Source organism: Ammodytes marinus (genome assembly GCF_949987685.1).
Source record: "Ammodytes marinus genome assembly, chromosome: 15".
In the NCBI taxonomy this organism is placed as follows: domain Eukaryota; kingdom Metazoa; phylum Chordata; class Actinopteri; order Uranoscopiformes; family Ammodytidae; genus Ammodytes; species Ammodytes marinus.
In genome coordinates this window covers 5392628-5515895 of record NC_137219.1, presented here as the reverse complement: position 1 = coordinate 5515895, position 123268 = coordinate 5392628, and the positions used below count along the sequence as shown (strand labels likewise).

General features: G+C 40.0%; 10 protein-coding genes across 10 annotated transcripts; 6 read left to right on the top strand and 4 right to left on the bottom strand.

Annotated features, from left to right (window-relative positions):
• Window positions 1–3154: 3154 nt before the first annotated feature.
• On the bottom strand, window positions 3155–7322 carry LOC307261629 (solute carrier family 22 member 3-like; the record flags this gene model as incomplete). Its single annotated transcript, XM_080042212.1, has 11 exons — window positions 3155–3212; window positions 3551–3650; window positions 3747–3859; window positions 4131–4239; window positions 4359–4573; window positions 4703–4806; window positions 4936–5053; window positions 5537–5705; window positions 5927–6081; window positions 6176–6279; window positions 6924–7322. The coding sequence occupies 11 exons, from the start codon at window positions 7320–7322 to the stop codon at window positions 3155–3157; spliced, it is 1644 nt and encodes a 547-aa protein (XP_079898338.1).
• A 5383-nt stretch (window positions 7323–12705) lies between these two features.
• Window positions 12706–34186, top strand: trip11 (thyroid hormone receptor interactor 11). Its single transcript, XM_080042856.1, has 24 exons — window positions 12706–13273; window positions 16144–16220; window positions 17020–17130; window positions 17507–17809; window positions 18037–18105; window positions 18201–18366; window positions 18864–19190; window positions 19558–19598; window positions 19718–19816; window positions 19969–20172; window positions 20679–22319; window positions 22773–23279; window positions 23826–24355; window positions 24502–24838; window positions 25289–25429; window positions 25786–25979; window positions 26319–26482; window positions 26791–26894; window positions 27324–27423; window positions 28907–28988; window positions 29124–29238; window positions 31450–31572; window positions 32074–32218; window positions 32665–34186. The coding sequence occupies exons 1-24, from the start codon at window positions 13135–13137 to the stop codon at window positions 32877–32879; spliced, it is 5934 nt and encodes a 1977-aa protein (XP_079898982.1). The 5' UTR covers window positions 12706–13134; the 3' UTR covers window positions 32880–34186.
• A 576-nt stretch (window positions 34187–34762) lies between these two features.
• Window positions 34763–48243, top strand: fbln5 (fibulin 5). Its single transcript, XM_080042268.1, has 11 exons — window positions 34763–34868; window positions 35030–35084; window positions 35630–35678; window positions 35953–36219; window positions 42581–42703; window positions 43448–43564; window positions 43986–44102; window positions 44599–44721; window positions 45240–45366; window positions 45778–45973; window positions 47030–48243. Exons 1-11 carry the CDS (start codon window positions 34825–34827, stop codon window positions 47189–47191), a joined length of 1380 nt encoding a protein of 459 aa, XP_079898394.1. The 5' UTR covers window positions 34763–34824; the 3' UTR covers window positions 47192–48243.
• Window positions 48244–48964: 721 nt separating this feature from the next.
• tc2n (tandem C2 domains, nuclear) lies at window positions 48965–63869 on the top strand. The gene is made up of 12 exons (XM_080041981.1): window positions 48965–49041; window positions 50121–50195; window positions 50595–50795; window positions 52410–52580; window positions 53478–53557; window positions 55340–55409; window positions 56331–56431; window positions 59052–59168; window positions 59737–59928; window positions 61845–61959; window positions 62469–62668; window positions 63007–63869. Exons 2-12 carry the CDS (start codon window positions 50129–50131, stop codon window positions 63115–63117), a joined length of 1425 nt encoding a protein of 474 aa, XP_079898107.1. The 5' UTR covers window positions 48965–49041; window positions 50121–50128; the 3' UTR covers window positions 63118–63869.
• Window positions 63870–66825: 2956 nt separating this feature from the next.
• plek2 (pleckstrin 2) lies at window positions 66826–70687 on the top strand. The gene is made up of 9 exons (XM_080042849.1): window positions 66826–66918; window positions 67192–67356; window positions 67901–68085; window positions 68214–68305; window positions 68788–68975; window positions 69110–69211; window positions 69340–69423; window positions 69694–69772; window positions 70028–70687. Exons 1-9 carry the CDS (start codon window positions 66865–66867, stop codon window positions 70153–70155), a joined length of 1077 nt encoding a protein of 358 aa, XP_079898975.1. The 5' UTR covers window positions 66826–66864; the 3' UTR covers window positions 70156–70687.
• A 1768-nt stretch (window positions 70688–72455) lies between these two features.
• On the bottom strand, window positions 72456–74655 carry LOC307261520 (galectin-related protein B; the record flags this gene model as incomplete). Its single annotated transcript, XM_080042081.1, has 4 exons — window positions 72456–72599; window positions 72885–73068; window positions 74188–74273; window positions 74629–74655. The coding sequence occupies 4 exons, from the start codon at window positions 74653–74655 to the stop codon at window positions 72456–72458; spliced, it is 441 nt and encodes a 146-aa protein (XP_079898207.1).
• A 1060-nt stretch (window positions 74656–75715) lies between these two features.
• zfyve26 (zinc finger, FYVE domain containing 26) lies at window positions 75716–98900 on the top strand. The gene is made up of 43 exons (XM_080042891.1): window positions 75716–75809; window positions 76780–77061; window positions 77161–77236; window positions 77408–77494; window positions 77732–77881; window positions 78100–78442; window positions 78544–78668; window positions 78912–79076; window positions 79232–79320; window positions 79425–79576; window positions 79679–79879; window positions 80666–81232; window positions 81488–81652; window positions 81735–81886; window positions 82135–82378; window positions 82892–83155; window positions 83359–83478; window positions 83752–83922; window positions 84318–84551; window positions 84732–84837; window positions 85201–86051; window positions 86436–86635; window positions 87355–87459; window positions 87614–87736; window positions 88022–88198; window positions 89039–89288; window positions 89749–89847; window positions 90077–90264; window positions 90934–91070; window positions 91501–91529; window positions 91796–91935; window positions 92390–92610; window positions 93077–93224; window positions 93516–93725; window positions 94064–94279; window positions 94761–94958; window positions 95243–95323; window positions 95430–95563; window positions 95935–96109; window positions 96321–96380; window positions 96525–96707; window positions 96834–96884; window positions 97326–98900. The coding sequence occupies exons 2-43, from the start codon at window positions 76871–76873 to the stop codon at window positions 97536–97538; spliced, it is 7791 nt and encodes a 2596-aa protein (XP_079899017.1). The 5' UTR covers window positions 75716–75809; window positions 76780–76870; the 3' UTR covers window positions 97539–98900.
• Window positions 98901–99480: 580 nt separating this feature from the next.
• Window positions 99481–107381, bottom strand: rdh12 (retinol dehydrogenase 12). The gene is made up of 7 exons (XM_080042989.1): window positions 107259–107381; window positions 105020–105138; window positions 103135–103290; window positions 102904–103008; window positions 102134–102343; window positions 101276–101465; window positions 99481–100461 (listed from the first exon to the last, which is right to left on the bottom strand). The coding sequence occupies exons 1-7, from the start codon at window positions 107330–107332 to the stop codon at window positions 100359–100361; spliced, it is 957 nt and encodes a 318-aa protein (XP_079899115.1). The 5' UTR covers window positions 107333–107381; the 3' UTR covers window positions 99481–100358.
• Window positions 107382–108033: 652 nt separating this feature from the next.
• vti1b (vesicle transport through interaction with t-SNAREs 1B) lies at window positions 108034–112272 on the top strand. The gene is made up of 6 exons (XM_080043002.1): window positions 108034–108240; window positions 108338–108396; window positions 108958–109155; window positions 109677–109850; window positions 109933–109994; window positions 110653–112272. The coding sequence occupies exons 1-6, from the start codon at window positions 108144–108146 to the stop codon at window positions 110741–110743; spliced, it is 681 nt and encodes a 226-aa protein (XP_079899128.1). The 5' UTR covers window positions 108034–108143; the 3' UTR covers window positions 110744–112272.
• Window positions 112273–112979: 707 nt separating this feature from the next.
• Window positions 112980–120593, bottom strand: arg2 (arginase 2). Its single transcript, XM_080042923.1, has 8 exons — window positions 120354–120593; window positions 120169–120241; window positions 116235–116409; window positions 115845–116004; window positions 115324–115418; window positions 114766–114870; window positions 114456–114592; window positions 112980–113971 (listed from the first exon to the last, which is right to left on the bottom strand). The coding sequence occupies exons 1-8, from the start codon at window positions 120471–120473 to the stop codon at window positions 113772–113774; spliced, it is 1065 nt and encodes a 354-aa protein (XP_079899049.1). The 5' UTR covers window positions 120474–120593; the 3' UTR covers window positions 112980–113771.
• Window positions 120594–123268: the final 2675 nt, after the last annotated feature.

Sequence of the window (123268 nt, the reverse complement as noted above, 5' to 3'; positions counted from 1 at the left end):
AATGGTGATTTGAGAAAATAGGTTTAACATATAACCAAAAAAAACAAGCCAAACGTTGAATTGGTAAATGTAAAAATTCTGAATCAAAGTATTTCTGTTGTGGTCACAGCAGCCCGCTGTGTTTTCCTCCTTCTGTGTCTGCCACTCCCCCTGTCCGTCTCACTTCACACCTGAGGGGTATACTACGAAGCGAGATTAAGGGCTGAGCGAGGTCTGTTGAGTCTAAAGCGGTCTAAAGCCAGAGTTTTCAGTATCACGAAAGGTGGCTTTCTTTTTACCTGGCTAGATCACCGTGGTAACAGAGGCTGCATGGCTAACCTGCTCAGACCAGTTTTTGTTTCAGAGTTTGAGCTTAAATTCGGCTCTTAGAGCGCTGCCCCTCAAGGAAACTACACATTTAGAAATCCCGCGGACCTGACTGTAGGCTATTGTCTGAGCGCTACATTCTCACTGAGGAAACTGTTACATCTAAACTTATTGATCAGTAAGTTAATGAACGAAACGAAGCCGTGACATTAGGCTTACAGAGTGAACTGTAACATCGCGCCGGGGCTTTTTGCCACATGCATACAGTTATTGAGAATGTAAAATAGCCCACACCTATACTGTATGCAGCGCCACTCTATGCTCTCCTCTCAAATGATTTTACCTGGCGATCTACACACACTGGCTCTTAATAAAGCGTTCTATAAAATCACAGGTTGCAACATTATTTCACTGTAGGCTTCTTTCTTTTCATCAGTAGCGATTACAGTTGGGACGTGACAGGTGACAGCTGTCACAGTTCGGACATCGTTGCAGACTCGCAGGTTAAGCTTCTCACAGTAGATTCATATTTGTCCGAAAAATCCAGACTACAGGTTTTTTAATGTAGGCCTATTGGTATTTGTAAGATTCAAATAAAAGGCTAATAGTCTAAATCAAAATTGTATTCATTATGATGTGGCCCAAAACTAAATGATTTTCCATAGGCTATTCATTTGGGGACAGTGTCAGACTTAAATTACATTCTTAAGTGTGGGAAGTCGGCGTAGTGCTATAAATATAGCAAAGTAGCCTATATATATATTAGGCTAAATGGTATAGTGTTTAAATCCGAGTTCAACGTTTCATTGTTTTATAATGTCACGTTACGCACTGCGAGAACGATCGGCAAGATAAATAAATAATTTCAATGCTGGCAGCATTCCACTCTCCTTAGCCTATTTGCAGTAAGAGTTTTTTTCGGCTCTCTGTTTTCTGCTGTAATAATTCAGACTGACAAACTCTTCCTCTTGAATGAAGTTGGCGACACACTTTTGTTTTACTCAGCTGCTCACAATCAGTCCGTTTGTGTAAAGTTAGCGGCAAAAGATCAGTCCAGTCTGTGCGGAAGCAGAGTCAAATGACGGTCAAACGCCCCCTCTCATGGGGACGCGCACAGAGCCTGAAGCTGAAACCCTCGTTCAACATAAGAGGTTGATAACTGCCTTCGTGATACCGGTTAGCTCTGAGCGAGGGTATGTGTTATGTTGAACCAGATCAAAAAAAGAGAGCCGGGCTCTGTTGAGTTTGCTTTGTAGTATACCCCTCTGGCCCTCATCTGCAATCACGCTCATCTGGTCTTCACCTCCAATCAACTCCCCTTCATAACCCTTGGATTCCCTGCTGTCGGCGCCAGATCGTCCCATGCGTTACTGTGGTAATTATACGTACCTGGCTCCAGTTTATTGTTACCTCGCGCTCTCGTCTCTCGTTTCTTGTTGCTTGTTGCTTGTTACTTTTTGACCACAACCTAATTTGGTTTTCCTCCACCTGCAGTTATCCGGATCTCCCTCTCCAGCTCCCCTGCTTTGGTCTCCCCCCGGGTTCCTCATCCACTACCTGCTTACCCATCTCATTTAATAAACCTTTTTTCATCAATTCAACACCGTCTCTGTCTGCTCTTGGGTCCAGCATCGTTTACCATAACAATTTAATTTGTTAATTTATAATGATAAAGGATCAGAAATATATTATTAACTGTACTTTCTTTCACTTTCTCAGTTACACTCTTTCATACCATGATGCATGCCCACTATTTTTGTATTTTTGTTGGTTAAATGAAATGATCCATTGGAGATTGATTTTCTTTTTAAACATTTTCAAAAGGGCGCGTTTTGATTAATTGAGATTTTTTTTACAAAAGTTTAACTATTTACAATAATATTTAACCATGCTGCAGAAGTCATCATGTGATGCTATACCAATGTTCAAATGTTTCAAAAATAGTTTCATCATCACAATGAGAGACTTCCTCCCTGCATCCACCTTTTCACAGCAACACGGATATTTACGCTTCAGGGAATCCCGCTTCTCATGCATACCAGTGGTTTTCAACACAATTTCAAGACTTCCCAGTCATTCATTGCTATGTACAGTATGTAGGGCAGCTTTTGTCATCTGGGGCCTGTTACAGGAAGCTGTTTTGAGGCAACTCACAGCATATGGTCCTTAATCTAAATATATCTATTAGATAAACTGTCATGGAAGTTTTTAATCTGTTAAACCTTGTGGGAATAAATGAACTGAAACTTCTCAATATAAACAATTTAATAAAAGTAGATAAAACAACAGAGTTACAGAGTAAAGTTTCCAACCTGCATGGTCAGCCCCCGACGGGACTGACACTATCTTTTGGTCAGACAGGGATTGTCAACTAACAGATGGTCAAACAGGTCTCAGGGGTTTATTGTGGTCATTGTGGTTTATTGTGGTCAGCCACAATAAACCTTAAATTAGTTTAAGCAACTGTTGTCAGCACATTTCTTAGAGGAAATGCACATGTGTTAAACTGATGTGATATACATATAGAAAAACAGATCAATACGATGGTTACAAATAAATTTGCCCTCACATAAACATCACTTCACTGCTAACAACTTTTTGAGGTTGAGGTTGCAAAGATATGGAGCTTCCACCATTTCCTAATACCTCCTGTGTTTCATCCCCTCACATTGCATTCTCTCATTAAAACCTTCTAAAGCTTTAGAATGTTTAATGTAACACAAGTGAGCAACCCAACCACTGTCATGCATTTCGCAGTAGTTTTCACTGGCTGTACACAGGACTGTATGTGTATGGTAAACACAACACATTCAGTATGTAGAAAATTATCCAATAATGTTCCAGCTCTTCAAGGCTGAATTATAATCAGGCTGTTTCGCTCTGCTTCTTTTGACTTGTCTTCCCTCCTGTTAGAAAACACAAAGACACATTAAGGATTAAAGCATGAACCTTTCTGCTGCACCTGCCTAATACAACACTTACACTCCTGCCTACTTCCCCCATTATTGACACCTTCTTCCTGTTCTTATGTCAGGAACAGTTTCCTAATTCCTACATAGTTTTTTCCCTTTGTCTTTCCGATACTCAAACAGTTTTGGGAAACAGAGTTACATTTGTTGTCTTCTTGTTGCTGGTTGGACACTAGTTGTAATATTGGCAATTTAATTCTGGTTTGTTCATTTGTTCATTGTAATCTGCTATACATATCTCTACTAAGGTAATTTAGTAGTAAAAATCAATGTACCGTCCTAGATTCTCCACATCTTCTATGGTCTCTGGCAGGGCGACGCCGTTCATCTCGGGCAACATTATCACCAATCCACTGTACAGCACTGACATCACACCTGAAACATTTTTTCTTATTTAACCATGAAAAACAAGATATCTAAAACATGTATTTGAAGAACTTGGTGGCAAGAAGAGGAAAGGCAAAAATGTACCATAAAGAAAAAGAGGCAGCTCCTGCCAGATACTGGCCAGTCTGTAGAGAAGAAATGGTGTAACAATTGATCCGATGTCACTGGCTGATGAACATACTGACACACCCAAGTTTCTATAAGAAATTGTAAGGAAAATCAACAGCAATGAAGTGAGGCATTCAGAATTTCTAGTCCTTTGCTTGTTTGTACACGCAGTAGTATGTTCCTGTAAACTGTAAAGCATGAGAATCAGGATTCATTTCTACAGGTTGTTGTTTGACAGAGACTGGGCGGCCAACCTGACAAAGCATTTTGTCTTAATTTCACAGACAAATGTCGCTCCATATTTTCGACAATTTATTTCATCATATAAAGAAAATTGATCAACACTTATTGGTTTAATACCTAAGAGGTGTCGGATACATCTCTGTGTTTGCAAATTTCAGCGTCTCATAGCCAAGGGCTACAGCAAACCTTCCGATTATTGCAATGGACTTTTTTAACCAGACAAAATCTGTAGAAAAAAACAGAATAGACAAAATTAGGATGGAAATGGGAACCAAGTAGAAGAATCATCAAGACAGCCAAGATATATTTTCACCGGACTCCATGGACACAGTCATCTGTAGCTACCGTTGGGGACGAAGGGGACTACTAGGCAGGCGATGCCACCAGTGAGGTTGGAGACGGCCATGAGCGAGCGCCGCCCCACTCTGTTGACCAGCAGGTAGAAGACAAGGCCCACGGGAAGCTCCACCAAAGCCGAGATAAAGAAATCCAAGAAGAGATTGCCACCAGTGATCCCAAGCCGCAAGACCAGGCCTTGAAACACAACAGCACTTGTAAACCTGGATGAGAGGAATTATCACGTAATTTGTATTTTTGAAATTACAAGCATCCTGCGGAATGATTTTATGGTATTTATCATAGGAAATACTTAATGTATAATCACAACAACTTGCATCAAGATGACTTACCAGGCATAAGTTAAAATGAGTGTGTTTTTTCTCATGTTTCGCGTCTTTAACAAATCCATTACTGATACAGGATTTACTTCTTTCTTCTCCTCCAAAACAATTATCTGAAAAATATTATATTTAACATTTAATCAGATTTAGTCAATCATATTTATATAAATGCATTTTTAGTTGTCACAGTTCAAAAGGTAAATATGTAAGTATGCTGTTTTATATAAATAATATCGTCTTACCTCAGGAAGATTATGCGGTAAAGATCTTCCATTGCATTTTGCAATCTTAGCAACAACTCTCATGGCTTCTGTAGTTCGTTTTTGTGAGAACAGCCAGCGTGGAGATTCAGGAATTATCCTTTATAAGCAAACACACAATGTCACCATCAGAGATAGCATGTAGATAAATAAAACTGGCAATTATGAAGCAAACTATATTAATTTAAAGTTTATTGTTTTTTCTTTATATTTTTTGGCCATGTAAGCAACTTTGAGTGCTCAGAGCTTCCTCCACGCCGCAGGTCTCAGTGCCCAGCCATGTCTCTTTAGGGATAGCTAGTGTATGTGTGAGTTTGTGTGTCTGTGTGTGTATGTGTGAGTGTGTGCATGTCTCTGTGCATGTCTATGGGGGTGGGAGGGTTGGGTTCTTTTCATTTTCTTCTCTTGATTTTATTAGCTGTTTTTATCTGTATTTTTCTGTTGTTGTTTTTATTCGTTGTAAGGCACTTTGAGCTATTCTTGAGTATGAAAAGCGCGATATAAATAAAAATGTATTGATTGATCGATTGATTGAGAAAGCGTTATATAAATCTCATGTATTATTATGTATTAGTATGTATACCAGTAGTATAAGATGAACAGGATGCAGGGCAAACTCATGACCAGCTGCAGAGTCCTCCAGGAGGACTGGAAGTAAGCCAGACAAGGCAGGAGGATCATGCCCACGGAGTAGAAAGTCCGATTCACCATGGACAAAAACCTCCTGTCATCTGATCCTAAGAACTCAAACACTGCATCAGAAAAAAATATGTTTTAGCAGACCTCTTATGTATACATACTCACATGTCAGGCTGGACTTACTGTACATCAATCAATAAAAAGATACATGAACCTGTTTATAAATCCAACATTTGTGAGTCAGTTTATTTCTAGTTCGAGAACTTTTGTGTTGTTTGCTGCGAGAAGGGAAGCAACATTTTATTTTACAGAATCATCTAGTAATTGAACATACCTAGTACATAACTGGCCATCCATGCTCCCTTTCCGCAAAATCCTTGTAGAAATCGAAAAATGAGTAGCAGTGGGTACCATGGTGAGAGCATGACTGCTACACCTGAGATACCAATTCCGAGCATTGATACAATGAAACATGGCTTTCGACCAAACCTGTGAAAAACATAATTTTAATGTTAAATACTTAAATACGCATTGGAAAATCTGAGGGGGAACATTTAAATCAACTAAATAGTGCATATCAGACCTGTCTGCCAGGTAGCCAGTGACAAAAGCTCCAATAAAAAATCCAAATGCCAGGATAACTTGATTCAGATCAGCGAGCCAAGATTTCTCACACACCAATGAAAACTAGGAAATAAAAATAGATATTTCATCCAAAACTAGAATTAATTGTGGATAGTTTCTCAGATAATTAGGATTATGACAGTAATAAATAACTCAATTAAGGATATATAAGGCTTAATTTAATGTACTGTATGTCAGTGTACCTCAGTGTCAACAAGACAAAGGAATTGTGTCATAACACAGCGTGCGTGTTTTTTCTAGCTGTAGGACAGCTTGGCTCATGTGAACCGAGTTTCAGAATGTCACGTTACATGTGACTTATGTAGTACAGTGAGCTTTCTCTTATGTAAGGATTGAAGTCTTAATGCAAAAGACACAACCTATGTATACAATTTATTTCCAGAAAAAGATGACAGCATTTAAGATTTCTGACACTTCAATCAATATCCTTTATGTAACCAGGTACAAAACTCATTGAGATTAAAATCTATTTTCTAAGACTAACCTGACCAAGAAAGCAGCCCATGAAATAGTAAATAAGCACAACCAACACATACAATTCTCATACACCACATTCTGCATCCAATTAAAATACAATACAGGATCAGGCTCTAGAATACAAAAGTTAGAAAATGAGTACAATTAAATGTAAAAATTAATCAAACCAGGACTATTATATTGGTAGAAAGGCAGAAAGGAAAAGGTACCTCTGAAACAATCGTGCTCCGGCTTTTATCAAATACCCATCTACTGTCACAAGATGTCAACTGGGTTTCGTTAGAAGTCACTAGCCAGTCAGGTTCAGTGCAGTTGTTTTGGCTTTTGCTCCAGTCGTTGCTGAACCTCTCACAGCGGCTAAAAGATCCTGACTCTTCAGATCGGGGAACCGTGACGTTCCTCACCTCCAGGTCCGTCCAGCCACATTCCTCTTGGAGGCGCTCAGACCCCGGACTCTGACACCAGTGATCCGGAGTGTGACCTAAGAAAACTACCCCGACTAGTACAAAAGCGAAAAGTATCAACGGTAATGCACCAAGTGTAACAATTTTCTTCTGGAAAGGCCCAAAGTCTCCAACGTGCTCAAGGAGTTTGTCTACATTTGCCATCTTGGCTGATTGTCTTAATTTTCGTAACAAGGTGATGGCAGGTGCTGAAGCTGCTCCACTCTGACTGAGAGTTTTTAGGAAGAGGAGACTATTTAAAGAGATGAGTGGGGCAAAGTCAAAACAAAATACTAAGACTTATGAAATGTTCCTTCTTTAGGTTACTTAATATTATTATTACTGAAATACTTGGCAGTTTTTGTCTGTCTGTTGATTTCATAGACAGTAACAGAAAGCAAGGTCATAGTGTTAACTAGTTCAGTTCAGACCCAAAACATTGATTAGCTCAGCAACCAAACATTGCAAATAGTGTGTTCTGAGGACAGACAATAACTGGAAACCTAAGTCAGGTTTCCAGTTACTTATTTAATTTATAGTATCCAATAGAATGTTCAAACATGTTTATTATACCCCATTTGGATATGTTGTTTCACCGCATGCTTGCAGTTTATGGAAGTGATTTAATATATTATGTATGCATGTGTGTAACAGTTTGGGGCTCTCATAAGCTGTCATAATATATGTTATATAAAGTAAACATTAACCAAAAATTAAGAACTAAAAGTTAATATTCTTCCAGTGGTAGAACTGATTGACAAAACCTTTGCTGGATAGGTTTTCTGCAAACTCTGTCAAAGTGTGTTGTCTTCGGTTGACATAAAGAAGTTTTTCATATATTGTGCATGTGTCAGGATGTCCCATTCATCTGCTCTTACAAAATGTCACATACTTTGTATTTGCAGTATCCTTTATTATTATTGTTTATTTATTTCATCCATTAATTCTATATGGTATATTTACAGTATTTTTAGTTTATTTATGTCATACCAAACATTGGCGTTGAGCTGCAGCGACGAGCCCATCGCTAAGTCAATCGACAGAAATTTCATTGACTATTTGGATGATCAGGTAATCATGTAGATCCACTTTGTAATAGAATAAATCAGCCACAAATCATTTCAAGTTCCAACTTCTCCAATTCTTTATCAACAATTGGCAAGCTTTCAGTTTCACTCCCATTTTGCTGATCACTATACACACAAAGGGCACAGTCGGAAAAACTGTTTGCTTCCCAATCAACAACACCTGTTTCCCCGTTTCCTTGGGTTAAATGAGATAGGTACTTGGGCTGACTGCACGTAACCTCAGCCGCACCCAATACAGCCCCCTGGTGTTATGGAGCACAAAACATGAACATAATTGAATAAATGAATATGGCTCCTACAAATCGTATCGCCTTACAGCCCCTGTTCCTGTTCTTCTATAAGCCGGTTATGTACTTGAAGGAGTTTAATTTTCACAGTGCAGTTAAAATGTCGTCTACTGAGGGTCTGTCTATGGGACTCTGACAGCAGTGAGAGAACAGCACCCTCCCGTGTTCGTCCAAAACAAAGTCGCCCCCAAGCTGGAAAACACAGAGGAAACAAAATCATCAATAGAATTATATAGGACATTTAATAAACCTTCTATTATAGATTTAACAAACGAAAATGATGATTTGAGAAAACTGGTTTAATCTTTAACCAAAAAAAACAAAAAATAAAATGAACGTTGAATTGGTAAATGTAACATTTCTGAATCAAAGTAATTCATTTTTTAATATATAATGAGAAAGGATCAGCAATTTATTATTAGCTGCACTTTATTTCACTTTCACATAGTTACACACATTCATACATGCATCCGCTATGCCCATTATTATTGTATTTTTGTTGGTTAAATGAGAAGATCCACTGGAGAATAGGGATTTTAGAGGCCTCAAGCTCTGCCACTGACAATTCAAATGTATCTGTTTGTACTTGACTTAACTACATAAACAGCAAGGCATTATTTTACCTGAAACATGTCCTCTTGAATGGATGGAAGCCCTCTTGGAAACTCCAGATTGTCGGCCACGTATTCGGCATAGAGAAGCATGTTACCAAAGTTCAATACTTTCTTTAGAGATGCTTCAAGGCCAAATGCAGCATACATCTGCAACACCCAGAAGAGTTAACTACTAAAGACCATCAGGGAAAAAGTTCAAGCTGTGTTTATTGTCGCCTTGCGTTGTCCTCAGTCTGACCTTCCTATCACAGTCCAACAGCATGTCGTACTGACAGCCAGTCTCCTGCCGCCAATATGAAGCTCCTTCCTCACAGCCAAATGAAACGACCACCACTTGAATTAACTGTGCATCCAGGGATCTCTGAAATTAATGTCAAATGCAATATATGACAGATTTCATTAAAGAAGCTGAGATTGACAGGGTAAATACATATATTCATAGATGTGAAGATGACCTTAAATATTCATATCTGGTTTTAACTTAATAATTGGTTTAAAAATAAAAAGCTAGTTTAAGTCTGAAATAGCTGCTTGTAATGCAAAGTAATTGGTATAGAAAACATTTTGAGGAATACAAATCTGTGTTGTAATCCTGAAAGCACAAAATAATTGAATTATTTATTATTGGATAAGATAATGAAACTGTTCACAGATGTGACTTCATCTTAAAATCTATCTTGTATTAATATATGAACAGGTAGTAAACATTATTTCTTGTGCTTACCTGATTCTTCTCCAGATCTTTAAGATGGAGACGACAGAGTAGACAGGAGAACTGACGGATTAAGACCAGCAGGATCTTTTTACCTTTCCCAAGATATTTCTCTAATGTCACTGTTCTGCAAAATACACAGAAACCATAAAATACTAAAGTGCAAAATAGACCAAATTTAGACAAATAATAATGTATTTTCTAACTTGCCCAGTATTTTGTTTAATTTGGGCATAATAACAATTAATCAAACTCTTACTCTCCCGTTCTGGCATCGATCAGAGATGTATCTGGAGAAATGTGTTTTGACTGATGTTCCCTGTTCATTATTTTAGCACTCAGTTGTAACTCGTCATCCAAACGCTGCAGAAAGGCATCCCACTGCACCTGCATTACATCCTCCACAGTCAGTAAAACAAAATCAACATTCAAACAGCCATGACAAGAATGTTTTTGAAAATATTTTGTCAGAAACTCACTTCTAGCTTCTTAAAGTCCTGCACTGCATCCTGTAGAGCAGCACTGCTGGTGAAGTTATGCAACAAAGTTTTTACTGTTAATAGGTTAGTAGGGACCTAACTTTTTTCTGAATTAAATTAATGAATGCGCAGGGAGTTTTACTGTTGCACAACTTTTCTTTCAGCCAATTCGTATTTAGTATGTCATGAGTGTCAGTTACATTTGGTTTGGTGAGTGTAGATCCTCTTTAGTTTTTGGCACATTAAGTCAAAGAGTAAATTATACTGAAATATATTTGCAAAGCATACAAAGTACATAAAAAAAACATTCTTCATTCAGCTTCATAAACATTCAAAGTATTTCTTTCAGCTCCGGCTCTTACTGATTATTTTTCTTCCACAGGTCCTCTGCATCTTTTTTCCTCTTTACAGACAAACTGTAAAATGAGAAAAAAAAATGGAACATTAAACAACTAATCCCTGCATGTCTAAGAGTAGAAAGCTGAATCGGTGGTGCTATGAAGCTACATTTATTTCATGAACTAGATTTAATGCATTAAAAACTTCTACAGTTGTAGGCCGTTTACAGTGTGTACTGCTCATAACCTCTTGTACAACGCTGCACCAGCTTCAATCAGACCAAGCAGGGACTTGCTTTGCTCAATGCGGATTTTCTGCCTGATGAATTCCTGGAGACTGCCTGTGTGAGATACAGTTCATGCAGTTACTGTGTAACAGTCTCTTTCAGTACATTAGATAGGTCTAATGATTGACAGGCCTCCTGCTGCCATCCACTCCTGGTGAATGTCTATTTTTACGTGCGCTTGACGGGCCCCTCAAAATGCTGCCTACCTTCCCCGCTCTCCTTCTCGGCAAGATCCAGCAGATATTTTCCATTTTCAACAAAAGCCGTAAGAGCTTTCACACATGACTCTGCAGTCGCCCCTGTAACTTCAGCCATTTTGGGTGGGTTTCAATGTGGCTTTGTAAGCGTTTCATAAGATGTGTCACTTCTTATCAGTGCACCAGAATGAAATAATCTCCCCCCCTTTCTCTCGAAGTCCAATCGGGGCAAATGTCTATACAAAAGATTAGCAGCTGGAGCTCAGTTTAAAGGGGCAAGCCAATTATTTTACACACTAAGTTCAGTTTATAACTTATGTGAAGTACTACTGAGCTTGTGAAAATGGTTGTATAATGTCTTCTGTAACTCTGGAAGGAGCCTTGTCAGGTCTAGGAAAATCTCTCTTCACTTGAGTGATTTCAAATTGGTGACACATTAAGCTATTACAGTCTTTGTAAAAAAAATAAAAAAGTTTAAAAAAAAGGGCCTTAATCTTTTAGTGAAGGTGAAAAAAGAGAAAGTTATTTGTTGTTATATAAGTCCTTTGCTGCTTAAATGTTTATTACTCATTTTCAGTGAGTCTCCCAACTAGTTTAAAATAAAATACTATATTGCTGGTGCTTCTATGGCAATATACAATATGTGTACGATTCAGAATATTTAAAATATTTACACGCTTGTTAAAGATACAGTGAACACGTCTACCTGATAGAGAAGTGGTCTGCACTCATGCTGAATCTGTCCTAGAAAGCATCAAGTCTACAACATCCGTCTGTTAGGGAAGACCTGATTATTTAACTGCAGCAGAGTTTGCTGAGAATTCACAGGGGTGGTATTGATGTACTGTTTTGTTGGGTTCCAGCACATCAGGTAGTTAAAGGTAATGAGGCAGCAAACAAACTGGCAAAAACAGCATTAAAAAGGATATAACATTATCAATTCCCCTAGGATAAGGAGAAGGAAAAGCAGTTATCAAGAAAAAAGGATTGGAGATAAGGCAGGAAAGATGGGAGGAAGATCAGAAAGGAATGGGGTTATTAGAAAAAATCAGAAGTCGGATATAACAAAGAACTATAATGGAAGAAACAGAAGAGAGGAAATCATCATAACAAGGAGTGGTACAGCACTAAATGACACTTTGTTTATCATGGGGAAAAGGGACACAAAAGAACATGTCCTAGTGCACAACACACTGCATTGTTTTTTTTAGTTTTTGTGTGATACAAGGTTGGAGGGTAGACTATAACTTTTGTGTTTTGTTTGTTTGTTTGTTTGATTGATTTTTCTCCAGCTATACCGTAGGTAATTCACATTTTGTTAGACACTCTTGTACAGTAGGTGGCGGTATGCTTCTTTAAGTTGTTTGCGATCCGCCAATAAAAAAGAGGAACAAGAAGATGAACAGTGAACGCGTCCGACGGTGAACTGCAGCTCCCGTTGTTCTTGAACGCACCATAGATTTGTTGGTCCTCCAGTGATCCCACAATGCACCGCTTCCGTGTCCTGTGTGTCCACGTCAAACCTGACAGCCATCGCCGCCGAGCCGACGGTAATGGCTGCAGTTGAGGTGGCACTTTCCGGACTCTGTATCGCTTAGACCGGGTTAAAAACTGATAGAAAACACGGCTCGAGCTCCAGGGGGACATCACATACAACAACATTATAGCTGTGAGATGAAGTTTTAGCTGTTTTCTGCGATATAACTTGCCTTTGTGTGGACACATTCCTTCAGGCTAAAAAGATCAGCTGTTATTAGCCGACACAGTCTGCCACAAATGAGCGTATCTCCACCTCAAAAGCGACTTCATCCCTGAAGATTTAAGTGGATTATAAAGTTAACAGTGTCCCCGTGGTGTAGACTTAACATTTGAGCTTGATGACCAAGTTATCCGGATCTCGTCAGGAGTCAAAGTTTAGCTAGCAAGCCCTCCTCGGCCCTGCTGCTGTGTTGTTGTTGTTTTTCGGACCGTGAATATGTCATCGTGGCTGGGTGGACTGGGCTCCGGCCTGGGCCAGTCTCTAGGACAGGTAGGCGGCAGTCTGTCCAACTTCACCGGACAGATATCCACCTTTACTAAGGACATGCTGCTGGAAGGAGTGGAGGAAGTAGGAGGTGAGTGTACTTTTCTTTGTGTGTTTTTCTCTCTCTAGTTACAGGGTTTCTACATATCTTTAAAGGCAGTGAATAAAAAGAGCTTAACTTGTATCAAAACGTCTTGAATCTATCTGTTTTAAACAGTCAACATAGCAACATAAACAAAGATTAGAGCAATACAGGGTTCTTATAGATCCTTAGAAAGCCCTTGAAGGCATTGCTTAGTTAATCCAGAAAATAAGGTCTGTATTGGTTTCAACATTTCTTAAATCAACCTTTCAATAGTCATAACACAGCAAACACAATATGTAGACTGTTATATGACTCCATATTACCATTACTACTCTTGTCATTCTTGCTTTGGTACAATTTCTATATTTTCTTTAAACTTTCTACCTTTAAATATACTTATTTTCCCATGTGGATTAGTGGAGAACTCCCTTTTTCTGTTGTGGCTCTGTTAACACAGAATGAATGACTGCTTGCATGACAAGAATGTTTGTTTTGAGTTTTGCACTCAAACTATTTCATCCGCAGTGAACTGTTAAAAAAATGTACGCTTGACTGAATCATATCACCATTTTTTACCTGCTCAAGAGATATCAAAGTCAGCATCTTTTCTGAGTGACTGTTCTAGCTGCATTTTTTCTGGATATTGAAGCTGACAGGTTACAGTGCACGGTCTAATTTACAGTGGGTGTTGCCTCTAAATATCCCCCCTTCACACAAAAAATAAACCCCTTTAAATTTCGGTCCTGTATTTTTATAGGAAGGAAGGCCACATATCCAGTTCCACTTCTGTGCGTCAAGCTAACTGAACACACAGGTTTATAATTAGTTGTTAACGTAGGAAGAGGAGACTGCAGCTGGAAACACACATTTCTTTTTCTTGGTCTTTTACAGCCCAACTTTTTCCTGTCAGTAGCTTTATTCACCGAAGGTAAAGGAGTACATGGGAATTTGACGTGGTGTACAGCTCCTTTTTAAAACAAGGATTTAAGTTAAAAAGATGAAAAAGTGGTCAGAAAAGCAAGACGGTAAATAAATAGGACACCATACTAACAGATAACATGAAATGTCCTTCAAAACAATAGACAAGCTTAAAAAGATTACTACTAAAAGATCACATAGCACTCTACGTAAGTACTGATAACTGTGGAATCCAATCAGAGTTTGTATCGCTTTAAAGGGGCCAGAGAATGAACTTTTGGAGAAAGATTGAAGACATGTTGTGTGTTACGGTGCTTCTTAACAGTAGCGGCCTTCATTTAAAGTGATACTTTTGTTCTAGCTCTCCATTTATTTGTGTCAGTCAGTTCCCAGTTATCCTATCCTGCATACTTGTAAAGTGGGCATATTATTATGTGGTTCTTCCAGTTTTAAATGAAACCCACATACTTTGGTTGAACTTCAAAAAACCAGTGTATATTCCCATCAGAAATGAGGAGATGTTCTTTTTTCATACAGGCTTGTACAAGTACTTAAGTAGGTTAATTCCACCTCTATATGCGCTCGACATTGCCTGATCCAATTCAAAGTGGTTCATAGGGCTCATATCTCAAAAGCCAAATTATCCACAATTTACCCTGATGTTCGTCCACTGTGCGTAAGATGTAACATCTATGAAGCCTCTCTACTTCATATGTATTGGTTGTGCCCCAGCCTTAACAAAATCTGGGTAGAGGTCTTCCAAACATTGTCTCAGCTGTTAAACATCAAGTTGGAACCAAAACCTCTAATTGCACTTTTTGGGGTCACTGATGGTGGTTGGATTAACTGCAGTTAAGCTACGTACTATATATTTTGCCTCTCTTCTGGCCCGGCGAACCATTCTGCTGAGGTGGAGGGAACCTGTCCCGCCCACTCATACACAATGGCTGAGAGATGTTATGTCCTGTCTTAAGCTAGAAAAAATTAGGTACTCGCTTCGGCATTCCAGTGCAGGGTTTCAGAAAGCATGGGGACCTTTTTTGGGCTCATTCCAGGCTTTGTGAACTGGCAGTGCTTTGGGAGGGATTATTTTGGGGTATTTTGATGTTTTTTGTTGTTGTTTCTTTTGTGGTGGCATGGGTTGTTTTCCATCTATTCTTTTCACTTCAACTGTATGTAACAAAATAACAACCTGGCACTTTGTCATACCACAAAACCAAATAAAGAATATAGAAAAAAATAGTAAAGTAAGTCACTGATGTGCTTGGATTGTTGTTACAGCCATGTATAAGCCTCTTTCTGGGTATGTATGAATTAAATATAGAGCTTTTATCAAAAGTGTGGCACTGGCATCACATTTGGCCAAATAAACAGAAAAGTACCATCAGTCTGAAGACATGGAGACAATCAGACAAGGACTGATAAAGTATTGACGCACAGAGAACTTTGGCCACAGATCTCCAACTCACTGCTCCAGTCAAAAACCCACTAAGTACGTAGGTAGCCACAGGCTGGCTGTGAAGCATTTTTCAGGCTGGGCCTTAACATCTGAAATTCAAGTACATTTATTTGAATAAAGATCTAAGCTATATTTTCCTGTAGGCTACAGTTTGGGGTATGTATGTGAAGTGCTGAATGTTGTGTGTTCGCTAAGCCTTGTCCAGCTGTTATGATCACATAGCTCTAGAAATGACGGTGGCCTTCCCAGTCATGTATGTTTGTTTGTCATGTGATTCAGGTTTAGCAGATCTGTGTGTTAGTGTGAGACAAAGTTAGAAAAAAGGGAAGAAAAGTCACCACTTGGTAACTACTGTAGTAGTAACTTGGTACTGAATCTGCTCTGTGCCATTGTAAATACACTTGAAGGGCATTTCCTATTTGACTTGTTCATGATATGCTCACTGTGGCCTTGTTGTTATACGTAAGTCCCATACTATTTTTTTTACATGTTTCTGCAGATGCTGCGACAGAACTGCACGTGTCCAATAACAGGTTGGCTGAAGTGGAGTCTGCTTTTGCCTCTCAGAGATCTGAGGTGAGAATATGTTTTACTTACGTATCATATCAGTGCCATAAAACATAAAATAATTTGTACTTATTAATCATTAATTCAACCTACTAAAAGTTATAGCCTGATGAAATTCTGATGTAACTGATTCCACTGTGTCACAATGGATTGGATTGGATTTATATAGCACTTTTCAAGGCACTCAAAGACGCTTTACAGGGTTCCAGGTTCCATTAATTCACACACAGTCATACTGGTGGTGGTAAACTACTATAGTAGCCACAGCTGCCCTGGGGCAGACTGACGGAAGCGTGGCTGCCATTCAGCGCCTACGGCCCCTCCGACCACAACCTCAAACATACAGCAGTCATACACATTCACACCAGGCAAGGTGGGTGAAGTGTCTTGCCCAAGGATACAACAACCATGACATAGGTGGCAGAGCGGGCATCGAACCGCCAACCCTTGGATCATTGGCCAACCCGCTCTACCACCTGAGCCAACTTTTTTTTTAATTAAACTTAGTATTTTAATTTGTGACTGTAGAAACGGGTTTACAGCTGAGAGCCACAGAGAGATTAACAATATAATTTGTTATTTTCAAGGAATTTGTTGATGATACGCTTAGCCTCATGTGGATGGGCGTATATCACTGTGTTAATAAGCCGAAGAGCCCTTTAGCGTCTCATTTAGCTCTAGCTGCTCTGTAATTGACCATGACGTCTGACCTCTGACAACCTTTCTGTAAAGTTGACAAGAGAATGTTCATTTCCTGCATATTTCTCTGTGTTATTGACTTCTTCCCTTCTCTCTCTCTGCGTTGCAGTATGACAGATTGAGAAAGCTCAATGCCGAGCTGGAGGAGAAGTTGGAGGCGTCAGAGATCCAGATTAAAGGACAGTCTGCGGAGTACCGAACTCTACTGCAACAGAAAGATGTACGTACATTTGAGTTTATAATTAGATGATTCTGATTATAGGATCTGTATCTCTATGCATATGGGTGATGAACATTTACATTTACAAAGGTGGTTAGAAGATTCAAATGTGTTTTCAAATCCACATTCACATTTACAACGTACTGTACATGAATGAAAATGATCATAAACAGTCAGTCCAAAAACATACACAGAATCATTGAAAATATAATCAAACAGAATGTGAAAAACTGTTTTTCATGAATGGATGTTTTGTCGTTTTTGTTTTGTCAGTCCAGTTTCACACTTGGGGCTGTAACATTAATAAGAATATGGATGTGAAGCTCATATCAGTTCTCATTATGATAGAATCCTAATATGTGTTTGTGTTTCCCAGGTTGAGATCAGCCTCCTGAAAGCGCGGCAGAGTGGACTCCAGGAAGAGTTCCAGAACCTGCAGCATTCCACTCAGTCTTCCTCGGTCGGCGCGGCGATGCTTCCCATCACCACGACAACCTCCACCACTACTTCCTCCTCTGCTTCCTCCTTCATGTCCCGCCCCTCGGGGTCACACCAGGGTTTCCACGGAGACGAGGTGGACCTTAGCGACGTGCTGTGGTCGCAGCAGGAGATCAACCGGCTCTCCAGTGAAGTCATGCGTCTGGAGGCAGAGGTGTCTCACTGGAGGAGGATGGATCAGGTAATGATGAGGAGAATTTGACAATATATGCAGTATATATATTATTTATTTATTTGATCTTTATCTTACCAGGCAAGTCATTAAGAATACATTCTTATTAACAAACATGACCTGGCAGGATAGATGGTTGTTTATGGTAGTTGAAGTTGGGTCATTCAGTTAAAGGAATAGTTCCAACAAATTGGGAAATAAATGTATTAATTTCTTTGCTTAATTTTGTATTTCAGGCATCAATAGCTTCAGGAAATGGAAACGGCGACCAGGGTGAAATCGTCAAACTCCAAAGAACTATCAAGGTAAAAAATTAATTGTTGCCAAAATAAATTGTATTTTACATTAACTAAATCTTGAAGCCTCTGTTATGAAAATTGTTCCTGCTTCTTTGTAACAGGAGCTGCGAGAGGAGATGAGTCGAGAGGTGGATGAACACCAGCATGAGCTGGCGGCGCTACAGGACGCACAGAGACAGAAGATGTCCGACATCGCCCGCAGACACAGAGAGGAGCTGGCAGAGTACGAGGAGAGGATAGAGGAGCTGGAGGAACAAAGCCCAACTGGTGAGTCCAACCTTGGGATTTGTTGTTTTAGTTTAAAGTTATAGTGCGTAACTTGTGTTGCCCCCATGAGGAATTCTGAATTATTACAACAACACTGTCTGCGCATCTACATGAGGTAAGCCTTCGGTGATCGGCCATGGATTTTATTCCTTCTGCTGTACGTCCAGGTTTTATTCTTAGCAGTAGAATCAAAAATTTAAACATTACTTAGGCACTTCTTGTGATTTTATCTGAGCTCCTGCGCCAGTGTCGGGGGGTGACACCAGTTTCAAAACGCTGCCATACTGAGAAATACAGTGAGAGTTTTGTGGAGGTGATAGGATCAACTTTGTGTGAACTCGTTCGGCGATGGCTTGATTTTAACATTCATTTATTTATAAAAGTTACGCAGTTACTTAGCTTCAAGTCACCTTTGCCAGAGTCAAAACTATAACAGTTACAGTGGTTCAAATCAGACACAACAAACATACTTAACTCTTTCAAATCCTTCTCCCCAGGCTTTGTTCAGGCCACTTCCCCATTAGAATCCTCCAAACTGCCCGAGCTCCAGAGAAGCATCAGCTCTCTTCAGGAGGCAGCGGCTGAGCGTGAGCAGCAGCTTGTGGATCTGTCTGCTCTGTTGGAGGAGGCTCGGGGCAAAGAGGCCGCGCTGCAGCAGGAGAGAGACGACGTCCAGGAGGAAAACGCCGCTTTGCTTCAGAACTACACGCGGCTTCAGGCCTCCGTCACTGAGCTGCAGACGAGGGTACAGGAGCAGGAAGGGAAAGCTCTGCAGAAAGCCCAGCTAGACCAAGAGATCCAGGGGTTGAGGACAAAGCTAGAAGGTATGCTGTCACTTTTTTAATGTCCGATGTGTAATGTTTTTGCATTCAAACTTCAAATTATGACATGTTATATATGAGTTATGTGCGAAATATATCGCAATGTTTTCATCAGTTTGAAAAATCAGAGACATCATTCATTTTGAATAAAGTAACGCACAGTTTCACTAGCATGTTGTGCGTTAAAAATCACTTTAATACAGCTGATTAATACTGCTGTTTCTCATCTGCTTAATTACAGTAGTGAGATGTCAGAAATTCACTTTCTAAGTCTAGTCAATAATGCCTAGACACAGAATATCGTGATCGACTCCCTACTTTAAACCAGAGGTTGTTTTCTCATCGTGATTAATTTACTTTTCCTTTGCAGCTGCAGAAAAAGAAATAGAGAGTCTGAAGAGCCGGTCTGAGGTAAGTGTGAATATAATTCATTAACCATACATTACATTAAATATGTATAATGTATGTATTGGTAGGTTTTTAAGAATTAATATAATAACCTCTCTAACTTTTTCTTTTTTAATAATTAGGCCGAACCAAAGGAGGAAGTTGAGCATGCAGACATCTTAGAACTCAATACCATTATTGGGACATTGAGACAAGAAAAGGACGTTTTGGAACAAGAGAAGGTTTGTTTTTTCATCTGTCATAACCTTATTGATAGTAACTGCTTATATCTGTGCACCTTAAAAGTATGCGTTAAGCTATTGGTTATTCAGAAACATTCAGAGTTTGATTACACTTGCAAATGTAATTCTTAATTTTCGTGCTTTTTTCACAGCTTAATCTGCAAGAAAGGCTAAAAGAGGCAGAAGAAAAGACAGTAAGCAATAATGAAGGTGATTGTGATGACACTGAGTCAGTGGAGGATCTGAGGATGGAGCTGCAGAGGAGAGAAAAGGTTCTGAGGAACACTGAAGAAGAACGGGACACTCTGATGTCTGAGCTGGAGGAACTCGACCGGCAAAACCAGGAAGCAACACAGGTATGACTGACCCCCAGTGGCCCGTTTATTTGTATGGCACTTGTCAAAATCAGCAATTACAAAGGCGGAGGAGGTTAAATTATTCAAGTGAAAAATTCAGATCAAATAGTAATGAATACATTTTTAACAAACCTATGTACACATATATTTGTTTATTTAATGGAGACAATGCATATTTATTAACATCAGGATCAAAAGTACAAGATGTAAACATGACAGCAATAATGCTCATTCACATCCCTAGACCTTAAGCAGGTGACAAAGACAGAAACATTACAAGTAACATTAAATAAATACAAATATACAAATACACACACAGAAGACTCAAAGTGTGCTAACACATACTTAGAGATATTCCTGTACACAAAAACCAAGCCACAAACATGGAAAAGTAGGATACTTTAAAAGAAATCTATGTAGAAACCCGTCACAACAACACACGATGAGGACATTTTGACCATTTCATTAACTATCAATGTGTGTTTTGTATGTATTTTTCTGTCTAGCATCTGATCTCGGTGAAGGAGCAGCTATCTGGACAGCTGAAAACTACAGAAACCGAACTGTCTAGACTGACTGCAGAACTCAACACAACCAAAGACCAGAAGAATAAACTGGAACAAGAGCTGGCGACCCAAAAAGAGAAAGTTAGCCAGAGCGCTTTCACCTTAAACGATCTACACATGGGCCGACAGCAGCTCGAAGGGACGGTGAACGAACTTAAAAACAAATTGTCCCAGGCACACGAGCAAAGCAAGGACACACGTAGAGAAATCACAGCACTTAAAAATACTTTGCAGGAGAGAGAAGAGCAATTGACTGATGCCAAAGCGGAGTTGGATCAAGCCGGAGATAGAGGGCCTAAAGAAATGCTAGTAGAGGATGATGGGAAGTTGTCGGAACTTAGAAAAGAATTGGATGATTTGAAGGGTTCTCATGAGAAGGTGATGTCAGAAGACTACGAGCTCAAGATGGAGTACAGGAAGTTGAAGTCAGAAGGGGAACAATCTTTGGGTAAAGTTGAGGAATTAACCAAGCAAATGAAGGAAAGCCAGGCGTCTCTAAACAGGACGGTACGGGAAAAGGAGACTAGAATCGAAGCTTTGAAACTAGAGAAAACCCAACTAGAAGGTGAATTAAGGCAGGCTGAGAGCGCGCTAGCAGAACAGTCGAAGCAGTACCAGAAGACCATCGAGGACTTGACCAGGGCCCGGTCTATGGATGCTTCTGCTTTACAAACGGAGCACGAACGCACCATCAAACTCAACCAAGAGAAAGACATGGAGATAGCCCAGCTCAGGAGGGACGTGGAGCAGATCGCATCCGACCACAGAGACACCAATGAAATGCTCTCGATCACTGTCTCTGGGCAGAAGCAGCTGACCGATTTGCTTCAGGAGAAGGATAGCTTTATGGAGACGTTGAAACAAAACGCTTCAGAGTTGCAAGCGGAAATGGAGAATAGCATATCGGTCGCGACTAAGGAAGCGGAAGCTCTTAAGCAGGTGGTAGAAGAGAAGGATAGACAGTTGGGAGGTATGAAAGAGGAGAACAGTCATTTGAAAGAAGAGATTGATAGATTGAGCGATCAACAGAGCAGACCACAGTCTTTATCCGAACCCAGGACATTAGACATCATGACAGAGCTCGAAACAGAGATCACACAGCTTAAGTCTTCCAGGAACAGACTTGAAGAGGAGATCCAGAATCTTAGGAGAACCACAGAAGAACAGCAGGCCTCTATTCTAATATCTCACCAGTCTATACAGGCCCAGCAAAGTGAACTTGACCAGGCCCACTCTCGAAATCAGCAAACTACGCTGAATTACGATAGACTCATCCACGCCAGAGATGAGGAGATATCGCGCCTACAGCAGACCCTGGATCAGCTCAGCGAGAGTCGAGGTGGGAGGCAAGGGGAGGTCATCCTGGAGGAGGAGAAGACCCAGAATCTCAATCAGGAGAACGACAACGAGAAACATGACCTGTCCAAGGTGGAGATAGAGAAGCTGGTGAGAGGAATCAAGGAGAAAGAGAGTGAGATCAGCCAGTTGAATGAGAAGAATGTGTCGCTGGCCAAACAGGTGGATCAGCTGGTGGTGTCCAGGGATGAAGTGGGCAAGCTGTCCCAGATGATCATGCAGAAGGTAAACTCAAGACCCGCCTGTAAATTCTATTTATTCAATTGAATTAGTATTTTATCTGATTTTCTTCAGATTTTTATGAATTTTATAAAATGTATTAATTAAAAATGTTTATAATTTATTGTATATTATATTTTTATTTTATTTATTACTATTATGTTTATTTAGGCATTTATTTGAATTGTATTTATTTAACTATATTTATTTATATAGTCTCTTATTAGTCTTTTTTTCTCCTTACTCATATTTGATCTTTTTTGTATTTTGTATTTATTTATCTACTGACTCCTAGTATTGATGTTTTATTTTATTATTATTTATTCATTTATTTATGTTTATTGGCATTCTCTAACATTAATTTACTTCAACTACTCTGAGTTTAGCCTCGTTTTGTGCTATGTTGTCTGTGCATGAAAAGTGATCTATAAATAAAGTTTGATTTGATTTGATTTGTAGGACCTTGAGATCCAGGCTCTTCATGCCCGAGTGTCCATGTTGGGCGGTGGAGGCCACAGCCAGGACGTGATGTTCCTCCAGCAGCAGCTTCAGGCGTACGCCGTGGAGAGAGAACAAGTCCTCTCTGTGCTCAATGAGAAAACCAGAGAGAACAGCCAGCTGCGCTCAGACTACCACCGCATCATGGACATCATGTCAGGGAAAGAGGCCGCGCTGCTCAAGCTCCAGCAAGAGAACCAACGTCTCTACAACATGAGCGATCCCTCTGGAAGCCAAGAAATGTTCAAGGAAACCATCCAGAACCTGTCCCGCATCATAAGAGAGAAGGACATTGAGATTGACGCATTGACCCAGAAGTGCCAGACCCTTGTTGCCGTCCTGCAGGCCTCAGGAGGGGAGATGGGTGCTGGGTCAGGAGGCGTCAGCAGCAACCAGTTTGAGGAGCTTCTGCACGAGAGAGACACGTTAAAGCAACAAGTGAAGAAGATGGAGGAGTGGAAGCAGCAGGTGATTAAGGGTGGGAAGGTTTGGGATAAAATATGAGAGAGATTATTTTATCAAGGCAGTTTTCCATCATCAGAATTTGGAAATTGTGATTTGGAAAAGCTGTCCTACAAGGCTTATTATACAAAATATAATTTTGCAACTGTTGTCTGCCGTGTTCCATTTAAGTGAAGGGAAAGAGAACTACAAAAATAATACCTGATGAAAAAAAGATATACAGGGCTGCTCATGAAAGAAAAAACCGACACACAATTTTGAAATTGAATATAATCTAATCTTTACTTCTTCAGGACACCTTAAAACATTTTCTTTTGTGTTTCGCTAATAAATACATTTTGTAAAAAACTAAATTAATTCAAAAAGGATGTTTGCTTACATGATTTTCTTTTTAAAATCCTAACAAACTTACTGATTACTGAAGTTTTAGTGCTGTTTTCAAAGTTGAAAGCATGATATGTTAATTATCATGATAGTTTCGTTAATTACAATTATTATGGCCAGGAAGAATCCTGACATGGAAATGTAATGTTTGTCCTGTCCCTACTACAGGTGATCACCACCGTCAAGAACATGCAGCACGAGTCGGCTCAGCTGCAGGAGGAGCTGATCAAACTGCAGGGCCAGGTGTCTGCAGACAGCGACTGTAGCTCCAAGCTAACCGTGGACTACACTAGACTGATACAGAGCTACGAGATGAAGGAACGGAGGTTGGGAAGTCTTAGTCAAGAGCTTGCTCAAGTCCAGCAGACCATCACCAAACTTAGCACTACCAAGGACGTCCTGTTGGGGAAACTAGACAGCGTAGCACAGGCTCCTGAAGTCGCTCAATCTAGTGGAAGTTCTCCCACACTCAAAACGGAACTTCAAAGCCTCCAGACGTCTCCATCGGAAAGCAATGAGAAAGTGATGGAAGAGCTTGAAAGATTGAGAGCGCAACTGGCAGAGAGAGAGAATATTATCAGGACTATTCAGGAGAATAACCAACGTCTCTCCAACTCAGCGTCCTTCTCCGAAGGAGAGCAGAGAACTCAAGCCGAGGAGGTCCGGCAGATCAGGGAGAGAATGGAGGCCATGCAAAGGTTTGTGAGGAGTATTGAAGTTACTTTAATTTTTATTTGCTTGTGTTTTTTCTGTTTCTGATTATTTTCTGTATCTATTGAATTGTATAAGTTTATATGTTTGTTATCTCTGAAATCGTTATAAAAAAAATCCCCCCCAAAAAAAGGTCCGTAATGGAGAAAGACCTGCTCATCAAAACCAAAGGGGACCAGCTCGGTCACGTCAGCGAGTCGCTACGCAACCGTGACCACGACAACGAGGTTCTGAAGCAGGCCGTCACCAACCTGAAAGAGCGAGCGCTGATCCTGGAGATGGACGGGAGGAAGCTGAAGGAGGAGAACGAGGCGGTGGCCGCGCGATCCAGAGAGAAAGAGTCTGAGTTCAGAGCGCTGCAGGAAACCAACATGCAGGTCTCCCTCCTGCTCAGAGAGAAGGAGTTTGAACTGGGAGCGGTCAGCGAGAAGGCTGCCACCGTGGAGAGGATGCTCAAAGACAAGGATCAGGTCAGTGGGGAGCTTGGAATTCTGGGGTTTTAAGGTTGTTTCTCTTAAAGCTGCAGTGTGTATATTGGCGTCATCTAGTGGTGAAAGTCCTATATTGCAATGCTGCCTTGTCCTTCCCGTTCTGAGAATTTACAAATTGTATTCATATCAAAGGCTTGTTCTAAAGTTATTCTTAGTTGTTCTAAGTTATTATACACTAATTGAAACATTCTTAATATTATATTCCATTTCTACAGAGTCTGTTCTAAAAAACGCCAATTCCATTTACACACTGCACCTTTTTAAGTGAAAAAAAGAAAACACAACACATTTTAAAGTGTTAGTGGTTGGATTACTACCAATACTTCTTGATAGCAAAATGTATTCATCAAAGTCATTTTAGATTTTGTTTTTCCCTTTATTCTTTAAATAGTTCCATGTATGATTTAATGTGTTTTCCATGTGATTTAGGGTAAGACCGGTGAGTTGAATCAACTCCTGAACGAGATAAAGTCCATGCAGGACAAGGCAGTGCAGTTCCAGCAGGAGAGGGACCAGGTGATGATGGCACTCAAGCAAAAGCAAATGGAGACCACTGCAGTACAATCTGAGGTAGGACCGCAGAAAACATTCTCTCACTATTGTTTCATCCTTACTGTGAAGGTATTGTATATGTGTTTGATAACTGCTGGGATTTATACTGTATGCAAGACAATTTCAACGCCAGTGTTTCTGGCAACTTTTCTTGTGTGGTGAGAATGTTTATACGTCAACTATAAGATACTTTTTTATTACTTCAGAAAAAGACATCTATGTTAAATGTAGACCCAATATATAGGCTTTACATTTCCCAACAGATCACAAGCACATGTCAGTGAAAAAGATGCATAATTTGATAGATATTTCATATTGTAAAATCACTGTTTGTTCAATGTTTTAAATGTTCAATGTTTTTGTTTTCTTCACAGCTTCAGCATATGAGAGATAAAGAACAGCGTCTGAACTTGGAGTTGGAGCGGTTACGTAATCACCTCTTGGAGATCGAGGATTCATACACGAGAGAAGCGGTCGCTGCCGAGGACAGGGAGACAGAACTACGGAGGAGAGTGGCACTGCTGGACGACAGACTGGCCACTTCCTCCAGTGCTGTGGAGAAATCCAGGTTAGTTACAAATAAAGCCAGTAGGTATATCACTTTCACTGTGTTTAAACTACTGTCATGTGACTAAGCATTGCCATACCAAAAAGTAAAGAGAGAGAGTTTTGTGGGGATAATAGGCTCTATGGTCTTTGTGTTTACTTATTTGGCGATGGCATGAATGTAAAGGACATTCAATTATATGAAAAGGTTACGGAGTACAGTTTTCAATCGTTAAAATTTCAACTTTTATTCCCATCTGTTGTACTCAAGTCTCTCTTCCAACAAGATCTAGATCACACTAAATGAACTGATTAAATTGAAGTTGAATAACTATTTATATTAAGTCATTCCTGCCTCCAGCCAACAGGCCAGCATGCAGGTGGAGTCTCTTCAGGAGCAGTTGAGTGGAGTGGTGAAGCAGAGGGACGAGGCTCACATCCGTCTCAGAACCTCTCAGGAGCAGGTCAACCAGTATGCAGTGTCTCTGTCCAACCTGCAGATGGTGCTAGAGCAGTTCCAACAAGGCAAGTTTAATGCTTCAACCATATTACTCTTTTTTTAATATACTTTTAATATACTACTGCAAAAATAGGTTATCATCTTAATATATTATTGTTCTATAAATTGTTTTAAAGTGCAAAAAAAAAAGAAAAAAAAAATTTATATTACATACATAAATGCATATTATTCTTAATATGTTTAATCCATGACTTGGTTGTATTTTGATGTTTTTTTTCTAAAATAATAAAAACTTGTGGTAGCAGTAACAGTCTGTATGTGCAGTCAGGCAAATAGATTGTATTAAAACTGTTATTGCCTCTTACCCTTTCAGAAGAGAAAGCCATGTATTCATCAGAGCTTGATAAGTACAAGAGGGAGAAGGAGGAATGGAGAAGAAAAGCTCTCAGGCTGGAAGAGCAAGCATCTTCACTCCAGGTAAACAATCAACTGATAACTGATCAGAGTGTTCATTCACTTTATTTATATCCAACATGTGGGTTCAACAGCAGGCCCACAAAATGAACACATAAGCTGAAGCTATAGTTGTATTAAAGGTGGATTCAGCGATTCTGGAGAATGCTTGTTTGCAAAATCACTTTTGTTAAAATCAGCAAATATTGACTTCATTGATATTGAATATATGATCTGTTGCCTGTCCTTTCTGTGCGCGCCGGAAAAAATTCAGTTTTGATATAAACCCTTAGCTCCGTGATCGGGCATGTTGTTAGCTACGGTGCCATACCACATGAGAAGAATATATTTGCTGATTTTGACAAAAAGGTTTTTCAACAACAAGTGTTCTCCAGAATCACTGATCCCAAGTGTAAAGCCATAATAACCGGTGGATGTTTTTCTGTCTCACAGATCAACCTGGATGAAGCCAGCGCTGCTCTAGATTCAGCGTCTCGTCTCACCGATCAGATCGATCTGAAGGAAGAGCAAATTGAAGAGCTGAAACACCAAGGTGAGCTGCAGCAGCGTGTCTGTGTTTTCACCCTGGCCAACTTCAACACATGTCCTCTGAGGGAGCTCATAAACGTCTGCCTTTTACTCTTTAACATTGTGTCTGCACTCTGCAGGAGGTTGCAATAAAATAAATGTCTTTAGTCATAAGCTGTTTTACGCTGCATTGGGTTAAAGCACCAGTCCTGAGTGTTTATTTTACACATTATGGAAGGAATCGGCTGCCCTTTACCGGCTTTCTCTTGCCTTGACTTCGTTTTGTGTCTTGCTCCCACGCTCGTATTTTTATTTAAGCGTTCACAAGTTCTTATCACCGTCTGGATTAACGGAGCAAAAACAGAATATGTGAAACGCTGATCCCACACTCTGTGTTAATTCGTGTCACACTCAGCAGATTTCATTCTTATCGCTGCCAGATACAGTATGACCGATTACGTCACCGCAAATTCTCAGGCCTTTTCTTTTTTCACCCCCCCCCCCTGTCTGGCTATTTGTTCAGACCTGATATGAGATTTATGTTTTCTTTATGTATCAGTCAAATAAGGAAGATTTACATTGTGTCTATTAATAGAAGGTTTGCTGTGGGAATGCTCTGATCCAGTTTCACCAATGAAAAGATAACGTTGGTATGTCTGTGCAATGTTTCTCCATTTTGTCACTTTATTCAAGCATCAGAACTACAAATCTCATGTTTGGAAAAAATAAATACCTAACAGTCTTGGAACAACAATGACGGACACTTAACGAGACCTACTGGTATTCTGAAAATATTGCCCGAAAGACTCCTCTATCCATTTGGATGAACAAATAATCTATTCACGGCACAATATAATAAAATAAACATATTTCTTAAGCCATGACTATATTTCCTTTCCGGCTAGCTGGAAATTATAGACATCCTTGATCTTTTTGTAACACACAAGCAAAACATTAACAGGCTATCAGGTTTTAAAAAATGTAAATGTGATTAAATATTGGAAGATAACATCAACCGTCTGGATGAAAAACTCTTCTTTCCGCTACATAATTGAATTGACTTTTAATCAATTTCTCAGTTGTACCTCTTTTTCCGTTATGAGAGCCAGAAATGAAATATCCGTGGTCTTAATTTGTACAATGTGAACCGTAATAACAAATGTTCTTATCAGTTATATAGTTATTTATTAAAGCTACTATTGAAACGGTTTAAATATCTCTTATATTGGGCATTGGAAGTAATCTTTTTTGATGCAAATGCTAGGAATAGTCTAAAACATTAAGAAATACTTTAACATTTAGAAATACCTTTTAGAACAACCGTCTGTTATTCCAATATCTCCTGCTGTTTATATATTTTGTAATACAAGACGTTTCAAGCTGTGACTGGAATGTAATATCAATAATATGAGAGTGACCAACTGTGTGCAACAGGGACATGAAAACTACTTTAAAATGTTTAAAAAAAAATAACTTGTCGTAACTCTTCGTGTGTGTGTGTGTCACAGTGGAAGTGAGACAGGAGATGTTGGAGGAGGCGCAGAAGAAACTGATGAACCTCCTAAACAGCACGGAGGGGAAGATAGACAAGTAAGTTCGGTCCCTCCGGGTTTCAATCTCAATTATTTTATTCGTCTAAATGAGATTAAGTTTAAAATAAGAACCCATATGGTTTTGATTGGACATTGGACCGGGCCTTATTATTCATGCGGTTCTGTTTTCCAGGGTCCTGATGCGGAACCTGTTCTTGGGATACTTCCACACGGTCAAAGCCAAGCGTGCCGATGTGCTGAGGCTCATGGGAAGTGTTCTTGGACTGAGCAGAGAGGACGTTAATAAGGTGAAACGTGGTTTTGACTCATATTTAAAGTATTTACTTAAACAATCGCATTTTCTCATGATCGCATGTTTTTTTGGTGCAGCAAATAATACAAAGTTTGAAAACTCAAAACGAAACCATGTAAAATATTGACTGAGTATACACTACAGCCATGCTAGCATCTCTGTAATGCTCTTCTTTAGCAACCCAGTGATTTGAGCTAAATGCTAACGACTGTGCTCCCAATGACAATGCTAACAGGCTGATGTTTTTGACATTATGATAGCATTCCCACTATTCCTTGATATCTGGAAAAGTTTATGAATTTGAGGAGGAGAAATCAAGGGCTTTAAAAGTTTTTAAATTTATATATTTTGTGCAAGAATACAAAGTCCTCATACATTTTTATTTTTACTTAATGTAAGTAAACAGATTCTGCCCTTCGTTTGTGGGACTTTGTTTCACCAAGCCGACAGCTTGGAGAAAGTGGGACGGTCTGTAGCATGAGTGAATGAGGTTGAATGATGTCATCTGTGCGCTTCTGTAAAGCTGCTAGTTCTCATTATAACAATGATCAGTGTTGTTACAGTAATTCACCTAATCCCTGTTTCAAACTACACTGTATGCCATGTTTGGTCCTAGTATTTGAGGGAATTGAGCCAGGAAAGTCTTTGAAAAGTTATCGAAGTTGATGTTGAAGGTGAGGGAATCCTGGTGTAATGTTAAGGCTCTTTATTCAGCGTGTTGGCATTATGCTAACATGTGCTAATTAGCAAAAAGTTCAGCTGAGACTGATGGGAACGTTAGTTTTGCACGTGTTTGGTCATAAATCAAAGCATTGGATAAAAGAACAAGTTGACTAATCAGTGGCACTGGATGATTACACAATTTGTCCTGAGGGGAGCATGTATGCGTGCACCAAGGTTCATAGCAATCTATCTGATAGTTCTTGAGATATTTTACAAAATAAGAAAAACGTGGGAAAGACAGGGTAAGCAAGATTCATCTTCTGGGGATAACGAATGCAAGCAGTTCATCCAATAGTTTTTTATTTACTTATAACCTTTTCTTGTACTCTGTATAGCAATTTGTTTGTCCAGTCATCATAACGGACCATTGCACAATTTACTCAATGGACAAAGTTAGGTCACAGTGACCTGATACATTGTTATACAACCAACCTTTTAGACAGCAATTAAAATATCGTCCGTTAGAGACCAATGGTCCAACCTCGAAGCTCACTGTTCAACGGTAACTTTTAACTCCAAAGTTCCCTGAAAGTCCTCCAGGAGCCCTGAACAATAAAGCATTCCCGTATCCAGATCTCCTGGCAGGGATCATTTGGGACTCCATCCAACGATTCCACAGTATATTACCCAACACACTTAAAGGAAAACAGATACAGGCCGGTGAAGGGCAAATGAGATTAAAAACGCCCTCAGAAGACCCTTTTTTTTATTGTTTTGGAGGTCATACCACTTTTTATTTTTTCATCTCTCCCTAGCCTGCTGTTAATGCTATTTAAATTTTCCATTCAACTCCTGTTTACGGCAGCCAAGCATCTCCCACAAAACTAGCCTCAGTGGAGCAGCAAGTATCCCTCCATTCACTTTATATATGGCGGGGCCGAATCCTGCCAGGCTGGTGACGTTGCTGATTAGGCAAGGTTACAAATGAGAGTGAATGAAAAAGCCACAAGTTTTGGAGAGTGTAGGAGTGTGCGCTGTCAGCAAAGAGTTAGAGTTAGAGCGCCTGTATATGAGCTTAAGTAGGGAGTGGGTCTCTGCAAAATCGTTTTCCTAGAAGGTGATGACAAGCAGAAATGATCAGGCCGTAAAGAAAATGGCCTAAATAAACAGTTTATGAAAAATAAGACTTTACTATAACATCCTCAGTTCATATTTTGAACTGGTTAAAGGTGCTATGAGGATCTTTTGAATATTTCTGAAACAGTCAAATGTTTCCTCTGATGATCATAAACCATCAGTGCAAAGAATGCTATTTTTATATAGTTTTTCCTAATGCCTTTGTCATGGGTACTCTCACCCAGGAACAACAGCTGGCGTAGTAAAAACACTACCACTTTTGTCCAAAGGGCGTGCAAGAATTAACACAAACTGAAAGTTCCTCGGATCACCTTTTAAATAAGGGTTTACAACTTCCTTTGTTTGCTAATGTGATGATTTGAATCTAATAGTATTTGTCTACCCTTCCTTTCTCTCCAATGTGTAGATGTTGGAGGAGGACGAACGGCAGGGTGTGACTGGATGGGTGTCAGGCTGGCTCGGAGGCAGAGGAGCTCAAAGTGTCCCAAACACTCCTCAGAGGCCCACCAGTGGACAAGGTTTCAACTCGGTAAGAAATAATAGCACTTTAACTTGTTTAGATAAAGACTGATTAGATTTACTTTTACTTCACTTCGCATAGATGTTCACTGTCAAGGTCTTACTGACCAGACTCACAGGAGCAATATGGACTGTGGTCAAGTCAGCCGTCCCTCGTTTTCGCTTGGTCAAACCAGCCGCTCCTACAGTTTATTTCAGTGCACTCGTATTGCAAGCTTTACGGTAAATGCACGGAAACGGCTCACGACCGGAAGGCACAGTGAGCCTCTTCCTAGTGTCAAAATACAAGTGTTACTGTAAGGAAGTCTTATCTGGATCGGATATGAAAATGTAAGTGAAGTTAGCACACAGACACTACAGTGTGTCAACGTCTGTTTAAAAAGTAAATAATGTAAAAACAAGTACGGGTACAAATAGGCAGTTTAAACATGATGATACAATGGACTATACCCTAACAGTAGAACACAGACAAGTGCACATGTAGCAGTCTAACTGTCCTTTGTTGTTGCAGTCCTTCTCTGAGATGTTTGTAAAGTTCCTGGAGGTTGAGTCGACCCCTTCGCTGCCGGCACCAAAGCTGACACACCAGGACTTCAAGCCTCTGAGCGCCGTGCCCCAGAGGAAAACCAACAGTGGTCCTGGAAGCATCGGCACAGGTAAACAACCTCTTTAATCTAACATGTTATGACAACCTTACCCAAATTACAAACTAGGGGGAATTCATAATGGCTGTGTGCTAACATTTTCAGAAGGAGAATTTATTCCTGGTTTTATTTTGTATTTTATAATTTTATTTAATATATAAACTTTTAATATTTGTAAGATATAAAGTTTTTTTTTTCTTTTATAATTATTATTATTTTTTTTTTATTATCTTTCCTTTGCGATTACGATTATTATTACTATTATACTCTATTCACTTAAAAAAAATGATGTGTTATGTATCCATTTATTTGTGCGCTAGGAAGATGGTTGGGGCTGGGGTGTTAGGTTAGAAGACCCCTTTGGCAATAACCCCTGCCAGGATGTTTATTTCTCCTGTGTGCACCTTATCCCCCAAGCACATCAAATATGATTTAACTGTAAGCCTCTCTCTTCACAGGAGCTGCGGGGATCCTCAAGCGATCCGGCGAGTCCAACCCGTTCCTGGCCCCTCGCTCGGCCGCGGTGCCCCTTCTGGCTGGCTCTGGCTCCAGCGGGCCTGGAGGTCACCTGCTGATGAAGCCCATCTCTGATAACCTGCCCACCTTCACACCTGTGCCTGTCTCAGCCGAGGCCAGTGGTGGAGCGGTGCTAAAAGACTTATTAAGGCAGTAATTGGTCCCCCCCAAACAAGTGCCAGATAGACAGGAACCCACACTACACCGACTGAGATATGTGAGCTATTTGGCCTATGTATCGCTGGTCTTCCTTTGAATCTCCTTCAAAAATAAATAGCGGAGAATGCATAATGCTTTAATATTCCCTCCTTTTGGGAGGACTGAAGCGAAAATGTTGTTTTTAGTTTAACCTGCATTTACTGTCCTATGCAACAGACTCTCCATTTACACACATCACTAACACTTAATAAGGTGTTAACCCACAACTTTAAAATGCTCAATGGAGTGACTCCATATGCAACAAGGACACATGGTGAGAACATTTCCAAGTTGTGGGGCATTCGGAGTGAGAGTAACACTTTTGGTTTTCATAGAAACTGTCCTTCTGATTATCAATTACATCATACATTTAGTTCTTAGTTTTTTCTTCATCTGAACAGAAGTGCCCTTGTAAACTCACTTGTGTGCTTTTCAGTACATATGGTTTGAGTTGATCAACGCCTCTGTTTGCAAGAGGAATCATCTCATGTCTTTCACTTTTCACCCTTGTGTCTGCTTGCATTGAAAAACTTTAACTTAATTTTTTTTTCTTTTCAACAATGCAGCGAGTGGCTTCTGATCCAGGACTTGCCTAAAAGCTCTCTGGCAACAAGAGGTTGTGTTGAGATTTATGTGGCTTTGTACATCTGTTAAAACCATAAAAACATTTTTCCTCAATCTTGTCTTTTCCAGACAGCCAGACTGTGATATGCAACAACACGCGTTGTAATTATGGTATGACTGCGACTGCGGTTGATCGGTAGCCTTTGCTCTTATGTTTATATACAGTACTATTATATAGTGATAAATATGTAAATGGGTGGCGTTTTTATTTTTTTTTTTTTTCCTATTTATGGGCACTAAAGAAGTTAGGGAAGTTTAAGTGCCTGCATTTTTGCTATAATTTGATAGTTGTATAATCAGGATTGTAAATGGTTAATATAAATATATATATTTACAAAATGTAAAAATAAGTGCACATTTAAAAAAAAAGAGTTTGAGCTGACCTGAATTGGCCAGCGACTAGTAACTGAGCTGCTCTACATTTTTCTAAAGGCATCAATCAGCGGCTGCAGAAGAAGGAATGTTACAGGGTTTTCTCCAGGTGTATTGATCAAATGTATAAACTGTAAATCCTAACTGTAAAATAAACTTTTGTAGGTGTACGTAAAATCTGAAATTTAAACGGTGTTGAAAAGGAGTTGAACTGGGATGATCTTTAACCGGGGTTATATTAGCTGTGACCAAATTGGAATTTTAAATCAAATAAAGGTACTGCTGACCCTTTACTCCTGTGCATTTTGTCTCGTTTTTTCCCCCCTTAACGCATATTCATCCAAACCAGATGTGGCTACTACTACAGCATGGAGAGCTTTGCATTGGCTACTCCAGATGTGCACTGTGTCATTCAGCTGTAAGAGAAGGAGTTGTGTGGGGCTGTAAGGGTGTGTGTGTTTATATCATTTAAAAACAGACACTCACAATGTGTATGCTTTGTGCCTTCTTGCCCCCCAACTACACATGAGTAGCACTGTGTGTGTGTGTGTGTGTGTGTGTGTGTGTGTCGTTGTGGGGCCGCTGTCTGTGCGCGCGCTGACTAGAGGGGGCGGCTCTCCCTCAATGATTGAATCCAGCTGTTGTGGAAGTGCTGTGAGGGGGACCGTTAATTTGCATTGCTAAATAATCCGTAGAGCCGACAGAGTGGTGGGACAGTCCATTTCGAAGAGGCATTTCTGCAACACTTGGTCAATGTACCGAAGCTTCAGCAGCTCTACCAGACAGCGCTTAATGAAAACCTGGTGTCGGCTTTCGCGTAAAGGCGCATAGCATAGGGGGGTGGCGAGGGGATTTGGGGGAGAATTTACGGGTCGTCTAAATCTCTCCTTTGATAGCAGCCATAAAACATGGGTTTTGAAAGACGTGGCTTCAGGTTGTGCTCATCTGCAAGGTCAGTAATCTTCATTTTTTCCGTAACGGACTATAGTTTCTGCTTTAACTGCAGTGTTTGAATGAACACATAACGTCATAAGGTTCCTATTTTCTCTTGTTTTTTCAACGATTTTTTTTCTGAGAAGAGTTTTGAAAAAAGTTTAAATCTTTTCTCTGCAGGATGTTGGCAGCTCTGGTATTTATTCTGCTGTGTATCCAGCCTGGACACGGACAGGTAACTTAACGCGTTGCCTCACTACAGACATGTTTTCATTCATTTAGCCCAAGGTCACGGTCAGAGTCTGGAAAAGCTGCACACAGTGTAATCAACGGCTTTAATGACGCATGAAAACGGTGATAAAAACAGTCCATGTGTGAAGATAGAACGTCAAACAGATTAACAGTTAACAACTAGTTGAAAAACTAAAATATTTATTATATCACATTATGTCATTACCACAATGGCTAGTCATTGCCAAGACATGACCTCATTTTATATGACTTTGTAACCAATGTGAAATTGTTTCTATTCTTACACCAGTGAGGTATACAATGTGTGAAAACCACTTTTATTATTTAAAAAAAGTTTTAAAGACTTATTTGATGATGTGGTGATGACTATTTCCTCTGACATCCTAGGACAACTTAGGAAGCTAATTGAAAGTTTTATGACATTTCATTTTTCACAAATTGAAGCACCCAAAAGTGCCTGCAATCATACATAGTTAAGAGCAACTGCTTGAATTACGTTATAACAGCCTCTTGATTGTATCTCCTCAGACCTGCACAGAAGGTTTTGCCTATGACCGCAGGGCCAGACAGTGTATAGGTAAGTGACATGACTTCTATACTCCCATATTGTGTAAAGTTATATTTTGAGCATGTAGTAGATTAGAATATAATAGAATAGTCTTTATTGTCAATGTACATGTAGCCTACAACAAAACTGGAAGCAGTCCTATCATGGCAATCATCAGAAAAGTGCAAAAGGTAAATGCATATTAAAGAATGAAGAACCTCATCTAGACCAAAAAAACACCGTGGTGTGAGTGGGTGTTGTGGGTGCAGCAATGTCTTCATCAGTGCTCTACTCTGTGCTCCAGATGTGGACGAGTGCCGGGCCTTGCCAGATGCGTGCCGAGGAGACATGCGCTGTGTGAACCAGAACGGAGGCTACCTGTGCATGCCCAGGACTCTGTACAACACTCCGTACCGACCAGAGACCCCCGTCCTGCCCGAGCCTGTGTTCCCAGACCCGGAGACCTACCTACCAGCCGCTCCGAGGTCAGTGGAGCCCAGCTACCCCCGAGTGAGGGCCACAGCGCAATGCATCCTGGGATACAGCGCTGGAGAGGATGGCATCTGTAATGGTGAGTGACTGCACACAGATATCATGCCTTCTGATGCAAGATAATTGGAAGAAGTACTTCGACCATTTACCATTTAAAAGTACCAATTAACCAATGTAGGCTACAAATACTCAAGTGAAGCACAATGAATATGCAAATTGTACTTCAGCAGAAAAATGGCCCCTGGGACTGATACATTATTGTATCTGACAATATCAGATTTATAAACATTAAAATTCTACTATAAGCAGAATTTTAATGTTGTAGCTGGTGAGATGGAAGTATATTTAACTTTATAAGTTGAGCAGTTTACCATGGGTCCGTCCCCCTTTAATAGTTCACAAGACAAATCCTGAGATTGTTATTGCAACAGGAAAAGTTAATTTATTTCTGCCTTTTAATACATTGATAGGAGCTGGTGAGAAACAGTATTTCGTTTTCACTGCAAGTACTAAAAGATCTTGAATCTTGAGGTTCTGATTTACGATTGTGTTGTCTTCAAGAAAAACCTGTGGGCCCGTGGGTCATATTTGTCAAAAGTCTTCAGCGTTTCCAAAAGTGCTTCTAAATGTTATTGGGTTGTTTGCTTATACCAGCTGCAAAAAAAACCTTGTTTAGTTACTCACAGTTGGTCAGCATGCTCTCCCAGTCGCCACACAGAGTGAATGTTGCAGATGAGACTGAAGTCAGTTTACTGTTAGCGCAATCACAATTGTTGCAGAGTTGGATTGTGACCAGTTAAAATAAAAATAAAAAATGGTTTACCTTGTAGGGCTTGAAGATGCTAAATTATTAGTTTGTAATAACATTTGTTAAGATTAGCAAAAAACATTTGACTATTCTTTCCCACCACAATACGATTTGTCATGCAACCCTTTGGCAGGGTCCTGACCCCACCAGAACAACTTTTTAGATAAAAGGCAATTTTTCTCTGTCCTCGAATCACTTTTCCATTTCTCATTTGTTGCGACTCTCTGGAGTGTATTTTGTCTTTAACAGTGACACATAGAGAAAGAGAGAGAGAGAGCTCACATCAAGTTTGAGGAATTTTAACTTCATAATTACCTGATGTAAGACATGTAATCCTGGGTGGTACATATCTGTCTTCTGCCGCAGCTGTTTGCAGTTTCTGGCCCCAAAGTTTTTGCTGCAATCTCTGCGTTCAAGATGTGGACATTTGGAGAAAGACAGACCTAACACATGCCACCTCCCGCTGTTTATCAGACGTCAGAGAGTGGAACTAGATAGACGAGGTGACACGGGGGCGAAAAGACCACGGTGCAGGTGTAAGTCATTAATAGATTGTTGGTAGTTGAACTGGTGGAGAATGTGACTGTTTATCAGATTATAGGGACAGATGGTGTTTGAAGCAGCGGCATCATGTCTGCCATCGCCCCGGCCCGAGCTGCGCAGCATAGGGACCTTCAACTTTAGGGAAACTTCTGCTTTCCGATTGATTCTGTTGGATTTCACAACCGCGAGAGATCCCAGCTGTCAGATAAACACTAAATGTCTGATAGCGTTCCCGTACACACACATATGGAGATACACACTCACGCACATATGCACACACACACACACACACACACACACACACACACACACACACTCACATACACACACACACACTCACAGCTGCTGTCTGACATACATCTTAACATAATTACCCCAGTGTGCGGAGCCCAGACCAGACAAGCTGTTGAAAACGTCCTCCTTAACGTCCATTTGGGCTGTTTTTCTCTCATTTTTGGATCAATCGGCCATGACTATGTAATGAGTGGAAAATGTACACATAGAAGTACACTTTGGTCCGCCTAAAGAGAGCGTTGAGAGTTGAGCTCATGCACAAATACGGACTGCTTCTCTCACTCTCTGTAGGGGAGATGGCCTGTCAGGGGAATCAGCTCACAACCTTGTTTGGGTAAACTCCACCAGCACAGTGCCAAAGATGAGGTCATTTGTTGCCAAATCTGTGCCCGAGTCGGGGCTGGAGAACAGGCATGCCTCTGTGTGGGCCAATCTTAACGAAACCCTCACAACCCTAGAGGCTGCACTGTGTGTGTGTGTGTGTGTGTGTGTGTGTGTGTGTGTGTGTGTGTGTGTGTGTGTGTGTGTGTGTGTGTGTGTGTGTGTGTGTGTGTGTGTGTGTGTGTGTGTGTGTGTGTGTGTGTGTGTGTGTGTGTGTGTGTGTGTGTGTGTGTGTGTGTGTGTGGTGATGTAATGGCTTGTTGATTGATCCTGCTATGGGGCAGAAATTACACAGACTGTGACTTCCTGTCTGAACTTGCAACAAACAAAGCTTTGTCTTGGAGTTAAGGGCAATGCACTGCATCAGTGTGTCTCTAATGGCATCAATCTGAGTGAACAATATAACCGATTAACCCTTGGCATAACCCTGTGTTTATGCATCTGGTTTGTTTTTCCAAAGTCAGATGTTGCTGCAAAGGGATTTTTACAAGCAGCATTATTGTGTGTTATACTATTATCCCTATATTAGAGGATTTGTGGAACACATCCTTTCAGCCCGTCACATAATATAAAATAATTTAAAAAAAACATCTCATTCCAAAGCCATGTGCATTGAACAGCCTCCAGTCTGAACTACAGAGCCAGGTGGCACAGATTCAACTCCCATTCAGCCATAACAGTATTAGCGTGGACGGAAAGGCATAGCTACCAATGACTTAAAACTGGAAGACGTTACACAGCCTTCAACAAAGCAATACGCTAGGGAGACATTTTGTTTGGTTAAAGCTAATTAGAAAAAGTAGTTCAAACTACTTAGTAAAATATTTCACAGGTGAGCTGACAGTTCAGCTTACTGGAAGGTCAATAGCCCTGATATCTAAACCTGTCCGTAATGAAAGATTCCCATCTGGACAATTCACCGGGACTCAATTACAAGGAATGTCACATTTTTCTTGGAAGCCAATCTGGAAGTTCTATTATCTGGGACACCAATGGGGGTTCAATTAGAGAATCAATGAAAACAAAAAATGAATTCCTTTGCTTTTAGGCCAAATTCTTTTTGAATTTTGTATTTTAAGTAGTAAATGTAGTTGAACTAACCGGCCAGCTAGTGCAAGATGTAGTCAAACTACCTGTTTAATTACAAGTAGTTCACTACTCCCCAAAACTGATGGTGTGTTAGCCTATACTATCATCCCTCTCAAATAACACATGGATTTTTAAAAATACATCATTAATCAGCAAAAAAAGAAAGAAACATAACCAACAGTTTATGAGACGTTTTTATGGGGCACCTTGGTAGCTTGGGGCCCAGGGCAATAGCTTACCTTTGCCCTAATACTGAGTCCGCCTCTGGACACATCTCATTCCTAAGCCATGTGCATTGATCTGCTGCTGCTAACAGCCTCCACTGGTCTGGCCTGCAGAGCCAGGTGGCACAGATTCAACTCCCATTCAGCCACAACAGCATTAGCGCGGTTGGCCGGTGATGATGATGAGAGGGGACGCCTGGTTGGGAGTCTGTGTTGATGTTAATGCCAAAGGTGAACGAGGTGTTTGAGGCCATGGGCAGTGTGCAGTGTGCAGACCAACTGGACCTATTCCACACCAATCATTTCTTTGCGGACCTGGCTTCATGCACACAGGGCCTTGTACAAAATCCAAACCAGACAAAAAGCATGTGAAAGTATGTGGATGTATAGTATCATTTTGGTTTTATGTAGGTACTTGTTTTTTTTTTGAGAAGTCTTTCTGTAAGATTTTTGTTGACGTGCCAGCACACTGGACTCGAACATGCTTTCCAAAAACCAAGATTTTTCTGTGAACTGTTTTCAAGTTGAGATCGACATTTTCCTAAAGAAAAAGTATTCCCATGTAGATCATCCAGAATAAGGCAAGGCAAGTGTATTTATTCAGCATAATTCAGACACAGTGCAATGCAAAGTGCCATAAAAAAACATTAAAATAAGACATAAGGAAATTATTGAAGTTGCATTTAAGAGATAATAAAAACAGAAAGTGAAACCAGGCCGACAAATTGTTGAGAATAACATTTAATAGACGATTTAAAAAGCAAATAAAAAGTTACTGGTTAAAATGAAAACAGAAAAGTCTTCGGCTTTGCTTTAAAGAGCTGAGAGTTGCAGCGGACCTGATGTTTTTCTGGAAATTTGTTCAAAATATGTGGTGCATAAAAACTGAAAGCTGCTTCTCCATGTTTGACTCTTGGCACTGTACAGTAAGTATTACTGTCCCAGACGACCTGAGAGCAATTTAGAAATGAATTTTGGCCCTAAACTATTTATTGCTTTATTAACTACATCTATTTTGAAATCATTCATTTGACTGACAGGAAGCCATTGTAAAGACCTCAGAACTAGACTGATCCACAATTTTTTTTATATATATCTGAGTGAGGACTTGAGCAGCATAAAGGGGTCAAGGGGGGTATTGTTTCTGGAAAGACATGTCGCAGTGCAATTTATTAACCTTCACTGCTTCAATTGATTGCAGACATTCTGGAGACAGATCTGCTCAAAACGTCTGGACGGAGAACCAAACATTTACTACGACTAGTAAATCAAATGATGCCTCCAGCTTCCAGAAAATCTGTCTTCTTGTGTTTTTTTTGTTTTTTTTTTACATTTCACATGGGACAGCGCTGTTCATTTCCGCCCATAATTCCAATTTTTTGGAAGATTTTCAATGTTTTTACTTGAATTAAAGGATTACATGTTCCTCTCTGGCTTAGGAGACCCCACGGATAAACCCCCAATGAGCTTGATAGTTTTATCCCAAAACAAGTAGTTTTACTTCTTTGATCAGGCTTGGTGTTGAGTGTATTTTCCATTTTTCCAGAGTAGATGGAATGAGCCCTGTTGACACGTTAATCTTAACAATGAAGACGACATAGCATTGAAAGCCACGGGGGATTATTTGGAATCAGTTTGTGCACCAATTTGCCGTCTAGATCTTGTGTTTTTTTAGTACCCCTGCGTGTATAAGACATTTAGTCATTTCAAACAAATCCCAATCTGTCATGTCTCCCGTGAAGCTGATCGGGGTTGTCAGTGGCAACGTGAAATCAGTCTATATAAGGAGTTATACTAAAACCCTCCGTGTGTGTGTGTGTGTGTGTGTGTGTGTGTGTGTGTGTGTGTGTGTGTGTGTGTCTGTGTGTCTGTGTGTCTGTGTGTGTCTGTGTACTGAGTACCGTTGGCATTTGACCATCAGAGCGAGGACATTTTTGCAATGTGAGGACATTTTGCCTAGAGTGTCCAGACAGAAGTACAAGGATGTGTGTGTGTGTGTGTGAGAGAGAGAGAGTGCGTACGTGCATGCGTGTATGTTGAAGATCTGCAGTAAGGCCACACATTGGGGGCAGATGAAAACCGTTGTACAGAGAAAGTTTTAACTTGTAACTACAAGCAGGTGCCCAGGCCCGTGTAGCTTTTGGCCGGCGTCCCGAGCGCTCGGGGGCCTCCTTCGCCCCACAGCGGTCCAAGCTGGCACACAGGCCAACAGTCCCACCGACAGACGTTATCGCTTATCATAGCTGCTGCCTGTCCAAACACAAAGCTGGGCCCCCACCCATTCCATTTCCCCCCCAAACCGCTTTCCTACGGGATCGGTGACTTCATGGTCTGAGAACCGTGAGCAAAGGTTGGAATTTTTAATCTGTCATATCCTCATAAGGAAATGTGGCCATTATGATGTAAGTGTGTGAGCCGCTCCAGGGGCGTCGACGGAATTTGGATCGTAATCTGAGAATTATTTAATCTTGTGCGAAAACAATTGGAAGTTGATGCTGCATTGAAATCTTAACTGTTGTGTTAAGAGTTTTCTCTGCCGTTCAAACACCGGGTGGTGAAAACCTGAGTGTTGGAGAAACAGAGATAGAAAGCCCTAAGTCAACAGGGGAAATTCTATAGTCTCGAGGATGTTGCTTTTGAGCAAGGCATGCCACCCTGGAAAGCTGCAGTGGAGTACATTTTTGTGACTTTTTCATTGTGATATCTCAGTACTGTAAATCTGAAAAAGGGACGACCTATTTCGAAAAGAACTTCACATAATCATCATATTCCTCCACCTTTGATTGAGCATTTATAAACCGAAAGGATGCATTCAACTAAATATTTCTGTTTTTGTTATACAGTACATCACATATGAAAGTTCCTTCATTCATAGGCAGCAACTTATCTTGACTCTGTCAACCAATCATTGAAAGCAGGCTCTCCAGGTGGATTTCTCTAGAGTTTATGGATGAACTAACCTTAAATAACTATAATCCAATATGATTTCACAGAAAGTGGTATTATTAAATGGTGAGTCATACTTTTTTGGTGTTAATGTCCTTCACATTGACTCAATATCATTCATAATTGAATTGTCTCTCTCTCTTTCTCTGTTGCAGACATTGATGAATGTGAGACGAACACTCATCACTGTAACCCAACCCAGGTCTGCATCAACACAGCAGGTGGATACACCTGTTCCTGCACTGAGGGCTTCTGGCTCATCGGGGGACAGTGCCAGGGTGAGTGACCGAGGGATTTTACCGTATTTAACTTTTTAACTTGAGAAAGCTAATGCATCATAGTAAATGTAGTTGTTGCACACTAATGCGGATACTAGCAGAATTGTATGGTGTGTCAAGGATTTGTTGCTGAAAGGCTTTGTACTCACAAGGTAAAAAAAGTTTTGCCTTTTAAATCATCAACAAGAAAAAGTTATCTTAGCAGTCATGCCCAGGACAAATAATGAAAAACATTAAGCATAATGATGATTATTCATTCATTAGATTGTTTTTCTCTGTCAAGGTTTCTGGTTTCTGCAAATTGATCGTCTAACACTGTAATGAATGTAATGGCAGAAAATAGGCTGCTAATGATTGTAGTTTTTGGCCTAAACCACCTAAAGTGGTCTGAACACTTTAAATAAATACTGTAAGCTAACAAGACCATGGCCAAGTAGGGACATCAGTGTGTAACTATGTCCTAACGTTAAGATCAATACATATAACCTGTCAGCACTGTTGGAAGCATCACAATCCTGCTTCTTAGAGGAAGAGCGCCCTCTTCAGGTGTTGTGATATAAATGCAGCACAGCAACTAAATCAATACATTGCCAAGAAAGATAAATGAAAGCGATTTTGTAATTTTCACAACTCCCTCTAGGTTTTTATTCATATCACATTGAGCAGATTTACAGTAGATATGAAATGTTGTATGTGTGTGTTATGGCTCAGAACCATTTTGTACTTTTCTTTTTTTCTGATCAGATATCGATGAATGTCGCTATGGTTACTGCCAGCAGCTGTGTGCCAACGTCCCCGGCTCTTATTCCTGCTCCTGTGACCCCGGATTCATCCTCAACCCCGATAGCCGGACGTGTCAGGGTATACACACACAGACACACACACACACGCATATCCAAACACACACACACACAGACAGACAGACAGACAGACAGACAGACAGACAGACAGACAGACAGACAGACAGACAGACAGACAGACAGACCGACATATTCACGCAAACACAATCATACACACAAGCAAGCATGCACGGTCGCACACAGAGTCACACACAGAGTAACACACAGTCACACACACACACGCACTCACTCATCCACTCACTCAGTCACACACACACACACACACACATACACACACACTCAGTCTCCAACAAACAAAGTGAAGACAAGTGCCCGTTTTCATTTCTATCATCGCCGTCACACAGGTCAACCCACATACACACTTCACTCCCATGATGTGAACAGATGTTTTATTTAACTCCCTTCTACTGTTCGTCCTCCAGATGTGGATGAGTGTGAAGAGGAGCCGTGCACTCACGGCTGCTTCAACACCTACGGCTCCTATATGTGCAACTGTGACGAGGGCTTTGAGTTGGCAGCCGACGGAACCTCCTGCATTGGTGAGACGGGCTGGTTGTGTTGTTGGTCTAACCCTAAGTGGTGGAAAATACCTATGTACGATCACTCAGTAGCCTAACATTTTGAAGGTTCATCCTTATGCTTTGCAAAAAAAGAATATTGTACTATTTACTTCACTGCATTTATTTGACAGCTGGAGGTACTAGTTACTTTACAGATAAGATTCAGACGCAGACTTTAAAATGTTAAACAATGTGTCTTTTAAGGCATAAAAGTTTCAACAGAGTAAAAACGATAAACTGTTTTCCACATGTAAGAATAACTGTTACACAATTTAGACCTTTAACAATGTATTTAAATATCATTGAATGACCTGCAATGACATTTATCAAAAGGATTTTCTTTCGCTCCTATAACTTATTTAAACGTTCATGTCTACTGTGGGAGGGAACCAGAGGAAATCCACACAGCAAACTAAGCCAACTATTGTTCTGATGAGTGTTAAATGAATCCTTTTGTATTTTTCATTCCTGCTAGACTTGGATGAATGCAGCTTCTCTGAGTTTCTGTGTCAGCACAGATGTATAAACACACCCGGCTCTTTCTCCTGCGTCTGTCCGCCCGGATATTATGTTTATGAGGACGGCAGGAGTTGTGAAGGTAAAGTTCAGGACGTGGAGACGATGACACAGTCACTTTACTTTATGAATAAATGTTCAACAAATGTTCTTCTTCTGATTTCTAATGTTACTCTGCAATTATTTGGACAACTATGGAATTTAACATTACACCTAAAAGCTGCAATTAAATTCCTTTGAATGTTGCTAGTCACTTTTTGTATCAGGAAAGTTTTGAATCCAATATAACCCTGTATTATAGTATTTATCATTTGTCAGCTAAAATGTATCTTATGCATCAAGGATTTCATTTGGTTTACATGGCACGAGTGCACCTGCAATGCTAGTGTACTTAGTGTACATATGGCCTACATGTTTACTGAGTTTTTACATCAGCTTATGTTTAAAACCAGCATTGTCTCATTCAGTTTTATTATGCGCTCTGTCATTCTTAACTGTATTGTTAATGCTTTTTGTGAATGTTGTTTCTTTGATGATGTTGATGTTGATGATGATGATGTGTTCACTGACCTTTTAATTGTTGTGTGTTTGATTTTGAAGATGACAATGAATGTGACACTGGTAACAACACCTGTACAACAGCACAAGTATGTTTCAATTTCCAGGGAGGCTATACATGCCTGGATCCTTTACAGTGTGCCCTTCCTTACATTGAAGTTAGTGACAAGTGAGTTCTCCATTTTCATCCTTCAAATGCATTTTCATCTGTATTCCATTATATGTATGCTTGTTATAACTAGGGGTGTCCCCGACTAAGAATTTACATATTAGAATGTACATAGTCGAATCTGATCGGTCAAGTCTTGTATATAGTCAACAAATAATCGAATTGTGTTTTTTGTGATTAATATTAATCCATATTCTCTTATGCAACATAACAACCGAGCCATTCCATATAAAAGACATGATTCAGCAACCCAAATTGGGTTCCTTCGATCGAATCGTCCAATAGTTGACCATTCGGGGGTCACCCCTAATTATAACAGAGCCATACGGAACACAAAGTTAAATTCACGTGTATAATTAATACTTACAATTTTTCCTATTCTCCAAACCCCGTGTGTCTCCCCCTGTGCAGTCAGTGCATGTGTTCAGCTGAGAACCCTGCCTGCAGAGACAAGCCCTTCACTATTCTGTACCGACACATGGACCTGTCGTCGGGGCGCAGTGTGCCTGCTGACATCTTCCAGATGCAGGCCACCACTCGCTACCCGGGCGCCTTCTACATCTTCCAGATAAAGTCGGGCAACGACGGACGAGAGTTTTACATGAGGGTGAGTACCGAATACTGAGGAGATGAATGGGACGCATTATTTCAGAAATCAATAGGACATTGTATAGCACAACACCTTATGCTGCGATGTCACAAGCATACAATAACACCAAGGAATTCTAGCACTATGCCAAAGTTGGTGATGGGGCTACATTATAACACAAGTTGATTGTGTTATGAGAGTCATTCTGGTAACATGTATAAATAGATTTTTCATTTCTTGCCAGCCGTACATGTAGTTGTGCTTTGTGCTTCCAACAGCAGCAAGCAACTCCAGATAATTTGCAACTAACTGACAAAATAAAATGGCACCACTTACAGAATTTCAAACTCTATCAACAGACAATCAAAAAGAAATTGCAGTAGAGAGCAGGAAAGGAAATTACAGTGCTGTTTGATTGTTAAGCAATTTGTGTGTGAGGTGCAGACACAAGTAAAAACAGTGCACTCCTTTTTTAGTTTATGTCATAACATAGCAATTTAAAAACAAAAGTGGGTGGATAGATTGATAGACAGACAGACAGAAAGTCATACAGAAAAACAAATTGCAACAAAAGATAATAGTTTGATGTCTGCAGTATGCAAAAGAAAAATGCACCACATGAACACAAAGGTATGTGTTGCACAATGCCTGTAAAAACTATAAGGACACATTTCAAACATTGAGATTTCATTGCAGTATGCAGCCAGTAGATGGCACAACAAGTGTGTGCAATGTGAATTCTGTTGCTTAAATGTGTACAGACACAGAAGATTTTGTTTTGGAAAATGTTTAAAGTATACAGATTATCTGTGACATGTAAAAATACCCCCTTGATATATCAGACTGAGTTTCCTTCTGTTGTTCCTTGTTTGTACAAGCCCTGCCTGGCTCTGTGCACTGTGGAAATCACCTCCAACTTTCCACATGTTTGCTGATTGTAAATGTTATTACAAAGCCCTGAGACTTGGGTATTCCCTCCCCCCCCCCTTTCCCTCCCCCATCATCATATCCTATTCAAACATTTCCCGTGCTTCACATCTAACATTCCTCTTTCTTGTTTCCTCTATCCTGCAGCAAACCAGCAACGTGAGCGCCACGCTGGTGCTGTCGCGGCCCATCAAAGGCCCCAAGGAGGTGGTGCTGGACCTGGAGATGGTCACGGTCAACAATGTCATCAACTTCAGAGGCAGCTCCATCATTCGTCTGACGGTATTTGTCTCAGAGCATCCGTTCTGAGGGTCCCACGTGAACTTCACCGCCTCCCCCCAAAAGAATCAAGCTGCACTCATCTTTAGCTGATGTAATGGTTTGTTTGAGACAGCTCACCACCCCCCCTTTTTTTAAAGAATTTTTATTTTGTATAGCTTTAGTGCGTAACTTTTTCATATAAATGAATGTTGTTTGAATTTGCTGAACGGGTTGACACAAATTAATTAAGCCAATCAGCTCCACAAAAGGCTCTCTTTATTTCTCAGTAAACTGGTGTCACCCCCCGACACTGGCGCAGAAGCTCAAGAAAAAATCCCAAGAAGCACCCAGTTGTTTATTCTTCCACTGCTGACAGAAAACCTGGACGTACAGCAGAAGGTATTAAATCTGTGTGCGATCGCTGAAGGCTTACCTCACGTAGATGCGCTGACAGCGTTCCACAGCATTCCTCATGGGGGCGACAGAAGTTACGCACTATAGCTTTAAATCGTTATGTCACCCTCAATAAAGACAAGTCAAGATAAAGACTCAAAGTAAAGATCCAGCTGATGGGAAAGCCTCCCTGTGCTCCCATCCCCACCCTGGTTAAATGGACACTGAGTTTTTATGGCTGCCACATGGACTGTTGACATGGAGGGATATTTATGATGTACAATTTCTGACATATTCTATTTAGAAAGTTGCCTGAAAATTATGGAAATGACGGTGTACAAAAGTATACAGGATACAGTTTACCCCAGTTGTCTGTGAATTTTCACCCCTTCAGATAAGCTGTGAAAGTGACTTTTATATGCTTGAACTCAAGTCATTGCATCATGACTGCCATCAGATCATTGTCGTGTTTATTTTTTATTTTTATGAGTGGCAATATTTGAAATGATGTAACAACCAGTCCTCAACTGAAATATTGAGCACAGTTTCTTTTTAGACCAATAAATGTCTTCACAACACAACTGACATGAGCGGACTCTTCAACTCCTGAAACATTTTGGGATTATAATACAATACTTTTAGGGAACTATGACATATTATGTGAGGTTTGCTTTTACAAATGTGTGAGTTACATGAAATAAAAAATATCCGGGTTTCAGATAAATGGAAAGAAATTTGGGATTATAAGAATCAATAATTGTTGATCAAATGAAATAAAACATTCTTTGGGACCATGGTAAATCTTTGAATGCTATTCATGAGATTTGTGCTCACAACAATTACATTTTTTTTTTATCAAATTGCAAGTTTTGTGATTTGGGATAAGTAGAATGTATTGTGTGATTATATTAGCATATTTTTGGGATATATTGCAATATACCAAATATTGTCAATGGGGGGCACTAGGTTATTAATTAATGTAGGGCATACTTCTAAAGTCAGTGAATTTTTTCTCACCAAATTGTAATTGAATATCCTCAGCAAATAAAGCGACAGTCCTGGGTTGCCAAGTTTCTATCTGTAGACTATGATTTATGAAATGCAGTGACATCGAGCACCAACAAACACCAAAAAAAAAATCCAAACAGAAAGACAGTGTTGCTCTTATGACTTTTCGGGGAAGGAAGTGCAAACACACGGCGCCAATCCGGGAAGGTGAGAGAGAGAGAGAGAGAGAGAGAGAGAGAGAGAGAGAGAGAGAGAGAGAGAGAGAGAGAGAGAGAGAGAGAGAGAGAGAGAGAGAGAGAGAGAGAGAGAGAGAGAGAGAGAGAGAGAGAGAGAGAGAGAGAGAGAGAGAGAGAGAGAGAGAGAGAGAGATAAACCTGTAACAAATGCGCACCACAGACTTGAGCGCGCCGTCATTTCTCTCCACCTGGCCCTGTGAGAGTGACCTGCTCCCCTGGATGTACAAACTTGCTCCTGTTAGAGTGAATAACATCGCACTGGTAAGTTTCCATTTTAAGCTGGTTTTGTTATTTAAAATAATATATGATTTATTAATATTTTAATGTTTGTAGCAACGTGACTCCGACGCAAAATTCCTTCATAGGCAGCACGGCACGAGGCAGAACAATTGCAGCGAAGTCATAATGGTTTGAACACATGTTAGTGTTCGTCCATCGCCTACTCTGTTCATCCTTGTGTCATCATTTATTTTTGTTAAAGTTTTATTATTGTGTGTACTGGGATCTCAACCCCCATCATATCCTCCAAAATACGAAAGTGAAGTTATAGGATTTCAGAGCTCATTGAATTGTATTTTCGAGGCACCATACCCAATTCTGAGGATTTGGAGGCATTGAGGTATAACATTACATCACAATTAGGATTATAATAATACCACATATTGCCAATGTATATTGCAATACATTTGGGAATATAATGTACTACAATTGATATTTTGCCAACGTTTGTGTTACAGCCTATCAACTTTCAGCTTTTTGAGGTGCAATATCAAAAACAGTTTTTGTTTTGTTGTTGGTGGTGGAACTAGCACTAAGTAGGATTCTGGGGCTACATTATAGCATTATTATATTGCCTTAAATCACAATTGGTGCAATAACAACAATGTAGATTTTAACAATTTATATCTTTCTTTAGACTTTACAACAACACACTTGCCAATGTTTGGGCATTACATTTTGGAATGTATAGGCCTATACTACAATTGAAATTTTGACATCTGGACAACCCTGGAACTAGATTAATAACACTCTTATTTTGGAGCACAATGCCAGAGTTGGCGATGGGGCTACATTTTAAACAGGTTTTGGATTATATCAATTTCCAAATGTGCTTCGGTGATTTGGGTGCACTATAACACACGGTATTAAAACACCCAAACCCGATGAATGGTATGTATAAATGCCAAACTCAAGGGTTTCCATGACAAATTTGTACTTTTCATTGTTATCAGCTCCTGACAGCCTCCCTAGAGATGCTTGTTCTCCGACCCTGGTGGTATCACTGTTTGCTGTGTAAACTGTAACTTCCACTCACTCTTTCATCCTTGAAATATCTCCAGTGGCAGCCATGGAGTGCCTCAAAGACTGCTGTAAGAACTTCAGCAATAAGAACGGGAAAGAGCACGAGACCCAAGGTAAACAAGTTTTAATTAAAATTTTTATCAGTGAGGTCATATAAAGTCCAGGATTTAAAAAAATGTAAATTAGGTACAAACTGTTCTTTACATGTAAATACACAATGATACAAGAAAGCTTTTTTCCATCTTTTGCTTTCTCTTCCATTTTACTTTAATCAACTTTGAACATCTGAACAGAAGATGTCACACTCACTAATTGAACAGGGGATGTCTTCTCATATAGTTCACCTTAACTTAAAATGGCAATATTAGCAAAGTAATGTAAGCAAGACAGGTCTCCGTGAGCTACCTGACCTGACCTGATATGGAACATGTTATTCTCTCATAGAGGTATACATTTCAAAGTTGGCGTGACATGAGTGTATTGTTTCTGATTGTGTGATTTTGGCTGTTTAGTGATCACGCTGAAGGTTCCTCCATACAAAGCGGTGTCGGCCTCATCGGGACGGGAGCTGGATGAAGGGAGAAGGGAGGATTACCTCGTCTCCAAACTGCCTCCCGATGGCAGACAGGTGCCCTTTGTCCTGCCCACTTTCAAGGCCTCGTACGTCCAACCCAAAGGCTCCCTGTATCCCAATTTACAGGCTGGACCTCAGAGTACGTACCTCTTCAAATTCTGTTTTTGTTGCATTGCATTTAAAGTGTATCGTTTAGATTTTAAAGCTATAGTGCGTAACTTCTTTCCCCCCATGAGGAATTCTTAGTAATTACAACACTGTCGATGCATCTACATTAGGTAAGCCTTCTGTGATGATCATGCATGATTTTTATACCTTCTGCTGTACGTGCAGGTTTTTTCTAAACGCTAAAATCAACAACTGAAACATTTATTGGGCACTTCTTCCTGCGCCAGTGTTGGGGGGCAACACCAGTGTGTAAACTCTGCCATACTGAGAAATACAGAAAGAGTTTTGTGGGGCTGATAGAAGGTTTTTTATTCTGTTCATAACTTATTTATTCTTAGTCATGTTTTGTCATTGTTGCAATGTCTGCTCTACGTGCCTTAGGCTACCTTTAATTACCCCCCGGGGATAAATAATGTTTCTTGAATCTTGAATTTGAATCAACTTTGTGTCAACTTGCGATTTGCGATTGGCTTGAATTGACATTAATTTATATGAAAAAGTTACACATTATAGCTTTAACCAAATGACACGGTCTCAAATGCAGATGCAAACACTGTGGTGAGCAACATGGTGGAACATTTCCGTGGGTGTAGTGTTGACTTAAAGGTTGGGTTGGTAAATAATGCCAGTCCCATCATCCTTGTGTCTCTGACCACAGAGAGTTACACAACATGTATCTGCAAAATAATGACTTTAAAATTATTCATTTAAAGTGGCTACGAGGAACTTTAATTTTTTGTTGATTATAACGGCCTCTATGGACAAAAGCGGTAGTGGTCTTATGACACCAGCGCCTGCTATCATAAAGATCATTGCAAGCTCTTACTTTTAAGAATTTGAAATTATGACATTTATTGCGGTTCAATAGGCCAGTCAACCAGTATCCGAGAAGCTCAAGGCAGTGTGTGGAGCAGACTGCTGTGCTCGCTAGGGTGAGAGCAAGAGTGTCCCGAAAATCTACATGGTTTTTCGTGTCAGGTTGCTCTATAGCAGTTTAACAAGAAATTAAGACCAGAAAAGTAGTATAATAGGAGATCTTTAAGGTGAGTTGAACACTTCACTCCACCCAAACAAAAGCCTCCACCCCCACTGAGGACTCACAGAGCCAGCCACCATTGTGCCTCATGCATCTGAAGTTTCATTAGAATCAGCTCAGAAGTTACTGAGCTATGAACCGACATCTGATTAGGACCAGGATGTCCTGTTTCTAAATGAATAGCTTTTCGTCTTTGACTTGACTGACTAAAAAGAAAAATTTAGTCAAATGTCTTTCCGTCTATCGCAATCATTTCTGATCCATTCGTGGACTTATACACATATTTTAGTACATCCGAACATCCATTAAAGGTGGCGTCAGTGATTTTGGAGAACACTTGTTGTCAAAATCACTTTTTTGTCAAAATCAGTGAACAGCTCGTCATGATCAACAGCCTAGGCTTTTAAACTGGTATGTAAACAAAGGGGGCCCAAGGTATAGCTAACATAACCGTTAACAGAACCGCATGACTGGACACATTGTTTGATCTACAATTGACCTGTAATTTTAGCATTTATTAATAAAAACAATTGTCTGTCTGTCTTGCAGGCTCAGCGCGGAGCACGTATGCAGAGCGTAAGGCAGAGCTGCTGGGATCCAGTCAGTTCACCTACAGCTCAGAGTCAAACTTCCATAAGGGTCAGATGGTGGACCATGTCTCCCCCGGGTCGGCCCGACGAGACTCCATGAAGAACAGGAACTCCAGTCCACAAAGTCCAGGTATAGCACACGCTTCAAAAACCTCATCCATGCTCCTCTCAAGATGTGAATCAATATTTAGGTTTAACTAGTAAGCAGATATTATTGGATGAGAATTAGCAAAGGATTTGTGGATTATATAGCATCAGTGAATGGTCATCGTCATTCAGCTATCATCATTATGTAACAGCTATTCAGAGTACTATTTACAGAAAAGTTCTGTAAATAGTACAGTTTGAGTTTATTTAATTTATCAAATTATACCCATATACAGCACACCCATACATTTATACTCACACACACACACACACACACAAACGCACGCACGCACGCACGCACGCACACACACACACACACACTCCAAAAACAATCATCCACTTATCCACTTAGGCTACTTACACCATACTGTATGTACATGACATGATCGATGCCTTGAATACAATAATATGTACAACACATAAAAATGCAACAAAAAAATGTGAATCAAATCAAATCAGTTTTATTTGTATAGCCCAAATTCACAAATACATTTGTCTCACTGGGCTTTACATTTCATACAATATGATACAATATGATACAATATGACACCCTGCCCTTACACCCTTAGCTCGGCTGAGAAAAAACTCCCAGTAAAAACCCTTTACCGGGATTAAAAAAATTGAAGAAATCTCAGGGAGAGTCGACAAAGTAAGGGATCCCTCTCCCAGGACGGACATACTGCAATAGATGTCATAAGTAGAGAAAATCACAAAGGAATTTGATCATTGACCAGGTGATTACATGGTAATACATGATGTACAGCAAATGCACAGCCACAGACAACAGTAGACAGTTATAAGACATAGTTGGCATCCCTACAGACTGACATTTAATTACAAAATTTGTATTAAATTTCATTATGTAATGTTTTTCCTCAAGGTCGGACCCTGAAGCTGGGCGGCGAGCAGCGTCTGAGCAGCTCCATGTTTGATCTGTCCAACCCTCAGAGTCACATCCAGGTGAGAACGCTCTCTATCTAATCTGTGTTCTCATGGCGTTTCTCAACCTGTGTCAACTCCACTAGGACTAAATATAGTGTCAAAGTTTCCACTGTCCTCAAACGGCATAATGGAACATCACAGACAATTCTCACAGGCTGGTTATTATCATTTGATCCTGAAGAGTTCAAAAAGAAGCAGCTCGATGTGGGCAGACCTAATTTACAATGCAATTGAGTAACTAGATTTTTTTGATTTTTTACTAAAATGATGCTTGTCATTTAGATACCATGTTTATTGACGAGGAACACATTTCAGCATTTGGGGGTTACGCTCACCCAGGGACAACAGCTGGTGTAGTAAAAACAGTTTGTCCTATGTCCATGTAATCCATGTAACTTTTCAAGTCTAAAACCCTCAGAGAAAATATTTTAATTACACAAGCTGAATAATGGAGTAGCCTAAATACTTTGGGATTTCCTATGAAGTGGATGTGAAAGGTGTTTTTTAGAAAGTGATGATAAAGTCACAGGACCGGTGATGTATCTATGTCTGTTTGCTGCGTGTGATTCAGCTGTTGATAGTCTTGGTTACAGTGGTATTTAATCTGTAATACAATAAGGAAAACAATGAGTAAGTTGGGGCGTATTTCTGTGTAGTATAAAGGATGTGGTGTGGCGTGCCTGTCAGAGGTTCCTCATTAGTTAACATGATCCTTTAAGGCTGATTTACAAACAATAAAACTACCGCCTCGCCTTCAACCTCAATAAACAATACAATAAAAAAAAAATACGATGCCCACTCATTGTAATGCATGTAATGAACCAACATGGATCCATTTTCTGACCACTTCTCACTCCAGCTGATGTCCTTAAAGGTGTAGTCAGCCATTCTGGAGATTGCTTTTTTTTTGGTCGCAATCACTTTTTGTCTCCAAAATCTCTGACTCGACCTTTGAATATCCCGAGCAACATGCAGTGGCTGAAAAAAATTAATGGCCGTCAACCAGCTCAAATGTTTAGCTTGGCAACATTGTGGGCAAACAGTGGAAGGTAATACGAGCGTGAAAGGCAAAGCACCTTGGCAATTGATCTCACAGTAAACAAATAAAATGAAACTTGTATTAGCCACGTTAGCAGAAATGCAGTAGGGATGGCAGCTAACTTTACCCCTATCCCAAGAGGTTGACATTTGTGATTTTGGTTGAAAGTAATAGAATAGAATTTCCTTTATTGTTATTGGACAAGTACAACAAGATTCAGTGTTCAACGTCTCTTCATCGATGCAAGTAGAAAAGAAACACACATAGGATAAAAGATAAGACAGTTAAAGTGATAAAAAAAGGACTGAAGAGGGTAAAAGCAATGAAATTACAACAAATATAGTATACTGAAAATGTAGTACATTTTGCAATTTTGTTGGCTCAGGTGGAGCAATAGATGTAATTCACCAGTTCTTTGTCATTGCACACAGTTTAATGGGGACACTTGGCAGACTGATTTAGTGCAAATGTTTCGGCAACTAGAGGATGGATTGGCATGGAATTTAAATTTAGAGAAAGAATTTTAATAATTTTGACCCCCTGACTTCTCATCTAGCAAAATCATCATGTTCAAATATGAAATTATTTTTTGTTTGATGGCTACATACCTGAAAAACAAATGACATTCTCATTAGCCTCAGCTGTACTGTACTAGCGTGGCTGTAGAAACCCTGATGCCGTTTTATGTTTCAGTGTAAAAATAATACTGTCGCACTGTCCTTACTGTCTGTCTGTCTGTGTGTGTTTGTCTTCACCCGCAGCGTTTTGACTCCTCCTCCAGCGTCCTCAGCAGTGCCTCCTCTGCGATTGGCTCCATTGAAAGCAGCCTGGGTAACTCCATCTACAAATATTTTCCCTTTTCAAACTTTCAATCGATCTCTGTCCACCACTGTCTCCTTTGGGGCGAGACCACATTTTTAAGAAGGCGTCTAATTTGCCTACAACATGATGGGCCAGTTTTGCAGACATGCATTTAGCCTTTAGTCCTGGACTAAATTGAATTTTAAATGGAGGCGCGTCCATTGAAAGTAAAAATCTTTGATGAGTCATGACTTACGGTAAATAAGATTAAGATCACTACATTCACAACATTATACAATCATGTACGGGCAGACGCCACAATCACCTCAAATGTTTTCGTTCCACTTCACCGTTGAGTTCCAGAGATAAGCTTTCTTACATCAAGATTGTATTATTACATGTCGAGAAGCAGCTTTGTTAAAGTAAAAGAAGGATCATTTGTATTACGATAAAATCTCTTTCTTTCCTTTCAGTTGCAAGTTGTATTGTGTTACCAAAGCCCTGAACTGTCATGAAAATATGCCACCTCTTACAATAATGCTGCTTCCCTGTATGGATAAGCACAATCACTTGTAGCCCTGTGTGTTCCACTATGTAACATTTTTAGGACAATTTACATTTTGCACATGAGTAACTGGGTAGCAATTTACATGTAACCTCGAAAACAAGACATTCCCCAAACTTTCTGTGTTGCTTTAAACATGTAGTACACTTAATTCTATGAAAAATAATTGGGTGTGCATGTGCAACAACTGGCATAAATCAGAAAAATCTACTAAAACATTTTGATTACAGATTAAATTAGGTGAAAAAGCCTTCACGTTTCCATTTATATAATTGGCTTGTAACATGTCTCATTAACTTAACATGGCTAAACTATGAGCTCATATCAACACTATAACACTAGCACCCAATAACATCCAATAATTTGTTCTCATTCAAATCTCCCAGACTCCATCACCCTGTCTGGGGACGAGCGTGAGTTGGGGAAGGTGTGTGTCCGCCTGAGCTACCAGGAGGCTCTGGAGCAGGTGTGGATCACTCTGGTCCAGGTAAGGTTACATACAGAGAGGAGAACACAGAACACTTCATTGTGCTGTGCCTCTCAATGGGACCTCTGTCTGTCACAAACACAGGCCTCTGTAACACACTGTTAGCTGCTCTCATTGCACTATTAACTTTGGCTCGAAAAACCATGAGGAAAAAGGCTGTTCTTTAAGAAACAGAGCTGTCTCACAGTGATCCATGTATCTGAGAAAGTGTGCATTCACGCAAAAGGGAACACCTTCACTTGTGCAGTGTGTGTGTGTGTGTGTGTGTGTGTGTGTGTGTGTGTGTGTGTGTGTGTGTGTGTGTGTGTGTGTGTGTGTGTGTGTGTGTGTGTGTGTGTGTGTGTTGCACAGTGCATTCAATCTTTGTTCACAGCTTTGAGGCAGAGCCTTGCATTAATACAACAAAGAACTGGAGAAAACATGAAAGAGGGGGCACTTCTTTTCGACCCAAGATCAGTGTGACACTTCAGCATAGTGACATTTGGATGAAGAAGTAGGGTGTTGGGGTCAAACAAATGCCCTTGCTGTGTGACATTATGTCATCTTTGAGGAGCATATATTAAGAATATCCTGTTGTACTGGGGTCAATTTGACCCCACAAGACATTTCTTTTTGCGTGAAAATATGTTTTTAATTTTTCAACAAATGGTCTGAAAATGATAGGGGTTGTTCAATACTATGCTTTTGATGATAAATATAAATTTGAAGTGTTTTGATCAAATTATGGGTTTTTTATTTAATTTAATAACACCTGTCGTCCTCTGGGGTCAAAATGACCCCGCAGCACACAATGGTGCAATGGGGCAACATGTCACACTATAGTGCTTCTAACAGTGGAAATACCCCCCCCCCCCTTCTTCTAACAGTACCCACACACAATGACATACACACACACACACACACACACACACACACACACACACACACACACACACAAGCACACACACGCACACAAGCACGCAGCATGATCAGTAGGCAGCAGGCTTTACCTTAGAGGCTTGTGAGCTGAAGTGAATCTGCAAAGATCACTCCATAACTACCTGCCTCGCATGCAACTGAGGGAAAAGTTACGTGTTGTAATGTTGTGTTGTAATGTTTATTATGTCAGGTAATGAGTTAGGATAAAGTTGAGTAAAAAACTGAGGTTATTGATTATTTATACATTTTGCCTGAGAAACAGTCAAACCAGGCGAGAACTGACCCTGCCTGGTTTGACTGTCTAAATCAAAAGATGCATACTTTTATATAAACAAGGTCTGTTGGCCCTAAATTTAAAAAACTAAGGGAAATATTTGTGGTAATGGGTTGGACTCAAGTCAGAATAAAGGTGTAACACAAAATTAATTGATATTTTATACTTTATAGGCTTTAAAAAACAGCCGAACCGGGCGGGGTCATTTTGACCCCAGAGGATCAAGGGTGTTTGTATTTGCTCCTATAATTTTTTTTTTTTAAATGATTCAAAAACTTTTTCTTCACTAAACTTTGACATAAGCCAATCTCTAATAAGTCATATAGTCAAAATCATCTTAGGTATTTTTTTTTTACTTAATTTTAAATCGATTTTCTTTTATATTTTTATGTAAACAAGGTCCGTTGGCCTGGAATTCAAAAACTAAGGGAAATATTTGTGATAAAGGGTTGAACTCAAGTCAGACTAAAGGTGTAAAGGCCAGGAAACAACGGCCCAATAATCGCCATCGGAGAGTCTGGAAGGGGCGGGGACACGAATCTGTTTGGTGTGTGCCGTGACGTCGGTCGTCGTAGATGTCGTCGGGCTTCTTTTGGGCGGCGGGCAGTCTTTCAGTTGGAGCAATTTGATTGGTGGAGGGCTAGCGAATCAGTGAAGCCCGGAAGTGAGGCGGGTAGCACAAACAGCTAACAACAGCTAGCCATTGTTTTAATGTGTTTGTTTGTTTCGTTCAGCGAGTACTCACACATGCATCAACCCTTGTTGACTGCTCGACACCATGCTCGACACTCTCTGCTAAAAATGGTGCTCTTTATGGTCCATAAATATAAATACATATTTCTATCTATGTTTATGGTCTAGAGAGCTGCCCATCATTTCCGGCTTCCGTATTTTTTTGGGCCACAATACAGATTAGCGCCGCCTGCTGTTATGGAGACATTACGTCCCGCGCAAGCGCAGAGCGTACGGAAAGTCAGTAGTCGGCTCGGTGTGTTCTTGGCACTTTTTTGGCCGCGACGGGCAGACTGGAGCTGCCTGAAACGGCAGACTCCATTTTCGGGTAGTCGGACCGGTGTGTCCTGGCCTTAATACAAAATTAATTGAAAATGTATACTTAAGGCTTTAAAAAAACACCAAACTGTTTGGGGTCAAAATGACCCCAGAGGACCATGGGTGTAAAGTCGGGAGTACATTACGAGGGTTAAAGTTTTTGTTGATTTTAGCATCCCCTTTGGACAAAAGCGGTAGTGTTTTTGCGACATTTATGCACATACATGTAGATCGATGAGTCATACATCTTGTATTCTTTGTATTTATTTGACTTTTTCCAAGTAGAACAGTTTGTCCAGAACCTTATTGCTTAAGAGCACTTGAGCCTAAAAATAGATTTGACCTAAAATTGTTTGTTTTTTTCTATGTGGTTTTCAGTGTTCAGACCTCAGCCTTTGTCCAGACGGAGTGGAACAACAAAAGATTGGGTTTAAAGGAATCATCACCATCCCCAAACCCATTCAGTTCAAGAGCTCGGTCAAGGAGTGCGGCCAGGTAATGGCGACCTGACATAACGCTTGTTTTTATGTTTCATGGTCAGAAATGGAGTCGTAGCTCAGGTTTTTAACTGATACGTAACAGTTTGAAGAATTTAATCAAATTTACTTTTGACCCGTGATGCTGGACTTTCTTAATAGCTCATTGAATTTTTCTTACAGCGTCTTGAAGTGAACTTTTTCTTTGGGAGTGTTACATCCGTGGCCTAGGGGTAACTTAGACATAACAAACTCCCAAGAAAAGCCAGATTAACGGTCAAATTCAAAATTCAAGTAGTAGTTTATTGGCTTTAGAGGAGAGTTAATCACAAAACAACAAACACAAATTAAGTAGAAATTCTAAGCTTCCCTAACAAACATTCCTAAATGAAAAAAAAAATCTGCAACCAGCAACTAAAAAAGGCTTCTCCCTCCTCCTGAACTGGTTTAACTTTTAGTTGTGATTTGTGTACAGTGCTATTCGTAAGGGCAAAGCTCTTATAGCAATATATACAATTGTATAGTTTTATTGTTAAATGAAGAAAAACCAACCTAATTCTTACCGTCTGCTCCCTCTTGTTCTCCAGGATGCGTCCTTCATGGAGACCTTTGTGTTCTCTCTGCGTCTGCAGCAGCTGCGCTGCAGTGCCCTGGTGCTGCGACTGCAGACACATAGCAACAAGAAACGTACGGTTGCCGAGTGCGTCCTCTCCCTGCGACAGCTCGGCCCGCAGGAGTCAGAGCACTGGCTTGAACTCAACCCTCCGTCCAAATCCTCCGTGAGTCTTCACTTTCATATTTCATGAGTTTGGCCTCTGGCACTGAAGTCTGTTTTTGGTTGATTTCAAGCTTGGTGTCTGTTTTTCGTTTCCGTCACATTATCTGTATCAGTAAAAAGCAGTAAAAGTACCAGACTTATAAGAGACAACTAGAATTAAGTGAACAGTGTGTCATATCGGAGTATTTAGCAGCATCTAGTGGGGATATTCTAGATTGCGACGCTCCCTTGCTAACCCATCTGTTTCGTAGAATTGACCGAAGCTACGAAAAGTTATTACTATTAATTCTGGTGAAAACATGAATGTGTGTTTCATGACAATCCATCAAATAGTTGGTGATGACATATTTCCTGCTGCAAAGAACTGATGGACAGACAAACGTTTCCCTCCATGTCTGTGTTAGTCTTGACCTGTTGATTCTAGAACCTGATCCTGAAAATTGATCTTGACTCCAAAATGCACCAACGTAAAATCTGAAACGCAAATATTGAAATATTGTTTGCTGAATCACACACTTCTCAGTAAACCTGTCTACATAATCGCTGCTCCGTTTGGTGTCCGATATTCATAATGGACCCAATATATTCTAGGTTGTAGCAATCACCTGTTATTAATAAAGCAAACTTTATACATTATTATTGCCTTGCCCGCTGTCCAGCTGTCGTGGCCAAGGGTGTAAATAAAACTTTCTGTGTGTGGGAATATCCCTGACTTTTACTACTTATTGTCCACCATTTCCTCTGTTGGCTGCTGTCTTTTATCAGCCCCTTTGTATGTGCAAAGTAAATAAGGAATGAAGCCCAGCGTGTCTCATAAAGCTGTCCCAATAACACATTGTGGCCCGCTGGCATGTACCGTACTCTCGGCCCTAACATGGAAATATTAATGCCAGGCAAAAATAAAAAGGGAATTCAATAGAAAGGGAAATTGGGAAAGAGGCTTTTGTTATAATGGAATAACGTGGAAAGTAGGTCGGAGCGCAAACCATTTCAGCAGCAGAGAGTGGTTGTATTGATAAGTGGATGCATGTCCGACCGGTGACAGCAGAATGTGGGACTGTTTCTGCACTTGGGGAATCAGACGGTGAATCATCATTACGTTCTCAAAAAGGGAACAATTTGATTCAGTGAGTGACTTCACCCATCTGGTGGACACAAAAGGCCCAAATTGCCCAAATCGATGTCGGAAGGCTCTTAAAGGTCTGGACGGATGAACTCCTTGAAAGTCTCGAACAAGAAAATATCAGCAGCGTTTTGAGTGAAGCAGAGCAGCTGGCGGTTTAAGATGATTCATACAACAAGAGCAAGAGTCTTGTGTTGCTCTCTTATGACGCAAGAGAAAAGGCGAAGGATCACCAAAGTTCATAGTCTAGGAACCATGTATATCTGTACTGAATTTTGTGCCAATGTTGAAGAAAGCACAAACAATTAGTTGATTGGTGTGTCATTTCTTGAAAATTAAAGTTATTTTTTATTACACTAGATTGCGCATTTTATATCTATATAGGAGCGGGGGGCGCCGCCATGTTGCACTGCCATGTTTCTCCAGTAGCACAGATCGGACAAATGTTACAGCCTCACGTTTTTAAATGTATCAATCTATCCATCTTCACCTCATCACTTGATATTGTGGAAAGACTTGAGGCAGTAGTGGATGACGTCATCTTAAGTAACTAGCTTGTTGTCCTTGAAGGCCACCGTAGGGGTCGATAATAGGTCAAAATGTCAAACTCTGAATGGTGGTAATAATTGGTTATGAGGCATCCTTGAAGACAACACGTTTTCTTGATGGTAGTGATGTCTTTGGCATTTGGTGGCAACTTAGAAGTCAGTTTAAATATGCTGTACTATGCAGAGAAAACTACCCTGCCTCCTGTGTGCCTACTTATTCAGTTGTGATTGAATATCATTTTGCAGGTGTGCCACTCTGAGCTGCACCTAGCCACCTGCTTTCAGCCCGTCAATGGACGCATCCAGCTGCAGGTCCACGCCGCCCAAAACCTCCCAGCATCCTCCTCACCGCTCACACAAGGTTGGCGTCACTTCAAATGGTCTTAAAGGTGGAGTCAGCGATTCTGGAGAATGTTTGTTTTTAAATTAACTTTTTTATCAAAATCGTCACGATCCTTTTACCTGAACATATTGTGTGCGTGCTGAAAAATAAATCAGGTGTAAATACACAGCCTAGGCTCTGTAAACGGGCATGTTGCTAGCTACCGTGGTTAAGTCTGAACCCCTTTTCTTTTACATATTCTTTGTTTAGACAACAGTTAACAGAGCATGGCTGTGTATTAACACTGGATTTCTTTTCAGCTCACACACAGTACAGACAGGTAGCAAATCGTGAGGAAATGTTTTACTGATTTTGACATAAAGTCTCCAGAATTGCCGACTCCACCTTCAAATCTACTGTGAACAAAAAAGAGACTTCTTATGACTCATGTAAGTGACTGTATTTTTGTTTCTCTCTCTCTCTTTCTCTCTCTCTCTCTCTCTCTCTCTCTGTCTCTCTCTCTCTCTCTCTCTCTCTCCGTTCTGAAGCGTTCTTTGTCAAAGTGGAGATGCAGCAGTTGGGTCGTGTGGTGCTGAAGAAGAAGAGTCGTGTGATGAAGGCCTCTGGGGGCCAGTGTCAGTGGGAGGAAACCTTTCACTTCCTGCTGGCGTCTCTGGACCAAGCCTGCTCCCTGTCAGTCAAACTCTACAGCCGCAGCTCTGTCAGGAGGAAACAGTGTCTCGGACAGGTCAGCTGTTCTGACCTAGAGCTATTTTCTTTATAAATCTATTTATTGTGTGTATTGTTAGTCATTAGTGATTGTTGTAGCAGTTTTTTACTGCTGATGTGGTAGAGGTACAGTCTCAGCAAAAGGTCCATTCAATAGCTTTCAGTCAGACTGTATCACTTGATTTTTTAATTGGGAGATTGATTGAGTTTTTAATGTATCAATTTGGATTTCTATTTTAGAGCCCTCTAAGGGATCCTCATCCATGTTGGATGTAAGGTCTTTACAGACTACAGAAATGATTAAAATCCGTCAGTGTATCTGCAATCAAGTTTTTCTTCTTTCCTTTTCTGGTTCAGGTCCATCTTGGGTTGGACAGCCCGGTCCCAGAGGCAGTGGAGCAGTGGAAAGACATGATGGCTCACCCAGAGAAGGTAGTGTCTGCGTGGCACAGGCTGAGCACCACCTAAACCTCTTCTCCTAAACTTCCTCTTCACGCAACTACTGATGTAATGTGCTGCTGGTCCAGCTGTGTCGGCCAGCCACGGTCCTGTAAGGTAGCCGAGTCTACTCCGAAGCATCGGACTGTAAACTAAACTACTGAACATTTTCTGAATCCCACGGGAGACCAGATTTTCACGGAGACGGTTCAAGTGCTCGCTTGTAAATTTGGGTTTTTCGAACAAAGTGTAGGTGCAGGAAAAAGGTTTTTGGTGTTTTTTATGTAGATAAAATTACGTTTTATCCTTTAAAAAAGCATTAGTCTAACACTAATTAGCTGTATAAAAGGCTGTATCTTGTAAGTGACAAGATGTGTGTAGATCACTGCTCTGTCATCCTGTTTCAGTTGGATAGAAAGTTTACAGGCAGAGAAAGTCACCACAAAGCTAAACTCACTGTATTAAAAAAAAAGTCATCCTATTAGTCTGTAAATAACACACATTTTAAAAGATAAATCGAAGGAATATTTTTTTATTTTTCTTATTGTCAACAAACCCATAAAAAGATCAAAACCAACACTACCATAGACCATTTCTTGATACATTCCTACCCTATCTCTCTGCTCATTGGTTAATCCTGAAGATGTGCATCTCTAAAAACAGGTCATGAATGTATAGCATATTTCAATGAACACTAAACACTTCAGTTTTTCAAATATTACTAAAATTTGCATTTGTAATATTTTTAGGCCACTTGGGAGCAGGAGAAACAAGTTGTGAACACAGCATTGACATATCACTTTGTAAGCTGTTGTGTTTCTGTACAGTTCTGCAGAATAGAACCTTAGCTGTATATGCTTTTGATAGTGAAGCACTTTAATTTATTCTATGTATTTAGTTTTGAACATTTTGTGAATAAAAGTAGGTGTTGTTTAAAAACATTGCATTAGTTTGTGTGCTGTCATTTTGTTTTAGTAGAATCTGAACTGAGAAGATTTTACAGTTATGTGTGTGAACGGTGAATAATTTTTTTTAAATGTCTTGTTTGGTTCTTCAGAAGACAAGCAGCTATTGGTATTCAGCATGTGACACATGTCTGCAGAACCTTTAAAATAGGTCAACAATCATGAACTATATCATTATTATTATTATTATTCAGGGGCCACAGATTGAGAAATATCAAGGTAAATAGCAAGAGAATTTGCTTCACTTCCTGACTTCTGCTCTTGAAAAACAAATTGTCTTTTTCAATTTCACTCTTTATTACAAAGCAATTTAATTTCCCTCCTGTACTGTTCATGGGCTCTTTCAATTTTGTCCTCAACATTTGAGGAGTTACTTAAAAACAACATTTAAGTGGACAGTTCTTAATATTCTTCAGTTGCAGCACTTTGAAAAGTTCAGTTTCCTTTCAAGTTCAAAGTTTGTAACCATCTTTACAATTCAAACAATCATTCTGAACCGCAAGTAGCATTTGTGACTGGGAAATGGACTATTTTGGTTATAAAAACCCTCAGGTTTATGGGAATCCTGTCTCCCTTCTCGTAAAGCATAAGATTGAGCGGTGACTTGCTGTGTGTGACCAGCTGTGGACGTGGCCGTGCAAACACACACACACCCACCAAGCTTTCCAATAAGTCTGTGGACCAAGAAAACAGAATCTGGCGAGTGTTTGCGTTTCAAGTGTGTGTGACCAGGACAACTGGGCGCTCCGTGTGAGTGGACCTACGTCAGAACCCTTCATATCCTAGCGTGCCAATAGGCCATCATCTTTATCATTACGTAATTAAATGTTTGATTTATGGTTAATGTTAAACAGAGGGCATTCCGGACACACCTTGACCTGCAAGTTTACTTAACACTCTGCTCCAAGTCACGGAAAAGCAAGTTTGACAATTACTCAAGAAAGGTGCTTCTAGAATCTAGATTAAGCAACAGGATTCTGGGTTATTGTTCCTATATGTGTGTTTAACAGATTCTTCTCTTGGCACTCGTTTGGCCGGTTGCCATAGCGAGTGTGTTGCACATTCCAGCTGTCTCATAACTGCATTGTTGCATATGCAGGTTCCTTCACTTAGGAGACACAATTGTGAGTTTGCAGGAGTTTTGCAGAGAAGATGGCTGTTAAATACATGCCGTTCTCATCTTATGATGTCCCTCCATCTCAATTTCATCCACAATAAAGGGTATTAAATTACATGACATACGACACCCTAGGCTTATTAAATCTCGCTGACAACATGTTGGAAGAAAGTCAGAAGTCCTTTGGGGAAAAACAAATAAAACATAAAAACTTGTTTTGAAACTCAGGGAAAAATCCTTTCAGGGTTTGAGTGAACATTTTCCAGGTGGATTTTGAAAGAATTGCATAGATATGTCGCAATATTTGTTCTTTCCAGTGGCAGCGATAAAACATTGTATGACAGTTAAAACTATAAAAGAGATTTTAGTGTTAGTGTGCATTTTTTCATTTAACTTTTATTTATCCTCGAGAGACCAATTGAGGGGTGACCCTCATTTACAATGATGTCAAGAATATCAATAAACAAAATTGCTGCTGTAAATGTTAAAGAAGAAATTATCAAAATCTAAAGATAAAGGTATTTATAATCCGAAAATAACCAGTATAGTCTATTTGTTTTATTGTCAACAAATCTCATAAAATTAAAATTCAAAAATTCAAAAGTATTGCAAAACTTGATGTTGAACTTGCAAACATGATCCCTTACTGTTACTGTAAGTTGATTGTTTATTCCGCTGCCCTTAGGTGGCCAGATTGTGATTTGATTGGTTTGAATGGAGTAAATAGGCTACCTTGTTGAACTTGAGGGGAAAAATGCAATAAAGTCAGTTAAAGTAATAAAAAATGTGGATAAGTGGGGATAAGGTTTTGATGAAGTAATTTTCTTGGAAGTAACCTAGTCTTCCAGGAACCAGGTAAGGGAGACGGAGGAGAAGATAGGGGCCACATGTAGTAGCAGAACTCTCAATAACATTAATCTCAGCATTTTACATCACTCTCATTACCCGACACAGCTGCGACTAAGCAGAAGGGCGGCGGTCGACCACCTGCTGAAAGAAACGGCTACATACAGCTTCAACTTCCAAATTGGAATTCTTCACATACTGAAATTGATGGAGCTACAACATCTCTGGAGATTTTGGTAAAGGTAGAGACACACACACACACACACACACACACACACACACACACACACACACACACACACACACACACAGGTAAATTAAAGTAGCCTTATAGTAGGTAAAAGCCTGTTTGTCTGGACAGATTAAATCATTGTCTGCATTATCTCAAATATTTCAGAAATTCATCATTCGAACACAAACATTTTTTCTCCAAGCTGAACCTCTGAAGGAGTCGGTGCGCCCTCGTGTGATAACTGGCAGATATTGCAGGATTGGATTGGCATTCTGGTGTCGAGCAAGGTGTGTGTGTGTGTGTGTGCGTGTTTGTTTGTATGTTTGTGTGTGTGTGTCTGTGTGTGTGTATGTTTGTGTGTGCTTGCATGTGTGTGTGTGTGTGTGTGTGTGTGTGTGTGTGTGTGTGTGTGTGTGTGTGTGTGTGTGTGTATGTTTGTGTGTGCTTGCGTGTGTATGTGTATGTGTGTGTGTGTGTGTGTGTGTGTGTGTGTGTGTGTGTGTGCGGGCCTATGGGTGTGAACAGGGTGACACACTCATTGAGGCGAAGCACTCCCCTCCACATTAAAAGCAGGCAGCAACAGGCAAAGCTCAGTTGCCAAGATCACACTGAACAATATGGATACAGAGAAGAAAAACACGGTCCTACGGGAAGGATTCCTTGTGAAAAGGGTGAGACATTCTGGTTAAAATCATAATAAAAAAAAATGCTGAAAAATATAGATTTAATTTAGTCATTGGGACATGTAGTGAGGGATGTAGAACACTTTAAACATACTTTTATTTGTGGAACCAGGTTTTTGGCTTTTTGCTAAGTTCGATGTAAACTTCAAATCAAACTATAGATAAAGTCATAGTGATGTGGGTTTTATAAGGGCAGGGCCTTTGTAAGAGCTCATCTGAGAATACTGTATAATATATAATTTTTTCGTATTGTGTTTACAGGGTCATCTTGTACACAACTGGAAGCCCCGCTGGTTCGTGTTGATGCCAGACAAGCTGATGTATTACAAGTTTGAAGGAGGCAGAAGAGACTCCTGTCAGAGAGGCAAGATCCTACTGAAGGACTGTGAAATAACCTGTCCCTTCCTGGAACATGAAAATCGACCGGTGAGTAATTTACACACTCCAGTGTTACTTGTTGTTTCATAGATAAAAGGGACTCACATGTTTTATAAGAACATTTTTTTATTACACTTACAGCTTCTTTCTGATGTCTGTCATTACAAAAGTCAGCAGTTAATATACAGTCTTTTGTTCAAACCTGTAAAAAACTACCTGCAAGTTTAAAGGGAAGAATGTATAAAGAAAATGATTGTATTGTAGAAAGTGATGTAAGTATGTGCATGTTTTCTTGATATATGGCCTAAACAGCACCTCATAGACAAATATACTCCGTACCATTTCCTGGCTACTCAATATTTCATGTATTCACTTCATCTTCTATTCGGTGTGTTCCTTTGTTGATGTTTTTATTGGTAGAACATTGAGGGTGTGTGTTCACCAGCTGAGGCTCTCAAACATGTGTTGCCTCAGGTGTCTGTATTGTCAGGACCTGATTCCTTCCAACTTTGAACAACAATTTGTTATACTTGCTTGCCCGAGTTTGTAAAGTCCTTTCGGCAATAACACAATGTAACTTCTCAATATTTAGTTAGTCTTCAAGCTCCGGACAAAGAAGGGGACGGATCATTTTTTGGAGGCTTGTTCGCGGAAGGAGAGAGACGATTGGGCCGCTGACATCACAGCCGCAGTCGACACGCTGCAGACGGATGCAGGCGGGTGGGTGACAACCAAGCAAGACCCTGCTGAAGCCGAATTACACAACATTAATCTGAGGTGAGCCCTGAGAACTAAAGTAGCTACCACCACAGACTTTGGAGCCTCGTTATAATTGATGTTTTCACTGCTTTGCCCTGGAGACAAACCTTAGGCCTCTAACTCTGTTTGTTTTGTCTCTTTTGAAGCAAAGTGTTGGACTCCATGTACGACGTGCACAGTGGCATCAGTATGAGCAGCTACGTTGAGCAGGGCATCACTTTCAGCAACTGTTTCTCAGGTAAGCAATTCAAAGAATATGAATAGAAAACATACATTACAACATACAATATGTGCAATTATTTGTTCTTTAAAGTGTCTACAAGGAACTTTCGGTTTGTGTTCATTCTAGCGGCCCCTTTGGACAAAAGCGGTAGTGTTTTTATGAACCCAGCGGTTGTTCCTGTGGAGCATACCCGGACAAAGGCAGAAAACAAAAAGCACAAAAACTATGCGAAAATATTGTTCTTTGCATTGATTTTTCGGTCTGATTTGCTGTAATTTATGATCATCAAATGAGACAAAATTAGACTTCACAAATATTTATGAGTTCCTCGTAGCTTCTCTAAAAAGAAGAGTTGTACTGAATATCACATGTTCATTTCTCACTCTATGCTGTAGTCTATGTCTGCACCTATATGTATATTATCTGAAAAAAAATAAAGACACATGGTTCCAATGTTTGTATATGTTTACAAAAAGTTTAATGTGATGTCCCTTTAGGTTCCGCGGTGGTGGACTGGCTGGTGTTCACCCAGCTGGCTCTGGCCCGTGTTGAGGCCTTGACCCTGGCCTCGGCGCTGCTGGAGGAGGGCTTCCTACGCACCGTGGGTCTGAAGAGTCTGGAGGGTCTACGCACCGCCGGCCTCAGCGGGCTCTTCATGGACGACTCCACTGCTCTGTACAGCTTTGTGAGTACTGCCCTCAGCTGATGCTTTAATGCTTGATAATACCACATAAAGAATTGATCAAGATACATTATACATACAATTTTAGTGTTTCAGATTGATGACTAAATCCACAGCATGTTTATGTCTCACCACAGTCTGACAGCTTAAAGAAGAGAGGCTGTGTGAAGGCCCAGACGTCGCTGTCCGCAGTGGAGCTGAGCGGGAAAGTGATAAAGAGAGGATATCTACTCAAACAGGTAAACACACTGAACCACAACCTGGTAACCCAATATATATTTGTTAAACAACCACTATAAATAGGTACCATTATGTGTTCTGATTTTGAGAAATGAATTCAAACCTTCACTTCAAACTTTAAACACAGGGACACAGAAGGAAGAACTGGAAGGTGCGACTGTTTGTGCTGCGTTCAGAGCCGTCGTTCCTTCACTATTATGATCCCACCAAGGTGAGTGAGCAGCCTACAAAATGTATCCATTACCTGGTAAAAACCTTTGTAGAAGTCTGATATGTGTATTTCACTTATAGCACAGCAAAAATAAGACATTAGCTTGTGCACACTTTAATGAATGCTTTAAATTATGACAACACTGAATGGAAAAGCCCAACCACAGCAGTTGTTGCATTATCATATGCTTCCCCTGACTCTGTTGACGTCATTCATAATACTCGTGATCTGACTCAATATTATTAATTCTTTCCTTGTGTGATCTGTCAGGATGACATCAGCCCGGTAGGTGGATTCTCTCTGCGGAGTTGTCTGGTGTCTTCTCTGGACGATAACGGAGTTCCTTCAGGTGCGTCACCGTCTCAAACTCAAGTGAACTCAATCAAAAATGTACATTACATTTCTCAAGAAGTTCAAGCAGATAGATCAGGATCGGTAATAAGCAGAAATGGTTTAGGTTTCCTTTTTTTGACTGAGGTGAGATGTCTGGGAGATAGCATGTGATGAGAGTTTTTCATATTGAGTTGTAACTTCACTATTTCTGCCTTATTGTGTCAGTCCCAAAGTTATACATTATCTAACGCTTTTTCTCCCCTTCACATAGGTGTGAAAGGCAACATGCAAGGTAACTTGTTTAAAATCATCACTCAGTCGGACATACATTACTTCATCCAGGCTGCGACGCACCAGGACAAGATGGACTGGATAGATGCAATCAAAGAGCTGACATAAAGAAACTGATTAATGTCAGAATATACACATTCAAAGAATGTACATGTATGTATTTATAATATTTATTTTATTGTAATACCCCCCCTCATGAGCAGTGTCCTTGATAAAGTGTAAAGTAAAGTACTACTCTGTAGCAACACACTCAGACCATTATTTTAGATGAAAGTGTCAATGTTTACATAACATTTCTGTTCCTTTATTGCCAAAATGCACATGCAAGTGCTTATCTCTACTCTTACATTTTTATTTGCACTGTCTTTGCACTACTTTTCTTACCTATATTGCATTGTTGAAAGAAGCCTTAGACTCAAGAAATGAATTGCTAACGAATGCTGCTGTAATTATTGTGCACATGACAAATAAACACTCTTGAATCTTGAACGTTTAGTGTTTGATATTTGAAGGAAATTTTGCTTAGAATTTTTTTTTAGGATTAAGAAAGACTTTGAAAGCAGGACTTTGTCCTTCAAAAAGTAAAAATCACTGAACTAAGATTCCTCAAAAAAAAAAAGGTATTTTAATAGCCATGGGTTGTTTTTCTTTTGCATGCCATAAGCAGTGGTGTAAGTTCAGACCTGCAGCTAACTGTCACCACTGTTCGCTGTAATGGGAAGCTCATCATCTCATAATGCTCAAAGTGCTTGTGGCAAAAACTTGTTCTCTGCTTATTTGCATCCAGAATTATACTACAAGTTATAAGTTAATAATGAAGTTAATACCTTTTATATACTATCTATTGTTACTAAATAATTCCTCAGCCATATTGACCCCTGCTTTTCATTCATAGTTTACTTTGGACAGTATAACCATGAGAAAAGGTTCAAATTCTTGTGTTAAAAAGCTCTTAAACGTCTGAACCCTGAAGACGCACTCAGTTACATTACACATTTCTATATCGAATTCTTACGTAAGTAAATGTTCTGACACAAAGAGGAAGTACAAGTAGAGACAAGAAAAGCCTCGGGTAGCATTTCTCACTGAACCATTGCGTCTCAAATTAGCAGTCACAGACTTGGGGCACTCCCACTCAGTCCAGCCTTTGTCTGCATGAGTAAAGCTGAGCTGGTGTTGGTTTAAAGTCTCATTCCAATGAAATGATTAGTAACACAATACCTCACTGATACACAATACAAAGATGTAGGGCGCGTTTTGGAGTAAATCCATATAGCAGCTAGCTACTCAAAGATAACATGGAAGGTGGAGTCAGTGATTCTGGAGAACGCTTGAGTTCAAATAAACTTTTTGTAAAAAATCACTGAATATCTCCTCACGATCGGCTACCTGTGTGTGCTGTGTGTGCAATGGTAAAAAAAAAGCTGGTGTTAATATTCAGACTAGGATCTGTAAACTAAATTGGTATGTAAACAAAGGGCATGTAAACAAAAGGACCCACCGTAGCTAGCAACACGCCCGTTTACAGAGCCTAGGCTGTGTATAAACACTGGATTGTTTTCAATCCGTACACACAGTACGGACAGGTTCCAGGTCGTAAGGAGATATACTCTGATATTTACGAATACTGATTTTGACAACACTCATTCTCCAGAATCGCTGACTCCACCTTGAAGTAAGAAAGACAACGTGAGATAACAACAAAAGAGATTTATTGCAGTGAAGTAAAGTCAGTATGAAACATTCACATAAAAAAAGTGCTAGTGTTAAAAGATAAGCACACAAGCCAAGTGTTCAGTAATTAATGGTGCAATAACAGAAAGTGTGAGATGACCTAATGCTTTCAGCTTTGTGTTAAATCAAACTGAGATTACTGGCATGCACTAATGTGGCCTATGAATGGAACTGTTTTTACACTGTTACACCCTTTACATTTCTTGTAAAATATGACAATCATTAGATTTCCGGAACATTCATCTTCATGCAGGCGCTCGTAAACGTTAAGTGCTTTCAGAGGTTAACTCCAGAGAAGTCTTAGACCAAATGTCTGAGGTTAAAATGCACAAAGACTGATGCAGCACAACCTTGTCACATCATCACGTTTGTACACATGTTCATTAAGGGAAAATATTATACCTAGCTTACAGCTTCAGTTCAAATCACATTCTTCTGTTTTTTTAAGACATTGATGACCGTTACATTCAGTCATTATCTTCAAGTCCCCGATTAGGTAATCTAGTGAAGGCACTTTGTCTTAACGCGTTGATTACGAGGCAGGTGTAACTTTTATTTGGAGCTGGAGACACAACAATTATTCGCTCAAAAAAGTAGCTCTATTCTAACCTTATGTATACTGTCCCCCAGATCATCCTTCTATGTGTTTTTGTTTTACTTTCTAATCCCTGGTGTTAGGCCACCTTGGTGAGCTGTAGGTCTCCAAAGACTCGTAAGGCAGTGAGGGAGGCGAGAAGGGGGATCCGATGGGTGAATCCACACAGAGGCTGTCCGTCAACCAAGATACGAAACTGCTGGTGCTCGCAAACTATCTCCATCTACGAGTCGAAGAGAAGGTACATAAAGGTCAGTTATTATTTTTGATATTTAAAACTGCATATTTAAAGCTTTATGCTAAAACATACATTTATTGGGGAAAAAATCACAGTCACAGATTTGCCAAACAAAAGTTGGATCACAACATAAAGGCTCGATCACTGATGTTTTCGTCATCATCAATCATCAATTCTTACATGGAAAATATGCTGTTCAATCTTATTGAGCTGTCCCCCCACAGTCTAATTACAGTATATACATGTCAGTGACAGTGATTATACATGTACCTTGAAGGATTCTCCAGCTGCAAAGGGAAAGTAGGCGAGTTGGTTTTCAGCAGGACCCCACTTCCCATCCAGACGGGCGTTACGTTGGATGGCTTTATCCATGAAGCTGATCTTCAACTGAAGCCCCACATCCCCCTCTGAGTCCTCCTGCACCTGAGGGGCACTGGACACAATCACCTCCATGCTGCTCACACACACACACACACACACACACACACACACACACACACACACACACACACACACACACACACACACACACACACACACACACGCGTGAGCAAGTGAGCAGGGAGAGACAGAAGTGGGGCAGGTACATTAGTTTTATTAAAGACATTCAGTATTGGAATGTAGCTAAAAACATTTACTGAAATAAAAGTCTAATTCCATTTTACCAAAATATGAGAATATGGACCATTGCCAATAAGACAATTTTCAAATGGAATGAACTGAATGATAAAAGTGTTGATCTGCTGGAGAATAGTGACATCTTCTGGGACATTTTTAAACTAATACTTCTATACTTTAACTTTGAATGCAAGACTTTTATGTACAGAGTTGATATTGTCACCAAAGTAAATGGTTTTAATACTTTTTCCACCAACAAATTAATAAGAAATGTAAAAAGATGGAACACTCAAAGAAAAACACACACACACACAGTCATATTGAATTCAGTGTCCATTGGGAGCATTTGATGTCTGCAACTAAAAATAAGTTTCTTGATTTTTTTTTTTTTTTTTTTTTTTTAAGTTCTGCATCAAAGTAGTTTCACACAGCATCCCTTCTGTCTGGCCTAAATGTCATATTTAACTGGACCCAGCCTAATGACTGGCAGAATAAATATCCAGCTGATGTTATCAACCAAAGAAATTCCATTTCGACTCTTCAGATTTCATGGGATCTGCAGCTCTCCCACGCATTCGCAGACTAACCCTATAATTAGGAAACGCACTGCGATTACAAAGATCTCTTCCCAAAACAGGGACTAGCTGGGTGGTTGCTAGCATATGTGTCCAAACACAGATGGTAGCTGTAGCCTATCTGCTTTAAAATTCAGTTTCGTGGCGGTCAAGGGTGTTCTGCATCTGTTGATCTTTTATTATTTATAGGCTACAAGTAAGCTGTCCTTGAGTGGCCTTAAATGATTCCATAAATAAAATACATTAGCCTACTATTATCATTATGAGTTTATTTTTTTGTGTATCACTTACTTTAATTGGCTGCCACGTCATGTGTGCAACAGCTATATCAATAATGCATAATTCATATTTTTTAAACATGAACAGGTGTGCGCACTTACCTCTTGGGCTTTTGGTTAATAATTCCCATGACAACCAGCTTCATCGAAGGCCGCATCCCACCCTTTATCTCTCCGATAAAGTCTCCCTGTGAAACAATGGCAGATGTTTTAACCATGGTTCTAACGCACAGGTAGGCTACCGGTTTAGCGGTATAGGCTACATGGGGCCTGTAAACCTACCGCTAAACCAACATCTTAATTCGGCACTGCTGACGTCTTAATTTTGCGCTGAGCTGATTCTTATGGCACCGATGGGAACAATAGCTTTATTGATCCACATTAGTGACTCAGCTGCACAAACTGCTTCTGTTGCCTTTTTTGTTTTCAGAAAGACAATCCAAAGTCAGATACTCTTCAATTTATTATACACAATTATTAATTTTTGCAGAATTGTTGCCATGCATGCCACAAAACCAACACATACGCACAAAAACTACATACATGGTCTTTCTTGTCCGTTTCTTCCATTCCACTCAGGGCGTGATACAGTGTGGACGTCTCGCGCTGTGATGCCAACTGAGGAGCCGATCGTCTCTGCCTACAGCTGGCAAACCCCGCCTGCAGCACCACGTTGTCATAGAGACTGGCTCCCAATTTGGCAACGGTGGTGATGGTGGGAGACAGACAGAGAGAGGAGGGAGAGGGGGATATATTACAAGGTGAATAGACACATGAAAAAGCAGTCCTGATTAAATGGAGTCAAAGTTGATTAAAGATCTGCCAGCTGATCCTGAAGGTCATTTTTGGGGACTGATATGACGTGTGTTCTCCATACCACAAACATAGCCTATCCATTGTTGCATCCACAAACAGTCGTCTCCATTCTTCTCTGTATTTTCACGTTTCTCTTTCTTTTTTATATGCTAGTTATGCACCCTGTGTATTCCTTCCCATACAAGCAGCCAGGCTTCTCATTAACCTGGTGCTGCCTTCATTGGTCAAGTGATAGCCTACTTGTTCAAGAAGGACCTCAATATTACTCAAGAAATAACCAAATAAAATTGTCTTGCACTCTCTTATTTTTGGCTGTATCATGCATAAGCTCCTCTCTAATAATGATAATAATAAGATCCTCAAGTAAAGAAAAGTGGAAAAGTAAATTGATCTTAATTGCCATTTGCCAGCAATTTTCCAGTAAAATAACAGAATCTAAAATCCAATGTTCATTACAAATTAGAAGTGAGCAAAATGTACTGTTTTAGGTTTGACTTTAATGTGACTATCTTGTGGTAATTGTGTTAGTTTATGTATGAGAACATAGGCCTATTCTATTAAAAAAATTATACTATAAAATAAAAATTATGAAAAGGCTCTTTTATATAGGCATAGAGTAGTCTATGATGAATAGGCTATAAATGAATAAAAAACCTTCCTCCTTGAATACCTGTAATTCCAACAGCACCTGAAGGCAGCAGTGAAAAGAAGAAAGTCCCCGGCTCGAACTGCGGGAACGCCCTCCTCGTGCCCACCTTTGACCAACCAGCGTTGGAGAATCAGCTGATTTTGTCACATGACCTCCGGTTAACATGCACCTAGCCTGCTAGCATAACACGTCTGGAGAAAGCTGTGCCTGGGAGTGTAAATAAACCCCAGTTCTCCCAGGAAACAGCACAAAGCAATGAGTAAGTACCTTCACATAATCCTTGCTAACATATTTAGGTGTTAGTTGAATTGGCTGGTCGCTGTTATGGAAGTTAAATAACTTATTGTTGCAGCTATAGCCAGTGAGAAACGTTTTGAGCTAATGCTAACGCTGGTGATATAAGTGTAGCTGTCAGATCAGAGACGAACGGTGAATATTCTCACATTGACATTGAAAACATTGATTTAAAGACTCTGTTTCTCTGAACTCAGCAGCTCAATTTACGGATGTCTTTATTCTATATTGCTCAGTGTGCCTGGTTTGTTAGTACAGTCATTTAAAGGTGCACATGATACAAACATAACTGTTTTTGAGGTTTCATCTGGGGTTCAGATGCTGCCTTTTGGTTGTAAACAATTCAACACAATATATATCTTTGTTAGTAAGTGTGTTACACATTTTAAATAGCAAACTTATGGTAAGTGGTGGTGATAAAATTGAAAGAGAAATTAACTGATAATATTGCTGAATGTATGCATTCATTGTGTCAATGCAGGGAAATGCTTTCTAATACTGTATAATGGACTTCTTAGATACAATTTCACTATACACTTTATAAAATAATTGGAAGTTGATCTGCCATACATGACTTACTAGAAGTAGGACAAATATACAAGAGTTACAAAAAATGTAAACAAAGTGACTTATCAAGAACCAACTAGTCCACTCTCCATTCAATTAAAGGCTGTAATATTCGTAAAATTGGTAGATTTAAAAAAGGCAATAATAAATGAAAAGTTCAAGTTTATTTTTCCCCAGAGGGAAAATTGATTGTGCAACAGTCAAAACAAACACACAATAATGACCCACAATGTCAAAGAACACACAAGAGAATAAATACAACATATTTTAAGATTTGAGAAAAAACGAAAAAAAAACGTAGTTTGTTTGCTTACAATAATGTATACATTTACAACTCATTAAAAGCTCTTTTTCTGTCCCATGTGTAGCAAGCTCAAGTGTCCATCTTGGCTGTATGGAAGTGAAGGTGCCTTTTCAGTTGTGACCGCTGAGCAGAGGATCATCACAGTGAAAGAGGCCATGCATCCGTTTGGCCGTGAGGAAGAGACCTCCCTTCAGGACCTGTTTGAATACTTCAAGAGATGCCTGCAGCACGGAGAGTGGGAGCTGGCCAACGCCTGTGTCCCACAGCTGGTCAACTCAACAGGAGGACTGTCAGAAAAGCTACGGGATATAATCAAAGCCATCGTCTGCCATCCTTACAGTTTAAAGTGAGTCGCAAAGTTGCATGTTGTAATGCAATATTTTCCTCATTCAAAAAGTTAAAGTTTGTGTGTTATCTGTGTTATGACTGTGCTTTTATTTTGTAGATGGGAGTCTTTGGGCAGTCCTCACAAACTGGCCTGGTTTTGGCTTCAGGTTTTGGAGAAATGGACAGAAGAGCAGGTAATAAAATGAAGAATCAAGTATGGCCTAAAGCAGTGTGTTGGTATTGGTGATCATCTTTGTTTGCGTTACAACTCAAAAATTTGTTTTTGTGTCTTTTCTATATTTTGTTATGAAGAGGCATCTGAAAACAACATTGTGCTACCATAACTCTATTCTTATGTACTTCAGGTTCCTCCCAACGCCAGACGAGAGCTGGAGTTCCTGCTGCTCCTGGAGGAGCTGGGGTCAGAGGGCATCCCAGAGACGGTTGTCAAGGTTATTACTGTTTTTACTTGTGTCTGCAATCAAACATACTATGTATACAGTTGAAATGCAGGAGTAAAAACTAGATAAGAAAGCCAATACATTTTAATTTTTTTATTTAATTTTTTATAATTTAAGCTTAATTAGTTACTTAATGTTTACACAGGCTAAGTTTACCAAGATATGTACTTTTTTCTGTGTTATATGTTAGGCCATTTAAAAGTACTGACATTAATTGTCTTTCAACAGGAGTTACACCAAGCCTTCTTAAAGCCTCAGTCTGAGCGGAAACCCCCAGTAGGTTCAAGGACAACAAATGTTGCTGTTGAGTCTGCGCTACGAACCTTATTGGAGAAAAAGAAGCCAAGACTCGCCCAGTCTTTAGCACACTTCTTACAGGTAAAGCCAAACATATTATAACAATAAACCAGTACAAAATGATACACTGATGATAATTTACAAAAGGTACTATAGAAACTTAGGAATGGGTCTCTTTAATGTACATTCAATATACTGATGGAAAGGCAAGAATACAAACACATTTTATAACTTTTTCTGTTTTTGTTTATATGAAATTATGAAATATTTTTTTTTCTTATTTCCCCGATCTCCTACAGGACCAGCCAGGCACAGAGGGCAGCACCCTGCAGCAAACATTCATCCAACACCTGCTGAAGAAGCTTGATAAACCTGAGCGAGGCTTTGATAAGGTGGATGAGTGGGTGGAGGAGATCTACGCTGTGTTGTCTGTGATGCCTTGGAGCTCTGGGCTGAGCAGCGGGGGGCAGCTGGAGGTCTTGTGTGAGGCGCTGTGGGCGGCCAGAGACGGGCCCCTCAAAGAGGAGAGGATCCTGGGATCACTGCTACGCCCGCGGAGTGACGCTCTGGTCTCCGCGTACTGCTCCACTGCTTTAAGACTCCAGAGGGATCTACTGCTGAGGAGCGCGCCATACACACTAGGTAGAGTCTTCATTATGCGAGATATCTTTGTATAAATGATAGTAAGGCCTGTTGCGGATGTCATGCTTATAGTTTGTTTACCTATTTATATCCCCTCCTAGTGGAACTTCCTGAAGCAGAGAAGCTGGTCCTCAGTTTATGTTGCCACAAGGATCGTCCAGCCATTTGGAAGACCATTTACTTTGAGTGCCTTAGTAGTGGAAAGCACTTTCTGGAGCAGGTCTTGGTAAGTGTACCACGACCATTGAAACATGGCAATACTGACATAAATGTACGCTTCAAATGTGTCAACTCAAGAAGAACTGTTTTTCAACCAAAAGTAAACTGTGTGCACAATCCTCCTTCGGTAGCTTTGTGATGCTAATTTTGTTATTGTTCGTACTGTACCCTGATGGTCAATTAAAGTTGGTTAGCAACGACATCATGTGATGAAATTCAATAATGTAATGTGATTGGTTCCTTCCGGTAGATTACGGCCCTTGACCTGATTAAACACGAGGAGTTTTCTCAGTTGAAAGACTTGCTGCAGTTGGAGTTCCAGCCGTTGTCTCGCTTGCTGTTGCTCCTGGGATGGACGCAGTGCCGCAGTCTGAACTCGGCTCAAACATTGCTCAGTGTGCTTCACAGGGAACAGGTCAGAACGGAAATACTCCAACTGTCCTGGCATCTACATTAACTTCTTACTCTATGTATAACTTTAGTGGAAAACTAGTTGTACATCGGCAAATTTGTTTAATATTTTTGACACAATCTGGTCATTTGCTGATACAATCTATATTTTGTTTTCAGGCATCAGCCAATGACTTAGTTCTGCAGGAGTTTGCCAATCTCTTGTCATCTCAGCTTGGAATACTTGAATGGTGTAAAAACAACAACCCGTAAGTCAAGTTTTTTAATTTTATGTGACTGACATTTAATTCCATCTATATCATTTTTATTTCTCAATATTTAATTTTTTTGTATTGTATTTGTATTTCTTCAGAGGGATTTCCATGGAGGCCTTGTTGTCCCAGCTTCACACTCTGGACAACCACTCTGCCCTGTTCATTCTGCACTCTCTGACGCCTCTGGCTCAGTTTGAAGAGCGCAAGATACTGGATCTGCTGCAGCAACTGCCAAAATCACCAGGACCAGGTCAGCACCTCCATCATACTCTATATTGCGTGTCTACTAGACTAAACAAATTATTTAATAGGTTAACTTCCAAAAGATTAACAGATATTTCTTTCCCTACAGAAGACAGTGAGTCCGTCAGTGCCCCCGCTATGCAGAGGAACGTAGTTTTGTTCCAGGGTTTCTGTGCCATGAAGTACGCCATCTACGCTCTCTGTGTAAACGCACATAAATACTCAAACTGCACAGATTGTGACTTCATGCTGCAACAGCACCACCAGCCCTCTGAAGCAGAAATGGATAAAACCTCAACTTCCTCAGAAGGTCAGAACGCTGAAGCTTTTATTTTATGACGCATGATAAATCAGTTTCCTGTCGGCTGATTTTAGCTGATTATCATCTTGCTTGCACAAATCTACGCTTAGTAGGAACTTGCAATGGAAATAAGCCTTTGGGCTTTTTTGTGTTTTTATCCCTGGCTTTTTATGTATGTCACAGAGTGCTGTTCTTGTTTTTATATATGAAATGGTTGAATAAAATCAATCAATCAATCAAGCCAAATCTGGGTAACTTTCTGTATAGGAAAGATAAAGATATTATGTGTCTTAAACATTTATCAAATACAGTAGTACATCGACCATATGGACAAATTGAGAACAAACTATGAGGCCAAGACAGCACAGAGGACCAATTGATGATCAAGAAATTTGTCAATTTCTTAACTTTCAAACTTGAATCCATTAAAATCAACCTTTCCATAACTGAGAGCACCTACGGTACTTTTTTTTTTTTGCGTTGTCAATAAATCACATATATCATGTACAAATCAAACTAAACACAAATCAAAGAGACAATCAAAGTACAATAATTTCTTTGATATTTTCATCAATTGACAAATAGCAAACATTTCAATTAATAAAAAAAAACACAAATAAAAATCAGCTATATTCACAAAGCATTCATTACCTTTTCATACGAGTGGAGTCAAATCAAGTTCAGCAGGCTACGTACTTAAGGTCTTGGTCTGAGGTCCATAAATACTTTTTCTTCTCTTACATTGTTCTGAATCATATTCTGACCTTATTCATCTCTGTTTACGTTTTTTTCCAGGTTGCCATTTGCTGTTCCAGACCTACCTGTCTGAGTGTCAGCTCTACCTGGAGGCCGTGCCCACCATGTTCCGCCTGGAGCTCCTGGAGAACATCTTCTCTCTTCTCTTTCTGTCCACCGCTGACTTTACCGCACAGATCCCAAAAGACACCAACTCAAATCACAGCAGTAGTATAGAATTGGGAACCAAAGCCAAGATGGATGACACTAAGAAGACCAGGAAAGAGAACCAGAAGAGGCGTTCAAGTTCACCCACAGCACCCCACTGTAGTCACCTGGACCTGGGGCACTTTATCCAGGGCTGCAGGGGGTTCCTTGTGGATGTGACGGCCATGGAGGGTTTTCTGAAGCTGTTGAAAGAAGGGCTGGAGGGCATGTGTGTGGTGGGCCAGCAGGAGGGCCAGGAGGCAGGGAGAGCGCTGCTAGGAGAGGGGGAGGTAGCGGAGAGTCTGGGCTGCTCCGTGAGGGCAGAAACCTTCGGTGGGCGACTACAGAGGCTGTCCAAACGCACCGCAGAGGCTCAATGGAGGCTGCAGATCATCACCAGCAATCAGGGCAGTGGAACTGGTGAGATACACAATCTTTGGATATTTTTTCTGCTTTTATATTTAGTTTTTTTATATACCTTTCTGCATGGGAGACATAACAAAGGATTATCAGTTATTGCTCAAATGTACTAACATTTACCCAGGACCTGTTCTTGTATGTTCACGCTTATGTTTCTCGTTTGTGGTGTATTCATTTCCTAAACCTCCTACGAGGACCTCTTAAATGTTTATGTAAAGTTCCCACTTTAAGTCTTGATGGTTAATTCCCGTGCAGGTTCAGAAAGTCCTCTCCGGGTGTCAGCAGTCGGCTGTCCTGTCACTTCTCTGGCAAGCGGCAACAGCTCGAGCCTGAGGAGACGGAAGAGACCTGGGAGACATTCTGTACAGAGACAAACCTCTGTGGAGAAACAAAATGGAGAAGCTAGCCCCAGCACATCAGGTCAGATATGATCAACGAATATGAACATGTAAAGAATTTTTTAAAATTTTGTGGATAAAATGACCATTTTGCCCTTTGTCAGATGGTGGAGGAGGCACAGCAGCAGGTTGTGTTGAGCTGGAGGTTTGTCCGTGCGAAGGCCCTCACAGCTGGCTGGTCCCCGCCATGTTGTCCCCTCCAGAGTCTCTGCTCATGGCCTGCATCCGCCGCGGGAACTTCATGGAGGCACATCAGGTCTGTTGCTTAAGGGTTGATTGACTAGACACACAGCAATTACACACCATAATTGTGTTTATAAGTTATACATGGACCAATGTAAGGCCATCTGCTTTTAAGTTATAGTTTAAGTTGTTCTAAATGTACATATTTTTAAATTTTATCAAGCAGTAGTCTAACGCTATATTGACAGTTTGGAGGTCCTGTTCTAGACATGGACAGAGATTCCCTATCTGAGTCCTGTGTATTTCTTGTCTTCTCTGCAGGTGTCTCTGGTGTTTGAGCTGGAGGCGTCGGCCTGTTGTGGTGAGCTGGTGTTTATGGAGAGATATAAAGAAGTGCTGGTGGAGCTGGGCCGGGTGGAGCAGAAGATGGAGAGCCGCTCCATGTCTTCGTCCTCGTCCTCCTCAGAGGGTTTGGGGGCGCCAGGCGGGACAGGCCCGGGGAGGACAAGAGTGGGCAGCAGCGGGAGGTCAACACTGCAGGCCATCGGAAGTGCTGCTGCTGCAGGTTTGATACTTTAAACAATAATTTTCTTATTTTTGTGCTTATGATTTTATGTCTTAATTTAAGGAATACATTTGCAGGTCGGACCACATGTTTAACGGTACAGCGTGTAGAATTTTTGGGATTTTTTCGGAACAGACTTGGTACAAATTTAATATAATATTCATAAGTATGTTTTTTTAATTAGTGTGTAGTCGCCTGAAAATAAGAGTTCCTGTTTATTGTATTACCTTAGAATGAGCCTTTTGTATCTACATGGGAACAGGGTGCGCCGCCATTTAGCACCACCATGTTTCTACAGTATAACAGACTTGGGAAAGCGGTTTAAGATGATTGTGCAGTTATTTTTATGTCAAAAATGTACCTGTGTTAATACATATAATGTCCCTCACTTTTTTTTTCAACTGTTTATTTAAAAAAATTATTATATTCCAAAGTTTGTATAGTCACATAACATTTCTATATTGTGTCCAGTAAATAACTCGTGTTCTAACTTCACTGTGTGTGTCCTTGCAGGTGTTGCGTTCTACTCCATCTCAGACATAGCGGACCGTCTCCTCAGCACGGCGGCTCACCCCATGCCCTCCCTGGAGGAAGGTTACTGGCTGAGCCGCTGCTCCTCAGACCCCTCTGGTCTCCTCTACACTCTGCTAGAGGAGCTCAGCCCGGCAGCCATGGCCGCCTTCGACCTGGCCTGCTGCCACTGTCAGCTCTGGAAGACGTCCAGACAGCTACTGGACACTGCAGAACGCAGGCTCAACACCAGTCTGGAGGCTAGAGGTAATAGGCTGATTTTTAGGGTATTTTTTGGATGATTTTTTTAAGTTATTATTTTAGGGATGTTGATGTATTGAAGATAAGATTTAGCTTTATTCTAACATGGAGCTTTGAACAAGACCAACTTCAATTGCATGTGTTTATTAGTCGCTTTGAACAGGTAGTAATATTGTTTTTTCATCTTTAATCCTTGTGTGTTTCCCCAGGAGTAAGAGTGGACCTTAAGCTTCCTCATGCTGAGGGGATCTGTGGATTTCCCATGGTGTTACAACAGATCAACAAGATCCTGAATCATTCTCCCAACAGTAAAGGCTCAGTAAAGACAGGTGAATCAAAACACACACATACATTTTAGTTCAAAGAATGAGAAAATATGTAACATAGATATCAAAATGCCACGTAGTTTGAATGTTTAAAAAGGAATTTTAGCCAGTAGATTTTTTTTAGTAGATCTATGTGGCTGATCACATAATGGAAATTAAAATGACCACCTATAGATGCAAAATTATGTTCCTGACCAAATATTTTATATGAAAAATTAACAGAATGTACACAATTGTTTATTGTTTTGGATGTTACTGATCCTCTCTTGTTTACAGAAGCTGTTGGTGAAGACCAAGTGTTTTCCAGCCCGTTCGGCTGCTGCGTCCAGGAGGTTCTCCAGTGTTGCCACCCAACTCTGAGTGAAGAAAGCATTGCTGCTCGGCTCAGTCTGGCTCAACGTCTGGAGAGCACCCTGCACATACTCAGCACTGCAACAGATGGCACAGGTTAGCACAGTAACCATGATTTTTCAACTGCAATTAAGTTACATTTGTTTTGTTTTGGTGGTCAAATGTATTTCTATGTTGAGGCATAATGAATCTAAACCTATCAATGAAACAATTACATTTCTTGGAGTAGTAGCCTATGTTTATCACAAATTTGTTAAAAAAAATAGATAAAATAAAAATCGTCTTTTGATAACTTCAACGAGAAGAACATTTGAGTTGTAACTGCTATAGCACTTTTAGCATTCTTTTTTTAACAATTAATGTATGGATTTTTTCCTTTAACACTGGGTAAGTTACAGGAGAAAACTTGGAATTATAATATATATACTTTTAACATTATCTAAGATATTTTGAATGAGCTGTGTGTTTTGATGTTACCTCTTGTTTCACAGACGGCAGTGTGGGCAGTGGTCTCCTGCCCTTATTGGTCGAGCAGGCGAGTCTGAAGCAGTCGGAGTTGGACGCTCACCCTGTGCGCTCCAGCATGAAGCAGCTGCTCCGCTCCCTGGACCAGCTTTGCCCCTTCGAGCCCGACGGAGATCTCGCCAGACCAGATTATGTGCGAAGCTTCTTGGACTACGTCAACACACTAGCGTCTGTGTTGGTGCGAAGCCTCAGTTCAGAAGGTAAGATAATTTGTCAATGACGATATGATGTTGGAAAGATTGCTGATCTAAAAAAATAAGTATTTTTAGATTATTCTGCATCATGACTTATTTGACACTAACTTCCCTCTACCTACATTATCCTTGAATATAATAGTGACTCTTAATCTTACAACTGGTAAAACAACTGTTTCTTTTCAGACCAAAGCGGTGAAGTAAAGCTTGGGAATCCACTGCTGGTGTTGCTTCAAGCCCCATTTCAGCTTCTCTCCCACCTGCTGTTTGACAGACAAGTGTCTCCTGACAGGTACGCTCAGTGGTTAAGCCCAATCACTGCAAACAAATGTATATATGGCTTTGCTATTCTATCCTAACCTTGTGACCTACTTGAACTGCAGCTAAATTGTGTTCCCTCACAACTGGTGCATGGCATAAATCATCTGAAACAGTACAATAATAGTTTATGTGAATAAAACTGAGATCTAAATCTATAATATATTCTTTGATTTATAAACTATTTAAAATTATTTTCTATTCTTTACAATATTCAAATAATCTGATGGTGTTGTAAAGTTCAACACAAAAATAAGGTGAACTCGATTTAAAACATGTTTTAGTGGCCTAAGGGCAGCAGCTTACCTAACTATTCCATCGTTTGTCTTCCACGCAGAGTGCTGTCCTTGCTGCAGCAGGAGGGCCTACGTCTGAGCGTCCAGCAGGTGATTATCCAGCGATGCTGTGAGTCTCTGCCTGTTTGGATCTCCTCTCCACGTGTTGAAATCCATTCCTGTCCGGTCCATAAAGCTGAGGGAGTGTTCAGTGTTGCCAGTTTGTCTGCCTTGCTCCAACAACACGCTCAGGAACACATGTCAACTCTGGGAATCACAGAATCTAGGTCTACTGACGCTAGCTCTGAGTCCGACGCCTCAGCAGAAGACCAATCCACTACACCCACCAACCTCTCCACTTCACCTCCATCACAGTCATCCTCATCCTCATCCCCCTCTTCCTCAAACTCTTTTCTCCTCACACCATCGGCTTTATCTTTCCTAAAGTCCCGATCACCTTTACTAGCCACTCTAGCATGTCTTAGTGCCTGCAAAGGAGAAACTGCCCGGATACAATCTTCCGGATGGACTGGCTTTTTCCGTAGTGACCGCAAAGAGGTTGTACTTGATGGAGAGCAGATTTCTCGTGAAGCAGACAACCTCCTTAAAGAGTTCCCTATTCTGCAGTCTTACCTCCAAACCATGGCTGAACCAGTGCTGGGCTCCTTGTTAAGTGAAGGAGAGGAAGGCTCCAGTGGACTAGCAGGTGTGATTTGTGGGAAACCCTTAGTGAGTCTCTTGCTGTCCGGGCCTCAAGAGGAGGTGGCCCAAGCGGTGGCTGCTGAAGCCTTCCAGAAAGCTCTCTCCTCCAGGGACCTGGGTCGAGCCCTCAGTCTGCTGGAGCTGTATGGACAAGGCTGCAGCCAGGAGGGGGCGCTGAGAGACCGCCTGCTCGCCTGTGCTGCCCTGGAAGGTGAGGAATGATGGGAAATGCAATGCAATCCAAGAATGGATATTGATTATTTGTAAAAAAAAAATATATATTTTAGGCTCAGCTGTGTATTTTTCCAAAATGTCGAAAATATAAGGTACCCTCTGGAATGGGCAGATTATGTTTTCTTCCCTTAAGAAGTTCATTTTAAAGTACTGTGTAAAAAAACAGAGGCCCCTACTTTTAGGATTTGGAAAGAATTGATAAGATATTGATTATATACTATTCTATACATCAAGGTATTATTATTATTTTGTGTTTGTTTGGAATATATTGTAAATTAATCCATATGGTGGAAGTATGTTCTTTAGAGTTGTAATAAATGGAGCTCAAATGTCTGTTGTTCATGTGTTTTTCTTTGTTCAGATGGAGATGAAGGTATAGGTCAGCTGTTCCGTGTAGAGGATGCTAACCTGCGAGCGCGCGTTGCCCTCACGGCTCTGGAGCGCTGGCCTCTGGCGTCCTGCCGGGAGCTGCTGGAGTTCTGCCTCAACGACCCCGACACAGAGACCGAGCTGAGGACAGAGCTACAGCTCAAGAAGAAAGAACTGGACATCTACCACTGGGTAATTCAGACTTAAGTTAAATAGTTTTTTAAAGTTCGAGTCAGCGATTCTGGAGGAGGCTTGTTGTCAAAATCACCTTTTTGTCAAAATCAGTGAATATCTCGCTTTCACAATCTGTTACCTGTCCGTACTGTGTGTGCCGCGTGCGCTGATAAATAATCGGGTGTTGATACACAGCCTAGGCTCTGTAAACATGCATGTAAACAAAGGGGCCCATCGTAGCTAGCAACATTCCAGTTTACAGAGCCTAGGCTTTGTATTATCCATACAGTCTATGGTACACCATATAGTCTATGGTAGTGGATAATGAGGAGATATTGACTGATTTTGACAACAAGCGTTTTCCAGAATCCCTGACTCCTTTTAAACAAAAGAGATTCCCACAACATACTACTGCAAAATGGTAGATAAATGTACAAGAGATTGAAAATACAATGGAGGAGGGAGTAATCGTTGGTGTCAAAAGTGAGAAATATACACCTGACAGTGTCAACAGGCTTAAGATAATCCTATTTAGCCACAAGAGGGAATTTTACAGATGAAATCATTTCCAGTACGATTACAACTACTTGTTTTGCAACAGAGGGAACTTTTGATGAACTATTACGACTTGTTTACATCTTGTGATATTGGATTACACAACGACAAACCGCATTCTACAGTTACATAATTTTGACTTCTCGTTGTGACATGCCAAATGTTTTCTTTCCTTCCCACAGGTGTTGAGTTTAAAGCCTGCGTTGCCCTGGACGACTTGGCAGGAGCTCAGGACTGAATCTAAGACAAACTCTGAGTCCATGTTATCTTTGATGATAAAGGCAAAAGTAGGTGTTACTCACCTGCAGCTGTTAGTGTTAGTGAGCAGTGTCACTATTATGTATACAACCAAGAACATGATATTCCCTCTGCTTAATTATAGCACACGCCTTGATCTCCAAACTACACATTTGTTTATTTCATTTATTGAATATTTTGCAGGAGTTTGCTCTGTGTGCGCAGTGGGTTGAGCTGTATCCGGTATCTGAGCAGCTGAGACTGACGCTACAGACGGAGCATCTGCTTCATCTGCTGGAGAGCGGACAGACGGACGAGGCTTTCCAGGTCCAGACCGCTTGACTTCTGGTTCACTTTAGATCAAAATCCATTTTAGGCTGTGTCAGGGACTGCTAACTCGATCCCTTAGCAGATGACATCTATTAACGTATTGAAGAGTATTAGAGTCACGGGAGAGTGGAAGATTTTCATTATGCTAAATACAATTTTGTGAATAAAGACGAAATATCTTTTACAACAATGGACACATTTACTCTTTTGAATTATGATTCTTCCATTTGTTGCTGTGAAAGTTTTTCTCTTTTTTTGTTAATTTTATGTATTTATTTCTAGCTCCTGGAGGGCCTCTCAGACTCTGCTGTCGGGCTGGATGTTTGTGAGTGCGCTCTGGACCGGCGCCCAGGATTGGCTGCCTGTCACTTCCTGTCCGATTACCTCACACTGCATTTCCAGAGGCAGGTGTCTCCAGCGCGCAGACAACACATCCACGCACTGCACCTTGGCTCTAAGGTTTGTACATAATGTATCAATTAGTGGTATCTGCATGAGTGCTTTTTCTAAGTGCTGTCACATTAAGGTGAAAAAACAATCACATACTGCACATACAACTGCTATAATAAATGGGAGGCTTTGATCTGACTTTATTTTTTGAAAGGTCATTGGGGAGTTTTTTAGGAGTATTGTATCCACAGAGGTACATTCCAGGAAAGCACATTTTATTCCTGCTCACACTGTACGTCCCCTTTAATCTTCAAAGGAATATACACCGGTAATCTGTTTTTTATCTGTTCCTATTCTCTTGCATTTTCGCATGAAGAAAATACATGTGAAACTTCTCAATTCTTTAAATTGTAAAGAGATTATTATCTGCTACAGAATGATGTGTATTGTGACCTTCCAGTATTCCGCAAATGATAAGATGAGTCACGAGATTGGTATCTTAAACATCCTATGAGTAGCTTTTAAATGTCAAATTTTTCCTCTGATGATAATAAATTACCAGTTTTCAGGGAACATCCTGTGTTTCCCGAACGATATTAATCAAAGTTTACATTGCCTCACCCTCGTCTTATTACCATTATTTATCTTCCATAGTCACATATAACTTGGCCTGACATGGCGTCTCCTGCACTCGCTTCCTAAACAAATGCATTTGCCGCCGCCTGTGTCATAAAAGCACTATGTCCAAAGGGACCACTAGAATAAACCAACACCTAAAGCTCCTCGTAGCTACTTTATCTGGTGGAATATGTTGGTTTTATACCATTAAAACATTGTTCTTCAACAGATACCAAATTGCTCCATATCCCGTAGTTGTGGTAACACAAGTGGCTGCATTTCCTCCTGCAGGTGTTGCTGACTCTGCCCCCTGCAGGGCGGCAGGATTACTTCCCCCTGCTGTCAGAGCCGGTGCTGATGCTGGAGCAGCTGCTGATGAACCTGAAGGTTGATTGGGCCGAGGTGGCGGTGCGGACGCTACGGAGCCTTCTGATTGGTCAGGAGGCGGGCTTTAGTGCCGAGGACATCGACAAGCTTCTGGCCGACTACGCCGCCAAGGCCCTGGACTTCTCCTGCGCCCCCAGACAGATGTCTAGATCGGGTCGGTGCCGAGTTCACATTATATGGAGATATGATGAATTTGAAATATGCAATTATGATAATAAGAATGTTTATGATGAGATCAAGATGATACAATGTTAAAGATTGATGTATTGATGATCTTTGTATCCCTAGTCTCTATTTCCTTTTCATAATGTAATTTACTGTACTATTACCGAAAATGTAAAAAAATACAGTACAGACACACAGTGAGAAAATTACAAACTTAAACAGGATTCAGGATTAATTTGGTACTTAATCAATCAGAAATACATATATACTGTGTTGTACAATATTCAAGCTGTTATTTTAGCACAGTGAATATCCATAGATTGTTTATTGTTTGTTGTTTGTTGGATCCCCATTAGTTGTCACCATTGTGACAACTATTCTTCCTGGGGTCCCTAAAAAGATAGATAGATAGATAGAAACATAATATATGATATATGTTTATTTTTTAGACTCCGTAATCAGTCTCCAGGATTCTCTGATGCAGTGTCCTGCACAAGACAGCGGCTCCATGACCTCCACTCGAATCGAGTCTCCATCATCCTCTACAGGTGAAACATTATCCTCCATAGTGAATACCACTCACCACAATATTTACAAGTTCTCACCTCAGCTTGGAAGATACGTTTTTATCCCAGTTTAATTTAATAGTTATGTTCTATTTCTCATGTGAATTTAATTTAAAACTTTTTTTTTTTTTTACTATGATTGAATTTTGAGAAGATGGAAACTCTTTATCTTCAGTCAATTGATTATTTACTTCCTTATGTTTAATTCCAGGCAGCACGCCGACACACACCTCCTCCTCAAACAGCACAGACAAAGATAGGGACCGAATATCAGGAGGCAGAAGCCGCCGCTCGTCTGTTAAGTTCCAGCCTCCAGACCAACCGCCAGCCCGTAAGGACTGGGTCCCTGACACCAAGAGGGACGTGTGTATGGTCTGCCAGAGGGAGAGGTTCACCATGGTGAGTGGGCACAACGGTGTGAGACTCACATGGGTTTTCTTAGATAAAAAATGTTTACTTGCCGACATTTAAAATAGATTTATTTTTAAAATAGATTTCTGTAAAAGCCCAAAACTAATTATTGTAATTAGATGTATACTTTAGATGTATACAATACTCTGCAATTTTCTGTGAAATATAATTGTCTTAGAGAAAGCCTTACTTCCTAAATTATACTAAATCTTCTTATCAGATGGAGAAATTAAATGTCTAGTAGGGCTGTGTCAAAAAATCGAAATATCGCGATACTTAGTTTCCCGATATCAGTATCGATTTTTATATCAAAATATTGTTTTTTTTTTATTAATTTTTTTATGATTGATAATAATAAGATAATAAGATACGTGATATATCGTATCGTGACCAGTGTATCGTGATACGTATCGTATCGCGAAGTCCTTGACGATACCCAGCCCTAATGTCTAGTACTGTAATTGTCCAGAATTATGTAATGCAAACAGTTATTCTATACCCAAATGGGTTGGATAAACAAAACTGTGAAAGGAAGATATATTGAATTTATATACTAGTTGAATTTTAAACATATTGACAGCAAAACAGTAAAGGCCATTATGTGCTGTTTTCAGTAAACAATGTTTCTTTGTCTTTTGCTTTTTTATCCACTTTCAGTTCAACAGACGACATCATTGTCGGAGATGTGGCCGTCTGGTTTGTCACGCGTGTTCAGAGCACAAGATGACTGTTGAGGGTTGCCCAGAAGAAGAAGTCAGAGTGTGTGACCAGTGCTATGGCTACTTTCATCCAGAGTAAGACCCTTTCGAGTGTCAAATATAATAAAAAAAACATAAATAAACTTAAAATAGGGGGGTTTCTGTTGTCAAAGCAGAGTGGCATAATCAAGAAAGGACTCCAAAATGAATGGGTAACTTTAGTGCATGATTACAAAAGAATATAGCTGCTTTTATTTTACAACTTGTTGTGTACATTCACAGCATTTTAGGGGTAGTTTTCAGTTACTGTACAGTTAGTATGTAGGCATGTTTTTGGAATAATATAAATATTTTAGAACTTACAACTGATCAGTTTAGTTCAAGTGTCAAAACCAATATGACATCTGGGGTGTCTAAAAATCTTCAGGCTTTACTTTGAAAGTTATCGAAGAGTAAAATAATTGGTAGGAACACTGCAAAAAAAGGGATTTAGATACATGTGATTTTTCTTTTTTTCCATGTGCAGTTCTGATGATGAGCTGGAACCAGCTGAAGGTAAATTACAAAACATCAGATATTTCTATGTTGTCACTCTCATGTGAACTACTTCTTCTTTGTAGTATCAGTTTGAGTTCATTTATTTTCTCAGAAAATGTGGCAATCAGTAGAAGCATGATGTACGATTGACCTTGCATTAAAATCCTGATTTTTTTTTTTGTTGTTGAAGAAATATCCAAAATATTCTCAAATAAATGATGTACAGGGGCCTTAATAATAAGCTTTTATTACGTTTTATTTTCTGCTCCTCTGTCTTTGTGCAGTGGCTAGTGGAAGCCCCATGGTAACCGAGGGAGCTCTAGATGGGATGCTGCATCTGCCTGAAGTTGTCCATCGACAGATTCAGCTCAGCACAAACCCTGCAGCGAACCAACTGCTGCGGAGCGAGTTCTACTATGAACAGGTCTGGATATAAGCATTGATTAAATCTTCAAAATAATTTTAAATTCCTTTGACACTATTAAACATTATGAATTAGGTTACATACCCTGCAAATACATTTGACATACTTTTCTTTTTGCGCTTATCCGTTACATGGTACCGGCTCTACTCTCATTTGGTACCAGGTACTTCTCTGGAGGTTGTGTTCCCATTACAAGATAGTTCCATCTCTGTGTAGTTGGTGGTCATAGCGACGTTAACGGCTAACATTAAGAACCTATGGATTTCTACTCATCCTACATCTAGGCGATCATTTGCATATTTTGTTTTGCGATGAACTAACGTAAGGACTTTAATGACTCAGATAAACGCGCCATGTCATGAGGTTAACCCTCTTGTATATACAATCTACTGTATGGGTTAAGCCACTGAATACAGTAAGACTAATCGTTGCATTATTTTTCTATACCCCAAAGGCTCCCAGTGCGTACCTCTGCGTGGCGGTCTTGTCCCTGCACAGTGACCAGACGGCCTGTGGTCACCAGCTCATCAGCCACTGTCGCTCTCTGTCCCGTAAACTGACAAATCCAGAGGTGGACGCCTGCCTCCTCACTGACATCATGCGCCAGCTGCTCTTCAGTGCCAAGCTCATGTTTGTAAAGGTCGGCCGCAGCCAGGATCTGGCCTTGTGTGACAGGTAAGGTGTTACTCTAGTTCATTGTAATGTGAAGACTATGGGGCAGTTATTTAGCAGGTTGAAAGGTGAGGGTGAGACGGGTCACATAGCGCATCTCATGCTCAAGAGTTTAAACGTTTACTAGGCTGTGTCTGTATGAGCTGAAAAGAGATCTGGTGTTGATACAGTTAGCAGATCCAGGGTTGTAGTTGAGTGGGCTGTCAATGAAGTGCATTCTGTACATTCCTTGACTGTATCGAGAACATACTGTACACTGTGTAAACACCTGTATGGAACCTCAGCTATGTACATGCCCTGAAGCTGGGATTATATATATATATCTTTGTTAAAGAAGACATTTTGACATGTGACAGATCATGCAATTTAGCCTCTCACTGTCTTTGTATCTTCCTTTATCTTTCTCACACATAAACACACCTGCCTTCTCACTCTCTTTCTTTCCCTTTTGTTTATTCTGTTTCCACAGTTACATCAGTAAAGTGGACGTGCTCAAAATTCTTGTGACGGCCAATTACAAATACGTTCCCTCTCTGGATGACATTCTGGAGACTTCTGCTGTCACGCGTCTCCGTAACCAGCTGCTGGAAGCAGAGCACTACAAGCTAGCAGTGGAGGTGAGGCAGCTGGTGGTTTATGTATTTCTAAGGCCTTAAAACTGTTACAAAAGCTTTTAAAATATTTTCCTCTCGGTCTCTTTCACTCACTTCCTAAACAAATGCACCCGTCGCTGGAATGCGCTAGCAAAAATCTTGAGGACTGGTGCCATAAAATAAATACCGCTTCTGTCCAAAGGGGGCGCTAAAACTGAAAGTTCCTTGCCATCACAATAATGATTAAATTTGGTAAATTCTGACTTCCAGAGAGTGAAATTCCATGGCTGTAATTTTTACTGGCTGCTGTTTTAGGTGTCTACAAAGAGTGGCCTGGACCCTGGTGGCGTGTGGCAGGCGTGGGGGATGGCCTCTCTGAAGGCAGGGAACCTCTCAGGAGCCAGGGAGAAGTTTGTCCGCTGCCTGAAGGCTCCAGTGGATCGTAACCAGTTCAACCTGGGACCGTTACTGCTGCAGGAGATAGTACAGCATCTGGAGAGCAGTGTACAGCCCACTCTGGCCTCGGTAAGAACATAAATGTTATATTCCTTGTTAATTAAAATGCAGAATGAGAACCTAAACATGTCCAGAAACCTAATATAACCTGTTTTTTTGTGTGAAAAAATGGGAAAATATATGAGTGAGCTTTGTTTAGTATACTGTATATGTTTCAGTGGTTCATCGATACATTCAGTTCAATCTAACCTTATTGTACTGTGCTTTGGATAAAATCCCCTCTATAACAAGTTTTTTGTTATAATGTTATTGTGCACAATAATAATTTCCTAATTACTCACTTATTCTATACATTCTTGACTTTAAGTGATATGTTTGTTGTGTGTCTATTCCTGTGTCTTTCTCAGTCATATGGTGAGGACATCTTGGCGTCGCTGAGAGAGCTGGAGGACGCCCTGTGTGAGGCTGGGCCCGTGGAGCGACCAGAGGGACAGACTCAGAGCAGTAACCTCCACCAGGAGTGTCTCCACTACCTGAACACATACGGGACACACCTGGCCCTCATCAGCTTCTACATGCGCCATGACTGTATGACGGAGGCTCTGACCTACCTGCTCAACAAGGTGAGGCTTAGCATGTGTGATTAACAATGTGGACACAGGTAAATGTTGAGAGTTTTGGGCTAATTATCTTTATTTCACCTGCTGAAAACACATTGTAAGAGTAATTTTTTATTAAAATGTCCAAAATCTGTTTTGTAAAAACTTTGGACAAACATTTTAATTCTGGCTTTATTGAACATCTAGATTTTTGGTTTATAAAAAGATGCAGAGCAGGCATAACTAGTTAGGTTTAGCTAAATTTGCATTTCTGAAAAAAATGTCAAAAAAATATAATAATAAATAGATAATAATCAACTGGCAAAGTTTCATGATGATGTCTATGTCTATACATCCTACCCTATTCACCTGCAGTGTCTGGCCTTAGTTGGTAAAGTCTTATATACATACTGTATATCCAGGTGTGGTCTGAAATGACACATCTCAAAGTAAATTGTTACCCTATTAAAACCTTGACATGTTTTTGTTCTTACTCATGCCCCAGGAGTGCCCAGATGAGGTGTTTCTAGAGGGCGTGTTGCAGCCCAGTCTGGAGCGCGGGCGTCTGGGAATGCTGCAGGGGATTCTGGAAAAGCTTGACCCGGGCCTGGAGACGTGCAGCCGCTACCTCATCGCCTCCTGCCAGTTCCTACAGCGACGTGGATATTACCACACACTCTACCAGCTACAGCAGTTCATGATGGTTGGCGTCTCTATAATATTAATAGACATTTTTTTTTTATTTTTTTTTTTTATCAAGTATCTTTTATTGAGCAATTCAGTTTCACATACACTCCACTAATACATTCGGGGCTAATTTTTTTGGGCAATTACAATTGTGCATATAACACTGGAAACTTTAGGAAATAATATACTAAGCACGAAAGTAAAAAGATATATTTTTTTAAATATAGCAAAGTGCAAAACCATCTAGTACGTATGAATAAACCCTTCTTATAATATGTTAAATGTTGTTTACTTGGACAGGATCATGTTCGTGCAGCAATGACCTGCATCCGATTCTTTACACATGGAGCCAGTTCCTACCTACAGCTGGGAGAACAGCAGGTATATCTCTTTTTGAAGCATTCTGAAAAAAATAATTGAAATATGAGAAAGTTGACCGTGTGCCTCTTAAGTTTAAGCTCTGAACTTAACCTTGACCTTGTTACAGCGCTGGTTGGTGAGAGCCAAAGAACATTTGAGGACATACCTGCAGGAGCAGCAGAGCCGAGGTGCCGGGAGGAAACGGTCACAGGTCAACAACAACTCCTTCAGGAAGACAATGTCATCTAGTGACGTGTCCAGGTGATTAAATATATCCTCAGACTGTCTATATGTTATAATTATTTTATATATATAGTATATATGTATTTTGTTTTCAGAGTGTTGCATACATTTATGACATTGCCAGTTTTTTTCTTGCTGTTGATTACAGAAAGTTCAAACGGTTTAATCTTGATACAGTTGATACTGTTAAAGATCAAGATATATAAACTAAATAAATAAAATACTGTAAAAAAAAAGTGAAGAATATCTGGTAATAAATAAGTAAATAAATACATTCAAATAAAGATAAAATACGTGCATATATTAATTCACCGATACAGTACAGTATATACACAGATACATATATACATGTATCTATAAATGATCTTGTCCTGCCTTATTTTTATCAGGCACATGAACACCATTGAGCTTCAGCTGGAGGTGACACGTTTCCTGCACCGCTGTGAGACTGCGACCCCGTCCAGGACTCCACAGACCAACACATCCAACACACCGTCTGCTGCACCCAACTCACCTCCCACACTGTTCGGAGGAAGCCCCATGAAAATAGAGGTTGCCTGCAAGGTGAGGTTCCAGTTATTACTATCCTAGTGTTAAACTTTCTGTACTGAGTTTTTTTTAAGTCCAACTACATAAAGGCTGTCTTAACTATGTGTAAACCTTGGATTAGAGATGTGGAAGATGGGGGGAAAAAGAAGAAAAATAAATATCTAAGCACTTGTACTGTTGCACTGAACATGTTTTCAGGTTTTTGTATTCATTTGTATGATTGCAGGTGATGCTTGGAGGAAAAAACATTGAAGAGGGATTTGGCATTGCATACAGAGTCATACAGGTATGTTGAATATAACATCAGATGTCAACACATTGAAGCTACAAAAGTAAAGTCAAATTAAATGTATTTGTATTGCCCACGCACGCCTTTAATTGGTTACTATTGAGTAGCTTGTTGTGAAGTGTTTGTGTCTTCCGTTGCCAGGACTTCCAGCTGGAGGCCCAGGCGGTGTATGTGCGAGCTGGCCAAAGGCTGATCCGACAGAGGAACTATGGAGCCGTGAGGCAGCTGCTGAAATGTGTCGGTGAATCTGGAACCGCCACTAAAAACGACTGTGACGCTCTCATCCTCAGCTGTGTCTCCATAGCAGACAAGGGACCCGCTGAGGTGAGTGACAGGAACATTTTAATGAATCAAACATTGAGTGTTACCATAGTTATAAATCATAACTATGAATTGGATTATTTTTGTTTGTTTGGACATGAAAACTTTTGTTGTCCTTGTCTGATTTAGGCCAAGGAGTTGGAAGGCCTCATTCTGGAGACCAAGAGCACAGAGACCAAGGTATTGTTAAACTGACTGCATAGCAGTAAATGTTTTCTAAATTATAAATAAGAACAAGTAAAAGTGTAAACAATGCCTTTTAATTAATTATTACAAATAAGTTAATAATATAATAATGAAAAAATAAAGTTAAATGAATAAAATGTAAAAGATTGTAAAACAAGTAAAAGAGAAGAAATACAAATAAGATCCCCACTAAAGAGGTGGGTCTTTAGTCTTCTTTTTCTAATCTGAATTTACTTAGTCCACAAAAGTGAAATCCCAAACACTGTCTTACTTGCAAAAAGAAATTAGTAACTAGCAACGTTTCGGTACTAGACCTTCATCTGGTTAACAATATGAACATGAAAATCAATGCTTATAGACCCTCAGAAAGTTGTATACAGGTAAAAATCATTGTCTACACTGCTCTCACTCACCAAACCCTCCCTCTGTCCACAGATCAAAGCCTACCTGCTCTGCAGTAAGCTGCGTCCTGCCTACCTGCTTGCTGTGAAGCTGGAGCCCAGTCGGGCCGGGCCGTTGGTCCAGGACGTCCTACAGGCCGCAGAGGGAGCGCAGGACTCTGTCATGCAGAACATCTGTCGCCAGTGGCTCTCTGAACACCTCAACAAGTCAACACAGCAGCGCCAGGGCAAGAACAACACCAGGTAAAGGCACAAGATAGCTACCACAAAGGAATACAGGTACAGCACTTAAGAAGGATGAGGCGAAAAATAAGAAGATCCAGGATTTTTCTCATGTTATGCAGTTCCAGAAAATGTACGGGAAACGATTGATAAACCATCAGATAAATATGACTTCACATATATCAGTGGAAATATCTAGAAAATGTTGTTACTGTTGTTAAGGACTTCCTAACGAATCACCGCCGTGCTTTACATCCTGGAAATACTTCGCTTTTTTCACATCCTTACAGTATTTGAGAGAAATGTGACTCTAACTCTATTACATGACAAACTCCCTACCTGCAATGCGAAGAGATATAGTGGTTATTACACAATATAAGCATATCTGTAACTCATTATTTGACTAACGTTAATCTCCTACCTCAGCCAAAAGGGAAAATATCTACAAGTGAGTGGAAGGCCTCTGACAAAATGTGTTTATTTTTTTTATTTTTTTTTTCATACTTATGTCTTTATTGTCTCTGTGTGTGGATAAGGTTTGTACCTCCGCCAAAAAATGGTACATGTTGGATCCTTGAAAGAAACTGAAAAATCTTGTTTTACCTGATATTGTATCGCACATTTTACGGCCAGCTTTCAGGGTATATTCCCTTTTGGTAAGGGAAATTAATATCGCACAGAATTTTCGGGCATTTAAGGATGTTGTTGCGAAAATTGCAAGAAACAGAAAAAGTTTAAGGTTGGATACAGAAAGGGACACACTTATACATCAAGTTAATTTAATGAAATCATCTCTCTAGCCTTCTTTCTAGCCATTAGTTTTGTCTATCGGTGGCTCGTTTTTATGCCTCCTAATGTGTTTCCTGTGTCGCTAACTTTAAATCAAAAGACTTGACACATCTTTCTGACAATTTCAAATATGTAGTGATTAAATCACACACATTACGAGTCAAATAATGTTTAAAAAAGGGATTTCACTTTTGCCATATTTTTTTTTTTCATAAACCTACACCTTGGTCAAGATAACAGTGCAATTGCATTGTCACCACAAAATGTGTTTTTTTGAGTAAATTTACCTGACATTCACTTGTGTTGCTGAAGCTGCCTTTTCAATGATACTAGATGTGTATTTCAGGACATAGTGTGTTACTGCACTGGCCTGAAAACTGACAAATATTACTGTGATAATACGCGATGATAGGCAAGAGATGAAAAAAAAGAAAATCCTTTTGAGATGCATCCATCTGACATTCTTGTACTCTAATCCTCCTTAACCCAGACTGTTCTCATCACTGCCGCACTTTATACTGAGTATGAGTTACTTCTTTTGGTAAAAATTGTATAAAAAATCAAATGAATAATTAAATGCAGTAACTGCTTTGATGATGTAGAGACAAATGATTTTGAAATGTATTTGATTTCTCCATCACCTGTAATATAAAATTAAACAATAATTAAAAAATTGTTTAAAATATGGAACTTATTGCTGCCCAGTTTCTTGACATGAGGGGAAAAGTTTGACTTTTGAGAAATTTGCCTCTTTCTTCCCTTTAGTTAGAAGTTAGTTAGATGAGACTTTTTGAGAGATTTGCCCTGACACTAAAATATTAAATTACTGCCACTAGCAGGCTAACTACTCTACTCAAACTCAACTTGTATATAAAGCACACAACAGTGTACCAAAGAGCTGTACAGTGTAAATAACAAAAGCTATAAAAAAGACTTGTGTAGCAGACAAAGAAGAAGCATACATACAGACATAAGGTTGTGTCATGCTCTAACCCGACTCATGGCGAGAATGTAAATAAGGAAATTTCTCATAGAATCAAACTTTTCCTCCAACAGCTGTGATCATTTGTTCTGTGTGGTGATTGTGCAAAGGATTGATACAAGCACACTTATAGTAATATTTCTGTTTATTTACATCATATGTAAACATTCAACTCTTAACATGAATGTAAGTGTAGTAAAAGGCATGTTTCACTCGTATAAAACACGTAATGTAAACTCTTGGCAACGTTGTATGTGAATGCTGAGAGTAAGGGAGATCCTCATGAATGTAAAACTGCCGTTTATTCCAGGAATGTGGAGTTTTTGGCGATGCAGAATGGAAAAATCCTTATGCAAATATGGCAACGACATGATTCTAAATAATCTCGGATTTGGTTAAAATAGAAAAAAACTTTTCTCTTATTCTAAATTGAGTACAATTATTTATCACAAAATACAGTTAAGCAATTAAAGCAGTAATATTGGCTCAGACTGATGCTGATCTAACGATAGTTTACTATTTATTTATTTTTGTCAACCTGGAAACACCGTAAGAACCCCTGCAATTGTTTAGAAATGCTGTCACAAAAGTCAAGCAATTTTAGCTGCAAAGTCTTGAGAACCTAGAAAAAAAAATAAAAAGGAAAACAAATCTGGATATTTGATAAAGATGCTGGTCATTTACCCTGGCTTGACCTTTCACAGTATCCTACAGCATTGCAATACATCAAGTTGCTTTTTTGCCTATCACTGTATATTTACATAGTGTCACAAAAATATATAGAGTCAAAAAGTTATTTGTGGTTACATGATAATAAAATTAAGTGATTTTGGCATTAAAGAGCTGTTGTGGAGCACCAAAACACTCAAGTTATTATAACGTAATTACTGCATTATTATTACACAAAAAAGCAACTTCACATGATAGTACCTCTTACAGTATAACCTGACAGCTTATTAGGTAAGAAAAAACGTCTTGTACAGAACATCGAAACCAGAATGAAATGAATGATAAACAGAAAAGTATAAGGAACTCCTTTGAGAGCTGAGATAGATGGTGCTTTAAAAAGTTGGCTCAGTCCCACTCGATACCAAGAAGCTCACAGCTGACGTCCCACAGTTTCTTAGACGTCTCCTCGCTTCTCCCCTGTGGGGCTACGAAGGCAGGGGCGCAGTCACTGAAATAAAAGGATGATTGATAATGCATAAGGAAGTCTTATGATGGTGTGAGTCATCGCTCATGGGTGCAGCTATCTCATTTATCCCTGACCTTGTGCATTGTGATAACGTTTAGTCATCATAATCTATTTTATCTGGCCACGCTTGGGTAAGGGCCGGAACAAGGAAGTGCTTTTTCATGTTTGAGCTCTTGAAGGTTAGTGTTTGATTACAAAATATAGAGATAACAAGACAGAACAATTAAGAGTAATTGTCTTTTCTGCCCTACAGTAAATGTACATGTCCAGTTATTTTCATTTGTGGCAACTGATTCTAGACAAAATAAAATTGAATACAATTAAGGAATGTAAAGAAACGAAAGGTACAGCCACCCTTATGAGAGTGAAAACAAGCTGGAACATGTCTACCCAAAATTTAAGTGGCTCTGAAATCCTCAGGGTACTTTCCCCCATGTCATTATAGAAACCCATACACAGCCTTAAAAATGAATTTCCATTCAATGTGATACACGTATTCTAGTTCCAGTTCCATTCAGAAAACATTGTAACAACTTTTGTGATAACCTGACTGAAACATTACTCAATGGCTTACAAATGGCTTCTACACAAACACAACTTGATACCTCATGTAACACTTCCCTAGAGATGTTAAAATATATCCATTATAATTGCATCCAGTTTGATTAAAATCAATTAAATAACACATTATCGTCCCCTTCAGGAAACTTTTTATTCGACACCGGAACTGAAAAACTTATTAGCTGCACTTATAATAGTGGAAAAAGTGAAAAATCTCTAGCTTGTTGTGACCCACCTGAAGTGTTTCCCAGAGATTGAGTGCAGTTCCTCTGCCATGGCGCAGTACAGGCTGGTCTGTGCTCCTTCCTTTGGGGTTTTCAGGAACACGGAGAAGACGCTGAAGAATATGGTCATGAGCGTCGAGTGTCTGGTCAGGTCGGAGTTGACCGTCCCGGGGTGGACTGAGTTCACCGTCACATTGGTGCCTGTGAGGACGACAGGACTGAATCACTATGGGAGACATTTTGATTTTCTGGAAAATACTGTTGCTTTGTACCGTATATTTTTCCACGTTTAGGTTTAACGTCTCTATGTGCTTTGTTTGCTTTTCCTTGAAGCGAATTTCATTACCTGACATTTTAGGTAAAACATATATTCTTCTGTCTATTTTAACATTTTACTTCCAACAGTATCTTAAGACTTTTACTTACAACGTGCAGAGCATAGTCTGTTAATTTCTTTAAATACTGAGTAAATATTAAAGCTTTAGTGCGTAACTTTTTCATATGATAAATCCCAGGAAAAGCCAAGGAAGTGTTTCAGTTGTTGATTCTACAGCTATGTAAAAAAACCTGGACGTACAGCAGAAGGTATAAAATCCATGCCTGATCACCGAAGGCTTACCTCATGTAGATGCGCAGACAGTGTTGTTGTAATTACTCAGAATTCCTCATGGGGGCAACTGAAGTTATGCACTATAGCTTTAATTTATTTTTGTGCACTACATGGTCTTGAAACACTACATCCCCCGCTGGTTAGGTCAAGTTGTTGCATCACTAATCCTCTCTCTGTTACTACTCTGTTTGCCAAGGTGAAGCTGAACACCTGTCCGTTCTCCCACGTTTGTTTCTATGTGTATTTCTGTGTTGTTTACCTCTGAGTCTACGCGCTAGCTCTCTGGCAAAGAGCACGTTTGCCAGTTTGCTCTGGCAGTACGCCAGGCCGCTGTTGTAGCTTCCCTGGCTGTGGAGGTCGTGGAAACGGATCCAGCCGAAGTTGTGTGCCAGAGACGAGACCACGATGATCCGGGCCGGCGAGCTGCGCTTCAGCTGCCCGATAAGGAGGTATGTCAACAGGAAGTGCCCTGACGGAGGTAAGGAATGTGTACGGTCAGTGGAGCTTCTTATCAGACTTAATTTGACGTATCAGACAGTGTCATAAGGAACCACATTTTGTTAACTTTCATATATTGTAGATTCATTACATATAAAGTCAAATATTTTAAGCATTTTTTTTTTTTTTTAACTTGACCAATCAAAAAAGAAAAGGAGTTTTAAAAAGCTACTGATATGTTGACCTTCGGAAAAGCACTCAAAACTTGGTCGGGCTCCTTTTGCACAAATTTCTGCATCATGCAGTGCTGCATTACACATCTTAAAATATCAATATTATTTACAGATACTGTATTTTTTATTTAATGTATCTTAAAATGATCAAACATTTAAACAAAAAAAGACTTGAAATATTTCACTTTCCGGTAATGAATCTAAAATATATGAAAGTTTTTCTTGATTAGGCTGATTAACTGGCCATGAAATGTTGTGGTCAAAAGGGCGAATCAATCAGTTAATCCATCAGGTGTTCGGCCCTTCTTTAAGCTGTGATTTATTCATCCATTTTGAGTAAAGTTCAACTCTGTCTCACCCAAGTGATTGACTCCGATGTGCATCTCGAAGCCGTCAATTGTTTTTGTGTAGGGACACATCATCACCCCGGCGTTGTTGATGAGGATGTGAAGCTGGTTGACCTCTGAAGAAGAAAAATGTCACACAAATAAAAACATGGCCGCTAAGATGAATAAACAAGTCACAACAAATCAATCAGGGCTCTGAAGGTACAGTAGAAGTTAGTATCACACATCTACGCTGCATTTACCTTTAAGGAATTCCTGTGCGAAGGCTCGTATAGAGCAGGTGTCTGCCAGGTCCAGCTCTCTGACCTCCACTTGTGCTTTAGAATACGAAGCTCGTATACTGGCCGCGGCCTCCTCTCCTTTCTCTGTGTCTCTGACCGCCATTATCACCCGAGCCCCTGTTGTACGAGGAACAAGCTGTGGTTAAACTATGAACAAATAACACCGCATTTATTCACAGAGGAGAGGATAGATGGTTCTTCTGTCACATTTTGCTGCGTTAAGCCATTTATTGAAGGTGATCTCTGGTCAGTGATGTAGGATAGAGCTCCTTTAAAGTGAGAGAGAAGCAGTGGTTAAACCAGGAACAAATCAGACACTATGGTAAGTCACAGTGGAGAGGATATAAGTTGATTATTTATTGAAGGTGATCTTTCATTTATTTATTTATTTATTATTCTTTCGGACAATTCCACACAATACACAATTTTCTCTTGCAAATATTCATACATCATACTTTGTGTTGTCAGAAGGGAGACGGAAGAAGCCAAAGGCTTATCAGGTCCCGCCCCCATTATTTAGGCTTGTTGGTCAGTGATTCAGGTGATAGCTCGTCGTAATGAGCTAGATAGACACTGAGTTACCGTGAGAGGAGAATGTACACTTAATTTCTTAGCTTTGTAATACACCAACTGTAGCAATGTTTGAGCAAACCAGATTCTTTGGTTTGTTTTAAATACATATGTTTTGATATCAGTTTACCGCTAGTCATTCAAGGAATATATTATTTGCAAAAATGTCCTGTTATGAATTTGTAGCCATGCCCCTCTAATATCCACTGCACTTTCCTGATGAAGGGACATCTAATGGACTAAGGCAATAGATATTTTTACGTAACACAACAACGTAAGTAGGATCCATTTTGATTTGTAATAGGAGGTAAGACACAGATTTGACTAATAACATTAACGATGGCTTTGTTCCGTTCTACTGTCCCTGTAAACCATGACAGTGTGACAGTAATATGGAATTCGCTGCAACAGGACCGAGACTGAAGCAGCTAAATGGAATTCAGCCATTCATAATCTTATTATTCACAGCCAAGTGATTGGGTCAGAGCAATAATCCAGTACCATTGTTTAGTGAGTTTTAAGAGAATCATATTTTGGTATTCTTTGTGATCATATAACATCAAGTTATAAAATTAAGTAGGACACATTGAGAATTTATTTATACTAAGGGTTTTTGTCTCAGGGCAAAGTTCATTGTAAAACTGAACATCTGCTTTTTTAATTTTATTTATTTACTAGCACCATGTACAAAATGAATTCAACTTAAACAATGCGTAGAGATGTTTTGTACCAGATTTAGCTTCAAACTAATTTCCATCTGTAGTCCCCGGGGAGGTGAGCAGAAACAACAGCAACATACAAACAGACCTATAGTCTCTACTACAAATGGACAAACACTGTTTAGATAGCACACCCACATAATTACACAAGGGCACACACAGACACACACATTGTATTAAATAATTCATTCAAAGTTATAAAATGTGTAGTTGTAGTCAGAGCAAAGCTATTGTTCGCAAGACTGGATACTTAAGATCCATTTTTTAACCTCACAGGACAAAATGTGGAAATCTTTTCAGGCTGTCATATTGTCAGGGAGCTTACTCCATTCTCTCATTGCTTTAAAAGGAGTAAGCACATTGTGCGAATATTACATGTATTTATTATGATATGGTATATTAAATATTGTTAGAGTTATAGTGTGTGGGGGCAACATAAGTTGTGTAGGCTACTTCAGCTTTTAAACAGTGGACACTATTTCAGCTTTTTGGGACATTATGTGTGTAAAGAGGTGCTGTGCTGTGTATTTGAATGTAATTGCAAAAAGAAAATTCACCTCGCATTGCCAGGTCCAGGGCGGTCTCCTTCCCAATCCCTGTGTTGGCTCCAGTGATGAGGGCCGTCTTCCCTTCCAGTTGAGCTGAGGACCTGCACACTCCTCCTGCTGCATACTTTCTGTTAACACACAATGATTCATGTCTATTATTGTGATTATTAATATTATATGTTTTTGTTTATGGGTTTTGGGAGAATGTGTAGAACGAAGCTTCACATGGCAGACTACTTCTGGAAGAAGCTATGCTTCATATCTATAGGCCTCCCGTTTTGTCATGGAAGGTGAAGTTCAGTATGTATCTATCAATCCATCCATCCAACCACTCTCTCTCTCTCTCTCTCTCTCTCTCTCTCTCTCAAAAAGGGATTTCAGTCAAATAAAAAGGGATTTCAGCAGGTGAAAGCATGTGAATGTTATCAAGTCATTCGGAGGAAGAAACAACCTTTCAATAGGACTAGGAATAGAATAAACATTCTGATAATAATGCATATTCCTAGGGATAATACACTGTGTGCACAATTATTAGACAAGTTGTATTTTTGAGGATTAATTTCATTATTGAACAACTACAGTGCTCTCGGTCAATCCAAAATGTTAATGAACCTAAACCTGAATGTTTACGAAAGTAAAAGTGAGGTTTTGTCTTTCTTACGGGAATATATATATGTTTTGCTATTATTAGGCAACTATTAGTATGCAGAATTATTATGCAACTAAATAAAAAAAATAAAAAAATCCCATCTCACTTGTTTATTTTCATCTGTTAAAGTGAGAATAATAAAACAACTCAAAATTTACAAATAAAAATTTCCGACATGTCAACAACAACAAAAATCAGTGACCAATATAGCCACCCTTCTTTTCAATAGCTGTCACAAGCCTTCCATTCATGGAGTCTGTCAGTTTCTTGATCTGTTGACGATCAACTTTTTGTGCAGCAGCAACCACAACCTCCCAGACACTGTTCCGAGAGGTGTACTGATTTCCTTCACTGTAAATATCCCGTTTAAGCAGGGCCCACAGGTTCTCAATAGGGTTTAAGTCAGGTGAGGAAGGGGGTCATGGCATTATTTTTTCATCCTTAAGGCCTTTACTGGCTAGCCATGCAATCGAGTACTTCGATGCATGTCCTGCATAAAAATCATGGTCTTCTTGAAAGATGCAGACTTTTTCCTGTACCACTGCTTGAATAAAGTATATTCTAGAAACTGGCACTAGGTTTGGGAGTTGATTTTGAGGCCATCTTCAACCCGAAAAGGTCCAACTAGCTCATCTTTAAAGATACTAATAGTTGCCTTTAAAGATGAGCTAGTTGGACCTTTTCGGGTTGAAGATGGCCTCAAAATCAACTCCCAAACCTACTGCCAGTTTCTAGAAGATAATTTCTTCAAGCACAAGCAGTAACAAGTATATAAGATGCCGTCAATGTCACGCCTGATTACACTGAACACAAGAAACATTAAAGTTTTAAAAGATGTATCTTTGCTATTACAGCGGACACATGGTCATGTATATTTGATGCATCTATGTATGTTTGTATCCATGACAGTTTGTTCCTGGTAAACGCAGCTGTGTAGCCTATAACTTGACTGACATCCCTTTTTGGCAGGCGATCACTTTTTGGCACCACACACACCAGTCAGTAGCAGTTCTGTCCTCATTTTGATTGGACATATGGACAGAAGCCTTGGCTTAATTATTCATAGAGAAACTTGGATAACGACCATGTCAGAGCGTAGGCTTCTACATAACGTAGTCGTACGACCCACGCCACTGAGCAGCGCCGCCCTCCACAACCAATAGGTCTGTGTGAGTAAACGCACACGGATATAACCCCTCCTACGCTCAGCCCCCTGATTGGCCCGAGCCGCTCGCTTCAGATGCATGTCTCACGTCACGGTTCACCCCTGTGTGCAAAAACTCCCACAAGCTCCATCTCCATCATTTTCTGTATCAATGATTTTTCTGCTTTAGAAAATCAGCCGGCGTCGAGTTATACAATAGGACACGCAGGCCTACATTAAATATGTTAACATGGCGATCAGCTGTGTAAAGAGGGGAGGACAGTGTTTTTTAATTATGTATCTATATATAGGCTATATAATGGAAATGAAGCCCATCGTTATAACTGCATCAGTGCACTGGTATGCCCTGCATGATAACCAAGTGACAGCCCACTCGTGATGTGCAGCTAAATGAGAGTAGCCTCAATATTGAGAGTGTATTTAGCTGCGCTTACCTTATATGTGGTGCAAATGAAATCACCAGTAACGTCACCGCTCCGAGGCCCGCGACGATGACTAAAAGCAACATCACACCGCGGGATGTGCGCCTTTTCTGTCTCCTCCAGCAGAACGCTGCTCCTCTGTGGACAGAACAGCTGATGTCAAAGCAAAAAGGGGCGCAGAGTAGAGCGCGCGCGCGCGCACTGAATCATGGGATTGTAGTTTGTATAGCCTGCTGAACTGAGGGTCTTTAATTATTTTATGCAAATTCATATAAACATTGTAAGCTTTGTTTTTATTTACAAGTTGGTTGTATGGTTTTTAAAAAGCAAATTGGGATAGGGACAATTTAATTTATTTTTTGTGGCAACAGGATATTAACACTCTTATGGATAACAATAAATTAGTAAAACAAAACAAAATGTTACACTCAAGGGGTAAAAACTTTAATTATTAAAAAAAAATCCTGTGGCTTAAACTATGTATTATTAGGTAGTAACTTAGACTTTATATAAAAGAGGGTAATAGTAGTGTTTAAAACGCCATTTCCCAGAAGGCTTTCCCTTGAAAGCTGCCTGATTTCTGCCTGAATACAATGACTATAAAATGTGCTTTCTTCCCTCGTTTGCAACCAGATTTAGCGTTGTTTTCATGTTTATTCTATGAAGAATGTTCTATCACAAACACTTAATTGTCTAATAAAATAAATATAGAGAAACGTGTTTGTTTTATTTTCGGTCAGGAGTTTCCGTCTCTAGATCACGAGGACCATAATGCGGAAAGGTCCCGGGGATCTGATTATAATCAAAGCGAAAACCACAGGATAGTGACTGTAATAACTGCTGTATTTTCACAGCAAAAATTATTTTCTGAAGAAAAGGGCAGCGGCAAAGGCAATAATGTCGTCAGAGGAGTTCGAGAAGTTGCACGAAATCTACAGTTCGCTGTACGATGAGCTGAAGCTGATGCCAGACAGAGCTGTGACGTGCCACGGAGGTAAACACAACGTCTATGTTGTTGTTTTAACAGCTGATAGACAATGTTAATGATATTTTCTGTGCTAAAAGTGAGACTTGTGTTGTTGTGTCCGCAGAGGAGCGGAAGAGGTTGGTGAGGAGCTTTGATGAGAGGCACGGGGAGGCTGAGGAAGTGGTGAGCAGATGTTTAGGAAGTGGGCTACCACATCTGTGAACATACAAGCTTTGATTTAGTAGTATTTAACTTTTATTAAAGAAAAAATTGTCCTGCCTTTACTCACAAATATGTTAATATAGCCTACAATATTATGTATGCTCGTTTGTAACAGTGGGGAATGTAGCAAAAACCTAAATTAAAGGGCAAGTCAGCAATTCTGGTGAATGCTTGTTGTCTGTCAATATCACTTTTTGCCAAATCTGTGAATATCTCCTCACGATCCGCTACCTTTCTGCAGGCCTACTGTGTGTGCGTGCTGAAAAACAATCCAGTGTTATTACACAGCCTAGGGTTTGTAAACTGGTATTTTGCTTTGGTACCCCTTTTTTACATACTCTTTGAGACCATGAGAAATTCACAGATTTTGATAAAAAGTGATTTTGACAATGAGCTTTCTCCAGAATCTATCCCTCCACCTTTGTTGACTTAGTATCTCAAAATAATAAGACACTTTCAACTTAGTATCTCTCTACATGGTCTGGGACAATTTCACATTAACATGTTCTAATCCGTCTTCAGTTACAAGGAATGGAAGATGAGTTGCGCGTCGCCCCGTCCTCCCACCGAAACGCTATGAGCACCAAGCTGCGCCTCTACCGCAGAGACCTGGGCAAACTACAGAGAGACATGAAGAACTCCAGCTCTGACTTTGGCTCTTCTTTCCAGCCGGGACTAGGGAGTCATCAAGGCATCTATTCATCACAGAACCAACAAAGTGTGAGTGTGTGACAATAGACTCTATATTTTATAACATATATAATTTTTTTTTTTAAATACAGTCTATGTTTACAACAAGGTTTGAGTGTACGCTCCTCTCCTTATGAGAGTTATTAACGGAACCAAGACCCTAGACATATTTGGATGATTGATGCAATATTACAATATTAAAGTTGTATGAAGACATGAAGTATGTCACAATTCAGATACAGCCTTTGCATTATAGTATGTACCCTCTTTTTTTGGGGTATATTTTTTTTAAAATATCTTTCTTAATAGCAGCTGATTGTATAATGTGGCAAGATTCAGAGACATTTCCAGTGCAATTACAGGGATATTAAAATGCAGGAAGTATTTCAGATATCTCAATTAACAGCTTTGAGATCTATAAATTGTTTATGTACAAGTAGATTAAGAAGTGTTTGAACAAGTTAGCCGACCAAGATGGACATTTTAGGCTTGGAATTTATTCAACAAACCTAATTGATTCCCCCACCACCACCCATCCCACCCCCTCACAGACCCAGCAGCAGTCCCAGAGAGCGTTGCTTCTCCAGGGCTCAGACTCTCTGAACAACGCCACCCAGAGCATAGAGAGAAGCCAGCGCATCGCCATAGAGACGGAGCAGATCGGCACTGACATCATCGAGGAGCTGGGAGAGCAGAGGGAACAGCTGGACAGAACCAGAGACAGAGTGAGTGGAGAAATGTTGATATGATACTGAAAGATATGCATCATCATTTTTTCATCTTATCCGTCTTCTTTTTATTTTGTAGTTGGTGAATACTGGAGAAAACCTCAGTCGAAGTAGAAAAATTCTCCGTGCCATGGCACGACGGTAAGTGTGACCCTTAAACAGTTTATACATTACAAGTCCTATTTTCTCTGTAGCTTGTATGATCGCATACTGTACTCGTGTGAACATAAACAAGGCAAAATGTTGCACATGGAAATAATTCATTCTGTTTGCATAAGGTTTCTTTTTTCTATTGTGTGATAACAGTCCAAAACCAGATGATATTCAATCAATGTACTTTCATGAATTCATTTTAGGATACTGTACATTCGTGTGTGGGCGTTTGTATGTGTTTCCTAATTAGGTTAACAGGGCATTATTGTTTTATTGCTGAGCCTTGTCAGAGGTAAATGACTGTTACTTTATGACAGACAATAAAGTTTGCATCTTATCTTATGATTGTCTAAGAAACACATCATATCTTCACATCTGAGAAGCCGAAAACCCACAAGTGTTTGAAGTTTTTGTTTGGAAAAAGTTCAATTGATTATCCAACTACCTATGATAAATACTTCTTAGTAATAAATTAATCATTTTGAAAGTGGTAAAAAAAAAATCTCAGCAGTCCTGTTGTGATAAAATGATTTTAAGTCAAAATGTCATGAAATGTGTTGTTGCTTTCCTCTGTTAATGCTTTGTGAAACAAAGACCAAAAACTTGTTGTTGTGTATTGTTGACTTTCCTCTTCTTTGTCTTGCAGACTGGTGACCAACAAGTTGCTGTTAGGCATCATCATTCTAATGGAGTTGGCCATATTAGGAGCTGTGATTTATCTCAAGTTCTTCCGATAACAGTCTTAGCTCTGGTCCCAGGGCAAAAACCCACAGACTATCTATATCTGTCTCCACTGACTGTCCAGTAGCACTAATGCTGTTCCACTGTATCCACCAGAATGTTGCTCTCAGTTTGAAAAATAGACAATGAGGTGGTTTCGAATCGATCTTGAAGTGGATTCTGCCCATGGCCAGGTGAAGTTCATTTGACATTTGAACCAAACCTACAGACACTTCATGAACAAACTGTGAACTCAGATGTTGCACTCTTTCATCAAACTATTGTACGATGCCAACGAGGCCCTGGATTTCCTGGACTTGTCTGCTGGTTGCTACAGACTCCAGGGATGATTCTCTGTAAGGATGTATTCAAGCTTAAGAGTATGATCGATTTATGCTGGGCTTACACTACATGACTTTTCACGCGATTTGACAGTCGCAGACAATCTTCCAATGTCGGACTGAAATCACGGGAGTCGTGCTGGAGTTGTGGCGCGCGCACATAATCTCAGTCGTTTGGTGTATGGTGGTCTTCTGACCCGATTTCAGCCAGTCTTCTTCCCGTCTTGACGTTTCCGACATTATCAAACATGTTTGATATTATCGCTAGTCTTAGGGGGTTGGCTCAAGCAAAATGACGTAAACACTGTCACACTCTCGCATGCACCAAGCACGACACAGGAGGAGCGGCATTAGTCGCGACCTGTGTCCGCCTGTGCAGGCATTTATTTCAGATACTTTTTCATAGAAGCCTCGGTGGAGAACCAGGCTGACAGCCGCGCAACCTGAACACTCTACCGTCAAATACAGGGTTAGGAGTTAAAGTTATTGGGGGACGAGATCAGCAAATAAAGCTGGTCAAATAACTAAAGGAAGTCCCCCGCTCGGAATATTGAATTAACTTGTTTTTAATTAAATAGTCACAATCGCGTGTGCGGAAATAATATTATTCTCAAAAGGAATCTAGTTGTAGTCTTGCAATATGAGACCCCTGTCTTTTCAAAATCTCACTCTGTGACTGAAAACTAATGACTAGTTGTCTTCAGGTGTGAGTTGATTGTCTTTAGATGTAAGAGGGTTTCAGTCTTTAGTCTTTTCAAAGTCTTTTAAAAGTCCTCTAGTGTAAGCCCAGCATAACTCACACGTGTAGGTTCTCTGGTAAAAATTGAAATGTTACTGATAGACACTGGCTGAGTATTTCGGGATGATTGATACATTTTTAGATTGGGATGCTTAATAATTAGTTCCCAACAACATTTTATTGCACAATTATGTTTATAATACTTATATAATGAAATGGCACCAGTTGATTCTATTTTTTTGTTATGTTTACTAGTACCCAAATGGGTTTATTGAGCATATTTTTCCAATTCTGTGGCCAAATTTGTCAGTCAGTCGTGAAGTGAAACTCCACGTACATGCAATGTTCTTAACAATATTAATAATGTAATCTAATAACTGTATAATACATTAATGAATGTTTGAAATAGGCTTCAATATTCCTTATTTTACAATCTTCACATCATTAAAGCTAATCTTTAAACTCAGTTTGCACTGTATCTGTATCTACTGGGACGACGGCCAAGCCCGCCAAAGTTAAGAAAACATCCGCCGAGTGTGGCGCTGACGTCACCAAAGTTAGTTTGAGAATGAAGGCCATCATAGGCCAGGCCAGTTCCTCGTAAACAGCATCTGTTACCACCAAATTAATTCCCAAGTAGTAGGTGATCAGGATATTCTAAGTGCTTGAAGTGGCACAAGGTTTTTCTTCCGCCTAGATGTCATGTTGACCTAGTATGAAGGTACAAGTTCAAAAACATGTTTGTCCACCTGCTTGAGTGGATTGGTGCGGGCGGGGCGGGGCGTAGACGGAAATATCAGATTTCATTCTATTTTTAGCCTTTACATAACAAAACAAAAAACACAGCTTGTTTTTCTGTTGATGAATCCTAAGGGTTATATAACAGCAGTTTAATTATGTATAGTTTCATAAATTAATTTAACCCTTAATCTTACTAGTGTGATGCAAGTAATACTGATAACAAGTTATATAAACGTCAGTCCCATCATTACATAGTACCTGCACAATTCTTTAGCAATGCTATTGAATTGATTACTGTGACATTTAAAAAAAATTTAATATCTTAAAAGTCTTCATAGTGGCTTCAGTTCAGCTATGTACCGTCTCTTTGAGAATAACTTGAACCAAATTAAGGAGGAAATAAGACACCGCCACACATAACGAAAAATGGTAATCGAATTTATGGAAGACCAAAATATAAATTATTTGTTACAAGAACAATTGTCATTTAGTGGCCACATCAAGCCAAACATGGGCCAAGCATTTTTCTCAATTCAATTGTTTGCAGCAATTGAATCTATGCTGGATAATTAACAGTTTTCAAACCAATCAAATCTTATGTTGTCAGTCAACATCTTTAAACACATAGTTATTCTAGTACACGTACTGGTTGGTTCAATGTGAAAATACAAAAGTAAACTCTAAGGAAAATACAGTAACCACAGGTGGTCCAAAAGTGCATACACATCATTACTACTCTTTTAGATACTGGCACAGCCACTAAACAGTTTTGAGAGTCCTCGTCAGACTACGGACTCCAAACTTCAAAGTCAAACTTGGTTTGTCATACCACATGGGCAATCATAGGTTCATTTAGCTTGAAAACCAAACTTGATAACTTATAACATACAGGAACAAAATAAGTGTTAATAAGTGCTATTAAAATAAAGAGTATTATTTCCAAACGTCAAAGTAGTGGTTTTCCTAAATTACAGTATGTTGAAGGCTTTTGTCTCTGCATTATTAATGAGAGCTTTTTCTCCTTGAATCTTCATCGCCCTTTGAATCCAGACACAACAATTGTTTTCTTTGTTAAATATAACACTAAACAGCAAAAAGGAAAAAAATTAATTGAAAACTCCAGCTACTAGGCTACTAGAGTCAGTCTTTGCAGTCTTGTAGAAATTGCGGAATGCTCAGGGATGATGTTGATAACGTTCAAAGCACTTTGCTTGATGCTAACGCTCAGAGGCGGAGCTGCTCTGTGTCGTCTTTGGTGGGCGGAATCTCGTCGATGTCGATGATGGAGACGGGCGCGCCTTCTCTCGTCTGGCCCAGAGTCGACGCGATGACGTCCACCGCTAACGAAGCTGTGGCTAACACCGCGTCACGGCTAGCTCCCAGCACAGGGTTCACTTCTACCAGGTCCATGACCGACAGTAGACCTAAGAACAAATAGACATAGATTAGATCATAACAGTCTAAGTTTCAATATATGATATCAAAGTTGGGTGTCGATAAGCTTTTACAAAAATCTGATTCAAAATAAATGTTGTAAAAAAACATATTTTTTACTGTGTAGAGTCCATTTGACACGATGGCCGTATCAAACAGTCTGGCATCAGCCATTTTTTTATTGAACGTTCAGGCAGAGAACTGCTGTGATTGGTTCAAAATACTTATTGTGTAACAAGAACCAGAACATAACCCGCCTCATCTAAGCCGTATTCCTGTCAAATTTATCAAACTTAAATGTCGATATCATTCTTTTGGATTGACGGATATGCCTAACTCTTTTCAGATGCTTACTATCACGCAACTAACTCCCCAATTTACATTGTTGGAAGGATTTTGTGGATTTGGGTTTACAGGAGCTTTAAGGACAGACAACCCAACATATTTGTATATTTTGTAGTGGTCTGTCTGTACCTGTGTTGTGTATTTCCTCTGTGATGTAGATTCCCTCCCTGTAGGTCAACCCTCCGTTCACTGGCGTTCCTGTGGCTGGAGCTAGAGACGGGTCGAACGCATCGATGTCGAAGCTCAAGTGGATGGGTCGCTGTTTTCTGTTCCAGAAGATGAGAAAGTTGGAGTGTGAATTTAAGGTTTACTTCAACTCAGACTTGGCCAATAATTTGGTTTTATCCCATCAACAAAATTAAAATAGATTGATAAAAATTTTAAGATTATTAAACCAAATGTTAAACAGTAAATTAATGTCACAATCTGTCAACGATACCTTGCCAGAAGACCGTCAAGAGTGACTTCCATGACCCTTTGGATGCCTAGCCTGTCGATATCCCTCATGGTGAAATATTGGATACCCAGCTCCTTCATGATGTGGCTGTAATGAACAAAATGTACAGAAACATCAAGAACAATTTTTTTACACTGCTTATTTGAGGATGGAGTTCTAGATTGCAACGCTCCCTTGCTAAAACCTCTCTTTGAAGAATTTACAGGAGCTACAGTGGCCTTCAAGGACAATAAGCATGTCACTAAAGATGGCATAATCCACCACTGCCTCAAGTCTTTCCACAATATCAAGTGATGAGGTGAAGATCTGATCTATAGTCTGTGTATTTGACTGTTCTGTGCTCAACATGGCAAGTAGTACTTATGGCCTGTGCAAGGCGCCCCGCTCCTATGTTGATATCAATTGCTCGTTCTAAGGTAAGGTAATTTTTTTCAAGCAATAATAAACTAATTAACCTTGTTTGTTCTGGGAAAATTGCAGATTCCCTGCAAGTTCATAATCAGCATGGTCAAAATGTTGAAAGTGATAGTGTGCACTTACTACTCTCCGGGGTCAACGTCCCGTAGTCCGATGTACACCAGGTCCCTCGAGGAAAGGAAGGGGCTTGTCCAAGAGAACCCTGGGATATCTGGCATCTATAGTGGACAGATAAGGATGAGACAATGTGATATGGAATGTGTACAGTATGTACAGTATGCAAGGACACAATGTCCACAATTAGGTGTTATCTGAGAATTTTCACAGAAGTTACAAAGGTTAGAATGTTGGAAGTAATCCAATCTAGTATTTTTTTTCTTAATTTTTTTCTTGCACATTACAGCTGCAGAGCTAACTGAGGTTGCAGTAACATTAGTCATTAAATCAGTTTGCAAAGGAGGAAGTTTTGTGAGTGTTGCATGTATTAGTGGTCGCAAGACATTGGTGGAGGTTTCTAGATTCTAGACTTCATGCACTTTCAATTCTCCAAAAATACTACCAAGTTCTACAGGCTACAACATGCCTAAAAATGCAACAGACCTTGTGTACATTTTGTTCTAGTGAAGCCTAATTTTCCCCCTTACCTTGTCTTGCAGCTCTTTGAGCATGAATGCCACCGGCTGTCCGTGGAGGTTTCCTGAGGGCGAAGTCATTGGCGTGTTCACATCTGCATGAGCGTCGACCCAGATCACACACAGGTCGGGACACTGCTGGGCATGGCCTCCCACCGATCCAATAGCAAGGCTTTAAGAAGTAGAGAAGGACAGTCCTTAAATTTAAAGACCAGATATATCAATCAATCAAATTCATAGGCATAGAGTCTCCTTGCCATGACTTTGTAACGTGGTGAAATGATATACAGTAGCCTATTGCCATCTGAATACTGTACCTTTTGTACTGCATAGTTTCGGGGCAGGTGCTATCATGTACATTCCATTCTGCATTCAGTACATTACATATTGTTGCATAATTACCTGTGATCGCCTCCCAGCATGACAAGAGTGTGTCCGGCCCCTACAGCTCGGCTCACAGCACCGGACAGCATCTTATTGGCTGCGCCCACATTGCGGGGGAACTTAACACCCATGTAGGGTTCGTCCTTCTCAAGGTGGTGGAAGTCGAGGTCTCCAAAGTCATGGACAGAGTAGTCTAAAAAAAACACAAGAACAAAAAGCTGCCATCATGTCATGAACTTAATACTTTCATGGGATTAGAATAGTCATTTCTTTTGAGAAGTTTACTTTAAGTCATTGTGCAAGAGTTCAGAATTTCACACCAAAGAACGGACACACACACTGTTGCAATGAAAGGAAACTGCAATCTGCCGCTTCTAGATAATCTCTAGTTGTTAAGACACTGCCCTGTTTTCTGCTTTGAAGAAACATGTGTAGGTGAAGGCTGCAGGTGTCAGTGTAGAAGCTATTAGCCTCGTTCGACTTGGAGCCGTCTTGCTCAGACCTGCGCAACTATGACGCGCGTCTAGCTGAGAGCACAACAAAAATGCTGCAAAAATGCTGTGCGCTCAGCAAGCCGAGCGTCATAATTGCGCAGGTTTTAGTAAAACGGCGACATCTCAAACGAGGCTAATATAATCTGGAGCTATTTAGCATTCGCCATGTATGGTAGATTGTGGGATGAAACTGGGAGGTGAAGTGGGAGGGCACGGGGCGGAGATCGTCTGCGCACAATTCACCGCAGGTGCGTAATTATAAAGGGAAGATTGCGTGCAACAGTGCGCCGCATAGTTTAATAAATCTCAACTTTTTTTGCGCAGCACATTCTTGGCTTTGTGCAAACGCAATGTTTTGGGAAGGTTTCTACGCACACCTTTATAAATGAAGCCCCTGGAGATGGATTTAAGGGTGGTTTGCGATCCTGGAGAACCTCTGTTGTCAAAATCACTTTTTCAAATCATTCTATATCTCCCTTACAATCTGCTACCTGTAAATCCTTTTTGTCCGCTGAAAAAAAATCCGGTAGCCTACCCCACCATAGCTAGCCAAAAAAAACTTTTACAGAGCCTAGGTTGTGTATTAACACTAGTTTTCCCTCAGTGCACGCACAGTAAAGACAGAAAGTGGATCTTGAGGAGATATTCACTGATTTCAACAAAAAGTGATTTTGACAACAAGCGTTCTCCACTGACTCCACCTTTGACGTCTGTCCACCTTGCACTCTGAGGAAGCTGACTCATTCAGTGACAGTGCCAGTGGAAACTTTAGTGACGGAGCACTTTCCATTCGTCCCGTTGTAGAGTCGACTCAGGTTTCGGTCTCTGCATGCCGGCCCGTGCTAGGTGGCCACAAATGTAAAGTCTAGAACGTTTTCCATTCAGTTTAGGCCATGGACTTTGAAGTAAACAAGTGAGGTGAACAGGTGATCCACCGTTTGGAGGTCCATCTTGCAATGTGAGCCTTGATGGCAGTGTAGTGTTACCCTGCTGATCCAAGATGGACTAATGCAGTGCATTGCCATGCGTAGGCATGACAGGAATAGCCCTTGTCTTGGTGCAATCGTGCGTACCTATTGCAAGACAATTCAAAATATCTGTGGTAGCAGCAACAGGCTGCAAGTTCTGCTTTTAGGTTTTTGGTCAAATGCATGATTGAAACTGCTGGTGAACTTGTACTAGTTGCTGGGGTTGAATTCCAAAGGAATATGGTCTGATTATATGTAAGTTGTTTTTATTGAGACAGTTTGTACAAACTGACATCAAGTCTGGGGGAGTGTAAAGATTGCAAGATGATGAGGTATTCAGTTCGTCTAGAGTTTGGTTTCATGAGATTGGCTTAGCTAGTGGCATGACAGCGGGATCTTTTATCACTGCTGACAAATTGGCATCTGGCCATCAGGAGGTTGGCTCCTCATCAAAACGTATCCTTCAACTTCTGCAGACTATGGACCTTTGATTTTAAATTTATTTTTTTAATATATTTTTTTATAATTAGAACTTGTATAGCTGCAGGATGTAGTCATAATAAATAGGTCAATATATGGAACATGTGTTTGTGTTATTGTCAGTTGCAGACTTGTAGGATGGGTGCCTGTTGCGTAACATGATGAGCAGATGTCTGGGATTAGTTTGCAAAAACTAAATGTACGTATGTACGGACCAACAGCTAGTGGAAATGAGATGTGAGTTTATAATGATCTCTCCTGTCAACTGGTATAATGACTGTGCAGATTTATTTCAAGTCTGCTTGATAGTGATTATTTATAGCAACCTTGGTAGGCTATTGATTTAGTTGCTGTTTTAATCTTCTTTGGAGTCAACAGCGCTTACTTGAGACGTATGGTGTTCCATCCACTGTCTAGTGTTCTCAATATTATACACTTTTGTAAAAAAGATCCTGCCTATACTGTAGAGTAGCCTACACCATTTACTATTATTAAAAAACATGAATTTTTGGGGGGTTTCCATTAAATCTTTCATCCCCACTGCCATCACCACACTTCAGTCATAATGTTGCCCTGTTTTGTATTTTTGTACTGTTTTCATTGTCAATTTTTTTGCACATTTTATGTAATTGAACCTGCCCTGTCAAAGACGAATTTCTGTAACTTGTGACGTACAAACGTTTAAGTTTTTCTTATCTAATCGCATCTTAATTGGCATATTAATTAATCAACATGAAATACGTATCATTAATAACTACTATAAATCCCCTAACAAATATTATTTTGTACCTGCTATTTGGCAACATATTTATCTTCAGTGTGTCCTTGTTATTTGACTGATATTGACTGTATGTGTCTGCACCACCACAGGTTATTATTATGCTAATTATTGGTATTTTTATATAAAACACAGCAGGCTATATTTAGGCTACATTTTCCTGACACAACATGAGGTTTTGCTGTGGATAATGCCTCTTTTTAATCCTCTGTTACGCACGCGTGGAATCTCAAGCACAATGCAAACTCATTGACCTGAGCTCGTGAAATAAAGCATGGAGGCATTCTTTCCGCTTGTGGTTTCCCCTTACATAACATATTCAAAGCAGCACCCCTCTGGAGAGGCCGGAAGTAACAGTTAACTGTTTTTACAGTAAGGCTGTCTGGTCTGCACTGACGTCAGACTGGAAACAATTAAGTCATCCGTTTCCTGCGCCCTTCCGAGCATGTGCCCGGGAACAAGAGAGACTGAACCAGACATGTGGCTGCCGACAGCGGAAAAAACCGAAGCCACCTTGGATGGTGCAGAGTTACTAACAGTGCCCTCTAAGTGCCTGTGCTGTTTTTCACAGACTGTAGACTACTGTCTGGGAATCTTGACCTTGTAAGGCATAAAGGGTCTAGCTGTTCTAGCTGCTCTTTTATATGGAGTATATGAGCTTTTCATGAAACATGAGTTTGTAGTCGCCATTATGCTTACATAATTGAGAGATTTTTTCACGGGGATCTACAGCATCAGTAGCCTATATCAGTGAGGCTGTTCACACGCGGCGCTTGGTTTCGTTTCATTGTAAAACTGTGTAACTAAAGAATTGCCTTTACGCACAAGAAACACTGCTAAGATTGTGATGTACGTTATCTAACATATTCAGTACATTTTAGGCTATTACATAGCCTCAATATACCCCGGATTTAAGGGCAATTAATCATACTTAAAAACATTTCCTATTCCGTTGTAGCATTATAATATTCTTATAGATATGTCATTGAAAAGCTATTAAGGAGATCAGACACAGATTTGATTGAAACTATATAGATCACTTTGTCCTTTTCTCTCCCAATCCCAGGGAGGCCTACAGATGAGCTGTTTATTTGTATCCTGGTGATGTAACAGCTAAAGCACGAAGGTACAAGATAAAGACGAAGCTGCAGGTTACACCAATCCTCGCCTGTTACATAACACAGCAGCACCGGCTGCTCCATTATATTATCACCCTTCCCTTTTTCACCTACCTAAGCCCGAGAGTCTCTCCATGAGCCCGGCATCTCTGATGACTTTAGGTCCGTGCTCCACGCCTCTTCTTTTCTATAGGGGAAAATACAACATGATTGAGATGATTTAGTCATGGAGATGTTGGCAGATTAAAAAAATAAATAAAAAATTAAATAAAGTTAACAAAGAGAAGAGTTTTTCATACCTGTCCTTTTGAAAACGGAGCGCCCAGCACAGCCACGGATTGAGCCCTGCTTTGTTGGCATTTGTGGCTCAGCTGAGATCTGAGAAGACGGTACAGAGTTCCAGGTCCTCTCAAAGCCATGATTGTGTCCGTTTAAAATATCAGAATATATACTAAGTTCAAATCAAACCGACTCGCGCATCTGATGAAATCTATGTGAGAGGTTGCCTTGGTGGATGCTGAATGTGCCCGCGTTGGTGCAGGGGGACAGTTTTATGACTCCCAAATCTACTTAATATTCATGAGCTGGTGAATAGCAGGCACAAGTAAAGATAAAAGCCTAATTTATTCATAAAACTCTACCAGTTATGTGACTACATGGAGATAAACTGACATACTAAGTATTTATAACATGGTATAAACCTGTTTTACTGATAAAAACGTCGACGGTCAAGTTCAATGGCACACCTTCGGATTAGCCAATGGGAAGCGGTGAAGCCAGAGGGATCGCTCTATGGGCGTGGCCTCCACTCTGACGTCGGCCAAATGCCTTTCTGAGCTATTTGTTGTGGGGCGCCGTTACTGCAGTCTCATCTAGGTGGAAATTTCCACAGACGCAGCCGGCCGAGCAGATACTGATACACTTGTTTACAATTTAGCTTTTTGACCTGGATATTTATTCACACGTGTTTGGGAGGTTTGGCCAAAACATGGGCCTATCGGATGGCAGGTCAAGTTGAAAACATACGGACAGGCCATGCCTTCCTTAGGATATTACCACCATGTACAGCCAGTTTATGTGAGCCAAACAGGTGTCTATTTCATCGTCTCGCTATACGTGTTGTAGCCAACGACGCTGAAGTTGGCAGCTGATTCGCAGCAGCCGATTCGGCAGTTAAGGAAAAGTTAAGGGATTCTTAAGGAGCGGCGAAGTGACTGATTCTCCGTTGTTTAACCTCCTAAATCGCCGCAATAAAGCCACATTAATTAGTCTAGATTATCTAAGAGTCTAACCATTCTTTAAAAACAGTTTAAAATTGATTTAACCTTTATTAAGTTTGTTTAAAAGAAAGAGAGGGGAGATTTCACAGCTTTTTTTGGGGTCTAGACCGCATTAGAACTGGTCCTGATTGAAAACCACTGCACCTAGACTCTTCAAATCTGGACTAGAATATCACAGTGAGGCTATACATTATAGAAAACATAGTTTCTGATTTGTGAAACTTTTTTTCTATTTGTGAAAATGAAATAAAGGCACATGTCAATGCTTTTTTGGGGTCTAGACCACATTAGAACTGGTCCTGATTGAAAACCACTGCACCTAGACTCTTCAAATCTTGACTAGATTATCATAGTGAGGCTATAGATTATAGAAAACATAGTTTCTGATTTGTGAAACTTTTTTTCTATTTGTGAAAATGAAATAAAGGCACATGTCAACGCTTTTTTGGGGTCTAGACCACATTAGAACTGGTCCTGATTGAAAACCACTGCACCTAGACTCTTCAAATCGTGACTAGAATATCACAGAGAGGCTATACATTATGGAAAACATAGTTTCTGATTTGTGAAACTTTTTTTCTATTTGTGAAAATGCAAAGAATGCACATTTTAATGGTGTTTAGTGGTCTAGGCCGCATTAGAACTGGTCCTGATTGAAAACCACTGCACCTACACTCTTCAAATCTGGACTTGAATATCACAGTGAGGCTATAGATTATAGAAAATATAGTTTCTGATTTGTGAAACCTTTACCCTATCTGTGAAAATGCAATAAAGGCACATGTCAACGCTTTTTGGGGATTCAGACCGCATTAGAACTGGTCCTGATTGAAAACCACTGCACCTAGACTCTTCAAATCTGGACTGCATTATCACAGTGAGGCTATACATTTTGGAAAACATAGTTTCTGATTTGTGAAACTTTAACCCTATCTGTGAAAATTCAATGAAGGCACATGTCAATGCTTTTTTGGGGTCCAGACCGCATTAGAACTGGTCCTGATCGAAAACCACTACACCTAGACTCAACAAGAGAAAGAGCAGGCTTCTAGTACAGGCATTTTGTGAGAAAATATGGGTGGACCTCTCAAAAATTGCAACAGAAGCCATTTCAACTGTTTTTGACTCATGAATATGTAATTAATAACATACTAAAAGTCTTAAGGAATCCAAGTGGTGGAAAGTTATTTTCTAAGGGGTTTCTTAACCACACCTTTATGTCAATTTTCGGCTTCCTAAAGTACTGTTTTATGGTAGAGGGGATATGTGCAAAATTGTTAACCCCTTCAGAAAAGCTTGAAACTTGGTACACTTATACAGTTTGGGGCTCTGAACATTTTCAGATATTAAGCCATTGCAAAATTGAATCATGGTTGCCATGGAGACCATTTTACTTTCCGCCATAGCCTAATTATGCATTTTTCATCACAACTCCTGAACCAAACATAATACCACATAACTAGTGATGTCTAACCCTATGTTTTCATGGTCAGGGATTACTATGATACCACATACAACATCATAGACAGTTAAGGTCAATAGTTAAGGGTGAATCCAATGTTAATTTTTATTTATTTATACATACATTCTTTTCTGATATCCACACAAATCGTTCATTACTGTCCATATCAACCGACAACTTTGTTTAACAAGAGATATGGTACAATGCATGTGAAATTAAATGATAACTATGAAGTCATAATATTAATTTGATTTAATTTTCTTGCCATAAATGTATTAAACGTTTTCAAGATAACAATGTCAAGTTATTTTTGGGTAATTTTTGCCTTTATTAGTTAGAGAGAGAGATCAGAACCATATGACCCGACAGCAGACCTGGAACTCATATGGAAAACTGCCATCCTGTTTGTCTCACAAAGGCCAGCATGGTCTAGTATGATGCAATTTGCACAGCATGGCAATCACCCGGGGTA

What these genes read in the sequence shown, in the direction of transcription:
- trip11 (XM_080042856.1), top strand. Translation starts at nt 13,135, where the DNA reads ATGTCATCGTGGCTGGGTGGACTGGGCTCCGGCCTGGGCCAGTCTCTA. An exon ending in TGGAGGAGTGGAAGCAGCAG is followed by an intron (nt 23,280 to 23,825) that starts GTGATTAAGGGT and finishes TCCCTACTACAG; the next exon opens with GTGATCACCACCGTCAAGAA. An exon ending in AGAATGGAGGCCATGCAAAG is followed by an intron (nt 24,356 to 24,501) that starts GTTTGTGAGGAG and finishes CCCCAAAAAAAG; the next exon opens with GTCCGTAATGGAGAAAGACC.
- fbln5 (XM_080042268.1), top strand. Translation starts at nt 34,825, where the DNA reads ATGGGTTTTGAAAGACGTGGCTTCAGGTTGTGCTCATCTGCAAG. An exon ending in CGATAGCCGGACGTGTCAGG is followed by an intron (nt 43,565 to 43,985) that starts GTATACACACAC and finishes TTCGTCCTCCAG; the next exon opens with ATGTGGATGAGTGTGAAGAG. An exon ending in TACATTGAAGTTAGTGACAA is followed by an intron (nt 45,367 to 45,777) that starts GTGAGTTCTCCA and finishes CCCCCTGTGCAG; the next exon opens with TCAGTGCATGTGTTCAGCTG.
- tc2n (XM_080041981.1), top strand. Translation starts at nt 50,129, where the DNA reads ATGGAGTGCCTCAAAGACTGCTGTAAGAACTTCAGCAATAAGAACGGG. An exon ending in ACCCTCAGAGTCACATCCAG is followed by an intron (nt 53,558 to 55,339) that starts GTGAGAACGCTC and finishes CTTCACCCGCAG; the next exon opens with CGTTTTGACTCCTCCTCCAG. An exon ending in GGAAACAGTGTCTCGGACAG is followed by an intron (nt 62,669 to 63,006) that starts GTCAGCTGTTCT and finishes TTTCTGGTTCAG; the next exon opens with GTCCATCTTGGGTTGGACAG.
- plek2 (XM_080042849.1), top strand. Translation starts at nt 66,865, where the DNA reads ATGGATACAGAGAAGAAAAACACGGTCCTACGGGAAGGATTCCTTGTG. An exon ending in TGGAACATGAAAATCGACCG is followed by an intron (nt 67,357 to 67,900) that starts GTGAGTAATTTA and finishes CTCAATATTTAG; the next exon opens with TTAGTCTTCAAGCTCCGGAC. An exon ending in CCACTGCTCTGTACAGCTTT is followed by an intron (nt 68,976 to 69,109) that starts GTGAGTACTGCC and finishes GTCTCACCACAG; the next exon opens with TCTGACAGCTTAAAGAAGAG.
- zfyve26 (XM_080042891.1), top strand. Translation starts at nt 76,871, where the DNA reads ATGCATCCGTTTGGCCGTGAGGAAGAGACCTCCCTTCAGGACCTGTTT. An exon ending in CACCAGTCTGGAGGCTAGAG is followed by an intron (nt 83,156 to 83,358) that starts GTAATAGGCTGA and finishes GTGTTTCCCCAG; the next exon opens with GAGTAAGAGTGGACCTTAAG. An exon ending in AGAGGGAGAGGTTCACCATG is followed by an intron (nt 90,265 to 90,933) that starts GTGAGTGGGCAC and finishes ATCCACTTTCAG; the next exon opens with TTCAACAGACGACATCATTG.
- rdh12 (XM_080042989.1), bottom strand. Translation starts at nt 107,332, where the DNA reads ATGTTGCTTTTAGTCATCGTCGCGGGCCTCGGAGCGGTGACGTTACTG. An exon ending in TCATTTGCACCACATATAAG is followed by an intron (nt 105,139 to 107,258) that starts GTAAGCGCAGCT and finishes GTGTGTTAACAG; the next exon opens with AAAGTATGCAGCAGGAGGAG. An exon ending in GCTAGCGCGTAGACTCAGAG is followed by an intron (nt 101,466 to 102,133) that starts GTAAACAACACA and finishes TCGTCCTCACAG; the next exon opens with GCACCAATGTGACGGTGAAC.
- vti1b (XM_080043002.1), top strand. Translation starts at nt 108,144, where the DNA reads ATGTCGTCAGAGGAGTTCGAGAAGTTGCACGAAATCTACAGTTCGCTG. An exon ending in AGCTGTGACGTGCCACGGAG is followed by an intron (nt 108,241 to 108,337) that starts GTAAACACAACG and finishes TTGTGTCCGCAG; the next exon opens with AGGAGCGGAAGAGGTTGGTG. An exon ending in CATCACAGAACCAACAAAGT is followed by an intron (nt 109,156 to 109,676) that starts GTGAGTGTGTGA and finishes ACCCCCTCACAG; the next exon opens with ACCCAGCAGCAGTCCCAGAG.
- arg2 (XM_080042923.1), bottom strand. Translation starts at nt 120,473, where the DNA reads ATGGCTTTGAGAGGACCTGGAACTCTGTACCGTCTTCTCAGATCTCAG. An exon ending in TCAAAGAGCTGCAAGACAAG is followed by an intron (nt 115,419 to 115,844) that starts GTAAGGGGGAAA and finishes TGTCCACTATAG; the next exon opens with ATGCCAGATATCCCAGGGTT. An exon ending in AGAGGAAATACACAACACAG is followed by an intron (nt 113,972 to 114,455) that starts GTACAGACAGAC and finishes ATTTGTTCTTAG; the next exon opens with GTCTACTGTCGGTCATGGAC.